The 144,179-nt window shown below is 46.7% G+C and overlaps 2 protein-coding genes across 2 annotated transcripts; both read left to right on the forward strand.

Annotated features, from left to right (window-relative positions):
- The first annotated feature begins 11,582 nt into the window (after positions 1–11,582).
- Positions 11,583–109,865, forward strand: SLCO2A1 (solute carrier organic anion transporter family member 2A1). The gene is made up of 14 exons (XM_032143729.2): positions 11,583–11,678; positions 62,441–62,578; positions 68,204–68,366; positions 87,070–87,297; positions 88,483–88,581; positions 91,199–91,335; positions 93,562–93,640; positions 93,833–93,997; positions 95,078–95,267; positions 97,260–97,425; positions 99,771–99,934; positions 104,031–104,095; positions 106,629–106,752; positions 107,696–109,865. Exons 1-14 carry the CDS (start codon positions 11,583–11,585, stop codon positions 107,811–107,813), a joined length of 1,932 nt encoding a protein of 643 aa, XP_031999620.1. The 3' UTR covers positions 107,814–109,865.
- A 387-nt stretch (positions 109,866–110,252) lies between these two features.
- On the forward strand, positions 110,253–114,223 carry LOC116462078 (uncharacterized protein C3orf36-like). The gene is given in 4 exon segments (XM_032144341.2): positions 110,253–110,271; positions 113,573–114,045; positions 114,047–114,120; positions 114,122–114,223. Coding segments are annotated over 4 exon segments (600 nt in total). The 3' UTR covers positions 114,156–114,223.
- The last annotated feature ends 29,956 nt before the right edge of the window (positions 114,224–144,179 follow it).

Below are 144,179 nucleotides of genomic sequence, written 5' to 3' on the forward strand. Positions count from 1 at the left end.
CACAAAGATTTTACAGCTTTAATTTTAAAACTCACTAGTTTAAAAGGACAGTTGGATTCAAAACTGTGTTTCTGTAAATGTAATAGGCTGAAATTTATCTGTCCCCCGTGGCCAAAGCCCTTACCGAATTTCAGATAAAACAGCGTACAAATTTATATCGCAAGCACAGAGAGAATTTACGTTTTCTCAAGAAGGAGTTTGGGTGTGCTAGAGGAGGATTAAAATGCATGCCAAGGTAACATAAATCATAGGAATTTATCACACAATGCAGATGAGCCTAGAGAAAATGTAGGAACCTTTTCAAGATAACCAGCTGAAAGAGTGAAAGAGGAAGGAGGGAGTGAACAATAGACCAGAGACGGTGAAAAAGGTGCAGAAGTCAGGCAGAGGTGGGCAAGGGGGCTAGTGGAATAAAGGTCTTTCAATGGTGTTTTAACAGTTTTAATTTCAATCTTGCAAGCACTGTCTCTTTCTGTTTCATTAAGGCACTCATTCAGTTTGGAATTATTTCTCTAAGGGAGGCAATGGTAGCCTCTTGATTCCATTTAGAACTTTCAAAGGGCCAACTGAGAATTAGGCTTCCTTCCCATTTTCTCCGGGAGGCTCAGTATTTTCTTTGTTCCAATTGTGCACGCAAATAGGCAAGTCTGGACTTTCAAAGGAGCCCCCATTTTTGCCAACAAAGTTTAAGATTACCCTAAGTAGTTTTTGTCCAAAGACCTAGCCAATTACAATTCCATGGACCATAATTTTTGCTCATAAGGCAAGCAGGAGAAAAGGAGTGCCGGAAGGTGGCTGATCAGCAGGGGAATCTTAAAAATGTGGGTTATCCACTGCACTGATCTGATGAAAGTGTCCCTTCCAATGCCCTTAGTGTGAACCTCCCCACAAAACCTTACAGGCCAGCCAAGTTCGACTGGGAAGAACCCCCCCAAAGGCAGAGTCAACTGGGATGGCAGATCCACCATCTCCCCAAGGTGCTGGGTAGTCCCACCTCCACCCTGAGTACCTTCTTAGCCACCAGGGCCTGATCCCAGCAGGGACAGTAGCTCCTTGAGACCCAGCAGGAAGACAAGGTCTATATTCAGAAGTCCCAGGTGCCAAGTCACAATGACCTCTCACAGAGGGGGTGCCAGGTCACACTAACCTTTGACAGGGACCGGGGAGCCCTTAATAACAAAGCCTTAGTTCCTTTTCTTTGAAACATAGATTACAACAACGAGACCCACTTCCCATGGTAGCTGCATGGGTTAAGTGAGATGCTGGCTCTGAGGCTGCTGTGTGAATTGCCTGGTGTTGTTGAAAACTTGGTTTATTGGATTCAATAGAACTCTTCAGATGCCAGCAACAGGAAATCCAGCTCAACAAAACTTAAACTATAAAAAGAATTTATTGGCTTACAGAACTGCAAAGACCAGATGCAATGGCCCATTGAGACCTAGAGCCTGAAGGATGTGGCCATGGACCCCGGTGACCTCTGGCCCACACTCCCGTTCCTCCGGTGGCCACATCCTGGGGCAGATTCTCCCCATTGCTCCCTAGACCTTGACACTGAGGGAGGCGGCCCTCTGCCCTGACCCTGGCCCTGGGAGAGAGCACACTGTCCTGGTCGCTCCAGCAGGGGGCCCAACTGTTCAGGCCTAGGCCCCGTGCCCTCCTGCCCCAGTGAGTGTCAGCTTACCTAGGCCCCAGAACCTGAGAGCAGGAAGGGCTGGGACCCTGAAGGAAGGTCAGGGAACTTTCACGAGAAGAGGGGTAGATTTGGAGAGGAGTAAACAGCAGAGGTCTACTTTGCGGACCATCATTCCTACTACTGTAGCTGGAGAGAGGTTCCCAGAGCCGGTGAGGCCAGGAGCCCCTGCGTACATTTAGCCTCCACACCCTGGTGTGAGAGAGCTATGGGCTTACTGTCCTCAGGTCAGAGTCCTCCCTGGTCACTCTCCTTGGCCTTCTAGCCTGCCGCCTGCACAGGGAAGCAATGAGCATTCTCTTCCTGAGTGCCCTGCAATGGAGCCACACCTCCAGGCACTCCCTCCCTGTGACCATGAACAGGGAGGAGGCCTGACTTCTAGTGACCTCACCAGGTGACTCAGAACACCATATTGGGCCCAGGGTGTGTTGCAGACCAGGGCCCAGGTAAAGGGTCTCATTGAGCTTTTATTGGCCCTGATGTTTACAGCAGAGAAGGGAGAACTGACACTGGCTGGGACAGCCAGGCTGGCCTAGGGCAGGGGCTCAAACACAGGAAGAGGCTGTGGTCCAGGAGCCAGGAGCCTCTGCCCACCCCCAGTGCTCTTGGCACCTTCTTTGTTCAATTGGGAAATAAGGTATGCACTACACGCATCTCCCATCAGCCCCTGGCACAGGAGTGGTGGGGAGAGGCAAGCTCTTCTGACAGATCAGCCCTGCTGTGTCTCCGGTGGTGGCATCCTGCTATCTGCACTTGTGTTTGTACTTGGTCCCTGCCCTGAAGGCTCACAATCTACCTGATATGGGGTCAGTCCAAACAGTGCAGAGAGGGCGTGTGCATGGCAATGCAGGGCACCCGCTCCCTTTCCCAGGTGAGAGAAAAACAGGGCTCAATACGTATTCCTTGGGCTCTGTGGAGGGGCAGGAAGGCAGGAAATCGGGAGCCTGGGGCCTTTCAATAAATGAGGAAGTCACAGACCTGGGCAAATAGAGAGAGGGGAGAGAAGGGGCCTAAGAAGCAAGACTGAGGAAAAAAGAGATCCCTCCCAGAAGTGAGGCCAGGGCAGGTGGGAGCGTGGGCCCAGACCAGGAGCTGGACCCAGAGCAGGGTACACGAGCCCCAGAGTGATCATACAAGTGATACAGGCATTGTGGGGAATCCAGAAAACAAATAAGGATGTGCAAGGAACCTCCTCATTAGAGCCTCCACGGGCTGACCCTGCTATGAGCAAGGTGAGGACACAAGGAGAGCACTTCTAACCAGGAAATGCCAAGACAGCATTAAAGAAGCCTGCCTGCCAAGTGTGTGTGTGTGTATGTGTGTGCATGTGTGTGTATGTGTGTGCATGTGCATGTGTATGCCTGTGTGCATGTGCGCCTGTGTGTGCCTGTGTGCACGTGTGCCTGTGTGTGTATTGCCTGTGTGTATGTGCATGTGTACCTGTGTATGTGCCTGTGTATGTGCGTGCATGTGCCTGTGCGCGTGCTCACGCCTGTGTGTGCATGCGTGCACGTGTGTGTGCATGTGCATGTTTGTGCCTGTGTGTATGTGTGCATGTGTGTGCCTATGTATGTGCATGCATGTGCGTGTGTGCACGTGTGCGTGTGTGTGTGTGTGTGTGCCCTGCTGCAGCCTCTTGACAGCTCCCAGGGTTTAGGCTCCCAAGGCAGAGGGAGGGAGTTCCAGGGCTGGCACTGGGACTCCCAGCTTGTCTCAGATGTGCATAGCGGGAAAGTTTCAGGGAGGAGACGGGAGAGCAGGGTCCTGAGCCTCTTTCCACGAGCTGTATATACTATACTAATTGTAGAGCCACCCACGCCCCAGAGAAAGCAGGGCCTCCTGTAGAGAAAAGTGAGGAACAACTGGGGAGGAACAGGGGACCATGAGGGAAACACTGCTAAATTCAGAAGAAAAGTATGATAGTAATAATGGTGGCCATTATTGAGGGCTGTGAGACCAAATCACTCCTCACAAACACCTCTGTGAATTAAGCACTGCACAGAGAAGTTAGGTGACTTGCCTGAGGTCACATAGCTAATAAGCCGACAGTGCTGGGATAGACCAAGAGAACAGCCTGGCTTTGGACCTAAAACCAACACTTCTGTTATGCCAGTGAGGAATCCAGTTCTTGCTGGGAAGGCACCCACATAAGGTCTCTGGCCTACAATCCTGGGTGCCGAGTTCCTTCTCCAGAACTGGGGGTGGTGGGGGTGCTGGGTCAAGGCAGCCACACTCCACTGCATCCTTGGGTGAGCCCCAAGTTGGCCAGGGCGGTGGAAGCGACGAGGCTCTCAGAGCTCATGAGGTTTGTCTGGACTGCTGGAGACAAGGAAGGCCCCGGGGAGTGCCCAAGGTCTGTGGGGAGGGAGTGGGGTGGAGCTCCACAGCTGGTATTGTCATGCCATTCTCCTTGGAGTGCTCCCCTCGCTCTACAGAGGCCAGGAGAGGTGTCACTGTGAGGAAGAAGGGGCCTAAGGGATGGAAATGCAGCGTGAGGAAATAGTTTCAATGTCATAGAGAAAAAATATCTAGAAGTGTTCAAACCCACAGGGCTTAGTAATTATACCACTGTCAGTCAGTCTTAAGGCAAAGAACTGTTTGCAAAATGTTATCCATCAAGTCACTATTTGTGAAGGATGAAAGTTAGAGGCATCCTTAACTTTCAACACCAGCAGAGGATTTAAATCTTTTAATAATTCCTGGTTGCCCATGGCTGCCCATGTAGTAATTCAAGAGATGGTGAAGAGCTCCTCTCAACACGGAACAGGGTTTCCTGTAAAAGGTAGGATACTAATGGTATACCATGATTTTTCTTGGTAAAAACACGTTTATGGGAAAAATTGGAAAAAGTAGAAAATTCAGTAAAATTTAAGTAGTGGTATGGAAATGACAGGTGAATTAAACAAATATTCTATCTCCCCCAGTAGAGTCAAAACACACGTTATTTTTGAAAGAGTATAATATAAAAATTAGCAAGCAGTTTAAAAACAAGCATCAAGGCAGAGAGACAAAGTATGGTTCTCTATTTGCTTGGCAACATCAAGATGGCAGGATCCTCCAGCATGGCACAGGACTGAGGACATTATAGGTGCTCACTGAACATGTGTTAAGCTATACATGCAGGTTCCAGAAGCAGAGATGGAATCCCTGCACCCCAGGAGTGGCTGGTTATCACACAGGAGTGCTGATGAGTAGGCACACGGGCTGTGATAAACACCCCTTGGGGGAGGGTATGACCTGAATCCAGGTGGGTGATCTGCAGACAGGGCCAGGCTGGGGCTCCCACCCCCAGGGAGGAGGCTGCTGAGGGACCAGACAGGGAAGGGGTGCATGGCGAGGCCTGTTGGGGTTTCTCATGTTGCCCCAAAAGCATAGAATGTCTTCTACTGGGTGAGACCAGGAAGTGGAACAGACACAGGCTTTGAGCAAGTCATTCATGGAAGACAATGGAAACCCCATCGTCGTGTGCCAGGCGCTGTGTGCAGAGGGTGGACCCCAGGGAAAATGCAGAGCAGCTGGGGTCCCAGGAGGACACTCTGGTGCTGTGGTGCCCCTCCCTTGCCACACTGCGTTTTCTCAGGCGGGGGCAGGAGGGCAAATTCTGCTTCAGGTCCTGAGCGGGAAGAGGGGGTGGGAGGTAGAATGGTATGCAGTATGTGCCGTGGAAAGCCATGCTGGAGGAACGGAATGTGCAGTCAGCAAGAGCAGAAAAGAGGTTCTCGGGGCTGGATCTAGTGAGGGCCCACCAGTGACCCCAGTCTGTGCTCAGGCCTTCATTTAGGGAGAACTCACCAGGCTGGGTGTGGCCTGGATTGCTGAGATGGCATCCCGGGGAAGAGAAAGGGAGGGCTTTCCAAGGGGCCAGGGATGGGCGAGGCACTAAAGTAGGCTTCTGACCCTGAAGAGTCATGCTGTGGGTGGGCGGTGGACTTGGTCTGCCCACATACTGTGGCTCAGTCCCTTTGAGCAAGAGTTTCCCAGCAGCTTAGATTCTGTACCTGGGCTGCCTGGGCTTTAATCCTGGCTCTGTCACTTACTACACATGCGGCCTGACCAAGTTATTTTACGTCTCTGTGCCTCAGTTTCTAATCTGAATCTTCTCAGTCCTACCAGTTCTTAGGGCCCAGCTTGACAGTCTCCTCCTCCAGGAAGTCTTCCTGCTGCCCAAGGTGAATTAGGGTCCCTCTTCCATGTTCCCATAGCAGCTGTGCACAATAGCTTTCTTCCTACATCACAGCCACATTTTCCCTTTTGGTTTTCCATTCTGAGACCGTAGAGTTTTTCAGGTCAGGAGATGTTCTTGTGGCTAATTTTTTTGTTTTTTGGGTTTTTTTTTTTTGTTTTTTTTTTTTGTATTTTCTCAGTGCTAGGAAATATTTGCTGAAATTCATGTAAAATGGAACTAATGAAAATAACCTTCCTCATTCAGTGGTTTTGAGGATTAAAAGGATCAACCTTGGCAGGGCACGGTGACTCACGCTGGCAATCCCAGTGCTTTGACAGGTCGAGGAGGGTGGAACCCTTGAGGTCAGGAGTTTGAGACCAGCCTGGCCAACATGGTGAAACCCCGTCTCTACTAAAAATACAAAAAAATTAGCCAGGTGTGGTGGCACGTGCCTGTAATCCCAGCTACTCAGGAGGCTGAGGCAGGAGAATCTTTTGAACCCGGGAGGCAGAGGTTCCAGTGAGCGAATATGGCGCCACTACACTCCAGCCTGGGCAACAGAGCGAGACTCCATCTCAAAAAAAAGAATCAACCTTTTACTAGAACCCGGCAGAGACTGTTGGCACTGTTAAACAAAAACATAAAATAGTGGTCAGGGTGACTTGCAGAGGAACAGGCTGCCCCACCAGTGACAGTGACAAAGCAGTGGAGCACTTGCTGCAAACACGGCCTCTGACTCAGGAGAGGCAGTCACTGTTGAGACTTAATCCATGATCACACTTGGGTATCTAAATTGCCAAGGAAGCTTCATCAGCTGCTGCAGGAGTGGCCAGTGTGGCCCACCAAGTTCATGGCCAGCCACCAATGAGAAGAGACAAGGCTGAGACCTAGAGACAACCCAGAGGCCTCCAGGGGGCAGAAGGAGCGGAGTTTGGGCAGAGAGAACAGTGGCATGGAGGTCTAGGAGCAATTAGGCCTTTTCCAGTCACGAGGGCCATTTTAGAATTCATTTGTGCTTAATAGCACTTAATAAACATTTTTGAGCAACGGGATATGTTAGGTCAAAGGGGGGATATAAAGAGAATTGACACAGAACCTTTGCCCTTGAAGAGCCCACAGCTGAGTTGGAGGAAAAGACCTAGAGTGCAGTTTAATAACATCAACACCACCAACCCCCACAGCAACAGCAGCTTCCCAGCATTGAGACCTCACTATGCTCCAGGCATTCCATGCATCATCTCATATGCACTTCATAACAGCTCATCATGAAGAGAAGGCACCGCAGATCCAATGGGTTAAGCAAGCTATTGAAGGTAGTCAGCAATTTTGTCTGACTACGAGGTCTGTGCAATAATAACATGAACCACTCCTTGAAGAGTAGAAGCCAAGCATTGCGAGGCCGACAGTGCAGGTAGGGAAACAGCATGAGCAAAAACCAGAGGTGGGAATGAATTTAACTGCCCCAGCAGGAGGCCCAAGACAGCTGGAGACAATTCAGGCAGACAGGAGAGCCCGGAGCTGCTCAGCTGCTCCCTGTCTTTTTCCTTCCCTCCGCAACCTTGAGAAAGTTGTTGATGGGTTCTATCTGCATTTTCTCCTTTCCAGTTGATGGGTTCTATTTGCATTTTCTCCTTTCCAGTTCCTCCTGCCCACATCACCTGCTGCAGACACTCTTGCCAAGTTCCTCAATGCTAGCGTTGCCAGCCTAGTGGCCACTCCTCAGGCCTTCTCTTGCCTCTTCAGCAGCCTGGCCATGCGCCCACCCTCCTCCCTTTTGAAAGAGTACCCTCAGCTCTATCAACACCTCCTCGCCTGGTTTACTTTCCTCCACTCTGGCTCCGTCCCTTGTGCCACCTTGATATTGCTGTGGCCCATCCTAGACCTACTTCTCATCAACACAGTCTCCCTAGGAGACTCATCCCTTCTTGAGGCTTAACCACCACCTCCACGTGGGATTTCCAAGCCCGTATCTCTAGCCCAGTGTCCACCCTGAGTGCTGGACCTATATACCCATCTGACTCCTGAAGATCTTTACTTGGGTGTAGTCTGGGAAATTTGAATTCAAAATGCGACCAGGATACTCACTGGCTTCCTTCAATAGCGACTGCTCCTTCTGGGCCCCCTCTGTCAGGAGTGGGCATCACCAATGCTAGTTGCCCAAGCCAGATCCTGGGAGTCATCACTAACATCTCTCCTCTCACTGATATGTGGGTGCCACCTCCCTTTGACATTTCTTAAGCTTTTCTCTCCTTCCTATCACCATCCCACTGCTGCCATGCCAGCTTTTATCATAGCTCCTGGGATTCCTTCCACAGACTACCCAATTCCACTCTGGCTGCCAGAGAGGTCCATGTGAAATGCAAATTAGCCCAGGTCACCCTTGGTTAGAAGCCTTTAACGGCTCCCCATTGTGCTGGGGAGAAAACCTAAACTCCCAGCCTCTTTGCTTCATACCCACATACGCACTGCGCTTGGTCTTGAGCTCCAGCCAGACTGAAACCATGGAGTAGGTTTACCCTCTTTACCCTAATCCTCTCCATCCTACTAGTTCTTAGGGATCAGCTTGACAGTCACCTCCTACTAGAAGTCTTCCTGCTGTCCAAGGTGAATTAGGGCCCCACTTCTATGCTCCCATAGCAGCTGTGCACAATAGCTTTCTTCCTACATCACAGCCACACTTTCTCTTCTTGTTTCCCACCCTGAGACCGTAGAGTCTTTGAGGTCAGGAGATGTTCTTGTGGTTTAGCTTTTTTTTAAATTATCATTTTATTTATTTTTTTTTTTTTTTATTTTTTTGAGACAGAGTCTCGCTCTGTAGCCCAGGCTGGAGTGCACTGGCACGACCTTGGCTCACTGCAGCCTCTGCCTCCCAGGTTCAAGCAATTCTCCTGCTTCAGCCTCTCAAGCAGCTGGAACTACAGACACCTGCTACCATGCCTGGCTAATTTTGTATTTTTAGTAGAGAAGGGGTTTCACCATGTTGGCCAGGATGGTCTCAATCTCCTGACCTCAAGTGATCCCCCCGCCTCAGCCTCCTCAAGTGCTGGGATTAGAGGCATGAGCCACCGTGCCCAGCCTGTTTTTTGTATTTTTTCAGTGCTAGGAAATATTTACTGAAATTTAAGGATGGGAAGTCTGGGAGGCCGACTCTGGGAGTGCTCTTGAAAGGAAATGGGTTCCTCCATGTGTAGGTGTTGAAAATGTAAAACACAATATTATTTCTCCCTTTTTCCCTAATAAAACCCCAATTTTGTTCAGAGGACAGCAATAGTGTTAATTATACTTCTTAGCATCCTTTGCAGGGGGTAGCTATGTGACCCAGGTTTGGCCAAGAAGACTTAAGGAAAAGCAACTGTGCACGCAAGGGAGAGATTTGCTCCCTTGATGTAAGCATGCCCCCTTCCTGTTTCCTGTCTTCCACATCTTTCCTGGAATTAGGAGAGGAGGCTGGAGATGGAACAGCCATCTTGTGACAATGAGCCAGCCATGGGGATGGGAACCACAGGCTAAGGAATCTTGAAGGGCCTAGGTCATGACCCCTGGACTACCTACTAGCAGACTTCTAATTATTGAGAGACAAATAAATCTCATTTAAGTCATTTTGGTTGGCTCTCCATTACATTTAGCTGAACTCCACCCAGTAAAAGTCAATAAAGGAAGATAAGCATCTGTGAGCATTTCTGAATAGGCTTTTCCTTTGGAGATGATGCTGGCGCTGATGGGAGGCAGAGGGCCAGGTTAATGGAACAGGACTAGGTGAGAGCTGGAGAGGCTGATCCTCCCAGGGGTTCTACCAGAGGATCACAGTGAGGCCTCAGGGTTTGAGAAAGAAGCTCCAGGCATGGTAGCCCTAAGGTGCTGTGACCTTGACCTGGGGGTTTTCTGGTCCCTGTTTGGTTCAACTTGCAAAATGGGGCCGTTGGACTAGACAACTTATCAGAAGGCATAGTGCTTCAAGTCTGGGCCTTGGAGTCAGACAAGGCTGAATTCAGGGTCCAGCTCCACCACTTGCTAGCTGTGTGGCTTTCAGACAGCTTTCTTAGCCAACTGCTCTAGCATCCTTGTTTGTGGAATCCAGACTCCATCAGTACCTATACCTGTAGGGCTAACGTTGGGCCTTCATGAAATCATGCATGTGGGTGCTCAGCAGAGGGCCTGGTATGCCCAGCACACACCAAGTGCTCCACTCTGGTATCTGTCCTGCTGTGCCATATTCTCCCTGTGGACAGATGGGACCTGGAATTCATGCCTGCTGTGGGGCTGGGGCTGCTACAGGGCTGTGGAAAGCCTGTCAGGATGTACCTCTCTCTGTGGCTGAGTGAAGTGGCCAGAGGCTGCCCACTGTTCAACATCTTTGGAATGCTGCCGTGTCCAGGGACCTTGGGTCGCAGGTGGATAGAAGCCCCCAAGCCCAGGCCAGGCCAGACCAGGCCCAGAAAGGTATCAGATCTTGGGTAGAAATAAGAAGCCTATGTGGTCCATCTATCCTGTGGCCTTTGTCTTAGCCAAAGCCTCCTGGATATTGACGGCATCTTTTCCTGGGTTTGGGGTGGGCTTGGAGAGGTTCCCTCTGCACGGGACTACAGGAATGAGGGAGCTGGAAAAAAGCCTCCAGAGCGGGATTCCTCACTGCAGCTGCTTTTGGAAGAACCTTCTTATCCTTCCCTTGAGAAGCCTCACTGTCTCTTCTCGGCGCTTGGAATCCTGGTGGTAGGCAATCTTGGGGAAAGAAATAAACCCACTATTCATTCCAGCACTGAGAAGGAGGTCAGTGGGGTGCGTCCTATTTGTCCACACCCCCCACCCCCTCTACCCCTCTCCCCAGCACCCCAGGCCAGACCCAGCCATGCTGACACTTGACAGCCCCTGTAGTTTACCTTGGCTCAGGTCCAGAGACTTCGGGCCCAGCCCCCACATTTTCACCTTGTTACCCAGCCCCCTCTCCAGCGCAAAGAGCAGTTTAAATATAAATCAGTCCTCAACACAAACAGAGCTGCAGCGAGTCTCAGAGCCATCGCCGGAACTGAGGGCCCAGGTTTTCTGCGAGTGCAAACAAGCAGAGACTGGCTCCGTAAATCTCCCCAAGAGCGTCGGGAGGGGTGCCGGGGCTCCCCTCCACCCCCCTGCTCACGTTGGCCCCTCCAGCGCCCGCCTCGGGCAGCCTCATATCCCAGCCTTCCTGCCTCCCAGCCCTGCCAACTCTTTCTCCATCCCCTCCAGTCACCCACCTTCGCTTCGCCTACCCTCTCTTCGCCAGTCCCCAGGAGCCTCCACCCCCTTGCAGCCTCCTGCCCCCCCCCCCCCCACAGCCCTCACCTCCCCTCCCTGGGCCCGCCACCTCCTTCCCTCCCTCTCCGCCTCCTGGCAGGCGGGATCTTCTCCGGGGCAGTCAAGCCTCGCGGGTCGCTGCGGCGTCACACCTGTCGGAGGGGGCGGCGGCGGCGGCGGCGGCGGGGCGGGGGCTCGCAGCGCCTTTGACACCCGAGGAAAAGAGGGAGGAGGGAGAGCGCGTTTCATCATCGGCGGCGGCCACTTATAAAAACTTCTGGGCGCGCACTCGCTGGCTCAGTCTCCGCTCCGCGAATCTCCTCTGGCCACCGCCGCCGCGGTCGCCTCTCACCCGCCCGGCCGCTCCAGCCCGAGGCACCCCGAACCCCCGCGCCAGGTCCCCAGCCCAGGGGCCGGCCGTCCCCGCGCCGCTCCGCGCCCGGCCAGCCGCCCGCAGCCATGGGGCTCCTGCCCAAGCTCGGCGCGTCCCAGGGCAGCGACGCCTCTACTAGCCGAGCCGGCCGCTGTGCCCGCTCCGTCTTCGGCAACATTAAGGTGAGCGGAGTCCGCGGGGTCGTCCGGGCCGGAGCCGCGCCAGGCGCACCTTCGGCTGGGCACCCGCGTCTGTCTACCGGAGCCAGGAGGCTCCGGGAGCCCTGGGCTCCCTCCTGTGCCGCGCTCGGATCTCATCCCCGGGCGACGCGTGCTGGGCGTGTGTGCGCGAGTGTGTGTGTGAGCGTGTGTGTGTGTGCGCCGGCTTGTGTGCGTGTGTGTGCGAGTGTGTGTGTGTGTTCACACGCCTTCATCGGAGTAAGTAATGGGACAATGGAAGTACCTGCTTACTGGGACAACTCCAGGCGGTTATAAGCGAGAGAATTGTCCTTGATGACTGAAAAAGATCATCTCGAGGAACCCTTTTTCGGCCTCCAGCGGGCGGTTACTTCGTCAATGGGATGGGCTTGGAGGTTCCAGGGGGACCCCCGCGCCTTGGGGGACAGACTGTCTCGTCCGAGCCCCCTCGTCCTGGGGTGGGTGGCCTAAGGGATGTTCTCCTTCCCCAGACTTTCTTCTCCCGCCAACGAGGGCGGGGGGCTCTGCTACCTGGCTGTGCCGCTCGCGATTATGTTGAGAATTCCCTCTCAGCGGGCGGCTTCCCCAGGCTGGCAACCAACCCGCGTGCTCAGATTGGCTTCCCTGGTCTGGAAATGGCCCCAGGAAGGCCACAGCTCTCACGGTTCAGTAAGGTCTAAGCAGGTGCCATTCACCAGGCAAGTTATGGGGAGGGGGTGAGAAGATAGGGTGTTGGCAGCTGTTAGGATGAGAGCACCTTTCCCAGGGGGTCGGAAATGCTTTCCACTCCCTCACAGGTCCAGGAGGACCTGGAATGGTTCAATCCACACTCGGGCTCTTTTGCCCATTCTGGCTAGGCAGAAGTAACAACGGAAGATACCTCCTGAGAGGCCAAAGCTGCTGCGGTGAGGATGTGGGAGACTGCAGGGTCTGCATCAAGGCCGCTTCTGGTCAGGGTGGGATCATGGTGTAGAGAGGTTGTTTCCCACAACCATACAGTCAGATGGGACTGAGTAAAGCCTCCGGTGGTGCAATTAAGGGGAAGCCAGATTACACAAAAGGATGATGGGGGTGTCCGTGGACTGGTTATATGTGTCCAACAGAAAGGGATCTGGAGGTCAGAGTGGATCTCACCTGCATACTTACTCAGCTGGGATCTCCACTCCTGCTTCTGCTCTTTCCGCACCACAATCAATACAGGCTGAATTGATTTTGTAGTTGTATATGGATAAGCAACAGAAATTTTGGGATAGTTTAAAATAATCTCCAAATCTCCTCATTTTTGGCCAGACCTGGATGGAAATGTTGTGTGCAGTTTTGCTTCCACCATTTTGGAGAAATTTCATCAGGAATTTTGGAACCTTTGGTATTTATAAATTAGGAATTGAGAGGAAAGGGTGGGGACTAGGATTAGATGGTCTAAAGAAAGGGGCCTCTGCAGGAACCAGGGTGGGGCAACCTCCCTTCATTTTCACCAAGAAGGGCAGGAGGGACCGGTGTCCAGAACAGACTCCTGACAGTGAGGGTAAGGCTGAATGAGATTGATCCGTTTAGACCCACCCTGGTTCCCTAAAATAAATGTTTATGGCAGCAATTTATTTGGAGATCTATATAAATAAGATGATTTCTCATGTGTTGATGATTTATCCACATGTACCTGAGGGCTGGGCTCAGGCCAGTTGGCCTCCTAAAGGAGTTAAGTACTCATACTGGCTAAGAGTTTTTCTTGACTCTAAAAATGAGATTCTGTTAGTCATCACCTCCTTTGATCCATACTAATTGTAAGACCAGAGTTTGGAGGACTTCCACTTAACTCCACTTATCAGCCTGAAACCAGGTATGAGGTTGGATAGCTTAAGGTAAATCTTGAATCTCAAATTCTATCAGTTAAAGTCACTTGCACCTTTCCCTCCTGGGGCAATAACTGGGAGCTCTGCTGTTTGAAGGGATATTTCCTCCCCACGAGAGTGCTTGTAATAGCCCTGCCAATTTGCAGTGGGGGATGGGTTGCACATATCTTGGGACACATATGACATGGTGGTGTAGCAGGACGAGCCGCAGACAAAACTCCTCAGACGCCGAGTTAAAGAAGGAAGGGGTTTATTCAGCCAGGGGCATCGGCAAAACTGCTGTGTCAAGAGCCAAGCTCCCCGAGTGAGCAATTCCTGTCCTTTTTGAGGGCTCACAACTAAGGGGGTGCACGTGAGAGGGTCGTGATGGATTGAGCAAGCAGTGGGTACCTGACTGGGGGCTGCATGCACCGGTAATTAGATTGGAACAAAACAGGACAGGGATTTTCACAGTGCTTTTCTATGCAATGTCTGTAATCTATAGATAACATAACTGATTAGGTCAGGGGTCGATCTTTACCAGCCCTAGGGCGCGGCGCGGGGCTGTCTGCTTGTGGATTTCATTTCTGCCTTTTAGTTTTTACTTTTTCTTTCTTTGGAGGCAGAAATTGGGCATAAGACAATATGAGGGGTGGCTCCTCCCTTATTCCCCTCCTTTGAGACTCTCACTCAATAGTGGGAGTTCTCACTTTCATTTTTACTACCTGTGTCTTCTTGCAAGACAGATTCATAGTGATTCATATAGTACACTTGTGCTGAAGCATTTTGGTGAACTAAGGTAGTGATGAAGCTTTTTATCATTTGAAGAAGTATAGATAGCAAACAAGGGAGCAGTAAGCAGATTCCTATTACTATTATAACTCTTATTATTAGAGTTTTAAATTCTCTTAGTGCTGGGAACCATTTTCTAAACATGGCCCCAGGATCAAATCCATGCCACACTTGCACAGGCACATGTGCCAGTTTTGTCATATCTCTTAACTATGTCTTCAACTACTTGCCCTTGATTATCGATGTGTAGGCAGCAATTAGTAAGGTTAAATTTCCTACAGACCTCTCCTTCAGCTGCTAGCAAGTAGTCGGGAGCTAATCTATTTTGATAGATAGCATTTCTCATCTGAGTTTCTTGCTGGGCCAGAATAGTCAAGGCTCTGCCGGTTTTATTAGTGATTATTTTTAAGACGGCTTGTAACCGTATGATTCGGTTGATCATGTAAATGGGGGTCCGGTATCCTCATGAGCCGTCTTGTGCCTAAGTAGCAGGCCTATAATATTGTATGATTTTCTCAGGAGGCCATTTATTATTTTTTCAATTTCCTATAGCTATGCTTCTCTTTTCGGGGGAAGCATAGACAGGGAAGCCCAGGAGTTTGCCTGTTTTTATGGGCAGTAGGAAAAAGATGGTTTAATAGTGCCAATAACACAACTACCTGCCTACTGGTCAGGTAATTTGGCCTAAGCTCTATGCTACGTATTCAGTATAATCCAGTGGGGGTTTTCTAGTCCCAGTGGGACTCCGGGTGGGTCCACACGGTTTGCAACTTTGGGAATTTACTAAATGGATTTCTCTCTGTGTGATTTGAACTCCACCAAATGACTGTTTTTGTGATACCATTATAAGTTTCGGTCCTAGACAACTAAGTCGTCCTATGGGGTGAGTGAATTCTTTTCCTTCTCTAGCTGTGCAATATTGTCCAATAATTGAGGCTTTTAGGACCCAGAAGTTATGAGGGTGATTCTTTTGAACCGGGAATTCATCAGGAACTGGGTCTGTAGGTACCAATTCTCGGGCTTCCCATGGCCATTGATCTCCTATTACAGTTCCTCCACATACATAACATGAAGTGACATTGAGAGACTGGGGTACATGCTCAGCTAATTGCAAAAACAAATTTCTTGTTTTTTCCTGGAATTTCTGGTACTGGCACATTTAGTTCATCATAGAAAGTTTGAAACACTGGCTCAGGAGAGCGTTTGCAAACTTCTCCTCGAACCAAGATATTTACTCGAGGATCCAGTCCAGCCCCGTCGATTCCTAAGGTCACACGCTCCTCTTTTTTCCAATGAGGATCAAGGGGATTGGTTATTACTAGCTCTAAGGGGTTACATTGTCCCTTAGTACAGGAAGGGCCATTTTTTCCTTTCTGTAGGTGGACTGGATCTTTTTCATTTTTTTTTTATTCAAGTGGCCTAAATGACACAAGACCAGTATTTACATTTATTTCCACACAGTCCTAATTTATGACAGATGTACTTATTTTCTGCTATATAGCCTCTTTTCTAATTAAGAGAACCACACATTATTCCTAACTTGTTACTATTAATGATAGCACAGGCATCAAATTTCAAGGCGACTTGTTTGGGCACCCCTTTTTCTTCTGTTTTGGCTAGCACTTTTCTTGTATTGTTTATGAGCCCTCACCAGTCCTCAGTTCTTAATCTTATTTTAAAAACTGTGGTCATGGGAGGCTCAGATGGGTCATAACACACATCAGGTTGGTCATTTCCTGGGCTACATACCTTGTATAGAATAACATTATACAACAAGTTCTTTTTAGAGTTCCAGTATGCTTATAATAACCATAAAATAATAGGACCATAGCAACCTTTTGTCCTACCTCAGTGTCTTGATGTATACACTGGGAACAGTTCTCAGTCTGAGGAAGGTCAGTTGAAGTGCTTACTGTGAAAGTCCAAATTTTAAGGAAAATGAGTCCCACGATGAGTTTTCTCATGCTTCAGCCATGCGTGGACCAGTCAGCTTCTGGGTGTGACTAGAGCAGGGCTTGTCGTCTTCTTCAGAGTCACTTTACAGGGGTTGGCGAAGCTGTTCCCGTCCACGTACTGCTCACAGTCTACTGATGTTTAAGGATGGTCTCGGAGGTTGGGCCTGCTAGAATAAACTGAGTCCAATACCTCTAGACAGTTATGTTCAGCTGGGCTCTCTGATACCAGGAGCAAGGTGGTGGGGTTTAGGGTGTTGCAAACTTCAATAGTTATGTGGGGATTTTCACATAGCCAGCTTTGGTACTTGGTTAATCTAGCATTTGTTAACAATGATGTCCTTTGGTAGTCATTAAAGTTACCACAGCATGAGGGGCCTTTATATTCAGGTTTTGCCTAAGGGTTAGTTTATCTGCTTCTTGTGCTAACAGGGTGGTTGCTGCTAGGGCCCTTAGACCTGGGGGCCAGGCTTTGGAAACCCCATCTAGTTGTTTTGAGAGATAGGCCACTGGCCTTGGTCAGGGCCCCACAGTCGGTTAAAACTCCAATTGCCGTTTTTTCTCTTTCTGCCATATAGAGTGTAAAGAGTTTTGTCAGGTCATGTAGCCTCAGGTCTGGGGTCGACGTGAGTTTTTCTTTTAACTCGTGAAAAGCTCATTGCTGTTGGTGTAATAGATGTAATTTATCTAATCTACATTTTTATTAACTGTCACCCACCAAAATATTGACTCAAATCCTGCAGCTATTTGATTTCAAGCTTTAAATTGATCTGGTATTCCTCATGGGACTCCAATTGTGTCTAAACAGACATGAGAGTCGAGAGACCTATAAGGGGCTTCTCTTGCTTTGTGATGTCTTACTTTTTTCCTTCTGGTTTTTGAAATGCCAGTGTGAAAGGGATAGCCAATTGGACTAAAGTACAAGTGCCACTCCAGTTCTTCAGCAGAGTGCCCAGTAAAGGTCCACCACAATACCACCACACATCTGCTCGGGGATGAACAAGGGCTGACTGATTGATAAGCTCTTGAAAATTCTTAAGCTCACTGCATCCTTTCAGGTCTCCAAGGAATGCTAAGTTTCCTCCTTGTCATGTGAGACAGGAAGTGAAATTAGTGTTGGGAGATGGAGGCTGGATGGCCCTTGGGGGCTGACCCGCAGGGTGCCAGACTTTGGGATATAGCAGAGAGAGCTTGGCACAACTTATTACTCCAGGCTGTCGAATCCTGGAAAGGAGCTACCATGCAGCCTACGCCTGGTCAACTGGAGGACCACCTTAGTGGAAAGGGGACAATCTGGGCTTCTGGCCTGCTATGTGCACAAGCATAACAATTGCTTTTGTTTAATGTGCAGATGGAACATTTGATCCATTTTAACCAGGCATTTGCATCTTGGTATCCTGTCTTAATTGCTAAAGTTTGTTTTAAGTCTTTAACTTCCATGATCCTCTAGTAAAATGAATGTATGATTTTAGGAAATTACAAAAACTGGTTGGGGCAGTCCATCCTTGCTCTTTAGTGGCCCACAGAATGTTGGACCAACTATGGCATGAAAGCTCTACATCGGGGGGCAAGATTCCTGGTTGGCACTGGGGTCTTTATCAAAATCTCCCTGGATTAAATGGTCCTAGTTTACTAATGCCCAGTCTGAGGAGAGTCAGGAGGGACAGAAGTACTTTTCTGAAGTAGAAAGCTGTCTTTCACTTGGCAAGTCCTCACAGGGTATAACAAGGCAAGGGGAGAAATTGACTTGGTTATGTTAATAACTAGATGGTCAGCAATAGAATGAGGAAAGAAGAAGGAGTAATAGAGAATAGATGAAAAGAGTTAAATTTTTCTTAGCTTTAGTTTGATAGGGTTTTCCCCTGGAACTATGGCCCAAGACTCTGGACGGAGTGGTGCTTTCTTGACTCGGATGTGATGAATCCGTTCTTTTTTTTTTTTTTTTTCTGTACGAACAGCAGTCTTGGTGGTTAGCAGCACAAGGTAGGGTCCTTCCCAGGCTGGTTTGAGTTTTTCTTCCTTCCACCCTTTGATGAGAACGTGATCTTCAGGCTGGTGCTGGTTTACCGGAAATTCTAGGGGTGGTACCTGTGCTAAAAGACTTAGTTTTTGAAAGAAAGGAAAGTGGAAGATAAACCAACTATATAATTTTTAAGAAATCGACCTTTTGTTTTAAATGTGGGGACCTTGGCAGTGGACTTTATAGTCCTTAGTGCCTTTTTACTGAGAAATTTCCTTTAGCATCTATTTTTATTAGTTTTTAAACCAAAGAAAGCCAAATACCATTTTACATTTAACAGTGCTTCTTGTATGATTTTTATACCACATAAGCTAAATTTTATCTTTATATTAGTGTGTTATTAATGTTAAACCTAATTTTAATTAAACCTTCTAGACATATTTATCTAATTTTTAATGTTTGACCATAAGGTAAGATTTTATAGACTCTTTTTAACCTTTTGTAATTTTTGCTAAAGAGCAGGTTGGTGCTTTAAGAAAAATCTGTTATGCTTTTACTTTAATGTCCAGTTCACAGAAAAACTGGATGATACTTCTTTAACTTTAGCTAATATATTTACACACAGAATTTTCTTTACAATTAACATTTTAAAACTTGCTTAAACCTTCAAAACAATAATTTTTTTTACCTTTTTAATGTAGGTAAAAATGTACATACTTATGCCTCCTTATAATCCTTTTACCAAAGGTATATTTTACTTTTCTTATATGCCTTGCATACAAACTGTTTTTTTTAATAGTTTTAAATTCAGAAGATCTAGTTACTTTTAAATTTTACCACATTTTTTGCATAAATTCTTTTTTATAACATTTTTTCTTTCATGACTTTCACAGACAATTCTTCAACATGCCTCAACTTTTTGAATTATTACAAATATTTCTTTCTTTAAACAACCAGTTAATTTATTTCAGGACAAGAATTTACCATATAATACTCTTTTTATATAAATTCAACCCCCCCTTTTCTTTTCTTTCTTTCTTTTTTTTTTTTTTTTTTTAGGATACTTCTGAACTGGTGAGGTGTGTTCACAATGAGGTTTCCTCTAAAAGTTATTTTTTTTACTTTTTTTTTTTGTTAGCAAAGCAGTTGCAGCTACAGATTGAATGCATTTGGGCCATCTGCGGGTTACTGGGTTAAGGATTTTTGTTAGGAAGGCCTCAGTGCTTTCAGGATACGCCCTTGTTTACACTGACAACAAAGTGGTATTGGAGTGTCATAGGGTTGTGGAGAATACCTTCAATGATCAATTTATAGGTTTTAAATTTACCTTGGCTTTTAAAGGAATAGGGTACACTTTTTTTTCTTAACTACTTGTATATCTCTCTCTTTCTTTCTCTCTTTGACTTAGTCTCTCTCTTTGACTTTCCTTTTGCCTCTGTCTCTTCTTCTCTTTCTCTGCCTTTCTCTTTCTTTCTCTCTCTCTCTTTCTCCTTGACTCCCTCTTTGTCTCTTCCTCTCTCTCTTTGCCTCTTTTCCTCTCTCTTTCCTTTCTCTCTCTCTGCTGGTCTTTCCTTGCCTCTGCCAGCCGCTTATGCTGCTGTTCTCTCAACCACTGTGTGTTGCGGGTGGGGTGTCTAAAACCAGCTGTAACCAAGTGTCTATGTACGGGAACTGGTCTGGGTTCCCTGGCTTACAGGTTACCTTGTGCCACACCTTTGAAACAATGGGCCTGTCCAGGCTTCCTTCTAATGGCCAACTTTACCTCTAATGCTGGCCAGTCTATCTTACACAAAGTTTTAAGTTTTCCTCGTGTCATAGTACTCCATAGTCTCCTTTAAATTCTTTTTTGAAATTTTTCAACATAGTTCCTAGTAGGGTGGGCTTATTTATGCCTGACCTGTGCTTCTTCGAGACAAAACACCACACTCATACCACACGCACACCACAAAACAAAGAACAGGTAAAAAGGGCACACACACACTTTTGCAGTTTGCACCAAACCGAAATCAAAACCAAAATCAGAGTATCCAGAAACCCAAGCCAGGTCAAAATCAAAACCAAAGTATCAAATAATCCAAGTCAACTCAAAAACAAAAACCAAAGTGCCGGTACAGGCACGCCGTGGGTGATGAGGCCACGCTTCCACTCAAATGGAGTGGGCAAGTTCCCAAGACCAATCCTGTCAAGCAATTCAAACCAAGTCAAAACCAAAACCAAAGTGCCGATAAAGGCACACCATGGGTGATCAGGCCACGCTTCCCCTCAAATGGAGTGGGCAAGTTTCAAAGACTAGTCTTACTAAGTTTTAGATGTCCAGACTGGTGAAAACCTTCCCGGTGTTCAGCCACTGTGGTGATCCTCCATGGGGGCCTGCCACACACTGCCCTGGCAAGGCGTCCCACTGGGGCAAATGCCTACCCCAGAGCGCTCTCAGGATCGGCGTCGCTCGAGCTGGTCAGAGTCCCCCGCAGGGATGTTGCACAGGGCAGGCTTAAGCTGCCTAAGGAGCTGCCTCGACCATCCACCAATTACCTCGCTTCCTGGTCAGGGAACCAAGAAATGTAGCAGGATGAGCTGCAGACAAAACTCCTCAGACACCAAGTTAAAGAAGGAAGGGGTTTATTCGGCCGGGGCATTGGCAAGACTCCTGTCTTAAGAGCTGAGTCCTTGAGTGAGCAATTCCTGTCCTTTTTAAGGGCTCATAACTCTAAGGGGGTGCGCATGAGAGGGTCGTGATGGGGGCTGCATGCACAGGTTATTAGATCAGTTTTAGATGTTGGGGCAGCGAAAAGTTTTGGGGGGTGGTATGGAGAGAGAATGGGCGATGTTTCTCAGGCTGCTTCAAGCGGGATTAGGGGTGGTGTGGGAACCTACAGTGGGAGAGATTAAGCTGAAGGGAGGTCTTGTGGTAAGGAGTGATATTGTGGGATGTTAGAAGAAACATTTGTTGTATAGAATGATTGGTGATGGCCTGGATATGGTTTTGTATGAATTGAAAAACTAAATGGAATAAGAGAAGGAGAAAAACAGGTATAAAAGGTCTAAGAATTGGGATGACTCAGGACATCTGATTAGAGAGTGCCTAAGGAGATTCAGCATAGTCCTGCCAGCAAAGATTATTTATTTACTTCAAGAGTTAAGAGTGGCAGTTTGGGGATAGCATGAGGAGATATCAGCTGTGATGGCTTGGAGAAACAGTGTAAACCGGCAGTGTAAACAAGAGCAGGGCATGTATGAATAGTTGAGAACGGAGAATAGGAGTATGACTAGACAGAAAATAGTAGGGATGACAAGATTTTGGGGGCACAGTCTAAGTTGGTCCGGTGTCTGGAATGAGACTGGGACCTAATAAAAAGGAGTTCAAATGGGCTGTACCTTGTAACATTCCGAGGACAGGCCTGAATTCTGAGAAGCGAAAGTGGTAAAAGTATTGTCCAGTCCTTTTTAAGTTGGTGACTAAGCTTGGTGAGGTGTGTTTTTAAAAGACCTTTAGTCCATTCTACTTTTCCTGAAGACGGAGGACTGTAAGGGATATAAAGGTTTCACTGAATACTAAGAGCCTGAAAAACTGTTTGGCTGATTTGACTAATAAAGGCTGGTCTGTTATCAGACCGTATAGAGGTGGGAAGGCTAAACTGAGGAATTATGTCTGACAGAAGGGAAGAAATGACTGCGGTGGCCTTCTCAGACCCTGTAGGAAAGGCCTGTACCTATCCAGTGAAAGTGTCTGCCTAGACTAAGAGGTATTTTAGTTATCTGACTCGGGGCATGTTGAGTAAAGCTAATTTGCCAGTCCTGGGTGGGGGCAAATCCTCGAGCTTGAAGTGTAGGGAAGGGAGGGGGCCTGAATAATCCCTGAGAGTAGTAGAATAGCAGATGGAACACTGAGAAGTTATTTCCTTGAGGATAGATTTCCACGATGGAAAGGAAATGAGAGGTTCTAAGAGACGGGCTAGTGGCTTGTACTATAGCATAGCCTGCCTTTGCTGGTGTGTGATGATTAGGCCTGGTGGAACTGCCATCAACAAATCAGGCGTGATCAGGGTGAGGAACAGGAAAGAAGGAAATGTGGGGAAATGGGGTGAATGTCAGGTGGATCAGAGAGATACAGTCATGGGGGTCAGGTGTGGTATCAGGAATAATGTGGGAGGCCAGATTGAAGTCCGGGCCAGGAACAATGGTAATTGTGGGACTTAACAAAGAGTGAGTACAGCTGAAGCAGCCGGGAGCAGAAAGCATATGCGTCAGGTATGAGGAAGAAAATAGATTTTGGAAGTTCTGAGAAATGTAGAGTGAGTTGAGCATAGTTTGTGATTTTTAGGGCCTCTAAAAGTATTAAAGCAGTGGCAGCTGCTGCATGCAGACATGAGGGCTAGGCTAAAACAGTAAGGTCAAGTTGTTTGGACAGAAAGGCTACAGGGTGCGGTCCTGGCTCTTGTGTAAGAATTCTGAGCGCACTAACCATGCCTAGGAAGGAAAGGGGTTGTTGTTTTGTAAGGGATTGAGGTTTGGGAGATTAATCAGACACGATCAGCAGGGAGAGCACGTGTGTTTTTATGAAGAATTATGCCGAGGTAGGTAACAGATGGGGAAGAAATTTGAGCTTTGGAGGGGGATACCCGATATCTTTTGGAGAATAAATGCTGAAGGAGCAGAAGTATATCTTGTTGAGAAGATTCAAAGGAGGGGCAAAAAAGAAGAAGGTCATCAATATATTGAATAAGGTGAGAAGCGGAGGGATGGAAAGGAAGTAAATCATGAGAAAGAGCTTGGCTGAAGTAATGAGGGCTGTCCCTGAAACCTTGCGGCAGTACAGCCCAGGAAAGCTGCTGGGACTGAGGGGTGTCAGGGTTAGTCCAAGTGAAAGCGAAGAGAGGCTGGGATGAAGGTTGCAAAGGAATCATAAAGAAAGCATGTTTGAGATCTAGAACAGAATAATGGGTAGTAGAGGGAGGAATTGAGGATAGGAGAGTATATGTGTTTGGTACCACGGGGTGGATAGGCAAAACAATTTGGTTGATAAGGTGCAGATCCTGAACTAATCTGTAAGACTTGTCCGGTTTTTGGACAGGTAAAATGGGGGAATTGTAAGGAGAGTTTATAGGTTTTAGAAGCCCATGCTCTAGCAGGCGTGTGATAACAGGCTTTAATCCTTTTAAAGCGTGCTGTGGGATGGGATATTGGCATTGAGTGGGGTGAGGGTGATTAGGTTTTAATGAGATGGTAAGGGATGCATGATCGGTCACCAAGGAGGGAGTAGAGGTATCTTATAGTTGTGGGTTAAGGTGGGGGAATACAAGAGGAGGGCGCAAAGGAGGCTTTGGATTGGGAAGAAGGGCGGCAATGAGATGCAGCTGTAGTCCAGGAATAGTCAGGGAAGCCAATAATTTAGTTAAAGTGTCTCGGCCTAATAAGGGACTGGGCAGGTGGGGTAACTAAAAAGGAGTGCTTAAAAGAGTATTGTCTAACTTGGCACCAGAGTTGGGGAGTTTTAAGAGGTTTAGAAGCCTGGCCATCAATACCCACAGCAGTTATGGAGGCAAGGGAAACAGGCCCTTGAAAAGAAGGTAATGTGGAGTGGGTAGCCTCCGTATTGATTAAGAAAGGGACGGACTTACCCTTCACTGTGAGTTACCCAAAGCTCGGCATCTGTGATGGTCTAGGGGGCTTCCGAGGCAATCGGGCAGCGTCACTCTTCAGCCACTAAGCCAAGAAGATCTGGGAAGGAGTCAGCCTTGGGCCAGAGTTCCAGGGGCTCTGGGAGTGGCTGCCAGGTGAGTTGAACAGTCCAATTTTCAGTGGGGTCCCACACAGATGGGACGTGGCTTAGGAGGAATCCCAGGCTGCAGGCATTCCTTGGCCCAGTGGCCAGATTTCCGGCATGTGTAGCAAGCTCCTGGGGGAGGAACGCCTGGCTGCTGCGGTTCAGGCGTTTGGAAGTTCTTGTGTGCTGGAGATGTGGCTGGGTTTGTCTCACAGTGGAGGCAAGGAATTGCAACTTTTTTCTATTATTGTACACCTTGAAGGTGAGGTTAATTAAATCCTGTTGTGGGGTTTGAGGGCCGGAATTTAATTTTTGGAGTTTATTTAATGTCGGGAGCAGATTGGGTAATAAAATGTACATTGAGAATAAGACGGCCTTTTGACCTTTTAGGGTCTAGGGCTGTAAAGCGTCTCAGAGTTGCTGCCGAACGAGCCATGAACTGGGCTTGGTTTTTTATGTTTGATGAAAAACAGCCTAAATGCTATCTGATATGGGATAAAGAAAAAGGAGCATTAACTTTGACTATGCCTTTAGCTCCAGCCACCTTTTTAAGAGTAAATTGCTGGGCAGGTGGGGGAGGGCTAGTCATGGAATGAAACTGTAAGCCGGACCAGGTGTGAGGAGGGGAGGTGATGAAAGGATTATAGGGTGGAGGAGCGGAGGCTGAGGAAGAATTGGGACCTAGCTCGGCCTGGCGAGGAGGGGAGAGGTTAAAAGGGTCTGTAGAAAAGGAAGATTAGAAAGACTCATCGATGCTTGGGGTTGGGACTGAGGGGACAGGCGGGAGGGAAAGAAGGAAGATTTGGGATGAGTTGCACTGGGAACAGAGACTAGAGAGGGACCGATGTGTAAAAGAATGCCTGGACATCAGGCACCTCAGACCATTTGCCCATTTTTTGACAAAAATTATTGAGGTCTTGTAGGATGGAGAAATCGAAAGTGCCATTTTCTGGCCATTTAGAGCCATTGTTAAGTTTGTATTAGGGCCAAGCGGTGTTGCAGAAGAAAATAAGGTGTTAAGGTTTTAGGTCAGGTGTGAGTTGAAGAGGTTTTAAGTTCTTGAGAACACAGGCTAAGGGCAAAGAAGGAGGAATGGAGGGTGGAAGGTTGCCCATAGTAAAGGAGGCAAACCCAGAGAGAAGAGAGCGCAGAGACACGGAGGGAAGGGGTTCGGGGGTTCTTACATTCCAGAAAAGCGGGAAAGGGATCAGGGCGTGGAAATAAGGGATTGGGGTACAGAGATATAAGAGGTTGGGGCATGGAAATAAGGGATCAGGGCACAGAGATAAGAGGTTGGGGTGTAGAAATAAGCAATTGGGGGTACTTGCCTCTCCCCCAGAAAAGCGGGACTTGCTGCTAAGGGTGAAGGAGAAGGGGTTGAGGAGTATTTGCCCCTCCCCCAGAAAAGCGGGACTTGCCACTAAGGGTGAAGGACCAAGGCATGTGTCCCTGCATGGTCTGACACCTCTGAAATGTGGGTGAATAATCAGAGAGGCATCCCTGCAATGATTAAACACCAAGGGAAGGCTGCCTTTACATTCCGTGACTGGTGTCAGAGTTTTGGGTCCATGGATAAAACGTGTCTCCTTTGTCTCTACCAGAAAATGAAAGGAATTGAAATTAAGAGAAGGGAGAGATTGAAGTGTGGTGCCAAGATTGAAAGGAGAAAGAGGTTGAGGGATAGTGAGGGAAGTTGGAGAAGAGAGTAAAAAGAGGCCGCTTACCGGATTTGAAATTGGTGAGATGTTTCTTGGGCTGGTCAGTCTGAGGACCTGAGGTCGTAGGCGGATCTTTCTCACGGAGCAAAGAGCAGGAAGACAGGGGATTGATCTCCTAAGGGAGGTCCCCCGATCAGAGTGACGGCACCAAATTTCATTCGTGTCTGTGAAGAGCCACCAAACAGGCTTTGTTTGAGCAACATGGCTGTTTATTTCACCTGGGTGCAGGTGGGCTGAGTCCAAAAAGAGAGTCAGCCAATTTATCAATTTTCTGGATCCTACTTTTGGTGTCGTGTCTGAAAACTCTTCACCAAACCTTAGTTTCTGAATGATTTCTTCTATATTTCATTCTAAAAGTTTTCTCATTTACATGTAAACTTATTTTCTATTTTGAGTTAATTTTTGAATGGGTTTAAGGTTTAGGTTAAGGTGTTTTGTTTGTTTGTTTGTTTTGTTTTGTTTTTTTACCTATTGCTATCCAGTTGTTCCTCCACCATTTTTTTGAAAAGACTATCCTTTATTGAGTTGCCATTGCACCTTTGTCAAAAATCAGTTGGCTGTACTTTTCTGGATCTATTCTGGGTTTTTTATTTTGTTTCATTATTTCTGCTGATACCAGTCTGTCTTCATCACTGAAACTAGAGCAAGTCTTTATTTTTAGTTGATGAGCCCATCCATCTTTATTTTCTTTAAAAAATTATTATTTTTGATTGATAAGTTTTTGATTGGCATAATTGTATACATTATGGAGTACAGTGTGATGTTTTAATCTATGTGTGCAATGTGGCATGATTAAATCAAGCTAATTAATGTATCTTGACCTTGCTTATCTATCATTTTTTATGGTGAGACATTGGAAATTTACTCTTTATTATTTTGAAATATATATTACATTATTGTTGACTATAGTCACTCTGCTATGCAACAGATCTCAAAATCTATTCCTCCCATCTCTCTGAAACTTTGTACCTTGGATCAACCACTCCCCATTTCCCCCCTCCCACCCCACCCCCAGCCTCTGGTAACCATCATTCTACTTTTTACTTCTATGAGTTCAGCTTTATTAGATTCTGCATTTAAGTCAGATCATGAGGTATTTGTCTTTCTGTGCCTGGCCTGTCTTATTTCACTTAGCATAATGTCCTCTAGATTTATTCACGTTGTAGCAACTGACAAGATTTCCCCCTTTTAAAAGGCTGAATAATATTCCATATGTATACATGCCACATTTTTCCTTACCTATTCATCCACTGATGGATGCTGAGGTTGATTCCATATCTTGGCTATTGTGAATAATGTAGAGCAAGTCCTGAAGTTGGATAAAAGCTTGGTTTTATTGGGCAATGGTATGTGTTTATCTTATGGATACCAAATTTTATTACCTGTTCAGTTTCCCTTCTATTCTGGCTTTTAGGAAGATTTAAGGACAGGTTTAACGCTTGCTTTTGGTAAGTGAGGGGATCGTATGTATTTATGTGCTCCAGCTTTTCTTCTGCCCTTAGCTGATTGGTATTTTTTTTCCCTTGAAGTTGATTTTCAAGTCTATGTTCCTAAATTTTTTCTAATCTTAATGACAGTGCTGCAAGAGAGGTATCAATGTCTCCATGTCACAGTTGAGGAAACCAAGGCTCATCCAAGGCCACGTATCCAGTAACTGGCAAAGCAGGGATTCCCACCTGGTCATCTCACTCCTCTTCTTCCCATGACCACAGAACACCTCTCAGCTCTGGATTCTCTCATCCACCAGCATTTGGGCCTGAGCTCAGTAATCTCTGAGGTCCTTTCAGACTCTCAGATTCTTATCTTATGATGTTAAGTTGCTGATTGAGATGAGACTAGGAGCAGGGCCAGTTAGGTCTGGACTCTTCTAGGAGACCTGTTATGAAACCTGACAAAAGCACCCAGATTGTCTTTGAGTAATCCCCAGCCCTTTCAGTTGAGAGGATCTTAATCCCCTGGGTGTGTCTCACTGTTTGGGATGGATTAAGTTTGCCCAGGGGTGGAGATGAAACCGAGGCAGGAAGTCTGAGACTGCACTGAGGGGCTGAAGGATGGGATGATACTCTGCAGCTAGCAGCTCTCTTCCTGAGCCTGTCTTTTCCAGCCTCTTTGCCCTGCTGAAGGGAAAAGCTATGGAGGCTCACAGGGATACACTGGAGGCTCAGGCACAGCCAGAGCAGTAACCCCAGGACTTGTGACCTTCGGAACACTCAGTCTGATCAGCATTTGGCACTGTCTCCCACCCCCGAACAGGGCAGACCCCTACCTTCAGAAATGTGGCAAACTACCAGAATCCTGTAGGAACTTGAGAGTCCTGATGACAAGTTTCATTTTGTTTACCCAAACATCAGTCATACTTGTTTATGTCTAAAAACTGCTCCATCCAACACCCTTGAGAAATGCTGGCCTAGAGCACAGACAGCCTCAGTTAAAATGCCTGTGTTATCACAGAGGGCTACCTTGAGCTACTGTTTATCAAACTGCCCCATCAAGAGGCCCTGAATTCTAGAAGGGAATGAAGAAGTTTCCATGTAGGGGTAGGACAAGGTGGGTGAGGGGAGATGTCTGGGGATGTGGCCTGACTCTTGAGTATTACATTTCTTTGATATATTTTTATACTTTATCTTAAAATCAAATGAATGATATATTGTCCTCCACAATCTATGTGTTTCCAAATAATATGTCATATTTCTCTCCAAACCTTGGAGTAACACTGATGCTCTAGGAAGGTGTGTGTGTCTAACTTGGCTCTCCCAGATATGGACTCCCAGGTGGAGTGAATTGAGTTTGGGAAATACAACACAGGCAGACCTCACATTGGAACTAGTTTATCTGGTTGGCTTACCCAGCCAGCTTGTCAGGTGCAGAGGGAATGGTACCTAGACAATTTAAGTGGGACAGGTGTGTGAGGTATGGACATCTGAAAATTCCTGGGCCGGGCCCCATGGGACACCACCAGACGGAACCAGCTAGAGAGCACAGTGAGGCCCTGTTGGCGGGGGGCGAAGAGACAGCAGTGGAAGGGAAGGGTGGGGAGAAAGCAGGCTTCCAGAGTCACACTCCTCTGCTTGTTTGGCTGCCAAAGAGATTGCAGAATAGGATTAAACTGATCTGTTTCTCAAACTGTTTTACAAGTCATTCTTCACTTGTGCCACAGGCCCTTTTGAAAACTTCCTCCTATACCTTTGATTTACAGTGTATTTGGGGTATGTGTCTGGGAGTTGAGACTGTTATGGAGCCAGGACCTCACTCACTCAGTGAGCATTTATTGAGTGTCTACTGTAAGCATCTATTGAGTGTCTACTTTGTAAGCATTTATTGAGTATCTACTGGGTGAAGCTCTTTACTAGGTGTTGCTGTTTATACCTGGCTCCCTGAAAGTCTCCCAAGTTTCCAAGAAAAAATTGCCTGTAAGTTCCCTGCTGCCCAAGGTGACCAAATGTCTTCATTTTCCCAGGACTGAGGGGGTTAAGACACCAGACTTTCAGTTTTGAAACTGGGAAAGTTGTGGGCAAATTGGAACGAGTTGGTCATCTCACTGCCTCCCTTGCTATGACATTTTACAAGAACAAACATGCACCTTCTGACTGTGGTGCAGGGGAAGTGCCGAGGAGAGTCAGGGATGGTGTCCAAGAATGCAAATGAACCTTAGGGACCTATGGGGAGAAGAAATGGGGGCTCCCAGAGAGCAGGCAAGTGAAAGCCAGGATGGCAGTTGCTGGGCTTCTGCACAGTGGTGGAGCTCATTTCCCTCTCTAGTTTCTATGTAGAAGTCCTCCCACCTAGCTTCCCACCTTCATTACTGGCCATGATTTTTACAGTGTTTTTCAACATCTTATTGTACAGAATCCATATAAATGATGATAAAGCTGAGCTATTGAAAGACGGTGCTTCCTGGCTTATGGAATTGTTGACTTTCAGACTAGACGGTGATGAGAAAGCTCATCTGCTCAAAGACGCAGGAATCCGCTTGATGTCCTTGCCTCTGCTTGCAGAGTTCTGACGGGGAGCTCACTGTAGCATAAGGCAGACCCAGAACATTGTAGCATCCCAGGCATGTACCAGGTTTCTCCTGTGTGGAGCTGAAATATTTACCTGCCCTTCCATCTGTGTTCCCCAGAGTGAAGCTAGCAGAACCCATTACTTCCTGGTCACTTGCTTCACTGTTTCTAGTAGAATACTCTCTTCCCCTCTCCCAGAAGCCCCTCTAACTGTGGACTGCTGAGCAGGGTTGAAATAGAAAAACAGGTAGTCAGGGCCACCCTCCTCTGAAAGCCAAACTAGGCTCTGAAGGTGGGCATTGCTGGGACGTGTGAGGCCCCCAACTCCTGAGGTCCCAGATCACAAAGGTTTTGTTGCTGGTTCTGGTCACTGACAGGAGCCTGGTCACCACTCATGTGAGTGTCTCAGGCTTTGTGGCAGCAGCTGGAAAGTGGCCCAGCAGAGACCTTCCCATGATGCCCCCTGCACTAGGCCTTGCAAGTTTGTGATGCCCTCTCAGCCCCCAGATCTGTGCCCACGTCATCTCTTACACTCCTCCTTCTTACCCCCGCCTCCTTGTGTTCTCATGCCCCAGCTCTCACTGCTCATCAACTTTGGAAGCTTTCATGGAGTATCCTAGACAGGTCATTGACTCCACCCTCCAGCCTCTAAATGGACAACATCTCTCTGGAGGAAGTAGAAAAGGGGCTCACTGGAGACAACATTCCCTGGCTTCATTGCCAGAGGGCTAACAGAGATCCTCACACAGGGCATCTCACCCAGTGCTAGTGGGAACAGGTCTTATGGGTCCCAGCCTGTGCTCCAGGGCTGCACCCCGCATACGCCAGGGTGGTATGTGGCAGGTCGAAGTTAATGAAGAACCAGCCTTGTATATGGCACCTACTCCACCTCTGGAACGTGTCCCTGACTTGGAAAGTGAACTCACAGGGCTGTGGTTGTCAATTTCATTTTCAAATTGCCCTTGATATCAGGACACTGCCTTCTGCACAGCTGAGATCGTCCTCACAGCAGCTCAAGCTTCCTTCTTCTTCAGTCCTCAGAGTCCCAGGACTCCCACATCATGGGCCCACTGAATCAATGTGTAAATTTAATGTGTAGGCTGGGCACAGTGGCTCACGCCTGTAATTCCAGCACTTTGGGAGACTGAGGTGGGCAGATCACAAAGTCAGGAGTTTGAGACCAGCCTAGCCAATATGGTGAAACCCCGTCTCTACTAAAGATACAAAAATTAGCCGCGCATGGTGTTGCGCACCTATAATCCCAGCTACTTGGGAGGCTGAGGCAGGAGAGCTGCTTGAACCTAGAAGGCGGAGGTTGCAGTGAGCCGAGATCGCGCCATTGCACTCCAGCCTGGGCAACAGCAGAGCGAGACTCCATCTCAAAAACAAAAAACAACAACAAAAAAAACCCCACAAAATTTAATGTGTAAATATGTAAAATTTATAAGGACTGGGGTTGGGCATTAGTCAAGCCTGTTTTGATTGCCTTAAAATCACAAATATTTAGAATTCCCACCTGATATGGTTTGACTCTGTGTCCCCACCCAAATCTCATCATGAGTTGTAAGCCCCACGTGTCCGACGAGGGACCTGGTGGGAGGTAATTGGATCATGGGGGCAGTTTCCCCCATGCTGTTTTTGTGATAGTGAGTGAGTTCTCAGGAGATCTGGTACTTTTTTTTTTTTTTTTTTTTGACAGAGTCTCACTCTGTCACCCAGGCTGGAGTGCAGTGGTGTGATCTCGGCTCACTGCAACCTCCGCCTCCCAGGTTCAAGCGATTCTCATGCCTCAGCCCCTTGAGTAGTTGGAATTACAGGCACGTGCCACCACACCCAGCTAATTTTTTTATTTTTTTTAGTAGAGACAGGGTTTAACCATGTTGGTCAGGCTGGGCTGGTCTTGAAGTCCTGACCTCGTGATCCACCCACCTCGGCCTCCCAAAGTGCTGGGATTACAGGCGTCAGCCACCGCGCCCGGCCGAGATCTGATGCTTTTAAGGTGTTTGGCAGTTTCCCCTTTGCACTCTCGCTCTTGCTGTCTCTCCCTCTCTCTCTCTCCTGCTGCCTTATGAAGATATGCCTTGCCTCCCCTTCACCATCCGCCATGATTGTAAGTTTCCTGAGGCCTCCCCAGTCATGTGGAACTGTGAGTCAATTAAATCCCTTTTGTTTATAAATTACCAAGTCTCAGGTAATATCTTTATAGCAGTGTGAAACGGACTAATACACCACCAACACATTTTTAGCAGCAATTATAATTTTCTGAGCTACTATCACAAATATGGGCACATTTCATTAGGACACACGTGGTAAAACATAGGGTGGTGTATGGATATTCAGGTGTGAATGCCAATACACTTTTGAGACCTCTTGCTGGGAGCACCCATTATGTACCAAATTTACTGAGCTAATATGGACAAGGGTAGGTCCTTTCAGAAACACTATCTGACTAAGCCCTCCCTGCCATACTGTGAGGTATGCATTGCCCACATTTTATAGTGGAGGACATTGGGAGGCAGCCCACGGGAATTGCCACATTCCACAGTGACAGAGCTGGAATTGGGGCTCTCTGAGAGTCCCCGTCTTAAGATTTTTTTTCTGTATGTACTTCACCACAAACCACAGACTGTTGAGCCAGACTTTGCTATTTGATTGCTTTATAACAATGGACACACCAGAACTGCCTATTTTTATCTATTGTTGTATTTTCCCAAGCCAAATTCATCAATGGTGGTCCTGAAGGTCTTCATTCCTCAGTTTCCTTTTTCTTTGCACATTCCCTAACCCATGGTTGTGAGCCTAGACGCACACTCCAGCTGTATGGCACATGAGCATTTACACCCTCCATGGGTGTGGGGCAATCAAGTGGCTTAAACTCTTGATTTCTAAGTGAAAGAATAAATGGAAATCCAGTCAGCTGCACAATGCTTTATCATATGACTCACCTTCTCAGAAACTTACAGTGAGGAGGTGACTTGTATATCCAGCAATCAGAGAGTCAATAAATAAATCATGGGACATCCATCTATAAAATACATATAAATCATTTTTTAAAAAGTCTTACGGAGAATAGTTGAAATTTAGGGGAAGAGTTCATTCTCTAATGTTAAGTAAAGAAGGCAGGATGGATAAGCATATGTAGGGATGATCGAAATTTGTCAAAATCACAGTATACAGAGAAAGAAGACTTGAAGGGCATGTACCTATACTGTGTGTGAAATCTATAACTGGTTTTGTTTTTTGTCTTTGTGAATTTCAGTGTTTTCCATTTTCCACAGTAAACATATCCTGTACTTATACTTAGAAAAATCTATCCATTAAAAAGCCCTACAGTCTGTGGTCATGCCCCAGCTTCCTTTGGCAGGTGTACCAAGACATCTCATTGTAGTATATAAAATGTGACATACGATGGAAGTGGCCCTTCTCTGATTACCTGAGGGTGGACCAAGGATGCAGCTGAGATTGCAGCCAAGAGGATGGGGTTGTCTAGAAGGACTGAGCCCTGCAGTGCCATCACTGTTCCCACTGCATTTTTCCATCTGTTGTCACAGTTGAGTCATGGCTTTCCAGAAATTGAGGCAAAGTCAGATAACAATACTTGAAGTCTTAAAGGGAGGCAAGAATGTGGAACCTTTTCTTTTCTGGGAAGATCAAGAAGTGATTCTGTTCAGGAATCTGCTCTCTCTGCTCTTCTGGTGCCCACTCCCAGGGGCTGGCTCAGAGTGTAGGAATTCAGCCCTAAGGTTTGGCCAAACATCTTAGAGAAGCAAATGTATCTGATTGGCTCCTTGCCATGTAGGAAAAGTAGGCCTGAGGGTGAGGTGGTGAGGACAGAAGCCAGGATGGGATCTGCTAGGTGCTAACTAAGGGTCTGTTCCTGAGCCTGGGTTTTCTGCCTGGGAGGATGCAGAGAATATTCCTGGGTGGGTTTTCACCCAGTCGTTGGTGAGAGTTTATTGATCATCCACTGTTTGAAAGGTAAAACTCTGCTAGTGTAAACAGCAGGGGTTTCTGAATTCTGAGGCCAAGAGTGGTGTTGGGATGGATGCTGGAGACCCATTTATTCATTCATTTATTCTTATTGACCTCCTGTCATCAACCACTGGAGATCCAATAATGAATAAAACAGAGTGAATTATGCCCATATGAGTGAGATAGACAGTAGACAGAACACAAATAAATACAAAGTTACAAAGCACATCATATGAGAGCAAAAAGGATTTGGTTTTGTGAGAGAGAATGGGGTAGAGACATAACTGGATTATATTTAATGCATCTGGGGTCGTGGACTGAATTTTAACAAGTTACCTTCATGGTTCTCATACAGAACCTCCATATGGGGAACATGACTGTGAATCAGACAAGGTCCCTATCTTCCTTCCAAAGGCTGTGGTTAGGTAGGGTAAGATGAACCATAAGCAGCTATTGTGAATTATGGTTTCCATCAACATGACAGGTTCACATGGAATCCCTCCTACTACAAATACCACATAAGGTAGAACAGCACCAGAGATTTAAATACATGGCAGAACTTGCAAGAAAGAAAGTGAAATCTTTAGGTGAAAGAAATGAAGAATGAATTGAACACACGAACAATGAGGACATCAGTTGACCCTGCACAAGGAATAAGGAGGAAATATGTGTGGTGTGATTAGGCCAGTAAAGAGATGCTAAAGGAACTCCTAATGGATGCTGGAATTTAGTACTCGCACAGGTACCCAAAGATGATAGGAGAGTTGAAACTCAGACCCATTCATAAAGCTAGGTGCCTTGGTGAAAAGGGAACTAATAAAACCCTGCCCACTACTCCAGGGTCAACAGGGCTTGTCTCTCACAAGATCTCCGGGTAAAAAAATTTCCCTGAGAAACTAGAACCCCAAGGCTGTACCACATAGAATCAGAAACAGAATTTATACCATCCATATGGTATAGTGATGCTTACCTTATGCCCTATATAGAAATTAACTTCAAATGAATAAAAGATCTAAATGTAAGACCTAAAACTATAAAACTCTTAGAGGAAAACACAGGGAAAGCTTTATACCATTGGATTTGGCAAGGATTTCTTGGATATTATACTGAAAGTACAGGCAACAAAAGTTAAAATAGATAAATTGTATTACATCAAAATTTAAAACTTCTATGCATCAAGTGACACAATCAAGAGAATGAGAAGGCAACCTACAGAATGGGAGAAAATGTTTGCAAATCATGTATCTGATGAAAGATGAATATCCAGAATATATAAAGAGTTCTTACAACTTAACAACAAACCCAATTTAAAAATTGGCAAAGGTCTTGAATAGACATTTCTCTAAAAATGACACACAAGTGGCCAAAAGGCACATGAAAAGATGCTCAACATTGCAAATCGTTAGGGAAATACAAATCAAAACCACAATGTTACATCACACCCATTAGGATGACTACTATAAAAAAACAAAACAACAGAATATAACAAGTGTTTTTGAGGATGGAGAGAAATTGGAACCCTTGTGCACTATTGGTGGGAATGTAAAATGATGCAGCTGCTGTGGAAAACAGTATGGCTGTTCCTGAACAAATTAAAAGTAGAGTCATGATATGATCTAGCAGTTTTGCTTCTGGGTATACATCCAAGAACATTGAAAGCAGGGTCTCAATGAGATAGTTGTGCAGTTATGTTTCTAGCAGCACCATTCACGATAGCCAAAAGGTGGAAACAACCCAGATGTCCATCAATAGATAAATGGATAAACAAAATGTGTATATACATACAATGAAATATTATTCAGCCTTAAAAAGAAAGAAAATTCTGACACATGCTACAATACAAATGAAATTTGACATTACTCTAAATGAAATAAGCCAGTCACAGAAAGACAAAATACTGTATGATTCCATTTACATGAGATACCTAGAATAGTAAAATTCATAGAGATAGAAAACAGAATTGTGGTTGCCAGGAGCTAGGGGTAAGGGGAAATGGGGAGTTATTGTTCGAGAGTCTCAGTTTTGTAAGATGAAAAGAGTTCTAGAGATGGATGATGGTGATGGTCGCACAACACATGAATGTACTTAATGCCACTGAACTTGAGATAGGCTGGGCAGTGGTGGCTCATGCCTGTAATCCCAGCACTTTGGGAGGCTGAGGCAGGAAGATTGCTTAAGCCCAGAATTTTGAGACCAGCCTGGGCAACAAAGTGAGACCTCATCTCCACAAAAAATAAAAAAAAATAGAAATAAAAAAATTAGCCAGGCATGGTGGCATGCTCCAGCTGAGGGGGGAGGATTGCTTGAGCCTTGGAGGTCAAGGATGCTTTTAGCCATGATTGCACCACTGCACTCCAGCACAGGCAAGACTCTGTCTTAAAAAATATATTAATAAAAAAGGGTAAGATGGCAAGTTTTATGTTACACACATTTTATCACAATTTTTAAAATATGTGGGTAATCATTAAGACAAAAGACATTGAATATACCTTCTAAAACAAAAGAGAGTAAAGAATAAAGAAACCTAATTAAACAATAAAAGCCTAGAAAAGGAGTGGAGAGATGGTAAAAAATAAATAAATAAAAATAAAACAGCCAAAAATAAACTTCATGGTGAATAGGAACACAATATAAATATAATCAGGTTGATACAAATCTAGATTTATCAAAAATTAAAATACATGGGCCAGGCACGGTGGCTCACTCCTGTAATGCTAGCACTTTGGGAGGCCGAGGCAGGTGGATCACGAGGTCAGGAGATCGAGACCATCCTGGCTAACATGGTGAAACCCTGTCTCTACTAAAAATACAAAAAATTAGCCAGGCGTGGTGGCAGGCGCCTGTAGTCCCAACTACTCAGGAGGCTGAGAACCCGGGAGGCAGAGCTTGCAGTGAGCCGAGATAGCGCCACTGCACTCTAGCCTGGGCGACAGAGTGAGACTCCATCTAAAAAAAAAAAAAAAAAAAATTATAATACATGAAAATAGACTACTTATTATCTCAAAGCTACAGCATCTCAGATTGGATAAAAAATAGAGATAAAATCTAGTTACATGCTCTTTAAAAGAGACATCTAAAACAATATGACACAGAAAGATTGAAAATCAAGAAACAGAAGAAGACATAACAGAAGAATGCCAGCTAAAGAAAGATGATTTATCTACTTTAATAACAGATAAGAATGTTTAAAATAAGAGTGTTTAAAGCAAAAAGAATGCCAGAATGTGAGATGTTTGCAATGTCTAAAACTGACTAGGGACGAATATATAGAATGCACAAGGAATCTTGATAATCTACAAGAAGCCTAACAGGAAATGTGTGAAGGATTTGGACAGGTGGACTGGCACGCCAGCTGGGCTCGCCCTACCCTCTATACTTTTCTCTGAATGTCATGGTCATTGTTTTCCACTGTAAACCTCTGTCTTCTCCATGGCTGAGTCATGCTTGGCAACTAGAAAGTGGCTGTTTTCCTTCACTGGAAAGCCCCCAGTTTGACAAATTTGCTGTTAGTCTCCTATTGCTGCTATAACAAATTATCACAACGGAGTGGCTTAAAACAACACAAATTTATTGTCTAATGGTTCTGGAGTTCGGAAGTCCTTGATTTCTTAAGGTGTTGGTAGGGCTGTGTTCCTTCTTGAGGCTTTAGTGGAGGATCTCTGTTTCCTGGCCTTTTTCACTTTCTAGAGTCACCCACATTCCTTGGCTTGTGGCCCCTTCCTCCATCCTCAAAACTAGCAGCTCACCATCTGAATCACTCTCCTTTTCACCTTTTTTTTTTTTTTTTTGGACTCTGGCCTCCTTATTTTAAGAATCCTTGTGGCTGGGTATGGTGGCTCACACCTGTAATCCCAACACTGTAGGAGGCTGAGGCAGATGGTTCACCTGAGGTCAGGAGTTCGAGACCAGCCTGGCCAACATGGCGAAAGCTTGTCTCTACTAAAAATACAAAATTAGCCAGGCATGGTGGTGCATGACTGTAGTCCCAGCTACTCAGGATGCTGAGGCAGGAGAATTGCCTGAACCTGGGAGGCGGAGGTTGCAGTGAGCTGAGATCATGCCATTTCACTAGAGTGCCTGGGTGACAAGAGCAAAACTCCGTCTAAAACAAAAACAAAAACAAAACAAAAAACCTCTTGTGATTAATTTGAGACCACCCAGCTAATCCAGGATAATTTCCCAATTTAAAATCCTTAATCACATATACAAAATCCCTTTTCTCATGTAAGGCATTTATTTACAGGTTCTGGGGATTAGGATGTAGACATTTGGGGAGGCCATTATTTTGTCTAACACAGGGTCCAACCAAACCAGAGACAGTGGAAGATACACACACACACACACACACACACACACACACACACAAAGAGATTCATTACAAAATTTGGCTTACATAATTTGAGGAGCTGGCTAAGCAGATTCAAAATTCACAGGGCAGGCAGTCAGGAAGGGATGATCCCAGGCAGGCTGGAACTCACAAGCACAAAAGCTGCTGTACACAGGGGGAATTTCTCTCTCTTTTTTTCCCTCTCCTTCTGTCCGTCTCTCAACCTCTGCTTTAAAGGCCTTCCAACTGATTGAGTCTGGCCCACCCAAATTATCTAGGATAATCTCCCTTACCCAGTGTCAACTGATTATGTATTTTAATTACATCTGCAAACTCCCTTCACAGCAACACCCAGATTGGTATTTGAATAACTGCAGACTGTGGCCTAGCCGAGTTGCCACATCAAAAACACTGCCATGGGGGCCAAGGGCAGTGACACTCAAGACAGGTATAGGACAGAATGTGGCAGCAGCAGGCCAAGGGCTCTAGGAATGGCGAGCATCACTGAGCAATAGGAAACCCCAAATGGAGGATGCAGGGAGCCAGAGATATTTTGTTGAAGTCACTGATGGGAGGAGGAAGGCATACTTGGGGTAAGCTTCTGCAAGGAGACCTGGAATGGGGCCTTCTGTCCATGGCTTCCCAAAGTTTGAAAATCCCATGAGGGGTCCGCTTCTCTCCTATACACAAACTCTGCCACAGCCATAAAGATCAGACACCCAGCATATCACCAGTGTGTAGATGTCCGTTCCTTATGTGGCTTACCAGTATGTGTTCTGTGACCTACTGCTAAGGTCACAGGCCCCTGGGCTGCAGACGTGAATCCACCCATGTGCTTGAAAGGTAGGTGAGCTCATGTCTGCTTCTCCTAGGGCTGCAGCTGGTAGGTGTCAAGTATTTGCTTAGCTAATCTTTCCTCATCTAAAGATGCTCATTGATGATTTCATTCAGGAGTCTTGAAACCTACAGGTAGAAGTCCCAGCCAAAACAAACCAGGTGTAGATGATGAAACCACATTCCCTTGCACTTGCCTTTGAGAACTCTAGGTGAGGGAAGCAGAATGTTCAAAATAGCTGGGAAGCGCATCAGTCCTGGAATGCTTCCGGCCCACACCGACAGTGCTGCCAGACCCTCCGTGAGGAGTTCCCATGCCCAGATGGGCAGACGGCCAAGGGGAGTACAGAGAAATAAAGGAATTAAATCAATTTTACCCCAGAGAAAGACTTTTTTTTAGCTGCCCCGTTTTATGCAATAGATTTGCACAAGAGGTTTAGCCTTGTTTCCAAGAAAAAGTTATCAACAAGGGAAGATTTAGGTTAGAGCTCAGGAAGCCCTACTTGAGTCTAAGGTGGTTGTTCTTAAAGTACGGTGCCTGGAGTAGCAGTGTTAGCATCACATGAGAGTTTATTATAAATGCAAATTCTTGGGCCCCATCACAGACCTACTGAATGAAAAACTGGAGGTGGGGCCCAGAAAACTGTTCCAACAAGCCCTCTAGAGTAATTCTAATATGCCCTAAAGTTCAAGAACATCTGCTCTGAGGCAAACACATCTCAGGGCAGTGATTCATGCGCAGCACTCACTGAGGTGGCTGTGATATTCTGGTGGCCAAGTTATTCACTAAAGTGATTGGTGGGAAGTAATGGATATTCAACTCAAATGGTTGCCAGGGAATATGAGCTTCTAATATAGGAGCTGTCATTGATGGGAGGAACTTCAGGAGCATCCTAGGTTTGCCAGGGAAGGCCTCCCAGAGCTTTCTGCTGTGGCCTGGGGCAAAAGCTGAGGGCTGTGAACCTCAGTCCATGAGAACCCCTGGGCCGGGAGGCAGGAGGGTGCTGAGGACAGAGCCTTCTCAGCAAGGAGAGACCACCACATGTTGGAATTTAGAGAGTCTGTAGGAGAGCTCACAGCACACAGGCTTGCTGTGCTAGGCTGAGTTCCATTTCTGTCTTTTTGCCCCCAGATAGTTTGGAAATGGAAAATGTTTTGGGAGGCTGAAGTCAGGAGTGTTCTCACTAATGACGTTTATAGGTTCAAGTTAAATACTGTAGGTAAGCAAGGAATTTGAGAAATTGGCTGGTGGGGTCTCCTTTGTGGCTACTCTTGCCCTTATTTTCCATGCCTTAACTAAACATTTCATGGTGCAGAGAAGACCTTGATGTCCTGAGTGACCAATCCCTTTCACGAGGGTGGCGATCGCTGTGGTCTACTTGCCTTGTTCCCTGGGGTCATGGCGGTGGGGTGGAAGAGACGAAGTTCTGGTTGCTATCATCTAAACACGGTTTTCTGATAGGAGAGGAGCAAGCATGCCTTTCTTGATCTCCTGCCTTGACCTCTGCATATAACAGTTTCCTTTCCTCTCTCACATCAGCCTGGAACTTGGGGGAGCTTTTCTGAGAAGGGATTTGGGTATTTTCTTTGGCATTGACAGAAGCCCCTCACTCTCACCTTTCCTTCCGTTTCTCCCACCTTTCCTTACCCAGACCCTGCAGATGTTTCTCTCCCTCTTTCCCTGTCTTTGCTGATCTGAGGATTAGAGAGAGGGAGAAGGCAAACAGAGGGGAAAGGGAGGAGAAAATGCCTTGGGAGACACAGGGAAAAGTCAAAGAGGTGAGGTCACAGAAGGAGCAGCCAGCCCTCTGTTGAGAAAAGTCCAGTCCTGGTGCAGCCTCCAGTGATAAAGCAGACTCCTCCCATCTAAAGACTAGACAAGGCTGGGCGTGGTGGCTCACGTCTGTAATCCCAGCACTTTGGGAGGCTGAGGCGGGTGGATCACCTGAGGCCAGGAGTTTGAGACCAGCCTGGCCAACATGGTGAGACCCCACCTCTACTGAAAATACAAAAATTAGCTGGGCACGGTGGCGTGGGTCTGTAGTCCCAGCTACTTGGGATGCTGAGGCAGGAGAATCCCTTGAACGCGGAGGTTGCAGTGAGCTGAGATCGTGCCATTGCACTCCAGCCTGGATGACAGAGTGAGACTCTGTCTTAGAAAAAAAAAAAAGACCAAAGACTCTGTGTGGACCCACCCGCCAACAGCCCCCGTGGGGCTCCAGATCCTTGCTTTCTCAGAAGCCAGAGATCAGATGTATTAGAACACATGCCAAGTGATGAGGCCTTTGTCCTCCTGCTTTCTTGCTAATTTAGCAAGTGAAGTTCTGTTAGGAACAGGTATCCTTGCAGCTGTATTTCAGGCAAACCCTCCATCTTAGCAAGAGAAATGTGCAGATGTGCAGAGTTTAACAAGGCACGAAGCTCTGGTCTCAGGGAGCAGAAGCAAAAGGTAGCAGACATAATAAGACAAGACATTTTCCTTAGCTACAGTCTGGCTCAGGGAGCTCCAACATTGTGTAAAGCCCAAGGGGAGTTTATTTCAAAGTCCCAAATGTTGCGACTGGGTTGCATTTTAAATTGGGGATTGGTCTTGGATTCCATGTGCACCAGAAGGGACCTTATCTTTTCTTCCAGGGTGTGAGGTTGAATAGTTGGCAGAAGTGAGGCTGCCTTTTCCTAGAGTTAAAGTTAAGGTTTCCCTAGAGTTAGAGTTTCCTTAGGCTAAAACCCAGTGATCTATTCCTAATGCTCCTGCCAGTCAGCTCCCTGCACCCCCTTCCCCAGGTGTGTGACTCAGGTTGTCACAATCTGTTTACAAGGCTGGAGAGAACTGGTCTTATTGCCCTAGGTGGTCAGAAAGTGCCTAGCTTCTCCCTCAATACCTCCCATCGGCCCTTTTCCCTTTGCTGTATGCACCCCCATCCCTACCTCCCTGACCCCTCTCCTGAGTGACCTCCTCTCTGTGGAATTGAAGAGAGGACCACTCAGACCTCTGTCCCTGGCCTGACTGCATCTGCATCTGCTCCCACACTCCCAGTGCCTCCCTGGACGTCTCTACTTGGTCTCCCAGCCCCATGGCCTCAAGCTGCCTCCCCACACTCGCCCAGCTCCCACTGGCATCTTGAGCTCCTTGCTTCTCTGATGTCACCCTCCCTTCTCTTGGACTCAGATAATGCACTCGTCATCCCCCACATCTCCTAGTCATCGGCCATTGCCTCCCCTCAGTGTCTCTCCCACTGCTGTCCCCCAACCACTGCCACTGCCTGACTGGAGGGTTTTTTGTTTTTGTTTTTGTTTTTTTTTTGCCTTGTCCCAAGACCTTGCATGGCCTCTCTGCCTCTAGCCTGCTACAGATTCCTCTTTCTAAAGTGTTTGACGTACATTATCTCTGCTCAGAAGTCTCCGGTGGCGGCCAGATGGAGATAAAATTCTGTAGCTTCTCTCAGGTACCAACCCTTTTTCTGACTTGGTTTTCTCTTCTCACCTACCTGGAACTCTCTCAGGCTAACTCGATCTTTTTCAGACCTCTAATCACCCTTACATTTCTCCACTCCTCATCTTGTCTCCCAGGACTAGGGATGACCCCTTTTTTTCCTACCCACTTTCTGAAATTCTCCTCGTCTTCAAAACCCCAGCTCCAGCCTCACTTTTCCAGGGATCTCTCCTCACCCTCCTGTGTTCCGAGCCCCTCTGACACCACTACTTGTACCGCTCCTTGGCATCTGCCATATCACCCTGAGAGTAGCTGTCACTATTGTGTGCATGTGCCTCATCTTAGTAATAGTATGCCCCTGGGGGGCTGGGGGAGGCAGCCCTATTCAGCCCTTGGTCTCCCGTGAATGTGCTTGGTCTAGAATAATAATCAATAAATATTTGCTTACCATATAATTTCAAATGTTCCTTCTGGGCAAAATTAGCAATAATATACCCACCCATACTCACACACAGCCGCTGATAAAATCTGTCCAAGCTGGCAGGCCAAGGGAATTGTAAACTGTGTACATCGTTGCCAGAGGAAAGCACCATTTCAGTCATCACAGGGAGACCCAGCATCCATTTCCTGATAAGTCTTGAACAGTGTGTGTTTTGAACTGTGATCCTCAGGAGTGTATCTCCATGTAAGCCATGCCTGGCCTGGAATCGCAGGTGTGATGGTAGAGAGAGGCTCGCAGGTCCCTGGGAGAGCCTGTAAGCCGAGGAGTAACCTAGAGAAGGGATCAGGAAAGGCATCCTGGTGAGGTGGTGTTCCAACAGAGCTGCCAATGGAGTCAGAGCTAGGCAGGCAAGAAGGCCAGAGAGGGGGCAAGAGAGTGCTCTAGGCAGAGGGATAGAATACACAAGGAGTCAGGATCCAGATATAGAGGTATGGCAAAACGTCCGTGTGACAGCTGCCACCACCTTCCTGAGCCGGCCATGCCAGGGGAAGAGGCCTCTTCCAGGGATGTGTGCTGGGAGGCACAGGTTTAGAATGAGTCTGGAAAAGCAAATCAATCTGGAGTCTTGTCCTTTAGAGGATCTGGAAGAATCGGTGAATAGCCATTCACTGGTCGGTGGAGAAATATCTGTAGACCCACTCTGGTGGTTACAAGAATTTGCCATCAGCAGAGAAGGCAGGGCGCCATTCTGCACGACAGCTTCGAGAGGAAGGAGAGGAAAAGGTTTGACTTACGGGGGAAAGGAAGGCCCGCTTCAGTTTGTGTGGGCTTCCTGTAGCTACATGGCTCACACAGAGGAGAGGTCTGTGCATTTGAGGAAGATGCTCATGGGACATGAACAGTCAGAACCCTCCAGGTGTGGACAAAAAGCCAGTGTGGACAGGAACACCTGGGAATGAGAAAAGAGGATGCCCAGGCAGGGGAGTGGAGCCCAAAGGCAAGACAGGTCAAGGGGTGGGAGCAGGGGGCAGCAGGCACAGGAGGCCTGGCTGTCCCCACGTCTGTCCCCAGCAGACACTAACTGAGTAACAGACGAATTAAGGAAATAGCAAGCAAATTTGGAGGGACTTGAAGAATTTAAAAATAAAGTGACTGCTTCCTAAGTCACCTGAGAGCCAGGTGTGGTGGGCCTAGGAAAGGTGAAACTGGAAGTCTGCACTGGAAGGGACAGGATTCTGCCACGGAACCAAGGGGATCCTGTGGCATGTCTCCTGCTGCAGGCGTGCACCTCCTGGAGCCTGCCCGTATAGAGCAGGAGGCGGCTCTTGCTGAAGGCGGGTTTTCTGATGAGCGATCCCTGGCATAAGACAGCCAGCACCTCCCTGGCACTGTGAGCAAGGCTGTGAGCTAGAGCTTTACAATGTCTCTAAACACTCCTAGACAGCCATTCACAGTCACTACCTCACACGTGAGAATACTGAAGCTTAACATAAATAGTGTAACTTGCCCGTCATTTTACAGTCTGTAATACTGGGCAAAGTCAAGAATCAAATTCACGTCTCTCAACAAAGCTCATGCCCTTACCCTTGCCTTCAGGCCAAACCTCTGGCCCGGGTATTCATTTCTTAGAGCTGCCATTTAAAAAAGACCACAAACTTGGTGTCTTAAAACAACAGAGATGTATTCTTTCACAGTTCTGGAGACTCGAAGTGCAAGGCAAGGTGTTGGCAGAGTTGGTTACTTCTGAGGGGGAACCTATTCCAGGACTCTCTCCTCGCTTCTAGCAGTTGTTGGAAACTCGAGGTGTTCCTTGGCTTGCAGACACCCCACTCCAGCTTCTGCCTCGATTGTCAAATGGTATTCTTCCCTGTGTGTCTTTGTATCCAAATTTCCTCTTTTTGTAAGAATGCCAGGCAGTGGATTAGAGCCCACTTGATTTCAGCATGGTCTCATGTTAACTTGATTACATCTGTGAAAACTCTATTATTTCCAAATAATGTCACATTCATGAGTACCGGAGGTTAAACCTGCCACATATCTTTATGGGAGGCATGATTTGACCTGTGATACCTAGCAAGGAGACTGGGGGCAGAGAATGTCCTCAGCATTTTGCTTTGAGTTGCAGAGGCAGAGGGAGTAGGGTGGAGAGAGGTGTGAGACCAGTCGTGGGGATCATAGCAAAGAGTGCTGGGGGCTGCTTTCGGGGCTGGAGGCGAGAGGCACTCTGGGGAGGGAGGTGGAGATCCCCAGGGTGTGGTGAGGATGGACATCTCCAGGAGCTGCGGCCCTTCAGGTCTGAGTCTTTGGTACTTTGTTCTTGATCATTGGTAAGCCAAGACAGTGGGTTATGTGACCCTCTTATGATCCACATGAGGTCAAGTGGAATCTGGAATTGTGCTCAGAGCTTAGCACTTAGGGAGGATTTTCTCTGGAAGTATCCCATAGGACAGAGAGATTTGAATGTTGGACAAAGCCTTCTCCTGCTGCCATCCTTCTACCTGCTGCCATCCTTCCACCTGCCACCAGAAAAACTGGGACGAGTGACCACAGAAGTGTGCGATCTTCCTGTGTGGAAGGAACCTACTGTGTTGCACACTGGGTTTTTCTTTTGTTTATTTGACCACTTTATCCTGGCTGCCAAAGACTTGCTATATACGGGACCCAGTTTTCAGGGGGCTGCTCATCACTTTTGGAATGATGGGATCTTGGAAGACAGCCTGTGGTCATGAATCCTAGATCTCTTGGCAGGCAGGGGAATGCCAGGGTGACCAGACTGGGGTGTGGAAATATTCCCATGCCAGAAGGTGTGTCTGCCAGCAGCAGGCTGTTGCAGGGGAGCCACCACCTCTGCCAGTGTCATGAGGTTCAGCCGGAGGCTAAGCTAGCCTGTCTGTAGCACGTGTGACTCCGGAATGCCATAGCCTCAGGAGCAACTCCACTGTCAGAGCGGAGCACTGGGGAGAGCCGACAGGCATCCATGCACGTCCGTCCTACCTTCTGCTCTCATGGGGTGGGCAGCCTGCCCACCCTGCTTCTAAGCATCTGTTGTTTTGGTCTGATTATAGACTCTTGAAGCTTTGTTCTTAGACCCCCACTGTGGCTTTGAACAGGCCACAGTGTGTTGTGGTTTGTTGGGAGGTCTTCTTGGAGTGGCTGCTGCCAAAGGTGGTGGGTGGGCCTAGGCCACCCCCAGGCAGAGGTTCCCCTAGATGAGGGCTCCTTCCCCATCCTGCCAGGGCACTAACTTGTTCTTGATGAAACCTGCTCGGGCTGTTCACCACCAGCCCCAAGGACGCCCTCTCCTCCTCACTGCACACAGTCTCTTGTCTGCTACAGAAAAACCTTGAAAAGGCCAAGAGTCAAAACTGGCTCCAGTTCTCCAAATGGAGATGGTTGTATTGGGAGCTCTGGTATGGAGCTGGCCCTAAAATATCGACAAGGGCTTGCTGAATAACCTACTACTCCTGCAGAAATTTGGGGGGAGATAAGTGGACACAGTAGAAGGAAAATACCTGTTTCTACAATGAATTTACAACCCAATTCGTTTATATTCACTCACTTATGGCATATGAGTGCCTAGGTAACCAGTGGGGTCATTCGCTGACATTTATTCTTTTCTTCTGAAATCATTCGTCATTGTTTGCGGAGAAGATTACTCCCTGCTTCTCTGGTCATTTCCCTCCTCTGCCTTGCTGGCACAACAGGTGTGTCCTGGGTGACAGAATTGCTGTGGGGCCCTAAACACTCATGGTGGTTGTAACTGTAATCTGGGCTCAGTGCCCTGAAGGAACAATAGAGACCGGGTAACAGGGGTGACGTTCTTTACTACCAGGAAGACGGATAAGTAGAATCTCACCCCAGGCAGTGGGGATGGCCCCCACCCACAAAGACTGAGATAAAACATCACCTGAGGAGGGCCATGCATTTTCCACTCGGCTACAGATTTCTACTGCTTATTTTCAAGCAATGATGTAGGTAGCTTGGTACCAGAGAGGTGGCCATGGTGGTGGGGAGCTCAGTGACAGGGGGAGGAATAGGGGTGCTTTGCCTGAATTTTAATCTGAGGTGGGGGAATCCATTGGAGGGTTTTTACAGGGCTGTGACAGGCTCTGATCTCCAGTTTTGAAGATCATGCTGACATACTATATGATTCTATTTATGTAAAGTACAAAACAGGCAAACTCATCTTTGCTGTTAGAAGTCAAAAGACTGGCTCCCCTGGAGGTGGAGGTGTATGGTGACTGAGAGGGGCTTTAGGGGTTTCTGGGAAGCTGATGATGATCTCTTTCTTGATCTGGGTACCAGTTGCTTGGGTGCACCTAGCTTGTGAAATGTTTCAAGCTGTACTTTTATGATTTATGCATTTTTTAAAGATGAGTGTTATATGTTAGTAAAGTTCTTGAAAGATTACTGTGGCAGTTGGTTAAAGAATAGATCAGAAGAAAAGAGTGGGTATAGGAAACGGGTAGGAAGTCATGATAGTTGGCCAGATGAGAGCTGACTGGGACCTGGACTGGAGGTGGCCAAGCAGGTGGAGCGTGCAGAGTGGACTTGGAACTTGGTTTGGAGTTGGAAGAAGCAGGGCAAGAACTGGAATGGGGAGGAGACAGTGTGAAGTCCCAGCAATGGTTGGAGGCATGGATTTGAGGAACTCAGGGGAAGTCAGAGTTGAAATGTGTAAGATGCAGTTTGATACGAGGCCTGGCAGATTCAGTGTGAAGCCCAGAATCCCCCCAAGGGTACATGAGCAGGGCACCCATGGGAGACATGTGGGAAGATGGGCACAGGGCTAATGACAGAACCCAGACACCATCAACATCAGGTGGGGAGAAGGAAGAGGGCTGCCACAAGGATTTCAAAGAAGGAACAGTCAGAGAGAGAGAGAGCTAGAACATGGGGACAGCAAGTGACATCACAAATGGCAAGGGGAACCCTGAGGAAGGGTAGGCAAAGCCATTGTTGGAGGGCCCACTGGACGTGGCACTCAGGTAACTGGCAGTCTTGGTAAAAACAATTCAGTAGCACATTCCCGCTCACCCCAGGCAGCACGGTGGAGCAAGGTGATGGATTTGGCATCAGTAGCCTGCTACTATTTGCCAACTCTGCCCAGAGCCTCAGTGTCCTCATCTGTAAACAAAAGGGATCATATGTACCTCTCAGGGCTGATATATTCAGCAAATATTTATTAAACATTTGTTATATCCCAGATAGTCAGCCAGACACAGAAAATACAGAGTGACCAAGAGTGACAAGTGGGGAGACAGAAATAAGTAAATCAATGGGTTGATGTGAAGAAAATAAATGCCCCCCATGCTTCCCTGCAGCCACCATCCAGCCTTCTTGGACTGCAGGGTCCCTCCTTTCCTGACTGGATTCCTTGGGGTCAGCTCCTAAGATCCTAGCTCTTCTGATACCACATCCTCAAGCCCCACTTTCTCACTCTGAAAAACTAGCTCCTCTTTCCTTGAAGGCAGGAAGAGAAGGGCTTAATCTTCAAACTCTTCCAGGATGCAAGAAAAAATATTGACATCCCATCCTATTATTAGAACAAAGAGTAGGAAGAATATAAAATAGTGAAGTTTCCATATTGATGTTTGAATAATGTCTAATAGGTCTGACTGTCCTATTCCTGCCATAAGTGGATGCAAAGCAGGTTCTTTTCAACCTAACGAATTACTGCCAAGTCCCCAGAAAGACAAGATGGCACTTGATGAAAATGTTTCTGGCTTAAAAAAAATTAATTGGAGAATTTCTAAAGAAGAAATTGGACACATATTTACATAAATATCCGTGATAATTATGTTTTGAAGTGTGTGTTTTTTTTTTTTTTTTTTTTCTGGGAAACCAGGCTTCCAGCTGACCTGGAAAATTCATCTTGTCTCACATGCTTATGTTTCATCTCTTCCAGAATTTTTTTTCAATCTATGGTATCTAAAGCCCAGACCCCTGGCCCCCTGCCGTGGGGCAATCTTTCACTTGTGAGCTTCCCTTTCACCTTCTTTCACAGACCTCACCACTCCAGCTCTCCACATGCTCCAATCCTACTACTGAGATTTGAACAGGGCACCATTAGAAAAGAAACACAACACAAAACAACTGAAGCAGGATATTTCCCTTACCCCTTTGCGGGCGGGAACTGGAGTGCACGGGCACTGGACCTAGCTGGTTGCTTCGGCACTGGCAAGGATGAATTCCACTCACTCAAGTCCACTGTGTTCTACTCCTTGTGGAGGGGGAGCACAGGTCAGCGGGTGCAAGAGCTGGGGCTAGTGCTTTTGGGCTCCAACAGGAGCAAAACACCTTGTGGGCCCCATGGCAGCATCTGGGGGTGGGGTGCCCATGACCCCTGAAGCCCCAGAAGGAATGTTACAGTGCCCTTTTAGCCCGTCCGTGGACAGCTTAAGTGTTAACAGCTCAGTGGAGGGTCAGTGTGGCAGTCTTTTGCACCCACACCCATGACATCTGAATTCTTGTCTGGCGTCCAAGAGGAATAAGGTTGCACGAACGGATTGAAGATGGTAAATGCAAGGGATTTAACAGCCAATGAAAGTGGCTCAGCTGGAAGGGGAGCTGAAAAGGGAACAGGAAGGTAATCTTCCCTGGAGTCCAGCTGTCTCTGGACGGACACCTCTCCGAAGCTACACTGTCAAACTGTCCCTTTGAAGTCAAGATGCTTCTCTCCAATATCCAACCATAGTCTCTGATGTCCAGCTGTTTCTCCTCCCTCTGCTGGCAGAGCCTGGGGTTTTTATGGGCTCGGGATGGCGGTGCAGGGCGGGCCATAGGTGGTTATGGAAAAGGCAACATTCAAGCTGGAAAACAGGAATGTAAGTTCTCACGTTGGGCCACAGTTCCAGGCTTGAGGGTGGGGCCCTTGCCAGGGACCTGCCCTCTTCTGCCTGCCTGGAATTTTTCTGCCTCCTGTCCCTAACGCAACCACAATACAAAGCTTTTTAGGATGACTGGTGTTATTAGGAGCTAAGAAGTTTGTCTGCCTCCCTTTCTTGTGCTCTATCTTCCTTCAAACAATGCCTCTGCAGTAGAAATCTGTTTCTTTTTCAGATTGTCCTGACCTTTGTCCTTTCAAGGGCCCCCAGGAGCCTGTCTTATCAAAGTCTTTTTTAAGCTCATAATAACACAGGGTGCAAAAATACAAAATAACAAACACTACAGAATTATGCAGATTGGGATTTCCAGTGTCCATTTAAATTGTATCTTATATGATGACCTTCAAGTGATTTTTGTTGAAGTTGAGTGTACTAAACTAAAAAAGTGGTCAAGAGATCCTGGTCAAGTCCGATTCGGTCAGGACTTTGCTCAGAGAGTTCCCTTAACCAGGGTTCCCCAGGCAGTGTTAAAGGTGGAAAGAGAATCCACCTTGCAGTTTGCTTCTCTGTGCCTGTTGTGGTTTCCTGTGGCCTCCACTGAGGACAGATGTGCCAGTCCTCCCAGAAGCTGTTCTCATAGGCCTCAGAGGGTGCCTTTGCTCAGTCATGTTGGGGAACTCTGCCAAACAGTAAGGTCAACTTTGTGGGCAGTAAAGGCTGGCAAGGGGACTCTGGAGAGAAGAAAGGGGAGGAGTTACACTGAGCAGTGAGAGATCTGTTGGAGGCCTGGCTCCTCCGGCCCCCTGCAGCCTGCCCTCCCAGGCAGGGTCTCAGGCCCAGCTCCACAGCCTGGCTGCTCCCCTCTTAAGGAACAAGGAAGCTGTGATGGAAATCTATATGTTTCTTCCTAGATTGTTCTGATTTTTATATCTCCAATTATCTACAGGACCATGTCTTATCAAAGGCTTTTTCTAATTCATAATAAAATGAATAATACTAAAGATACCTTTTGTCATTGCTATGAGGAATATCACCAACTTTGACCCCAGGCTGGCTATTTTAAATCTCTGAACTTTATCTTGTGCAGGCATTCTTCCTGCGTGGGAAAATATTGGATTTCCTGAATCACTTCTTGAAAGAGTCATTCCCCTTTGGGGCATTGGGCCATGGTTTAGATTCACAGCCACACCCTGCAGAAGGGACAGGAGGGGTGAGCAGGCCAACGGCTGATAGAGGGCTTTTATTCTAGAATGCATTGGACTCTTGCTTTGCTTCCTTCATTTTAGGGGTTGGGGGCAGGGAGAAGGATGCTACTCCCTGCTTCAGCTCCGAGGATCTTTCAGATGCACCTCGGAGGAGCCAACCTAGAAGCCTGCCCACCTTCAGATGCCTGCAGTTTTGTTTTCTTGTTTGTTTTGTTTTTTTGTTTTTTTGAGATGGAATCTTGCTGTGTCACCCAGGCTGGAGTGCTGTGGTGCGATCTTGGCTCACTGCAGTCTCTGCCTCCCAGATTTAAGCGATTCTCCTGCCTCAGCTTCCTGAGTAGCTGGTATTACAGGCTCTTGCCACCACACCTGGCTGATTTTTGTATTTTTAGTAGAGATGGGGTTTTACCATTTTGGCGACACTGATTTTGAACTCCTGACTTCAGGTGATCTGCCCGCTTCAGCCTCTCAAAGTGCTGGGATTACAGAAGTGAGCCACTATGCTTGGCCAGATGCCTGCATGTCTGATGACACTGGGAAGCAGCCAGGAGTCACCCTTCTGAGTTCACTTCTTTATCCTTATTGGCCTCTTAAGCCCCAAGCCTCACCTCCCAGGTGAGGAGAACTGCCAGCCAGGACCAAGAATGAGTTGTGTGAATGGAGACAGTGCAATGGAGAAGTGGAGATGGGCATACACCCAGAGCCAGCACCACTCTCAGGCCATCTGCCATCTGTTGGAGACACACCAGGCATTTTGGAAGACTTAGTCAAGTAAAGGTGGCATCGGGACTCATCAGTGTAGTGGGAGGAGAGGAAGGGTTTGGTATATTTTTTGGTTTGACAGCCTAGTCCACTGACAAGTACATATTTCTTGAAGTCTTTCTTTTTCCCATTGAAAAACTGGGGACAGAATGATTTGTCTGCTAGGTTTAGCACCAGGAAATAGATTGGTTTATGATTCAAGATTGCTGACTGAACGCGTTTGTCTCCCCTCCTCTCTGACACCTTCGTTATAATGAAACTAATGAAGAAAAAGGAGAAAAATCAATGACAAAAAACTGAAGAAGGAGGGGAGACTATGACTGGATGAAAGATTTCAATAATTTCAGCAGGGTGGACAGTGGTTGGGAAGTGTTGATTGATGAAATAGAATGGAGGAAGACAGGTGGTCAACTGCGTGCACGCAGCCTGCAGTAGCGGGGAGCCCGCGGGCTTGGCTCAGCCGGGAGAGGCAACAGATTTAGAATTGCCGAACGTGGCAGAAGGAGAAGTGGGATTAAGGGATTAAGATAGAACAGCCCTTTACCCCACGGAAAACACAAGAAACCTTCTCTCCTAGAATAAACAGAACTATCAGACAGTGTGAAGGTTTGTGCCCGGGAGGCACAAACTGGCTCCCAGTTTGCTTCCCACAAAGTGATCTGATAATAAAAATACTGGTAGAACTATTAAAAGTTGGGAGGAGTAGGGAGAAGAGGGCATTGCAAGTATAAGTGTGCTAAATCCTCTTCTGTAGTGACAGGCACCATAAAATGGTAAGTCAAGAAACTGCAGAGCAAGTGTATTATTTTGAGATGTGTGGATGTCATCAACAGAAAACTAAAAGCAGAGGGGGTTATTCCCAACCTGCAGTACTGGTGGTGGGCTGGCTTGAGTGTAGAGCTGGGCTTTGTCATTCTAAGCCCTTCCACACTACTTGATATTTTAAACATATGCACATGTTACACTGATTCAAAAAAATAAAATAAAATGTGGAAAGAAATGTAAATTGATTTTAATTCCATAGGTGGGTTCCAGTTAACTGTGGAATGGGAGGACTGGATGCCTGTCCAGTGTTGCTCAAATCCAGGGGGGTTTCAGTGTGGTTGTGCAGTTATGCTTCTTCTCAAGAAAGGGAAGTCTCAGAGGGGTGTTACCACTGGAGGGTCTTGACTATGAGTCGTCCAGGTCCTTGGCATTTTGAACAAAGACTTGAACAAAATGCAGAAACAAAGTACCAAAGGAATGAAACGCAGGAATGAACCAGTGAAAACAAGAATTTATTAAAGCAAGAAAGAACTCCGCAGGGTGGGAGTGGGCCCTAGCAAGCAGCTCAAAGGCCCAGTTATAAAGTTTTCTGGGCTCTAAGTAACCGTTTGAGGTTCTTCCCTTTATCTGGATGAAGGATTTGGCCTGTGGCTAATTAAAGGCTGAGGTGAATTGGTGCCGTATGCAGATAAAGGGAAGGTCCCTGCAGGGCCCGCCGGCCAATCTAAGGCACTCTCCTTTTCCATCTGAGAAGTGGTGGAAGGGGGAGGGTTGCAAGGAGAGTAGCCTTTCATCCTTTGTTATTCAGAGTGGGGAGATGGGGTTTTCCTTTCTGCTTTAACTTTAGGAAGTTTGTGTTAATTGGCATTAGATTCCCTGCCCCTAGACCTTGATGTTTTCTCTTTTAGGAAGTTAGCACAAACTGGCCTTAAGTTCCTTGTCTCCAGACTCTGTTCTCCTGTCTCAGGTGTTCCCACCTGTCTGGTATGCAGTCAGCTTGGCCTAGAGAACAGAGGAGCAGAATGTCCCCTGAGGCCAAATTGACTTTCAGAGGTTGGGAGGGACTGAAGCCAGCAGCACCTGGATGTCCCCTCCCTCTTTCAGAGAACTGCAGCATGGTCCTCAGCACCCTGAACTCTCCCTCCCTGCATCCTGTTGTCGACGAAAAGAGTCGAACTCTGGCTCCGAATACATCTCTTCAAATATTTTACAAATATGAGTGACCATGGCCTGTGACACAGCCCTCAGTAAGTCCTGAGAACGTGTGCCAAGGTGGTCGGGGTGCAGCTTGGTTTTATACATTTTAGGGAGACATGAGACTTCGATCAAATACATTCAAGAAATACATTGGTTTGGTCCAGAAAGGCGGCACAACTTGCAGTGGGGGCTTCCAGCCTATAGTTTAGATTCAAAAATTTTCTGATTGACAATTGGTTGGGTTTGTCTAAAGACCTGGGATCAATAGAAAGGAAAGTCTGGGTAAAGTTAAAATAAAGGATTATGGAGACCCAAGTTCTTATTTGCAGGGGAAGCCTTCAAGTAGCAGGCTTCAGAGGGAATAGGTTGTAAAATGTTTCTTATCAGGCTTACAGACTGTGTCAATGTTAACGCTGGAGAGATATAATGAGGCATGTCACCTCATTATACTCTCGCTTCCCGTCATGGCCTGAAACAGTCTCTCAGGTTAAATTTTAAGAGTGCCCTGACCAGGAGGAAGTCCATTCAGATGCTTGGGGCAGTGAGGGGGAATACTTAGAATTTTCTTTTTGGTTTACACTTGGTGAGGGTGAGAATAGGTTCTTCTGTGCTGTTGTTTTCTTCTCCCTTTTCCTCCCTCCTTTCTTCCTTCCTTTAGAAGAACTGTTTCATTCAGATTGCCCTGTCAGAGTCCTGTTTGGGAAAGCAGATAGCTGCCATTTAGGGACAGAAGCAGTTGTTTCAAACTGGGAGGTCACCAGCTGTGTGTCTCAGTCCAGTCACATCTCCTGCCCTGAATGGTTTTCCTCCAACTCCTGAACTCTCTCAGTACACTGAATTACCTCAGAGAAGTCGCATCCTAGTGGATATCGATGAAAAGAGTCAAACTCTGTAAGATATTTGAAGAGATTTATTCCGAGCCAAATATGAGTGACCACAGCCCGTGACACAGCACTCAGGAGGGCCTGAGAACATGTTCCCAAGGTGGTCAGGGTGCAGCTTGGTTTTGTACATTTTAGGGAGACAGGAGACTTCAATCAAATACATTTAAGAAATACATTGGTTTAGTCCAGAAAGGCGAGACGACTCGAAGTGGGGTCGGGGGAAGACTTCCAGTTTATAGGTAGATTTAAAATTTTCTGATTGACATTGGTTGAGTTTATCTAAAGACCTGCGAACAATAGACAGGAAATGTCTGGGTTGCCGTAAGAGGTTGTGGAGACCAGAGTTTTATCAGACAGATGAAGCCTCCAGGTAGCCGGCCGGCTTCAGAGAGAACAGATTCTACATGTTTGTTATCAGACTTCAGGTCTGTGTTGATGTTAATGCCAGAGAGGTATAATGAGGTCTGTCTGACCCCCACTTCCTGTCGAGACCTGAGCCGGTCTTTCAGGTTAAATTTTAAGAGTACTCTGGCTGAGGAGGAAGTCCATTCACAATGGGGATGGGTGGGGGTGGCGGCGGGCGGGGGGCGGGGGGGCTTTGAATTTTATTTTTGGTTTACATGGACATAAGACATCAGTTGAATTTTCTAGTCTTCCTTCCCCGGGGTTTGTGTGGAAAACATCAGAGCAGGTTGACAGCACAGTCAGTCATTAAATAGGTAATAACCCTATGGGGATCACATTTCAGACCTTCTGCTGGTGTTCCTATAACCACGGTTAGATGCCACTGTGACCTAACAATGGTTAGATCGTAGTTCCGATGTTTAGTTTGGAAAAGAGAGGCATGAACATGTAGATCAAAAAAAAAGCCAAGTCTAGACTATCCTTTGATGCTTTCTCCTTCATCCTGAGCTGTGGGGGCCTCCCTCCTTGTCCTGTGGCTTATCTGCCATGGTCATCTCACTTATGTCACTGAAGCGTGGCTTGGGCCAAGTCCCCCACACCCCCAAATTTACCTTGCATCTCAGTAGCTTTTTAGTCTTTCTTAGCTCTTTGACGCAGGTGGTAAAAAGTTCTCTCTTTATTAAAGATCATCGTGGCCGCTCCAGTTTCCCCGCTTCCTTCCTCTTTATGTTTGTTAGGATTGGAGAATGAATGAGGCCGTCGTGAGCATGGCCTTGACAGTTAGAAGCCTGAGTGCCTCCTGCCTCCCTCCCTCCCTGCCCTGCAAGAATGTTTGTCGTCCTCCGTGGGGTTTCTCTGCCAGCTTCCTTCTATAAGATGTGTCTCAAGTGATGTGTTTACCTTAACACACACGCACAGCCCTTGTCAACCTAGATGTTTAGATTAGCACACACACACAAACCTAGATATTTGCCCGGGTTTTGAACCTGTCAAAATAGGCCTCTTGAATAAACAAAGGTATTCCAATGACATTGCCAATGCTCATGATTAAAAAAAAACAAAAAACAAAAAACTGTTTGTGGAATTCCCTTCAAAGCCCCAGAACATTATTTTGAATACCTCATGGTTGCAAATCTTTTTTCAAATGAATTTCTTTTTTAGCCAACTTTATTGAGGTATCTAGTTTACATATAATAAAATGCACACACTTTAAATATTTGTTGAGTTTTGACAAATGTATAAACCTGTATAAATAAATACCACCACAAAATTAAAAAGTAGAGTATTTCCACCACGGTAGAAAGTCCCTTCATACATGGCTGCAAATCTTATTTTAGTTTGGCTTTAGCCAAATAAGTAAGTAGGGCAGCTGAACTGACAAATGCTGTTTTGTGCCTTGTAAGTTGTGTGGCTTGTAGATTGATCAGAAGCAGCACCAAAGGGGCAAATGTATAAATGATTGAAGATAGACCATTGGAACAAGCCCGCAGCCTCCCAGAATGGCTACTGTGGTGGATGTATATTCTGGAGCTTGGACTTCTCAGTTAGAGTACTTTACAGACATATTGTTCATTTGACAAAGATTGAGCCCCAATTTTGAGCTGGGCATCATTTCATGCACTGTGGATTTGTTCTAAAAAACACACATTGTATTTCCACCATGAAGTCTATATTCTGGTGGGAGGAAATGTCAATAAATGGGAAATCAAATGCATGACGTAATTTGGGGAAGCAATACATGCCGAGAAAAGAAAAAAAGTCGAGTGAGGAGATAGAAAATGATGGTATATACCATTTTAAAGAAGATGATGCAGCCCACGTAATTCATCTTCATTTTCTTTTCCTTTTGTGAAGAAATTGCAAGACTCAAATTCTACCAAAGGTGTTTTATAAAAGGCACATGTTATCTTTCCATAAAGTATATTCTGGAGAGTGCTAGCATCTATTATAAAGTGGTGGTGATGTGTGTGTGGATGGGGAGTTACATAGTTAAAGGAGCATGGGAAAGTTGGCTTAAACGACTAAGTCTTTACTACAGAACTCAGAACCTTTAATATGCGAATGTGATTGCACATGTTCGTGAGGGAGGATTGTAGTATGTTACGTTTTCCAATTCGTTTTCTCCAGGGAGTTGTTTTGGCCTAAAGCATCTAAAGCAAGTGATGTTCTGGTAACACATTGTGGCAAATTCTATTCTAGGGTTCTCAGACTACAGGAGAACTGAAAGCAACCGGGAAGTTAAATTACTCGGAGGGCAAGAGGAGGGAGTGGAGGTAGCCTCAAGTTACTGAATATCCTTCCAGGATGTGGAGCACTCGCCAGGCAGGGTGTGGGCCGGGCAGGTGGCAGGGGCCTGCAACATTCTGTGGTGCAAGCCTCACAACTCAGGTGTTATCATAGTTTGCATTTGCTAATGGGAAAACCTGCTGCTCAAGGAGACCCAGTTGGTAGCCAAAGGTCACACCATGGCTTACAAAGTCAAGACCTGAACCTAGGCCTGTTTGACTCCAAAACTCAAATCATCAAAAACTATAACACTATATTGCCTAAATAATGGGGAAGGGTGGGTTGCAACCCAACTAGCAACCTTTTCCTACTCCCATGAATGCATCTCCAAGTACTCTTGAACTCATGTCCTCCTCAAGGGATGGGCTTGTGTTTTATCTGCACGGTGTCGAGTGCTGCTTGCTCTGTCACATGCTGGCCATATAGGAGGTACTTGGTAAGTTTGAGCAGCCGAGGTCATGGTCCCATCACATAAGCTTAGTATGTGTGGCCAGATGGCTGCGACCCTGAGTGGCCCTGACAGAACCATCCATCGACTTCCTTCCCTTTTCCCTGCCTTTTCTCCCTGCCCTTTTCTACCTTGCAGCCGTCAATCTGATCCCTCTCCATATCCACTGGAACAAAGGGGTCCAGATATATACAAACACCTCTGCCAGGACCCCCATGAGGCACCCAGACCTGACAGGGCTTGCAAGGGCCAATAGCTAGTGACGAGATTGGCTCTGTGAGGGGGTGGGGGATGTGGAAAGGAGCCAGCTCTGGCTGGAGTCTTTCACCCAGTAGCTAGGGGGAGAAAGTGGGGGAATTTCTGTACTTAGAGGCCTGTCTTTCAGGAAAAGATCTGAGACAAATTTCCTCTCCCACCATCCCCATCTTCCTCTCATGAGACAACTGGGGAAGTTGGTGATGATTAGTCACTCCTGTTAATTCATTACTAATTTGGATGGAGGGAGACTGGTTTTTTCTAAGCCTCATGCTCAGAAACTCAAGTGCTACATAACTGAACTCACAGTCCTTGATCTCCTTATGCGCTCCTCCTTCTGGATCCCCCGTTTCCATGCATGCATGCCTTTGACCTCTTCCTGGCCCTCAGGCTGGAAACAGCCCCGTCTCTTCTTTCACGTTGAACCAGTGACAGCCGTGTCAAGCCAGCCTTTGCAAGAGCCTCTAATTTGGTGCCTCTCCAGACCCACTACCCCAGCCAGCCCTCGTCTCTCCCAAAGTTGTTATGACAGCCCTCATTCCTCTGCTAGATGCTACTCTTGCCACCAGCCATGTGCCAAGCCTTCAGATGCCTCTGAACAGGACTCAGCATAGGGTGCTGGGATTTTTAGAAGCAACCTTGAACTAGACACACAACTGATCCCCATGCTGGGCCCCACACTGCTCCTGAAGGTCAGGGGAAGTTATCCAGACAAAGAAGGGGAAGGTTGTGAGCAAAGGCACTGACACAGTGCCTTCAGGGAACTCTGACAGTGTGACCTTGATGTGTTTGAAGGACAAGGTGGCAGCAGGTGCTGCAGCTGTCTAATGCTGCATACCAGAACAATCCAAAACTTGGTGCTTAAAACAATGGCCACATTAGGTTGCTGACAAATCTGACAAATCTTCAATCTGCACAGGGCTCATTGGGGATAGCTCATTTCTGCTTCGCTTGGCATCGAGTGCTGGGACTGGAATCATCTGAAAGCTGGCTCAGTAACATGTCTGGTGGTTGATGCTGGCTGAGGACCAAAATCTGAACCGAGTTATCAGTGGAACATTAACATGTGGCCTTGCCATGAGCAAGGAAGACTGGGCTTCCTTACAATGTAATGTCGGGGTACTAAGGGTCCCAAGGGAGAAAGAGCCAGCCAGATTCTTTGTCCACTTTTAGGATCCAGCCTCGGAAGTCGCATAGCATCACTTCTCTTCATTAGAAGCAAGGAGCTAAGATTGGCCCATATTCAGAGGGAGAGAACACAGAACCCACCCCTTGATGGAGTGTCATTGGAAGAGGTGTATGTGGATGGGAGAGATTGGTGTGGCCATCTTTGCAAAATATGATCAGTCTCAGCAGAAAATATGGAGGCAGGCTGGGTCCAGGACTGTAGCATCTTGGCTATCACCCCTCACAAACCAACACAGCTGTTTGGCTAACAGCAGTGTTGGTTTTTACCTTATAGAAAGTGGGATGCCAGTGAGAGAGGCCAATTCAGGTGTGACCTGCTCATGTTTGTGCTTGAGAAAGCTCCCCCTGGGGTGGTGTGGTGGAAGATTTGAGAGGAGCAAGCAGGGGACCTGTGAGAGGCTGTTGCAGTGATCTGAGGAGGGATGGTGAGGGCCTGAGCCAAGGCTTACACCTGTAGAAGAGGCAGGGTTCCAATGTGGGAGACACCAAGAAGAGACCACGGGGCTCAGGGATGGGGCAAACACCAGAGGGTGAGGAGGAGGGACATCAAGAAGGATTATTGGTTTCTGGCTTGGGAAACTGAGTGAAGGTGATGGGGAATGAAGGAAAAAGGGGAGCCATTTATGGGGGAAGATGATGAGTCCTATTTGGGAAGTGATTAGTTTGAGGGGCCTAGGAGTGTCCAGGTGGATACATCCAGCAGACAGTGGAGTGGACCTGCTTGCAAAACTCTGGGGAAAGTTCTGGGTACAGAACTGAGATTGGAGGCCATCATCCTATGGCCAATGGGATTGCCTATGAGCAGGTGCAGAATGGATAGTGTCCAGAGAAGGGATCTACAGGCAGGCTTTGTGGGCATTAGTCTTTAGGGAGTGGTTAGAGGAGGAGGATCTGGCAAGGCATCTGAAGTCAGATCGTCTCTTTCCTAGGTCTGGCCTGGACCAGGGAACAATCTGGGTTCGAGTGAGCTTTGGTGCCCTGTTTCCGTGGAAAATGACAGAACGTTGACAAATCCCATCCCCATCACTGTCACGGTCTTGTGCTGCTTTCTTATAACCTATAACCTATAATGTGGCTCTTGTCTTTCCTTCAACCTTATGGTGGCAATTCCTATGGATTAGGGAATTTCTATGATTGTTTTTCTTTTTTTTGAGACGGAGTCTCGCTCTGTCACCCAGGATGGAATGCAGTGGCACAATCTCAGCTCACTGCAACCTCCACCTCCCAGGTTCAAGTGATTCTCCTGCCTCAGCCTCTTGAGTAGCTGGGATTACAGGCATGTGCCACCACGCCTCGTTAATTTTTGTATTTTTAGTAGAGACGGGGTTTCACCACGTTGGTCAGGCTGGTCTCGAACTCCTGACCTCATGATCCACCCGCTTCGACCTCCCAAAGTGCTGGGATTACAGGCATGAGCCACCATGCCCGGCCTTGGTTTTCTTTTTCTAATCTTTCACATCTTACCCTTTACACGGATGGTCAGAGCCAGAAAGAGTCTTCTAGTCCAGTGACTGGAAACCACATTGCCCCCCAGACTCTGCTGGTAGAAGTTTTCCAAATAACGCATTTGAGGCTTCACGCCTGCTGACTTCGATTCAGTAGGTCTGAGCTTGGGCCTAGCCTCTATATTGCAAAGTCACTCCCACCACTCCATCCATGTGATTTTGAATCAAAGCTGAGTTATGAACCATTAACTTAGCCCAATTACCTTGCAGTTGGGAAAACCCAGGGCACAGAAGGGGGAAAAGCACACACAAACCCAGATTGTTCCCTGGTCCAGGCCAGACCTAGGAAAGAGGCAATTTGACCTCAGATGCCTCGCCAGATCTTCCTCCTCTGACCATTCCCTAAAGACGAATGCCCCCCAAACTCTATCTCTAGGCAGAGACACGACCCTTTCTGGCTAAGCTTGCTCTGTTGAATGAGAGGCAGGTCCAGATCTGGTCCATGCCAAGCATCAGGTGACTAGCATCTAAGCCCCAAAATGCCTACTGCATACAGGGCACAGGTTGGGCACTTGGGTTACCCCTTGCTGGACTTCAGTTTCCCCATTTGTGAAAAGAGAGTGGGATGACATTATTACAAAATATTAAGAAGAATATCAGAATACGAAAGAAAGCCCAGTGGAGCCTCTCTGGCATGGCAGGGGTGGAATGCCACCATGCCCCCAGACACGCAGGCTTCCTTCTACCACCTGGGAGGAGTGGGGTGGCCACACAGGTTCAGATGGCAGTCAGGAGAGGTGTCTGGTTTTGTGGGTGTAAAGACCTCTCCAGACCTGGAGGCTGCGAGCATGGACACGTGGACAGGCAGTGAGTTCTGGGCTCTGTCTGACATCCCAAGCTGGCCTCGCAAAGGTTCTGCCCTGGCAGGAAGGAAACCCCACAGCCTGGAGCAAGGGCACCTATAGAGGAAGGCTCAGCTTTGGAAGGAAATGGAAATGAAGGTGGAGCCCTGGTTGCTCTCCTGTGATGCCAGCCGGTGATTCATGGAAAGAGCTTTGGAAGACTGAAACGGCACAGCACTCACCCTTCCCTGGAGGAAAACCTGACCCAGAGGGGCACCTTCCAGGAGATGCTTCAGAATAGGACTCCTGGCTCAGAGCCTGTTCAGTGCCAGCGCAACAACTGAGAATCTGGGGGAGCCCAGAGCTCAGCCTGGAGCCAACTAGGGACATCATGAAACTCTTCTCCTACCCTCCCTGATGTGTTATCTGTTCCCATCTACCATGGAACTCACATTTACTCAGTACCCCAGGACCAGGTATGAGGCCAGGTGAGATACAGAGATAACGGGCCTTGGCCCCTTCCCTGGGGCCTTGATCATCCATTGAGCAGGCAGCAAGCACAGTCAGTCACAGACATTCCTGATGAGAGGCCAAGATAGTCTTGATAAGAGATGAGGATGTGGATGGGTACATTCATTCAAACCAGGTGCTTTGGGGATTGCATCATGGTGCCTTACTGGAGGCATTAGAGGTGGGCCTCAGAGGACAGGTGTTGGGAATGGAAGACAGGTCAAGAGAGGTGGATCCATGTGACCTGGGCTTGTTCATATCCCAAGAGTGGTCTGAATTGGATGCGGAGTGGCCTTCAGCCCTCACAGGGCACAGGAGGAGGGCAGACGTGCAGCCTGTGGAGCACTGTGGTGCTGTTGGGGAATAATCCAAGATGCTCAGCTGAGCAGTTAGGCCCTTCCCTTGGGGGTGAGTCCCCAACCGTGTCATATCTTCAACACCCTGTGGTTTCACTGGGCCACATATCACAACAGTGATAAGAATGCAGTAATAACAGGAATGGCCAGCACTTTGGGAGTGCTTCCTGCAGGGTGCAACACAAGGTTGCAATGATGACGTTTCATCCTGGAGACGCTGGGAAGTAACTGCTCCTAGATAACAGGTGAGGAAACAGAGGTCAGCCTGCTGGGGCCCCTAACAGATGGCTGGGAGGGCGCCAGGGCTTGTCGTCCAGAAACCTCACAGGCCCGTCACTCTTCCCCCAGGTGTTTGTGCTCTGCCAAGGCCTCCTGCAGCTCTGCCAACTCCTGTATAGCGCCTACTTCAAGAGCAGCCTCACCACCATTGAGAAGCGCTTTGGGCTCTCCAGTTCTTCATCAGGTCTCATTTCCAGCCTGAATGAGGTGAGCAGGAGGTTTTGGTCCATCAGACTCCACTTGTGCACCACCCTGACCACAAGATCCAGGAGAAGCAGAGGAACAGGGGGCTGAGATGTGCACATAGGTGCAATGCCTCTTTCTGCTGGGTAACAGCAAATGAAACAGCAAAGATCCAGTGGGCACAGTGAGAGGAGCTAGATTTCCTGAGGCCTGACTTGTGCCAGGTACTGAGCTGAAAGCCTCCCATGCCTGACCTGGGGGCCTCTTCATGGCAGCCTTGCCAGCAGGTACTATGTTCATGCCCGCTTCACAGATAACGATACTGAGGCTCAGGAGTACAAGTGGCTTGCTCCAGGTATGCAGGGCTGTCTGCCTTCAAACTCTGTGCTTCTAATTGAGTTCTGTGCAATCTGCCAACCTGTGGGGCTCCTGCCCCATACATAGTCTAGGGAGGATAAGCCCCAGGCATGCAGGTGGGTCAGCAGCCTTGGGCCCAGCCATCTCCTGTCTTATGAGGGCCACAAGAGCCAGAGCTCTTAATGTCCTTGACTCCCTGAAGAGATCAGAGCTCTATGGCCTCCTAGCATTTCCCGCCATCCCTCAGTGACTGCATATCAAAGTTAGAGGAAGACAAGGTGGGCCGAGAAGCCAGAGGAGGTGGGAGGTCAGAGGGCAGGGCCTGCCAGGAGTCACTGGAAGCTGGGGAGAGAGAGTGAGTGGAGGCAGCAGAACGCCTTCATCCTGTCTCCATAGTCTGGAGACAGGACTCCTGGGCTGGCTTCCATCTTCTCCCCAGGGCCACTTTTCCTGGATGGAGGCAGGCAGTGGTCCCTTCCCCAGAGCTGGGTTGCTCCTCTGGAGCATCATGAGGGCTTCCCTTGACTTAGTGAAATTCAAGCCAGTGCAGTCACTTAGAGCTTGGGCCCCTGTCCTGTGGCAGCTTTGGCCAAAACAGAACTGTAAAAGAAGGTAGATATCTCCTCTCCCCAGCCTTCTCCTGCTGGAACAAGGCTTTCTCTTTCACCCCTCCCCCTTCCTTGATGGTCCACATAGCAGTGACCTCAGGATCACTTTCCTGTGCCAGTCCCTTCTACGATCCTAGGAGGGAGGCGCTCTTCACAGTCACGTTTCTCAGACAAGGAAACCGGCATCAGAAAGCCTGAGTACTCCATCCAGGTCAGCCCCCTGTCATGTGCATGGTGCAGCCAGTGTCTGAGCCCAGGGCTGTCTGAGGGCTGCATGCTAAGGCCTCCTCTGTGAATTCCTAACTGTCTTCTCTACCGTTTCTCCAGTCTCTTGCTCACAAGCACTGCTCCAGCCAGTCTCAACCTCCACACACATTGCTGGAATCTTCATTGGTGCCCCTCGCTTCATGGGCCCCCCTCCATGGGCTCTTTCCCCGCATATATGACATGCATGCATATATACCCGCACAGCCCTGCAGCCTGTCTAAGTCATCCCTGCTGGCCTGAGACCTCCTCCTCTGAGCTTCCAGGCCTATGTGTGTGCCTTCCCTGCTTTCTGTGCCAGGTGTGTGCCTGTGTCTCTGTCTGTCTGCTTGTATTGCTATCCTGAGCTTCCTGGTGATGCCTGGTGACTGGGTCTGCCTGACTGTGTGGTTGCCTCCACCTCCAGGACAGCACCCTCGTGTCCCTGCCCTGCATTCACACAGAATGACCCTCATCGATGTTGACCTGTGACTTTGGTAATGCCCCTGGCACATGTTGTCCTCACTCATGATGGATATCAGGGAAAACAAATCTCTGACATTTGCGTCACCACAGTCTTGTTCCATGGCCCTGGCAGGCATCACTAATTACCCACCCCATCCCTTTCCTGCTGAGTTCATGCACAGCCTCAGAATCCTTCTCAACACAATATTCTAGGCCCTGCTACTAGTCAAAGTCAGAGCTGGCATGTGAGGTGAATCTTCTCTTTCACCTCAGCCCAGGTGGTAGCCACATCTGTGATCTCCCATGGTTAAATTTTCATTCATGTTGACCCTATGCTTGGAACAAAAATGTGGGCCCAGAAACAATTGGATTCCACAATGGGCTGGGAGTAGCTAGCTAGGACTTGTAGCAGGATCTGCTTAAGGCAGGAGGTTGATTAGGCAATGAAAGAGCTTAATATTTTCCCAGGGATAGAGTTCAATCAGAAATAAAAATAATTCACCCATTAAAATCTTTCTCAGTCTCAGATGAACTTTTCAAGAATCTGAATTCAGCTCATGCCTGTGGGCATGATTTGAAGAAAATATCATCAGATAGTTCACTCCTTTGACCTTATAACCTTCTGTGTGTGTGTATCTGTGTCTGTGTATGTCTGAGTATTTGTGTGCAACTCTGTATGTGTCTTTATGTGTACAGTATATGCCTGAAGCCTTGGGGGGAAGTGAGAAGAGAGCCCGGCCTGGTGCAAGGGGAAGGTGAGGCTGCCTGGGTCATGGAGTGTGCAGTGAACCTCCAGGAAGCATAAACCTGCATGCAGTCTGCAGCTTCCAGTCTCAGAGAGCCTTCTGGGGGCCCAGTAGGTGAGGTGAAGCCTTTGACAGGGTGGGCGTAAAAGGCCAGCAGCAGCAGGAGGAACTTAGTTAAGAAGAGAAGACATGGAGCAACTTGGCTTGAAGCAGCAGCTTCTCTTGTCCACTACGAAAGGCCAGGGCTGAGCCCTAGAGGCTCCCTGCCCTTCGCACCACCCACTAGTGGTCCCTGCGGCCCTTTGGTTTGAGATGTTGAAGGGCAGGGGCATGTCACAATGGGCATTGTAACAGCTTTCAAAGAGGCTCACAGCAAGTCCATGGTAGTGTTTTAGGGGCAGCTCCAGGGCTGAGGAGACTGAGGTCTTGAGGCCCTCTTCTCAGCCAGAACAGCTGCATTTGGGGAGTTGTTTTATATTAGGGAAAAACGGTTTTTCAAAGGGACTCTGTGGCTGAAGAAAAGTTTGAGAACAAGGTCTTAAGCCAGCATTAGCTGTAACACCTGTGGAGTTTCAGCTTCCCACAGAGAAACAAGTGCCGGCCCCTAGAGAGTGCGGAAGAGCTTCTCCTCTGTCCCTCCTCCCTGAGATCCCCTTTGGCGCCCTCCACTGGCCCTCACCCAGGCCTTTTAAAGTCAGCCACAGTCAGCATAGCTGATATGATCTGACATTTACAATCATTTTATGAAAAGCAATAGGGAAACAAGAAGGAAATAAATGAAATCTAGGAAGCATAAGAATAAAGCTCTCTTTCCAGGTGCGGGTTTCAGGATGTCCTAGATCCACCTTTGGCAGGGGCTGCCCCTCACACACCTTCACATCCCCTTTCTCTGTAGATCATAAACCATCTCACTCTTGGCCATGCCGGAGGGGTCTCCTGGGCAACTATGTCCTCCTCTTGAAAAAGTCTACCATTTACTCATTCATTCATTTGTTCAACAATATTTAACGAGCACCAAGTATATGTTAGGCACTGTTCTAGGTGCTGGGGAAACAGGAATGAACAGACAAAAATCTCTGCTCATGTATCATTCTAAGGATAAATATAACATTTATGGAAATAAAACATACTGTAGATCAGGTTATGATGAGTGCAATGAAGAGAGGGAGTTATGGATGGGAAAAGGTATACGGGGCCTCAGTGGTGGGGATGTAGGTGTATTTTAAATGAAGAGGTCAGAGAAAGGCCTTCATGAGATGATTCAATCTGAGCAGAAGCCTGAATCTGGTTAAGAGCGGAGTCCTGAGGACCTAAAGTCAGAAGGAGCAGCGAGAACCAAAGGGGGATGGGGGAATGCCTTTGTCCTTTGGTGTGGTCAAAGAACAGCTGGGGCTAGTATGGCTGGATGGAGGGAGGGAGAGGAGCAGAAGAGCGCAGACCTGAGAGGTGGCCAGGGGGCAGGCTGTGTAGGGCTCGGGAGGCTCTGGGACAGCCTTTGCCTTTTTCCACTGGAGAGTTTGAGCTGAGGGAACATGGTCTGATAGTTCAGCAGGACCTTTCTGGCTGCTGGGTGGAGAATGAACAGTAGCAGGACATGGGTGAAGGCAGGGTCCCATTAGGAGGCTACCACAGTAATTCAGACAGGATTGGAGGTTGAGGAGTCACTGGCTCCCAGGCGGCTATGGAAGGTCCTGCCAAGGGGATTTGCTGATGGATTAGATATGAGTGTGAGAGAAGTCAAGATGATGTTCGAGTGTTTTGTGTGAGCCACTGGGAGGATGGAGGTGCCATTTACTGAGACAAGGAGGACCAGGACAGGGGACTGGGGTTTTTGGAGGGAAGAAGAAGAGTGAGAATTTAGATGAGCTGAGACTGTGGGACTTAGAAGCACACACACAGCATAAATAGCCATGGAACTGGACACACCTAGGGGCAGAGCTCTGGGCCCAATGTTGAGAGTCCAAGGAATTAAAGAGGAATAAGCCAAGAAGACCGAAAAGGAGCAGACAGGGGAAGGGAAGCAGGAGAGGATGGTGTCATGGGAACTCTGAAAGAAATGTTACAGGAAAAAAGAAATGGTCAACTGAGTCAAATGGAACTGAACATTGACCAGTACATTTGCCAATGAGGAGGCCACTGGTGACCTTAGTGACAGCCGTGTTCTGAGGCTTTAGCGTCTGTTTCCTGACATAGGAGTACCCGTTTCTCCAGCTAGGAAGAAACTGGGGCATAACAAGGCAGGGCTATGGCTGCAGATTTACAGAGCTCCTCCAGTCCAGGTGAACTGTGCTCTGAGGGGAGGACCATCTTTGGTGGAGATGTGGGCAGAAGGCCTGGCAGCATCCCCTTACCATTGAAGACCTTACTCCCCATGCTGGAGCCTTCAGTTCCCTTCCCTGGTTCTGGGTGGGGCTCAGAGAGCACATCTTCCAGGGAGCACTAGGAGCATGGAGTTACTCATGTTTCCAGCTGGAAGGGCTTTGTGGTGCTCTAGTTCATTTCACAGAATTGAAAACAGACCAAGGCAGGGGAAGGGGCAGGATAGTAGCAGAGCTGCTTGGGCAGAAACCCTCTTCTCCAAGAGGTGACAGACAACTCTAGTTAAGCCTTGGTGTTTTAGAGTCAGGCAAGACTGGTTCAAGCCACGCCCTAACCTCATGGTGATGGGCATGTTACTTAATATTCTGAGCCCCAGTTTTGTCAGGTAAAATGAGAATTGTTTCATGATTAAATGAGATAAGCATGTTGCTTGCTTGTTATTCTGGCCACCAAGCCAAGGTCCTTGGGTCCTTTAATTTGTACCTAATTAAACTTGGGATTTTGCCTAAACTTTAGGTACAAACTCTCAAGCTTAATTAGGGAATGTGTTTTATTCCTAGGAGCCAGCCAGGATTGGAGGTTTCTTTGGCTTTTTCGCAAAAAGGTTTGGTTCTAAGATGGTTAAAGTTTAGGTTTTGAGCTTTTCATAATCTCCAGATACTTCCTTTGGTCTGGTCTAGGAGATGGAGACCCAGAAGGGTTTCTGATAACAGAGGGAAAACCAAAATTGCTTATGCTTGCCCCTTGTGAAGCTCTCTGGGGAAAGCTGACACTGTAACTCTGGGCCCCAGCTGACACTGGGCAGCCCCCTCCCTTTCCAGTTTTCCTGGATGAGGTATGGTCGGGTCTTCTCTGTGGGTGGATGAGGACGGGGCCTCTTGTCTCACTCAGCCCTTCTGCTCTCTTCTCAGATCAGCAATGCCATCCTCATCATCTTTGTCAGCTACTTTGGCAGCCGGGTGCACCGTCCACGTCTGATTGGTATCGGAGGTCTCTTCCTGGCTGCAGGTGCCTTCATCCTCACCCTCCCACACTTCCTCTCCGAGCCCTACCAGTACACCTTGGCCAGCACTGGTGAGTGGCCTCCAGCCCCTGCCTCAAGGGGGTAAGGAATGGGTGAACATCTCACAAAGTTAGTAGGGATACTCCTAGGGCAGTGGATACCACTCCAGGAAGTGGGCATATGAAGCTCAGAATATACTGAAGTATGTAGAGCTATGGAGCAGCTGAACTCTGGTTTGTTCAGGAAAGTGTGCAGTGCATGGCTCACCTCCTGCTGTGATTCCCTGTGCTTCATGCCAGGAATGACCCAAACTCCACCTCCCTGGGGATACTGTGAGCAGTTTCTGCAATGGGGCTTGGCAGGAGGAGGATCAAAGCATTAAATCATGATGAAGTCTGTGGATTTTGTCCATGTTTAATCATAGCACTTCGTGACATTTGTACATTCTTCTGTCTTTAGGTGACAGTGCACTTGTATGATGATCTCATTTGATCATGTTTACTATGTTGAGTTTGCCAATCCATGAACATAGGATGCTCACTATTACCCTTATATTTAACATTGATGTATGATTTAACAACCACTGAAGTTCATTAATGTCTCTATTCTCCAAGAGAGCAAAATAAGGATCATAGATGCTTTTTTGCCCACCATCTTCTCTCATCTTCCACTTACGGTTGACCCATATTTTTGTTCTACCTGTCTTTAACCTCCCCACAGTGGTCATTATTATAAATTGTTACTATACTGTTATTTATAAATAAGTGAGTGGTTATTTATGTACTCACAAGTTTACTGGTTTCTTTGTTCACCATTGATTGCTTCTTGCATTTCACCCATGCTGTTGATTAATTTTTTTTTTCCTGAAGGATATCCTTTAGTGTTACTTTCAGTAGGCCTATGAGTAAGAAAATCTCTAAGTCTTCGTCTGAAAATGCCTCTATTTTACCCTTGCTCTTGAATTGTAGTTTAGCTACAAACAGGATTTTAAATCAATAGTTATTTCTTCTCAACACTTTGAAGGTACCATGCCTCTGTCTTCTGGTATTGGGACTTTTCCATTAGTCTAATTGTCATACCTTCTTAGGTATCCTGTTTTTTCTCTAGTTCTATTTAATATTTGTTCTTTTCTTTGTTGTTCTGTATGTCTACCATAAGGTATCTGAGTATGGCTTAATTTTCACTTATCTGTTAGAAAGTTCGATGTGCTATTTCTTTTGAAAATTAGAGTTTTTCTTTAATTTTGAAAAATTTTCTGCCAAAAACATTCCTGATATTGCACATCCCTATTTTCTCCATCCTTTTTTCTGGAATTCCTTTTACATATGACTTCACATTTTCATTTCTGGCCTCCTTGTCTCTTAACCTCTCTTTCATAGTTTTCAGTGCTTTATGCTGCATCCTGGCTAATTTCCTTAAAGTATGACTTTCTGTTCACTTAGTCTCTCTCCAGCTTTGTTAATTGGTGTCAAACCCATTTTTTACATTATAAATTTGAATGGCACTACATATTTTGCTAATTCCTAAAGTTCTTATAATAGTTGTTTAAATCTCTCTGCCCTATGACACAATTTCTTGGTGTTCCCTTATGATTTCTTTTGTGTTGTTATTGATGTCTTCAGCTATTTTAAATATATTTATATTATACTCTTTTTTAGATCATTCTATTAGCTCAAGTTTTAAGAATGTTAATCCTCCCATTGTTTTATGTCTGCCTGCTCTTGTTCATGGTGGATTACCTCCTTATGTTTGACCATGAGCCGTTTGCAGTGGGCTTTTTTTCCCTGTGGAAATTGTATGTGGCCTGGATAAGGAAATAGCCCTACAGAGTGGTTTGGCATTTACATTTACTCAGCACCCAGGATGATCACTGCTTTGGAACTAATTTTATGTTAATGTGTTGACTTAGGATGAATTTGCACTTGTTTTAAGGCCTGTGGAAAGTGGCTGTGGTTTTGCGATGCACATTTGTGAGAGGCCTAGTTCATAGATGCTCACCCTTAGTCCACTGTATTGGAGTTGAGGTTAAATGAGCCACCCAGGGAGGTGCTGAGGGAATAATCGATTCTGGTTTGCTTAGAAACCAGGCTATTTTTTCAATCAGATATGTAGACCAGGTTAGAATAATAGAGGGCACTTAGAATAATAGAGGGCAGCCCTTAAGATTGTGAGGCCAGTGATGGAGAGAACAAAGTGCCTGGAACAGGAAAAGAGTAGGGCAAGAACGGGGGTGTCTAATGATGAGATGTCTGCTGGGTTCTGCTCATGGAACTCTTTCCCCCACCTTTTTATAAATTGCCAGTGAACTGGTCATTTCTCATAAATGTATGGGCCCTGTGGGGCTGAATCCTGCTTCAGGTGAGCAGAGGATGAGGACAGATCCGAGCCCCAGGCTCCTGCCATGCGCTTTCTCCCCCTTGGTCTAATGAGAGCTTGAGGCCAGCTCTGAAGCGAGTCAGGAATTGCTGGCCATCTTCTCGGAGAGCAGTGTGGCCAGGCTGGCTGCTCTGTCTTCTTTCCAGAGCCACAATCCCTGCCCTTCCTCGTCACGTGAAGACTGGGATAATGAAATCAGCAAGGGAGCCTGGGGCACTGTGGCCAGGCCAAGGGGAGGGCCTCCTGCCGGGCGCCACACATCGTGGCCTGGTCAGCCTGGCAAGTCGGCTCCCATGGCCTGGGGCCGCATCCCAGTGGCATTTGCCTCACACTGAGCAGCCACGGGAGACTGGTTAAGACAACTTCACTCTGCTCCTTGTTAGGAATAATCAGTGAGTTTGGGTTCAGCCCACCATGACCCTCTCAGCTCAGAAGGAAACACTGTGCTGTTCCAGCCTTGACCTCAGTGCTCTAAGACAAAATCTTCTGAAAGAGGACAGAGGGGCTCTGAAAAGACCACAGCTTGCCTCTCAAGGCTGCAGGGGGACACGATAGGCCAGAAGAGTGGGCTGTTTTGTAGTTCTTGTTCATTTGTGCAAATTATAATTGCAGCAATAGGGCACAGCAGTCTCTCTCAGTCTGGCTGGGGTAGAAGCAGATGCTGGAAGTGCTCAGAGCTGAGCTACCTTCGGGCATCTTCCTGGTGCCAGGGGGTGGGATGAGAAGGACCTTGGCCCAGGAACCTCATCCATGTGATCTACCTGGGGCTACACACTGGGTGCCAGTGCACCATGTGAGTGTGCTATGCTAATATGTGCAAATAAAAATATTTATAAAGTCTTACTTCATGGGAATAGCTTAAAATGTGACTCCTACTTCAAATGTATTCTTATAGGAATTTTAGTTTTGAATCATGCAAGGTTGTCAGGAACAAATGCATTTCATTAAATGTACCACTCTGAGTGGGGGTGTGAATCTGAATGGTCTACTGGAACCAGGCAGTCCTCAGTCTGAATCTGAGCTTTGGGACTCCCAAGCGGGCTCGAGCCACCTCCTCCCTGCTCTGAGTTTCAGTTCATCCCTGAGTGTCTATTTCATAGCCCTCGTAGGGCTGCAGGGGCTGAGAAAATCCCTGTTCAGAATTTAGCCCGGTGGCTGTCACATGCGGTAATCACTAAGTGGTGGCTTTTGTCCCCAGTAGTGGTAGGGACAATACATATGTGATGTTGTGTAAACTAGTAGACTTTCTGGATCCCAAAGGAGAAAGCACCTTACTTCCTGTGAAGAGTGTGACAGCTTATGGGCTGGGTGGCCTGGGGGCATCTGAAGGCAGCTTCTTTCTGGTCTACGTCGTAGGTCCTCTGCTCTGTTCTGGAGCAGGGCGCCTCCCTTGGCACGGTCCCTGCTGCATCCTCACATGTGAGTCCTTAGGATTTCTGTTGGTGGAAGCTTAGGTTGCTGTTGTGCTCTCTTCCCAGATCCTCGTGTTGGTGTGGCCTGGTATGATGGGTAGACATGCACCCCACCCCACTCCATATGGACTTCAACATTTGAATCCTAGCTCAGTCACTTACCTGCCAAGTCTTCTTAGGCAAGCAACCTCACCTTTCTGAATTTTAGTTTCCTTACCTATAAAATGGGAGCAAGAATACCTTGACTTTCAGCGTGTTCTGAGAGTAAAATTAAAATGAAATAAGCCAGGCATGCTGTAATCCCATCACTTCTGGAGGCTGAGGCAGGAAGATTGCTTGAGGCCAAGAGTTCGAGACCAGACTGGGCAACACAGTGAGACCCCATCTCTACAAAAAAAAAAAAAGTTAGCCAGGCATTATGGCACATGCCTGTAGGCCCAGCTACTTGGGAGGCTGGGGTGGGAGGATCACTTGAGCCCAGAAGTTTGAGGCTTTAATGAGTTATGATCATGCTACTCCACTCCAGCCTGGGCAGCAATCAAGGCTCTGTCACCAGGCTGGAGTGAAGTGGTGCGATCTCGGCTCACTGCAACCTCTGCCTCCCAGGCTCAAGCGATTCCCCTGCCTCAGCCTCCCGAGTAGCTGGGACTATAGGAGCCCACCACAAGGCCCAGCTGATTTTTTGTATTTTAGTAGCTACAGGGTTTCACCATGTTGGCCAGGTTGATCTCGAACTCCTGACCTTGTGATCCACCCACCTTGGCCTCCCAAAGTGCAGGGATTATAGGCATGAGCCACCACGCCTGGCCTGCTCAGCATATTTCTATTTGCCTGCCCTTATTGTGGTATTTGAAATCAGTTACTCAGACCTATTACTTGTGTTGATTACTGATTCCTTCCTCTTGGAGTAAAGCTGCTCCAGAAACAAACATGGGAAATGAAGAGCAGCAATGTGTTTTAGGGAAAAAAAGTTAAAGAAGGGCTAAACATTTTGGGAATCACAGAGACCTTTAACAACTAATTGCTAATTTTTAAAAGGCCATGAAGACTTTTATGGATATTTAGATTTTCTAAATGTCAGTGGGGTCCGGAAATGTGCCCTGGCGCCTTTAGAGAAAAGACGAGCTATCCAGCCAAAGTCTCTTAAAACCACGTCTGGGAGGCGCGGAGAGGTTTTCCTCTATGGGAAACGGGCCAACGTGAGACCAGTCCTCCCAGGAGATAAGAGAAGGGGCTTCGGAAACCAGTGTCTGGTAGGACTAGGTGTAACCTGTGAATGATCCTTCAGCCAAGTCCAGAGGGAAGTCTGCCCACACGCAGACAATGGATGCCGCAGACAGGAAGCTTACTGGGGGTTAAGGAGGGGTGGGGGAGGACTGTATTTTTGGAGCAGACAAGAAAAAGAAAGGGAAGAGTCACTTTCCAGTCCTTTATTCATGAAGTTGCCATCCCCAACCTGGGCTTGCATATCCCAAGGGTGTCCCTGGGAAAGAAGGTGGTGGGAAGGCACAGGGCGGGGCAGCCTCGGGATCCTGAGTGAACTGGTCAGGACAGGGAGCTCAGCCTTTCCGCAGTGAACACCCACCTATGGCGTGAGATGGGTGTGCTAGGAAGCCCTGGAGGAACGAGAGGGGCACCCGTGGTTTGGGCAGCCTGAGTTTGTTTGTGGGTAATTGTGTATAGGTGTGTATGTGAGGGAGGCGTGTCTATGAGTAGGAAGCTGAGGAGGGGAGGAGGTGTGTGGGTGCGGAGGGGAGGTCGGTGTATGTGGAGATGTGGGGGGCATGTGGGGATGGGAAGGACTGGGGTAGGAGGCAGAGGAGAGTAAAGTATGTGGATGTGTGAGTGGAGTTGTGGGGTGAGGGTTGGGGTGTATGTGAAGGGGAAGGTGTGAGGGAAAAGGTGGCGTGGGGGAAATGTGTGGAGGTGGGTGGGGTGCCTGTGATGGGGAAGTGTGTGTGCATTTGTTGTGGGGTGTGGAGGTGAGGAGGGGTCCATGTCAGGGAAAGTGTGTGTGCATGTGTGGGGGATATGGAGGTGGGGTGGGGTGCCTGTGACAGGGAAGCATGTGTTCACGTGTGTGTGGTGGTATGGAGGTGGGGTGGGGTGCATGTCGGGAAAAGTGTGTGGGGGTATGGAGGTGGGGTGGGGTGCCTGTGAGGGGGAAGTGTGTGTTCACATGTGTGTGGTGGTATGGAGGTGGGGTGGGGTACGTGTCGGGGGAAGTGTGTGGGGTATGGAGGTGGGGTGGGGTGCCTGTGAGGGGGAAGCGTGTGTTCACATGTGTGTGGGGGACATGGAGGTGTGGTGGGGTGCCTGTGAGGGGGAAGCATGTGGGGCGGTAGGTGGTTGGAGGGTGGGGATGGGCAGATGTGCAAGGAAGGAGGAGAAAGGGTGTATGTGTTGGTGGAGGGCGGGGTGGACCATCCTAGTGGGAGTTGCACAACCTGGCCAGTGGATCTATTTAACTCAAAAAGAAAGAGAAAATAAACAACAGAAGAAATCACAAAACACATGGGTGTTATTAATTCAACTGAGAGAAATAGAGCCCTGAACGGATGAGCAGAACAAAACTTAATGAGATTTGATGTGGAACATTTTTTAAATGCATGGTGTAGGAAAGAATAGAAATAAACATGGAGAAATGATAGAAAACACTAGACTGCGGTGGAGAAGGCCCGGGAAAGAGCGAGGCTGGAAACTGGCGGGAGAGCTCTGCACTCCGTGGTGATGGTGCGGCAGCCTCTCTGAAGGCCTGAGCCTGAGCTGTGACATAAAAGTAGCTGACTCTCTGTCAGGCTTTTCTATCATCTGTTTTTGTGGTCAAGGCACAACTCCCCTTGGCTTGCCTGGAAACTGGACCCCTTGTTCTGCGTCTCTAGCACAGGCCTGGTGGAGGCCTGAGTGTGGCCCCTCAGGCATGCCTGGTCGTTTCCCTTGCTCAGGAATGAAGCTGAGTGACAGGTCTGCTTGGGGGAAGGGTCCAGGATGCAAGCTGCAGCCTGCTCCGCTGAGAGTTGCTTCTCCAGGAAGGCTGGCAGACCGTGTCTTGGGCCCACCTATAGCAGGAGGATGGCCTCCTTGGGAGTTAGTATCCAGGGTAAAAAGGAAAGCGGGCTACTGTTCCAGTGGCTTTGGGCATCCTGGGAACAGTGTTGAGAATGAGGGAAAGCCCCACAGAAGCAGGGAAATGTGGTTCAAAGAAACCATTGATCCTCCCTGCAAGATGCCTTGAGCTCCCCAAGCATCCCCAAGGGAGACAGGGAGGAACTTTCTGCTCTTCCTGCCACACTTAGTAGAGCTATGGAGCTGGGATACTGACTGTAGGCACAGGCAACTCCTGTGGCCCTGAAGCCTTGAAATGGGAACCACTGGGCCCAACTGGGCAGCATGCTACCCACCAGGAGGTTGGAAACAACAAGGAGAGTTTCTTTCTTTCAGGAACAAAAGGCCTTTTCAGGATTGAGAGCTTGGACTGGACACAGTCAGAGAGGATGTGAGGCTCAGAAATCTAAAAGGGGGAAACAGCAAAGAGAAGTTAGCGTGACAGAGGACTGACCCACAAACCACGACCTAAGGGGGCTGGCTGGTGCTCTGGAATGTTCTGGAGAGCTCCTTCCTGGCCTCTTCTTGGCCTGGGGATGGAGTGCACAGAGGTGTGAGCAGGGGACTCCATACTCCCCTCTCGTCGTCTTGTGCTGATGACACTTGCTTTTGTCTGTCTCATACATTGTGCTTCTCCAGAAGCATTGGTTGCAGAAGATTTGGTGACTGATGTGTTTGAACACCGTGGGCCTAGACCAGGGGTCAACAGACATTTTCTGTAAAGGGCCAGGTAGTAAATATGTCAGACTTGTGGACCATAAGGTCTGTGCTGAAATTACTTAACTTTGCTGTAGCAGCACAAAAGTTCCCCTTCACAATAGATAAACAAGTGGGCGTGGCTGTGTCCCCATAAAACTTATTGATAGACACAGGCTGGGAACTGAACGCAGCCCACAGGTGTGGTTTGCCAATCTCTGGACCAGACAGTTCTCTCTGCCAGGCCCACTACTGCCCTCAGGCATCTGGAGCTGAAGCTCAAGGATGGGGGCTGCAAGGCTGCCTGGATGTGGACAGTCATGGTTTGTGGGAGCAGGCCCCTCCCTCTCTCCCATGTCACTCGTTTTCCTAGATCTCCCTGAATTCTGTCTTCCTATACTCCACTCCGTCAGGCCCAGGTCAGTCTCCTGGAACCACGCAGAACCAGCCCATCAGTCCACAGTGGTGGAAACAGCCATCACATAGCCCAGAGCCTTTGCTTCCTGAGCTGCTGGTCTTCACTCTTTCCCACAAAATAAGGCTTCCAGCCCTCTGGGGGCCCAAGCTGCCTGGGCCCAGTGCGGTGCTGTCAGGGTGGTCTCCCTGAGAAGAAGACAGAGGGATGCTCACATCTGAATCTGAGGGTCCTCCTTACAGGCTGGAATTGTGAACTTGTGGTCAAAACACCAGGGACTTGTCCCCGTACATTGTGCCAAGCCAGATATCACCCTTCCAACCGCTGACTCGCTGAATTCCTTGAAGCTACAGTCAAGCTTCATATTTTCTCCCTGTAGGAATCATTCTCCTTGGTTGGAGTCCCTCCTTATAGCCGTGGGTCTAATTTTGAGCTATCAGCCTTTGGACTGTCCAATCCTCCCAGCTTCGTGTCATCCACGTCATTCACACATTTGTAAGCAGTTTCCTTCTTTCTCAAAAGTCCGTGACAAGTGTTGAGTGGCATGCGCCTAGAGCAGCTTCTTTCTGGGTGACGCTGGCGCACGGGCACCCAAGCCGGGCATGCTTTGAGCCAGTTTTCCCTGAGGACTCCCCAGCCATGTGTCCCCATCTTGTCTAGCAGGATGTCATGACAGGCTTTGTCAAAAGGCTTCTTCCAATCAAGTAACACCATGTTATGGCTTCCTGCTGGGTCAGGAGCCCCATTAACAAAGGAAATGAGGTTGGTTTGGCAAGACTGGCTTTTGATGAGCTCATGTTGGCTGCGCTAACGGTTTTTTTCCCCCCTTCAAAGAGCTTCTCATCAGCTTACTGAATAAATCTGTGAACAATAAATTCTACCTCATACCCATCAGGGTGGGGGAGTACGAATTCAGCTCACATTTCTTTGAATGTTAAAATTAAATGGCTCTGAGCTGCATCCTGCTCCCTCAGGTATGTCTTCCTTCCCTTCATCCACTGAAGAACCAGCTCTGATGATGAGCCGAGCCAGGTGCTGGTGCCAGACCATGTGCTGGGCCAGGGTGTGGGGGTGTGGGCAGTGGAAGAGAAAGCCCCTGGCCAGCAATATAGCGCCCTGCCTTGTTGGGCATGCACAGTGAGCCTACCTCTTGTGCCCAGCTCATTCATAGCACAGCCTCCTCAATACAAGTAGGCATTTTTCCTAGGGCCCCCTCTAGTGCCAAGGTGGCAGTATGGGAAGGGACATCCAGCCTCAGCCTCAAAACTAGTCTTAGAAACCTAGTCTTGAGAGAGGAGCAGAGCAGTTCCTCCTTCCACTGCCCTGAGCTCCTTTTCCTCCACAGATGTGAACCTCTCCAAGCATGCTCACTTGTCCTGTAACTACTTTATTATAATCCATCCATTGCAGGTGACCAGCATTGATCTTACTGGTATCTAGTTTCTGGACCCAGTTTCCAAGTTCTTAAAGGCCTGGGCAACATTGCTTGTCTCCAAGCTTCTCCCATTTCCCTTATCTATTTGAGTTTCTCACAGTTACTCATCTCTTTGGATGAAAATCAATCTCATCATATAATCACTATGTCCCAAGTTATAATATACTCATTATTTTTAATTCTCATAAGAATATTGTAAGATAGGTATTATATGTGCTTTGAAGACGAGGACACTGAGGTTCATTCCGAGAGGCCTCTGACTATCAAGCAGTAGAGCCAAGATTGGAACCTGATCTGTCTGGCTTCAAGGTGTGAATTTCTTCCATTGCCCCACAGTGTGCCCCAGACTGTCAACGTCAACTCATTTTTTCCGCTGGGGCAGAAGACTATGTTCTCCTAGTTTTCCAAGATGAAACTGAGTGCGTTTGCCCATAGGAATCATTTTATAAATGGAGGCTTAGTTTAGCTGGAATAGAACACATGTGTTATTACTGGAGCATTATGGATTAACTAGGCTTTGTGGACTACACTGGAAACCCAATCATTTCTGATTTGCAAACAACCCAATTTACAATCGACTTTGAGATCTCAGATCATGAGTGAGTTTGGGACAGCCTGTTCCAAGCCTGCCAGTGGGTGTTGCCAGAGTTTCAGGAGGAGCTGTGGAGTAGCTGAATTTAGGAGATGAGGAAATAAGTCCTTCAGAGTGGAACATTCTGAATGAGGTTCCAGGAGTTGTGCTGATAGCTTAAGGGCTTGGCACCTTGGCCATGCTTCCAGATAACTCTCTGGAAACACCTCTGCCTTTCTCTGTTGTTCTTTTATGGATTGCTTCTGAAGTTTGGGGCTTGCTAACCATTTGACCCTCCTCACCCATTTGACCCTCCTCACCCACACACTCCCAGATGACAGCCATGTCTCCTTCTGAGCAGAGAGGGGATGGGTGGCTCTTAAGAGCCGTGACTTGAAGGAGCCCTCCTCTTTCCTGGCGGAAGTCTCCTCTCTTTGCTTTACTAGAATGATGAGAAAGACTAGTCAAAGGAAAGCCCCTCTTGCCATGGCCTTGTTGCTTGGTCCTTCTAGAGTCCTCTCCCTACCCCAGCTCTAGACCTTGGTGCAAAGCCCTCTTACTATTTATTCCCTTGACAGCTGGAAGGCTGGCCTCAGCCTGGCCATCCCGAGGGGTGGGACGGAGCGCTTAATCATGTGGCTTTGAACACCGGTGTGGCTAGACCTTGGCCTGCCCCAGATCTGCCCCATCTCTGGAGGTCCCTTTCTAGGGAAGTAGACCTTCCTGACAGACACTCAGACATTTCTAAAACTGCTGAGGGTCCAGAATTTAGAATTGAAATTCTGCATATTTAAATGGTGGAGTGAGTCAGAGGGTTGACTCACGTGCTGGTGGGGTGGGGCTGGGGGAGCTGGAGGGGGGAAGAGGTCCGGCCTGTTTCTAGTTAACGTTTCACAGCCCTGTGAAAACTAGACTGGCAAAGCCAGGCCTCTGGTGTCCTATGGGAAAAAATGTGCTCTGATGAACTTGAGCCTTCCAGAAGGTTGCCTGGGGGAAGATGAGAAACAGACTGACATCTGGCTAAGAAATAGACTCCCCTGCCTCCTCCAGACCCCTCCAAGACAGGGGCAGGTGGCTGTGTTTGGGCAGGCAGTCTCTGGAGGTTGTGGTAGCAGGAAAAGGCAGGCATGTTCCTGACCTTACCACAGGATTTGACTTGGTGGAAAGGTCAGAGTTAGCAACCTCTAACCTGCCATGCTTCTATAAGTTACATGGAGTAGCTGTGTTCCAGCCTTTACTAGAGTGCTTGTGAAGCAGTGAGAGGTTGCTGCTTCTTCCTAATGTGTGCCCGAGTTCCTGAAAAAGGCTGGAGCTTTTGCTCCAGGGAGGAGAGGTGTGGAGTGGTGCAAAGAGACTCAAGTCCCCCATTCTGTCTACCAGAGGCTGTCCATTATCAATGTCACTAGATCAGAGGCTGCCCACGGGGTTGGTGCTCATACAAGGTCTTTTTCTTCCCCTTCTTCCTGCCCCTTGAACTCCTATCCCTGTCCTCCTATTTTTTTTTCTTTTTTAAAATGTGTGTCCTCTTATTTTTATAAGGGAAGAGCTTAATGTTCTAAATTCTAGAAGACTTGGCTGGGCGCGGTGGCTCACGCCTGTAATCCCAGCACTTTGGGAGGCCGAGGAGGGTGGATCACCTGAGGTCAGGAGTTCGAGACCAGCCTGGCCAACATGGTGAAACACTGTCTCTACTAAAAATACAAAAATTTGCTGGGCATGGTAGCATGTGCCTGTAATCTCAGCTACTTGGGAGGCTGAGGCAGGAGAATCGCTTGAACCCGGGAGGCAGATGTTTCAGTGAGCCAAGATCATGCCATTGTACTCCAGCCTGGGCGACAGAGCAAGACTCTGTCTCAAAAAATAAAATAAAATAAAATAAAAATAAATTCTAGAAGACTCTATTCTGACCAGAGTGAGCTAGCCAGGGCCACCCACTGCCACGGATGTCTCAGGCTTGATTGTCTGGGAAGCCCACACTACATCTGTCTCTGACATAAACACCTGCCCCGCATAAGGCCAGTTCTGTAAGTGGGCCACTGCTTCTCTGACAGCACTGACCTCGGGGTTGCATTTAACTGCCGTTCCCTTTCTACATGTGTCAGAACTTGATCTGGGATGTGGGATGGGTTTAGGCCCTATTGAGTTGGCATAAGGAAGAAAGTTCTTTGGAAGATCTTGAATCAATTTGGAATGTAGAATAGGCCAAGAGGAACTCAGTAGACTTGGATGTAATTGGGCCCATTGATTATTTTTAAATACATATTTTAATAAAGGCAGTTTCTGACATGTAATCCGACATTTTTAAAGTTAGTGGTAGCAGTTAAACAATCCCCAGAAAGTTTCACCTCCTGAACACTGCATGAGATGAACTTCATGAGGATTTTTGTGGCCGTGGTGCAGCAGGCAACATGCCATATGAAGACTTAATAAGTCATTCAATGTTTTTACCATCTTTGATGACCATTAAATACCTTGCAAAAAATGATTTTGCTAGTCAAGTCAGCAAAAATGTTCAAATAAACGTGTATTAAGTAAATTAATGAGAATCAGTAGAATCAAGAACTAGCATTCAAAAAACCCACACACTCTCTGGCCCTTTCTTTCCCCGGTGATGTTTCTCATGTCATGCCCCTGCTATCCTACAGCAGCCTGGCCTTGTGTGTCTACGCACTCATACTCTGGGCTATGCGTTCACCATCCTCGCAGCCACTGAGCCCTGCCCCTCATACTATGCACTGGCTGCTTCTTGATGGAATCGACTCCCCTCCTTACCCATCTCAGTTGACAGGGCCTTGCACATTACTCCTAAACCCTCTAGTGTGTTCATTGCACTGCCCCCTCATGATTTTCACACTTCTGGGGTTTTTCTTAGGACACAATCCAGGCCCCTTCCCGTCATGCACAAGCCCTCCAGGGGCAGCCAGGCCTCACCCTGGAGGACTTGTATTTGAGCGCCAGCCTCACTGAACTTTATTCATGTCGTGGAATGTACCACCCCCACCTCTGAGCCCTTCCACACGCTCTTTCTCTCCTCCTCACCTCCCCACTCCCCACCCTTATCTTCTGTCTATGCCTGTCGATTCTTCTCAGTTCAGAGGCCACTTTCTCCAGAAACCTTTTCCAGAATGTCCTCTCCTACAACACTGGGTCTGCTGCCTCTCTCATCTGCTCCCTGGCACCCTGTCCCAGCTTCACATGTCCTGGGCAATATTTTTAAATTGTGGCAAAATACAAATAACACAAAGTTTACTGTTTAACCACTTTTAAGTGTATATAGTTCAGTGGCATTAAGGTACATTCACAATGCTGTGCAACCATCATCATCATCCACACATAGAACTTTTTCATCTTCTCAAACTGAAATTCTGTATCTGTTAAACACTAACTCTTCATTCCCATCTCCCTCAGTCCCTGGCAACCACCATTCTACTTTCTGTTTCTATGAATTTGACTTCTTAGATCCCTCATCCCAGTGAAATCACACAGCATTTGTCTTTCCGTGTCTGGTGTATTTCACTTAGCATAATGTCCTCAAGGCTCATCTGTGCTGTAGCATGTGTCAGGATTCTCTTCCTTTTTACAGCTGTATAATATTCCATTGCATATACCACATTTTGTTTACCCATTCATCTGTTGATGAATATTTGGGTTGGTTCTACCTTTTGGCTATCAGGAATATAGTGCTCTGAATATGGGGGTACAAATATCTCTTTAAGTCCTTGCTTTCAATTTTTGGGGGTATATACTCAGAAGTGGAATTGCCAGATCATATGATGATTCTATCCTTATTAGTATTTGTTTGTTTCTTTGTTTGTTTGTTTATTTATTTATTTATTTATTTACTTTGAGACAGAGTCTCGCTCTGTCACCCAGGCTGGAGTGCAGTGGCGCAATCTTGGCTCACTGCAAGCTCCGCTTCCCAGGTTCATGCCATTCTCCTGCCTCAGCCTCCCAAGTAGCTGGGACTACAGGCACCTGCCACCATGCCCGGCTAATTTTTTGTATTTTTAGTAGAGATGGGGTTTCACCGTGTTAGCCAGGATGGTCTCGATCTCGTGACCTCATGATCTGCCCGCCTTAGCCTCCCAAAGTGCTGGGATTACAGGTATGAGCCACCGCGCCCAGCCCATTAGTACTTTTTTTTTTTTTGAGACAAGATCTCACTCTGTCGCCCCGGCAGTGGCACAATCTCGGCTCACTGCAGTCTCTGCCTCCTGGGTTCAAGCCAACCTCTCACCTCAGCCTCCCAAGTAGCTAGGACTACAGGCACGTACCACCATGCCCAGCTAATTTTTTGTATTTTTAGTAGAGACAGGGTTTTGCCATGTTACCCAGGCTGGTCTCGAACTCCTGGGCTTAAGCGATCTGCCCTCCTTGGCCTCCCAAAGTGTTGGGATTACAGGTGTGGGCCGTCGCGCCCAGCGTTGATGATTCTATTTTTCAGTTTTTGAGGACCCACCCTTCTGCTTCCCACGTTGGCTGCACCATTTTACATTCCCACCAGCCAATGCACAGGGTTCTAATTGCTCCACACCCTTGCCAACGCTCGTTTTGTGTTTTTTTTTTTTTTGGTAATAGCCATCCTGGTGGGTATGAAGTGATATCTCATTGTAGTTTTGATTTGATAAAGCAATATTATGGTTGCTTTTTTGATGCTCTGGGTACCACAGTGGACCAAAGCGTTTGTTAGGGCAGTACCTGTGCCTCTCAGTCATGCTCACATCTCTCACCCAAGCAGAGTGCCCACCCACAGCCACTATCGACCAAATAACTGAGTGACTGAAGAATGAATGAAACTGGGTCCAGGTCCTTTTCAGGACTCCGTGTTCTCCTTTTCCCCTGTGATGCAGGTATCACTCATACTACTGCTGAGGGGCAGCCGCTCAGACCTAGGCATCTAGGCATGGTCCTTCAGTGGCTGAACTGGGAACAGAGGCTGATTCTTTGCATCTCTTTCCAGGTATTGTGATTTGCTTTAAACCGTGCTCCCATATAACTTAGACTTGATCCTGCCACCCCGCAGCCTATGAGACAATGTGCCACAGAGAGCCACTGTCACACCGAGGGGAATGGCTCAGCCAAGCACACTTGTGAATGACAACAACCTGAGGTTTTAGGGAACTCAGACTTTGTTCATTTCTCCATACACAGTGTACCCAAGATTTGTTTGAATCTTCAGAAATAAATACCCACTTGGAAATGTAGCAGCAGCCCTTTTATTTATGGATGCAAAGTATATGTTGGTCCTTCAGAAATGCATCAGTTTGGTCAAAGTTGGCACAGAGAAGTTAGCAGAGAAGTGTGCGTGTTGATTTCTTTGAGTGACTGCACAGCTGTGTTGAGTGAGTTAGCCATGCCAGGTCAGGTGGGTTTGTATAAACGTTTGAACACTTCCCAAGCTGAGCAGCTGGCTTAGCTCTCTTTCCCCTACATGCCTATTTGGTCTTGAGAACAGCATGGGGCCATGTTACCTGTCCCTCTCTCCCTCCAAAGACCAGCACAGCCTGTGCATGTAAACTCTTACCCACCTGGGGCAGCAGCCCCGGGTGTCCTGTCTGGCTGCTGCACTGGGGGAGTGACCAGTGAGCCTAACACTCTGCCCACCAGATCCACCAGCAGCCTCTCACCCTCTGCTGTGCTTGGTCCTTCCCTGGAATCCTCTGAGAGCTTTCAAAGTCAAAATCACCAACATAGAGAGCCACAAATTCAGGGTCATAGGAATCTGGGTCCCAGGCTCCCAGTCCAGGCCTTCCAACATCTGTTAGCCTTGCCCACTCAGAGCCACCCTGACCTCACCCTGGGATCCGCAGGACCAAATAGGCATGTAGGGGAAAGAGAGCTAAGCCAGTTCTGGGTGTTGGAAATGGCCCATTTGATACAGATTCCTGAGTGGGAGGGTGGGCCAGACAGCCCCTGTGGTCTTTCAGCAGGAGCATTTTACAATTCTGTGCTTCAGGACCCTTGCAGCACCACTGAGAGCTGCACCAGCCTTCTTTCAAGACGGCAGACACAGCCACTAGACCTAATGTGGGACTGGCAGGGTCTGACTTCTCATGCTTGGGTGTCTTTTTGGAACCATAGTCTTCTACCTCTAATGACACAGAGAATCTTTCTATCTAGCCACCTTATGGCCTCTACGCCAAGGGAAACTAAGGCTCAGAGACATTTAGAAACTTGCTCAAGAATACATAAGGATAAAACCAATTTTTATCTTACCTAGGGATAAAACCAATTTCTTAACTCCCTGTACTGTGTTTATTTCATCTTATTGTCCCAGATTCTAACACACATCCCAGCAGCCAGCCCCTTTCCTGAGAGGAAGTAGGTGTAAGGTCCCAGCCACCTACAGAGGTCAGAGAGCTCATATGTCTGAAGGTGGCTAGGGATGAAGGAAATCTTCCCATGCCATGTTCTTCCATCCTTGAAAAATGTGTGTTCTGTCTTTTCAGACTGCCATCAGACTTGATTTCAGTTAGGACTTTGAGTCAGGCACTTTAGTGTCAAACTGCCATCAGACTCGATTTCAGTTAGGACTTTGAGTCAGACACAATAACCCCTGTGAGCAGGAGACCACATACATCACAACCTTGGCACAGGGCCTGGCCCAGTCAGTACATGGGGGGTTTGACATTTCTGGTGCTAGGACTCGGATCTCTATGGTAGAGCCTGTAAATCAGAGAGAGGCCCAACACTCCACAGGGGAGAGGTGGTGGTGGGCTGTGGTGGGACTTAAGCTCACCTGGCTCAGGGCAGCACAAGTGAGAATTAAACTGAATGCCATCAGTGTTAAGTGAGCGAGATCGGTGACGTCCGCGGTGGGTTGTGGTTGGTGGGGACAGGCAGAGACTCAGCTCCATGGTTGCAGGCCTAGAGCCTAGAGCAGAAAGAAGGGCAATGGGAATGGGACAAAGAAGAAATGGGAGAGAGACATTGTTAAGCTTTGGATATATTTATTTACAAAAACCTTGGATTTAAAAACTTTGTTGCTTTGTTTCAAAAGTATTTCTTTTAACATAAAAGAAATGTGTTCATTTCAGACAAATTACAAAATAAATGAGGCAAATAAAAAAAGGTCAGCACAATTTCATCACCCAGAGAGAGCCATCGTCTTCCAGAGGTTTTCTCTGCATATTCAAGTAGTCCACAAACGTTTTATAAATTAGGGAACAGATTCTTCTCCAAACTACTAGTTACTATTTTTTTATACTAACAAGCCGTTCCAGCTGTCTTTCCGTGTAAAAAAAGGCTATATTTTCACCCCAGTTCTAAAAGGTTGCATATTATGTCACCATGTGGTCGGGCCACCTATTTGAATTCTGCATTGAAAGGCAGGATAATGAACATGGAGTGGGAAGAGAGAGGTACAGAGGGACCCTGACCACAGTCCCTGGCTGCTTGCCCAGATGCTTCCTTCCATGGACACAACTATGGAAGGTCTAGATGACCCTGACCAAGCAGACGCCTTGGCTTCCTTTCCTTTTCCTGGGACAGGCTTCCCTGACTGATGGGGGAGCTCCCATGACAGCAACTTTCGAATGTGTCCTGCATAGACACCACTGTAGAGGGCAGACAACAGTGGGGCCAGGCTGGACGAGGCGTGTGCGACTGGGGAGAGGGGAAAGGGCAATGAAGAGCACAGACCCCCCTCCCCAGCCCCACCATCCAGGGCAGCCCTGAGCCCAACAGCACCGGCAGAGTCCAGTGTGAGGAGCAGGGCTAGTCCACGGCGCTCTCTGTGGGACTTAGGCTCACCTAGCTCAGGGCAGCACAAGTGAGAATTAAACAGAATCCCATTAGTGTGAAGCGAGTGAGATCGGTGATGTCAGCAGTTTCCATTAGCCTGAATGAGACAGGAAAAGGGGATCTCATGGAAAGAAGCCCTCGAGAACTCCTAAGGCCTTGGAGAGCTGACAGTGCTGATTGCTTAGTGTGGGCCAAATTAAAAACAGAGGCATGGAAGCGGTGGCCCAGCCTGGCAAGGGCCACAGCCATAGGAACCACAGTGCCCACAGGCCTCACCCAGGGTGTCTGGGACCCTCACAGAAGGGCTTCGAGAAGCAGCCTCCACTCCCCCCATCTGTAATATGAGAGGTTGAACTAGAGAGTCTTAAAGCCCCTCCAGCATCAGAAGTTATGGGAGCTTCCCCGGAACGGTAAGGATGTTAAATGTCCTTGGCAGTAGGTCTTCCAGTGTGACTTAGTGCTGGGCTCACTAAGAAGTGAAGGCTCTGGGAGTCACAACCAGGGATGCAACCCAGGTTATAGGTGACACCAGCCCGGTGCAACAGCATGACCTCTGTCCTGCTGAAGAGAACCCTGGGGGCCCAGAGCCCCAGGGCTCAGCACAGGGTGCTGGAGGCCAACGGGCCTGGGCTTTGACCCTGGGCCCCCCCTTTTCCAGCTGGGTGCCCCTTTCCTCCATGGATGAAGGTACTGACCTCTCCGTGCTCAGCTCCCCACCAGTGCCCATGGAGGAGAAGGCATGGATGCTCACGAGAGGAAGATTCCTCTCCATCTGAGAAATAGCAGCTCCTGGGGCCGGGGAGCCCACATTCCACCCCTCTCTCACACCTTTGTTTCTAGAGTCCCTCCTGCTGGCCAGACAGCAGGACGTGGTCCCAGGAACCATGTCCCATTTTCTAGCACAGCCTCTGGCCAGAGTTGGTCCTTCCCCAAGGGGCCTGGGAGAAAGGCCGGGTTTGGAGGCCAGCCGGTGGAACCAGGAGACCAGGGTGGTGGAGACTAGCAAGCACTCTCGTTGCAGGGAACAACAGCCGCTTGCAGGCCGAGCTCTGCCAGAAGCATTGGCAGGACCTGCCTCCCAGTAAGTGCCACAGCACCACCCAGAACCCCCAGAAGGAGACCAGCAGCATGTGGGGCCTGATGGTGGTCGCCCAGCTGCTGGCTGGCATCGGGACAGTGCCTATTCAGCCATTTGGGATCTCCTATGTGGATGACTTCTCAGAGCCCAGCAACTCGCCCCTGTACATCTGTGAGTCACTGGCTTGAAGAGGGCTTTGGGGAGGGGTGAGGTCCTGATGTAGCACTTGATGAGGCCCTGGGGCACTAAACTGAGGTCCCACCCTCTTTGCTTACAACCCAGCAAATGAGTTCGGAGGCCTGGGGATAAGACAGACTTGGTTTGAATGTCAGCTCCATTACCTCCCAGCTGTGTGATCCGAGGCAAGTGGCTGAACCCCAGGGCCCCAGGTTTCTCACCTCTAGGATGAGGCTGATATTATCTGTGCACTGGATGGCTGTGGGATACATGAGATGGCATATGTAACCACTTAGCTGGTATTGGGCACTGGATGGACCCTAAACCAACAGCAGCTATTGTTGCTGTCTAGTCCTCCAGGCACAGGACAGGACACACATGTCTTCTCTGAGACATCCACTTAGGGGCAGGTTGGCCTCAAAGAAGCCCCATGCAAAGCAGATAGCAGATGACCACGTAAATGCCCAAATCCTTCCCTTGGAACAAGCCACTTTGGGCCAGGTGTGGTGGCTCACACCTGTAATCCCAGCACTTTGGGAGGCCAAGGCAGGCGGATCACCTGAGGCCGGGAGTTCGAGACCAGCCTGATCAACATGGAGAAACCCCGTCTCTACTAAAAATACAAAATTAGCTGGGCATGGTGGCGCACACCTGTGGTCCCAGCTACTTGGGATGCTGAGGCAGGAGAATCACTCGAACCCAGGAGGCAGAGGTTGCAGTGAGCCAAGATTGCACCATTGTTTTCCAGCCTGGGCAACAAGAGTGAAACTCCATTTTAAAAAAAAAAAGAACACGCCACTCTGAGCATCCTCAGGGCCTATACTCCAGACCAGACAGACCACCCCCACAGGCTCTGTGGCACCACTAGCTCCTCCGAGGGCCCCCAGCATCATACCCACAGGGAGCATCACCTGGCATTTTTAATGCCTTGGAGCCTGTTTCCTTCCTGGCAAGCAGGTCTCTTTGGAAGTTGGCTGGAGGTAGAAATAGACTTGGTTCTATATGTCTTGGAATCGTGAGTGGTTCTGGCCTTGCTGGTGGGAGATGCCATAGGTGTGGGCTTATCAGGCTTGAGAACAGATGAAGTGACATCTCAAGACTCCCCCTCAGCTTGGGAGCCCAGGGCTGCCAAACTCTCTCCATTTTTCTCAGTCTCCTTCCCCTTACTTCCATTTCCAGCCATCTTATTTGCCATCTCTGTATTTGGACCGGCTTTCGGGTACCTGCTGGGCTCTGTCATGCTGCAGATCTTTGTGGACTACGGCAGGGTCAACACAGGTGAGTGTGTGCAGAGGACACCCATTCCCATCCCCAGCTCAATAAAGCAGCCCCCCGGCCCCCTCATCCAATCAGAACAGAGAATGAAGCTTCAGCTCCAGATGCGCTCTGCCACCTCCTCACTCGCTCACTCATCCCTGTAGTCCCTCGGACAGCCAGGAGCAGACAGTGTGCACCTCCTGTCTCAGGGGCCACGCTGGCCACTGTGGGGAACAAGCTGCTGAAGCAAACTCACTTTCTGCCCTTAAGAAGTTTGGAGACCCAGGGCAGGACCTCAGGTGTTGCCACCACAGCGCCCATCTTGGTGGTGGCATTAAAAATATTTCTATGGGCTGGGTGCGGTGGCTCAAGCCTATAATCCCAGCACTTTGAGAGGCCGAGGCGGGTGGATCACGAGGTCAGGAGATAAAGACCATCCTGGCTAACACGGTGAAACCCCGTCTCTCCTAAAAATACAAAAAAATTAGCTGGGCGTGGTGGCGGATGCCTGTAGCCCCAGCTACTCGGGAGGCTGAGGCAGGAGAATGGCGTGAACCCGGCAGGCAGAGCTTGTAGTGAGCCGAGATCGCGACACTGCACTCCAGCCTGGGCAACAGAGCGAGACTCCGTCTCAAAGAAAAAAAATATTCTATGGTTCTTTGATTCTAAGATGTTGCTGGTTCTTTAAGATTTAATAAGAGCTCTTTTGAGGAAAAAAAAGAAACATCATATAAAATATACACACAGATGATGACTCACATCCAGAGGGTATAACATGGCGTTTGACTGTGTGGGCGCTGGGATGGGACTGCCCGGGTCTCATCCTGGCTCCATCTCTTACTAGCCAAGTGATCTTAGGCAAGTAACTTTGTCTTTCTGTGCCTCAGCTTCCTCATCTGTAACATGGAGCTAATGATAGTAAAATAAAGTTGTTGTAAAGATCAGAACAAGCCTGATGGTTATTAAGAAGTCAACAGTGGCCGGGCGCGGTGGCTCACGCTTGTAATCCCAGCACTTTGGGAGGCCGAGGCGGGCGGATCACGAGGTCAGGAGATCGAGACCATCCTGGCTAACACGGTGAAACCCCGTCTCTACTAAAAATACAAAAAAATTAGCCGGGCGTGGTGGCGGGCACCTGTAGTCCCAGCTACTCAGAGAGGCTGAGGCAGGAGAATGGCGTGAACCCAGGAGGCGGAACTTGCAGTGAGCCGAGATTACGCCACTGCACTCCAGCCTGGGTGACAGAGCGAGACTCCGTCTCAAAAAAAAAAAAAAAAAAGAAGTCAACAGTATGAGTTTGTATTCCTCAACAAGTGGTATGGATGAGAAGATATAGTCCCTAGACACCAGCATAAGTTCTGAGTTAACCATTCAGGGAGCCAGCCCCAGGATGAATTGAGCAAGGGCTTCCTGCCTTTGAGAGCGTATCCCACACTACCCAGTCTCCCACAAGATGGGGAAGGTCAGCACCATAACAGAGGGACAGGCAAAGTGCTGTAGGGTGGAGAGTGTGGGGAGTGTGTGGGTGGGATACGAAGTTCCAGCTCGGCTGAAGGTGTGGCTGAAAGGCAGGACTGAGCCAGACTCCAGGAAGAGCACCCCCACCAGTGCCCTGCACACAAGTCACGTCACAGATAGCTGGCAGGTGCTAGTTGCAACCATGCTGCTAGAGCCTAGACTCCCATCCCTAGGACTGTCAGACCACAGTGCCGTCTGCATAGTGTCATTGGCTGTACTTCAAATGAAAGTGGAAAGCCAAAGGATCAAGCCATCTCTGTCCTTTTGCTGGCACTCCCCGAATTGGTTCCTGGCTCTTGGTTGCCCAAAGAGACCAGCAACTGAGCACCCAGTCCACTCAGGGCAGTGCCCAGGGAAGCTTGTCATGACTTGACTCAACCGTTCTGCCACCTTCTCCTTCCCTTTATGCCTGGATGGTTTCTTTACACAGAGAAATACAATGGCAGACTTTTACACGTGTGCCAGAGAATTGCCAAGAGAAAGCTGCTCCTTTGGAAGCCAGGCAGCTCACACCCTTGACAGTTGTTTCTTTAGGCTTCTAAGGATAATGGGGCCTCCTTTGTTTAGGGATCCATAAAGTTGGGAGGCACTAGTTTAACAGTTAAGAGGGCAGGTTTGCATACCAGGAAGACACAGGCTTGACATTGACCAGTGCAATGGCACTTACTAGCCTTAACCTGAGGCAAGGGATTTAACCCCTTCTATCCTCAGTTTCTTGACTGGTGAGAGGTGGGCAGACTTGCTAGGAGAACCCAGTGGAAAACACATGGAAAGCACATGGTCTAGGGTCTGGCCCATGGTGTGCCCTTGTGAGTGAGAGTCAGCATCCTTCTTCACTACTCCTGCCAAGAGCTGGGAGTTAAATAAGGAGGTGAAGGTACTGCTACCTCCTGCCCAGGGATTTTCTGATGCTATCCTTCATGTGCAGTGGCCTTGGTCCTCTGGGAAGACCAATAGCTGGGAGAGGGGATGCTGTTTTGACCAAGAATCAAGCTCATGTCTTGCCTCTTCTCCATCCTGGGAAGAAAATCAGTAAAACTCCCCCTGATCAGTGGTTCTGTTTCCAGTAAGGTGAGATCATGCATTCAACAAATACTTGCACTCTTTGGTTTCTCTTCAGCTGCAGTTAACTTGGTCCCGGGTGACCCCCGATGGATTGGAGCCTGGTGGCTAGGCCTGCTCATTTCTTCAGCCTTACTGGTTCTCACCTCTTTCCCCTTTTTTTTCTTCCCTCGAGCAATGCCCATAGGAGCAAAGGTAAGGTTCCAAGAGTCCATGACTCTACCTGTTGGAATTTAAGAAAGGGATGTGGGGGTAGAAAATAAATAGAGCTAAAAAGCTGCAGCATGTTAAGCAAATTCAGGGTGAAATCTAAACAAATTTCATGATGCAGGACTTCCCAGAGGCTTTGAGAGGTGAGGGTGTTGGTGAATTTCCAAAAGGTGGTATCTCCTATGTGTTCCCGTACCATGTTAGCATCTCAAGGATCAGGAGACCTCCAGGGAACAGTTTGGGAAACACTGAGCTTATCTAAATTGAGCTAAAGAATTAAGAGCCAATAAAAGCCCAGTCTGCAACCTGGTACAGTCAACTTTTACATTTAATAGGGCCTATCAGTGTTTGAACCTGAAAAACTGAGTAGGAAGAGATTCCTACCATGGAAGAGTGTGAGGGTGGCTGAGATTGGAGCATATTTTGAGCAGAGGACCTTCCAAGCATCTTCCAGTCATACCTGCTGGGGAAAGGAATCAGAGAAGGATGAGAATGGAGAGCAAGGAAGAGAAGTCTGGGTAGGGGCTTGATGTTAAGCTGAAGGGTCTAAAGATTGTTCTAATTCCATGAAGTTCTGGAGCACTGCAGTGACTGGGTGGCCACTTGGGTGGCAATGTGGCAGCTAGGCTGAGTTTAGGGGGTAGGGAAGGAATGGAGGCTGGAGATCTGAAGAGGCCAGTGCAAAGACCAGGTGAGAGATGGGGAATGCAGCAATGGTTGTCGGAGAGCCGGGACAGGGCAAAGATAAGGATAGACATTCCTAGGGTGGATGCCCAGGAGGGCTCAGCAGTGAGCTGACTTGGAGGAGAAGAAGGAGCCAAAGTTTATGCCTAGGCTTCAAGTCCCAAAATAGAGCTCAATGTTTGACAATGAGGTATATAAAATCTAGGCCCAGCCGGGGGGAGTGGGGCAGGGGTGGGAGGACCTCAGCTTGTCTTGAGCAGGAATTTCAGACATTGGCTACACATCATGCAGGTGCTGGGGTCAGGCAGACCTGGGTTTGAATGCAGCTGTGCTACTTATAAACCAGCTGAGTTGGCCAGGTGTGTAATCTCACACTTTAGGAGGCCAAGGCAGGAGGATTGCTTGAGCCCAGGTTGAGATTGGTGCGTAGGGAAGGAATGAAGTTCAAGACCACCCTGGGCAACATAGCGAGACCCCATCTCTACAAAAAAAATTATTTTAAAAACTTAGCTGAGCATGGTGTTGAGTGCATGTAGTCCCACCTACTTGGGAGGCTGAGGTGGGAGAATCACTTGAGCCCACGAGTTCAAGGCTGCAGTGAGCTATGACTGCACCACTGCACACCAGCCTGGGTGACGGAGTGAGACCCTGCCTCTAAAAAAATAAAAATAAAAAATAAAAAACAATGAAGTAGCTGAGTGATCTTCGCCAAGTTTCTTTGTTCCTAAGCTTCCTCTTCTTTACAGTGCTCCAGCTAATTAGAGTAGCGATATGGGAAAGAGTTGTGAGGAATGAGACAAAGCATATGAATACCGGGCACGGGCCCAGCAGGGAGTAAGCACTCAGTGAATGGGAGAGCCTATTCCTGGCAGTGAGTTCCCAGCAGGATCCTAATGCTGTCAGAGCCCAGGGGCCCTTGCATCTGAAAGGTAGTTCAGAGCTGCAGGGCCTTAGGCTGGAGCTGACGAGGTCAGAAGAAGCAGGAAGGTTCCCTGGGGTAGTATACCCAAGAAAGTGCAGGTAAAGGTTTAGGAAAGAGCCTTGAGCAGCACTCACCTTTAAGCTCAGGAGGAAGCAAGAATCCCAGAGAGGAGATAGAAAGCCGGAGGAGAGTGGGGCTGGAAACATGGCATTCTAGACCAGAGGGTCCTGGAAGCCAGTATCCCCTGGAATGTGAGGGTAGGGGAGAAGCATAGCCATGACAGATGGGGGTGAGGGGTGGGGTCCAGGAAGACACCTTTGGCAACAGTCATGGGAAAGTTAGATATGAAATAATATGCCCACAGGCGTCATGGGAGGCATTGGCATAGATGTGTTCTGATTGTCGGCCAAAACACCGGACTCACGGAAATGCAGGTGCTGTTTGCTTCAAGAGAGCATTCTCTGGATGCCCTCCCATGCACACACGCCTGGGGTGGCTCACCTCCGCCCAGCCCTGAGCCTCCGAGGCCAGAGACTCAAGGGCCCAGGGAAGGGTGGCTACAGTGCGCCTGGGCTGTGAACACTCACCCCTTTTATTGCCTTCAGAGGGCTCCTGCCACAACAGATGAAGCAAGGAAGTTGGAGGACGCCAAGTCAAGAGGCTCCCTGGTGGATTTCATTAAACGTAACTGACCCTGCAGCCCTGGGTGGGCTGGCACAGTGCGGGGGAGGGGATAGTGGCCAGGGGGACCCCAGCCTCTGTGGTGTTGTGTGTGGTAAGGGGCAGTAGGAGCAGAGGGCCCATAACTGGCCCATCCCCTAGGTGTGCCTGCAGCCCAGCGGTTCTGCCAGAGCCTCGACACCGGTCTGTTCACAGGGTTTCCCCGCATCTTTCTGAGGCTCCTGATGAACCCGCTCTTCGTCCTGGTGGTCCTGGCCCAGTGCACCTTCTCCTCCGTCATTGCTGGCCTCTCCACCTTCCTCAACAAGTTCCTGGAGAAGCAGTATGGCACCTCAGCAGCCTATGCCAACTTCCTCATTGGTGAGCCCAGAGGGTGCTGCAGGATCCGCAGGGCTTGCCTGGGCCAGGAGGCAGGCACTCCAGCCACCCATCCAGGGATGGGCGCAGGCCAGACCAGACCCAGGCAGGGGCCGGAGGAGGGCTGCCCAGGAGAAAGAATTTTAAGGACGGTTTTCCTGGTTGGCAGTCTAGAAAGTTCTTGGCAGACTTCTGACCCCTTCCAGTCAGGAGTGGGTGGAGGCTGGGGGCTGCCTTCCTCCCTGTAAAGGGGCTGGAAGTCTGACAGCTTCCCAAAGGCCCTGACATCATCAGGAACAACACAGGAAAGAGGGAAGGTTGAATTTGAGGTTAGACAAAATGCCTCCTGGATTTTCTCTTCTTCCCCAGGGATCTGAATATATTTGCTTTGATTAGAGAGTATATGGTCCAGTGATTCTCAACCCAGGCTGCACCAGAGGCTCCTCTGGAGAGCTTTGCAAAACACAGATGCCCAGCCCTACCCCAGGTTAACGAAACCACAATCTCTGGAGGTGGGGCCCAGCAGTAGTATTTTTTCAACTGTATTGAGAACTACAGATGTGGTCCCACCAAGTACCCTAGGAAATCACTGGGCCCAACCCACAGGTGAGTTTAACCATATGGAGTTGGCAAGGTGATCAGTGCATGAGATTTGAGGGTGACTCCCGTGCACCCCCTGGCTGGTCCTTGGCTGTGGCTTTACCCCTCTGGCCTTCCATCTCTGACTGGTACATGGGGGTCATCACTCTTGTGTTGCTAACCTCATGCGGTCCCATGCAAAGAGGCCCCAAGGAATGAAATGTGCTTAATAAATGCATATTCAACCCACATCTCTTAAGCTGCAAGAACCCCACTTCTGTATTTTTTGTATAGGCAAGGCAATCTTATCTCAAGATATTTCTCTAGATGTGCCTGGCAAGCAGTAAATGCTCAATTAATGTCAGCTATTTCGATTACAATTTAACATACCAAATGTTCCTTCCTGAAGCCATGCTTACTTCTCAGTGATCCAGCTCAGTGTTTGCAACCCACATGCAGTCCCAGGCCTGTGCACCTGGATCACCTCCTTCTTTCCACTTATAGGTGCTGTGAACCTCCCTGCTGCAGCTTTGGGGATGCTGTTTGGAGGAATCCTCATGAAGCGCTTTGTTTTCTCTCTGCAAACCATTCCCCGCGTGGCTACCACCATCATCACCATCTCCATGATCCTTTGTGTTCCTCTGTTCTTCATGGGATGCTCCACCCCAACTGTGGCCGAAGTCTACCCCTCTAGGTAATGGGAATAAGGGGTAGAGAGATCCCCTTTGCTAAGGCCAGGGCCTAGATCTGGCTGTTACACATCTTCCTTCCTGCTTCCTTAACTCTCTTCTCTGCTGTACACTTTTTTTTTTTTTTTTTTTTTTGAGACAGAATCTCACTCCGTCACCCAGGCTGTCATGCAGTGATATGATCTTGGCTCACTGCAAACTCCACCTCCCAGGTTCAAGTGATTCTCCCAGGTTCAAGCAACTCTCATGCCTCAGCCTCTCAAGTAGCTGGGATTACAGGTGTGCACCACCACACCTGGCTAATTTTTGTATTTTTAGTTGAGGCGGGGTTTCACCATGTTGGCCAGGCCGGTCATAAACTCCTGACCTCAAGTGATCTGCCTGCCACATCCTCCCAAAGTGCTGAAATTACAGGCATGAGCCACCCCTCCCGGCCCACTTTTGATCTGATCTCTCACGTGGCAACTTAGAAAATCAGGTCTTGAATGGTCTGCTCCATTATAAGAAGAGATCAAAGGCTCATACTGGGCCACCAGCAATCAGGGTTAGAGTTCTGTTTTCTTAAGAAGCACCAAAAACTAATTTGTTTGATTTCAGGATGAATTTGTAGGGCTGCGAGCCACAGGAACCAGGAAATAAGCTATGTTTAGCATCAGCTCTGTGCTGGCTAGAATTTCAGTTTCATTTAGCTGCTGAAGAGAGATGAAAGGAGACTTGAAAAGATCTGGAGAAGAATAATGAGAGTGATGGCAGACTTGAAAAATTAGGGCAGGTGAGGAGGAGGGCAGGTAAAGTCTGCCTGTTGGTTTGCAGACAACAATATGGGTCACAGTGTTAACTTTGGCTTTACGCTCAGGAAGAGCTTCAGAGCCCTGTGAGGGGGAGGATGCCAACCAAGGGACATTTTTTTTTCCTGGGTGCCACCTGTCAACAAGCTTTTTTTTCGACTTTGCCTAATGAAGTTGCAACATTTGGAGATGCTGTACCTTTCAGCCCTGGTATTTTCTCTATTTTTTTTTTCTTTGAAATGACCTCCTCTGTCTTTGGTGGGTGAAGGAGAGAAGGGGTTTGGGGGAAGGAGGGTTGCTCGGGGTAGGGAGCTCACCCCTGGTCTGTACGGCACTTCTGCAGGCTGACTGTGGATTGAGAAAAGCCGAGAAGCCTTTGGGCCTTTTGGCAGCGTCCGCTGGGAGTTTAGCACATGGCTTTGTCCTCAGACAGGCCTGGACTGTATACCAGTTCTCCTTACTAGTTGGGGGAAGTTACTTACCTTATCTAAGCTTTGGTTTTCTAATCCACAAAGGCAAATAATTCACTGTAGACTCATTGTGATGATTGTGCATGTAAAGCCCCCGGGCACAGTGCCTGGCACATGAGATGAACTCTCATTCGTATAATTATACTAGTGAAATATCTGGACAGTGGTTTGTCAGCCCCTTTCCCAACCCTCCCTGAAGAAGGTCATGAATATCAGATACCAGGGAACAGTGGGAACAGTGAGATCAACCAGTGAAATCCCTCTGGTTGAAGCTCAAAGGGATGGAGTAACTCTGGGCAAGGTCTACATTAAGCCAGGAGACAGACAGCAAACTAAATCCTGGATTGCCTCAGCGGTCCCAGCCACTGTTTTTCCGGCTGAAGAAGAGGGAAGGCGAATATTGTCTGTGACCTGCCCGTTGCAGCTGCCCTTTTTGGTTGATTGGTTGTCTTGACGCCTACTGTGGCAGGGAATTCACCAGCCAGGTCTTCCCAGCGCATAGTTAGTGGATTTGGGCTCCCAGTGGCAGAAGAAATGGAGAGATGCCGTGACCACTAAACAGTGGCAAATTCACTGTTGGCTCCACCAGGCATAATTCAGATCCCAGGGTGGCACTGGCCCAAAAGAAATAAAGATGCACAGACACACTCACCAGGCCAGGAACTCACACTGGGCTGGAGTGTAGGGTTTTTCTTTGGTCTTGCTTTGTTTGACTCCCCGTTTCCTCTTTTGCTGGCAGCACATCAAGTTCTATACATCCGCAGTCTCCTGCCTGCCGCAGGGACTGCTCGTGCCCAGATTCTATCTTCCACCCAGTCTGTGGGGACAATGGAATCGAGTACCTCTCCCCTTGCCACGCCGGCTGCAGCAACATCAACATGAGCTCTGCAACCTCCAAGCAACTGGTAAGGGCAGCCAGGGTCCAGAGGTAAGAGGAGCCCCACAGGATCTCGGAGCTCAGTGCATGCCCTCAAAGACTGATTCTCGGCTCCAGGATAGGCGGGGCTCCACACACACACTCATTGCCAGCATCCTGGCCTCCTCTGAGCCACATCCAACCTCTCTCTACCTCCCTACCCTGGGGTCATGACCAGATGCTGACAGCCCATAGTCAATTAAAGACTGGCTGATGTCCAACAAATTCACATTCTTCAGGCCTAACTTCTCAGAGCAGAAACCAGTCAAAGCACTCCTTCAGCTGAGGCCTTTGAGCCCCATCCTGAGGGATCCTCATGGGCATCTCTGGGTCCTGCAGGCTGGCCGTGGCCCAGATAAATCGAGGGCATTAGGCTTCTGTGACACGGACCTGGAAGGGTAGAGCCAGAAGCAGTGGCTGAGGGCATTTGGTTCAACCCCTCAGCTCCCAGGTGTGGCCACATGGCTGGCCTGAAGTCATGCAGCTATTTCGGGCTGGCCTGGGACTTGAACCCAGGGCTCTGCCTCAGTCTGGGGCACTTCTATTCAAAGCCATGTATCTTCTGGCCACCAGCATTCCACTTGGGCAACCTCCATTCACTGGACTCACTTGGCAAAGTACAGTCCTTTTTTCTGTGGCTCCACACCTCCTAGGATCAGCCAGCAGCAAACTGACTTGAGTCATTTGTTTGGTTATTCAATAAACAGAACACTGGGCACAGCCGTGAGTGCGGAGGATGTGATGGTGAACCCATCAGACAAGGTCCCTGTTCTCATGGAGTGTGCATTCTATCAAATCAACACACAGGATAATTCTAGAAAGTAACCCATGCTATGGAAGGACTTAATAGGATGGAGAGTTCCCAGGGGCCTCCGTGAGAGCGTGACATTAGAACTGAACAACCAGAACAGAATTGTATGCACACCAGGAGCAATGCATTCCAGATAAAGGGAGCAGCAAGTGCAAGTCCCAAGGGCATGAATGTACTGGGCATGCTGTAGGAAAGAAGAGAAAAGGCCAGGCTTGGTGCTGTAGGAGGAGTGTCACACCCAGCTGGCCAGGGAGCACGCAGGAGCCAGAGCCAGGCAGGCCAGGCTTAGGAACTGCTGAGCAATGAGAAGACAGTGCAGTTAGCGTAAGCTAGGAACATGCCTTATTCCCTTAAGCCTGTATGGACGGGATGGGCAAGGCTACTGCCTACTTACCAACCTCCTCTGAAAGGACAGGGCAAGGCTGTTGCCACTGCCACCTCTGCGGGCAAAGAAGCGTGGCTCCCAGGCAGAGGAAGGACAAGGAACTTGGACAAGATGCTCTTTGAGTTGCCTTCCAGTTGTGGTGGCTTCTGTGGTTTTCTTATCTCTGTTAACTTACCTCTGAGCCACCTACTTCCAGAAATAATCTTGGCAAGTTTCCCATAACAGCATACATACCTCAAGACAAAAACCCATTAGCAAAATATCAAGAAAAAAATCAGTAAATTATAAAGAAAAACAGCTCTATTTAAAAAATCCAGACTGAGGAAAGTAACAGCAATATTGTATATAACTGACTTTGGAGTTTCCTAGGGGCCAGGTGAAGAGGGTGCATAGTTACCACCGTCGGCAGAAGAAAACGTACTAGTCCATTAGTTCTAATATTAGTCCTGTAACTGCTCGGACACTGAAATTGTCACAGGCTGGGCCCTCTGACGAGGGCAGCGAAGGAAGGTGAAGACCACCAGACCAGGGCAGTAGCCACCAAAGTGAGTTGGACAACAGTATTGAGCCATATGGACTTGCAGACTTGAGACAGGGGCCTCCTTCTCTGGAGTCCCTTCTAGGCAGGAGTTCCTTTCAGACAGGGAGCTCCAGCAAAGGCTTGACAGAATCAGAACCCAGGGAATTCCACTGTGTTCCCATTGCCCTCCTACTGCTTATGCCTCCCTCTGCAATAAACACACAAACAGCAAAAACAACAATCTGCAAAAACACCACTGCTGGGCATGGGGGGCCTGGCCCAAAGGAGAGCCCACCTGGGCCCCTGGCTCCAAGCTGGGGGTTGGGGGCCTAGCCTGGCAGTGATCCTGGGCATCCAGAGGCAGATGTGACTTCTGGAGGAGCCCAGCCCATCCCAGAAGATGGTTTCTGTTGCCCAAACAATGACAGAGGTGGGACCCCTGGGGCAGCTTGAAACCCTCACCTGGCCTCAGGCTCACCCACCTTCCCTGGGAACCAGACCCAGAGGACACAAGGGTTGAAACCTAAGTCTCCAGCAAGAGCTGCTGCAGACGTCTGAAGTGTGTGAAAGTGAAATAATAACAAATTTTCCCCCTTTTCCCTCCCCTTCCTCTTCAAGATCTATTTGAACTGCAGCTGTGTGACCGGCGGATCTGCTTCAGCAAAGACAGGATCGTGCCCTGTCCCCTGTGCCCACTTCCTGCTCCCGGCCATCTTCCTCATCTCCTTCGTGTCCCTGATAGCCTGCATCTCCCACAACCCCCTCTACATGATGGTTCTGCGGTGAGTGGCAAACGGGTCTGGGGCGTGGCTTCTCCTTCCCCACATCTCCCTTTGACTTTGTGCCTAGTTGTCTGTTTCTCATCTCTCCCCCCTTTTCTGGCTCTCAGAGTCCTTTGAATGACAATGTGCAAGGTTCTTTTGCTCAGGGGAAATAATACTAATGGCAACAGTGCTGGGATCCCTGCCCGGGGAGGCTCTGTGCTGAGCTCCTCATTGCAGGGCCTCATTCAGTCCCACAGCGTCTATGTGATACAGGCCCTGTTGGCGCCTCCACTCTGCACATTGGAGGTTAAATCACAAGCCTAGGCTGGGCGCGGTGGCTCACACCTGTGACCCCAGCACTTTGGGAGGCCAAGGCGGGCAGATCACCTGAGGTCAGGAGTTCAAGACCAGCCTGGCCAACATGGCAAAACCTCGTCCCTACTAAAAATACAAAAATTAGCTGGGCGTGGTGGCCGGTTCCTGTAGTCCCAGCTTCTTGGGAGGCTGAGGCAGAAGAATCACTTGAACCAGGGAGGCAGAAGTTGCAGTGAGCCAAGACTGTGCCACAGCACTCCAGCCTGGGTGACAGAGTAAGACTCCGTCTCAAAAAAAATAATAATTAAAAAAAAATCACTAGCCTAGTATGGCAGAGCCAGTGAATGGCTGAGCCATGTGTTGAAGCCAGGCTGCCTGGCTCCACACCTGGAAATGCCTGTAGGTTTGCTTATTTTTAAATCCTAAAAGAAATGAGAAGAGCAAAGAGAATTTAGTTGGATGCATAAAACCAAGGCAGGAAAATGTGGAAAGTTTCAGAGTCAGAGTGAGAGCTATGGAAAAGGATGAAAATGAGAAAATCCCGGTATGATTGGCTCCAGGACCAAGTCCCCAGGTCAGGAAGGGAGCGGCTGGCCAGAGCTGGAGGGGAGGAGCGGGGTGTCCCGTTACAGCTGGCAGCTGGCAATGAATGCCTCTGAGGTTTTCACTGGGAATGACCTGCTCTTCACCTCACTGGCTGCAAGGAGAAAACAACATTTGTACCAAATTCACCTAACCCACCCCCGCTGCCCTCCCTCCTGTCCTCACTCACCTCGCAAGCAGAGAGGGCAAAAACACAGGATTTGGACTCCCGGTGCCAGGATCAAAGTCCCTGCTCTGCCACATACTGGCTGTGTTAGGGTGTTGCTTAACCTCATTGAGCCTCAGTCTCCTTATTCATGAAATGATGATCATGATATCGACCCCAAAGGGTTGGTGTCAGGATTCTGTGCTAAATTGCTTTGTAAATATAAGGTGTTCTATATATTGGTTAATTATCACTACTAATCAAATAATAATAATAATAATTCACAGCTAGCTAGGTGTCTGTGACCTATTTTCCCCAGAAGGCTAGGAGAAAAGGAAGGAGCAGATGCAGCCACTCGTTGGGATCTGGGATTTTACCCTATTTATAAGCGAGCTATCAAGTTAGCATGAAAGCTGTCAAATCAAACTTCTATTTCAAGGATGCTGGCAGAAGATGTGAGGCTCCTGGGTCAAAGACAAAATACCTTATTACAGCACAGAAAGCAGCACAAAACTTAGGGTGTGCCAGTTATCCTTGCCCCCCAAATCCTACAGGGGTGACACAGAGAGGCCCAGGTGTACACTTTGCAAGAACACTGAGCATAGAAGAGCCACCACTTCTATGGTGAGCAGTGAGCACCGCTGCTCCTGGTCTTGGAGGAAACGTTAACTCATGCCTCAGAGTTGCTCATTGCAACTACAACCCTGAGAAATGGCGCAGGAAAACAGTAGTCAGGGCCCTGCATTTTGAGCTTACTCAGCAAGAAGGTGCAGGGATGCTTGGAACCCACGGCATGTTGCCTCCCCTGACACCACTGTCACCCCCTTCTCTACCGCTCCCCATCCTGCGCATTTAAAGTACTGACACCTTCACCTGAGACTCTTCAGCGGGCTTCCCTTCTTGCACCTTGGGTCAGATGGACCACAGTGGACCCTCTAGCCCTGACATAAAACTACATGAGGCCATGATGAGGAGAGGGCACAGGGTAAGAAAATCTCCCTGGCAAGACCCTCTGCAGCAGGGAGAAGGGCAATCCCTGTCAAATCACCTCCCAGAGGACTCCCGTCAAACCCTAGGTACGAGGAGGTCATGAAGAACAGAGCATCATTTCAACCACAGGGTGGGCTTCTCTAGAAAATCTCTCCTTTCTAGGTCGAGTGGGGGTAGGGGATGGAGAGGAGGCCCCAGGATCCCACGATTTAAAGATAAATCCCACTGGGAAAGATGACAGAATTGATGCTATTTATTGTGAAGAAGGAGAAGCTTAAAGATGACTTCATAGGCCAGGTGTGGTGGCTCACACCTGTAATCCCAGCACTTTGGGGGCTGAAGTGGGTGGACCACCTGAGGTCAGGCGTTCAAGACCAGCCTGGCCAACATGGTGAAACCCTGTCTCTACTAAAAATACAAAAGTTAGCCGGGCATGGTGATTGGCGCCTGAAGTCCCAGCTACTCGGGAGGCTGAGGCAGGAGAATTGCTTGAACCTGGGAAGTGGAGGTTGCAGCGAGCCAAGACTGGGCCACTGCACTCCAGCCTGGGTGGCAGAATGAGACTCTGTCTCAGACAAAAAAAAAAAAAAAAATGATGACTTTGTAGGTGACCCAAGCATTATTTGTATGAGTCCTGGCCCCCAGTTAGCCATGGGAACACAAGCTGGAAGTGAAGGCTAGCTGAAAATGCGGAAGGAGAAAGAGAGGTCAGAAAGCCAGCTTTCATTCAGGGCCACATGGCACAGAGACTAGAAGGGGCCCAAGATCTCAATCAAAAGCCAAATTGGGGTGGCCAAGTCCCATTTCATTGAGAATCTAGGGGAGTCTGCCCAGGGCAAGGGCCAAGACAAGGCAGGCATCTATTATGAACTGGACCACTGGAGGGATCTGTAGGCACAACAGGATTTGAGACACTTTGCATTGGGGGTCCCAAGGGGTGCCTCTTCCCCTGCGCCGGTGAGTATTTGTCTCACCAGGCCATCCCTCAGGGGGGCTGGGCAAAGGTCCCTTTCCAGTTTGCTAGTGGAACTGTGATGGTGCTGGTGAAACAAACCATAGGTAGAGGCCTGGGGATTACTTCTGAGCTCCCTTCCTCACCGTCCCCTAGTACTGAAGGCTCTTCCTGACAAGCACCCACCGGGAGTGTGTGTGCTCAGAGCACAGAAAGTCCTGGAGTCAAGTCACTCATCAGGTGCCTCTGCTGGCCAGCTGCTGGCTCCCGACCTTGTGTGGGGGTGTCCTCCCTCTCTCCACTCTCCAGCTGGGATGGCAGGGCCATCCCCGGTTCTCTCTGAATCTCCTTCCTCAGCCAAACACGTTTTCCTCTCCTGAAGGAAGATGGTTAGGGGCAGGACCGGCTACCTAATTTGCAGGACCTATTGCAAATGAAAATGTAAAGCCCCTGGCTCAAAAATTAAGAATTTCCAGACAGCTGCAGCAGAGCATTAAGCCAAACATGGGACCTTTCTGAGGGTGGAGTTGTGTGCACACACCCACAGAGCTAGCCCGGGGTAGGGAATTCTTTTAGCTGTGCACAGAAGCCTGCAGCCAAAGCGCCCTAATTACACTTTGCAGCAGGGCTGTCTTTTATTGGTATAAGACATTCTGTGGGAGTTGTTCAGACCTGCTGCTATCAACACACCCACAGCATCCTTCTCTCCACTCCTAGCCTCTACTGCCCTCTGCTTCTTGAAGGGGGCTCTGGGCAGCCCTGAAAATCACACAGACCAGTGGTTCTCAGTGGTGCATCAGAATCTCCTGGAGGTAAAATACAGATTGCTGGGCCCCATCCCCAGACTTTCTGACTCAGTAAGTCTGGGGTGGGCCTGAAAATCTGCATATCTAACAAGTTCCCAGGGGATGCTGATGATCCAGGGACCACGCTTTGAGGCCACTGACGTAAAGAACTAGAGCATTCAGCCCAGGTGAACTCGGTCACCAGAGGGCTCATCAGGCCACATGAGGGCTGGTTCTGACCCGCCCTGAGGCTGGCTGCCCCTTACCCAAGGGATCGTGCAGCCCTGAATCCTCCCGCTGCTGATTTCCTGTCTGCCTTTTCAGTGTGGTGAACCAGGAGGAAAAGTCATTTGCCATTGGGGTGCAGTTCTTGTTGATGCGCTTGCTGGGTAAGTGTCTAAGACCCCTCTTCCCAAAAAGTGGCCCCAGGCAATGGGGCATCTGAGGGCTATGGGTGCAGGGTAGCGATGGAGGAAGCACCATCTCATCTCCATGGCAAAGAGAAGCTGTGCATAATCAACGGCAGATGCCAAAATCCATGTGGACGGTTTCCCAGATTGCTTGAGGTTAGGAAAGACTCCATCTATGGCATTCATTCCTAACTAAGTTATGTAAGAAAAATGAAAAGTGAACACAGCTGAGAATACCTAATAGAGTGTTAAAGGCAGGTATTTTTAAATCTTTCTCCCAAAACTCACTGTAGGAACAAAACTTTGCATTCCTGCCAAGCCAGAGCAGCGGCTGAGCCCAGCCCTGGCTTCCTTTCCATTTTACAAAATTCACTCCTCCTAAAACTATTCAGCAAAAGTGTCTTCCATGTGGGGCCCTCTGCTGGTGAGTCCTGCCTGCCCTCAAGCAGTCCAGAGCCCACCAGAGGAATGGAGCTGTGCACAGGTCATCAGCAGTGCCCCACGGGAGGGCGAGCTGCTTGAGGCAGCAGGGGTGCTCTCCCGGGGTGCCTGGGCTGAGGGCTGGGGGCACAATGCAGGCCCGTTCCTGGACTGCTCACACTGGCTGTTCCTTCTTGACGTATCTGTGCACTAGACTTAACACAAGGCAGTAATAGAGAGATCCTTGTAATGACAGGCACACAGTAGTAAAGGGACCTAATTGAACGGAGGATGTATTAATTAAGGGTGCAAACTACAGAGGGGAATATGGAGACTCCAGCAAGAGGAACTTCAGTTACTATAAGGTGTTGTTTCTGACCATAAATGCTGAAATAATGTATAGCCCACTGTGCCTCATTACCCAGGGGCCAGGTCAACACCGCACCCTGCAGCGGCTTCCATCCCCACTTTGAGATGTGTTGGTGATGTCTCTACTGGGGGCCAGGTGAGCGGGAGCCCTTGCTGAGCCCAATCCAACCCCATGTTGGGAGAAGTGTTTGGATGATGGGAATGAACCAGCTTTTTCAGTGGGGTTTCTTGTTCCTCTAGTCCCTGCAGAGCCCCTTCAGACCCTGCTCCTGCTGCCTACATTATAAACACAGAGGAAGCAGAGCGGGAGGATCTACCTGTCCTCCCGGCAGAGGCTCCGTTGTCATCAGAGCTCTTTATTTTCATTTGTAACTTAACTTTCTCTAACACTTCTGCTGGGAAAGAGACCTCACATTCCTCTCAGCCCATGCAGCACCTAGGATAGGCTCCAAAGAGCCCTTTCCTGCTTCCTCCAGCAACCTCGAAAATGACCTTGAAAACAAGGACTCTCTCGGACTCTCTCGCACCGCTCCAAGCACTCGCTGCCTTTGTTTTTCCATTTGAGCTCAGATAACTCAATGTGGGACCACAATGAGAAAACCCAGGCCTGGAGGGGTTCCATTTATCACCCAAGAACACAATCCACTCTTGGGTAGAAAAAAGGACTTCCTATTACAGGTTTTAAATTACCCATTGGCATTGGGTTGACAATGTTTCTGGACTTTGCTTCTACACAAGGAAGTGTCATATATCACTCTGTCTGGCCAGTTTTCATCCCCCTGTTCACCTGGAGACTCGAGAGTGAGCAGGATCTGAGTAGAGAGGCTTCTTCTTGGAGTTTCCCACTTGTGGGCAGTGCCACAAGTGGAACATTGTCTGTCTTTCTTCTGGAAGCAGCTGCTCACAGGGCCCTAAACAAAGTCTGGGAGGCTGTTCTCAGCACTGTGGTTCTGAGAATGGGATAGGCCAGCCTTGGTGTAAATCCTGGACAAGCCCCTCCCCAGTCCAGTAACTGCCTAGAGCTGTAGCTAGTGGTACACTACCCACAGGTAGTGTAGGCATCCGGAATATTAGACAGCCAGGAAGGCATAGCCCCTGCCAAGCCAAATCTTAGCACTCAGATGCTGGGAAGTTCAGGGGCCCAGAACAGAAGCTCTGAGCAGCCAGGTATTGGGAGGTCTGCAGAGGGGTGTTGTCTAATCCAATAGGGCAGTTTGGTGTGGTGGAAGTGCACGGGATTCAAACCTCCATAAACCAGGGTTCAAAGACTGGCCTTGACTTCTCTTGGCTGTGTTACAGTGTCCCAGCCAAGAACCCCTTCCTCTTCACTAAAAAGTGGGCACCCACACCTCGGGGCCAGTGTGAGGACCTGAGAAGTCGATGCCTGGAGAGCCTCCTGCCACACAGTGGAGGCCCGTGTATCTCCACTCTGAGCTGATCTCAGGAGAACTATGTTGGATGTCTGAGCTGGCATCAAGGTGATCCCTGTGACTTACTCTGCCTTGAAAGAATGGCCCAGGTCCCTTTTCTAAGCCTTCTGGTGAAAGAGAAATTCAGGCTTCACTGAAAGCTATTCTGCTTTCCAGAGTCACTGTGATGCCTATGGGTGCGGCAGAGCCGTTCTCATATATGTGAACTGTGTCGGGGACTTGGCTCCCACACCCCTGCTGGGCACCTCTGCCTGCAGTTCCACCTGACCAGGGCTTTCTGAACCCTCTTCCAGCCTGGCTGCCATCTCCAGCCCTCTATGGCCTCACCATTGACCACTCCTGCATCCGGTGGAACTCACTCTGCTTGGGGAGGCGAGGGGCCTGCGCCTACTATGACAACGATGCTCTCCGAGACAGGTGAGGGCCCAACATATATGTGTGTCCCAGAGCCAGGCCCTGGGCTTGAGATGACAGTAGTCATATGCCCAGTGGCTACTGTGGGGGCTGTCAGGCTTTCGAGGAAGAGAACATGAAGGGCCACCTCTGCGGCCCTGCCATGGACAGGGAGCAGGGGCTACTATAACAGGCATTTCAGGGCTCACAGGGAGACGTCCAGGGACTTCCATGACCCAGAAGCCCTTGGAAGGGGCAGCAGACCCAGGGACTTCCCTGACCTGAAAGCCTTTGGAAGGGGCAGCAGCAGAAAGAAGGGGCGGGGATGGCTGGAGTCCAAGGAAGAGGCCATGGCTGTGGAACAATGGGGGCCAGCCTCCTGCTGCTCAGAGACAGAGCGGGGGCACATCATGGCTCCTGGCAGAGGTCCAGGGCAGGGGAACCAACCTGCCTCAATGGGCCAAGTCCAGCTGCAGTGCTATTGGGTTCTGCACCCCTTCCAGCCACTTCACCTGCTGTCGTCATCATATGACCCAGAAACCACAGGAAAGTGGGCTCGAGGGGACCGGGCAGGGGCTGGAAATGGTATGGGAGTGGCAGAGAAGACCGCAAAGGGGACAGGCCAAGAGGGCAGCGAGAAGATGTCCTTCTCCTTCTGGCTCTGCTTGGAGGACAGGACCGTCCAGGGCTGGCTGGGGCAGCCGGGTCACCTCTGGCCTTGTGGAAAGAGCCAGTGGAGGGATGACGAGCCCTGGATTAGGAGTCCCATGCCTACTCCCTGCCTGCTTCCCTGCAGCTTTGTTCCCTTTTGGGTCAAAGAAATGAGGAAAGTGATCCCCACCTGGATGGTGCCCACACCCTTCGTGGGCCAGCGAGGGAATGACGTGGCTCTTCCCAGTGGTCCTGGCCCTGGGATGTGGGCTGCAGAGCCCCCTCCCTCACCGGTCCTGCCTCCTCCTGACCACAGGTACCTGGGCCTGCAGATGGGCTACAAGGCGCTGGGCATGCTGCTGCTTTGTTTCATCAGCTGGAGGGTGAAGAAGAACAAGGAGTACAATGTGCAGAAGGCGGCAGGCCTCATCTGACCCCAGCCCGGGCCACTGCCTTGCTCCAGAGAGTGGACCTTGCCTCTTCCACACCTGCCTGTATTCACTAATGTTAACATGTCATTTCCTTTTTGTATTTTTAAACAAGAAAGAAAACCCCAGTCCTCATTTGCCTTCCCTACCTCCTCCTCCCAGAGTCCTCCCTGCAGTTCCTCAGGGTCACTGTGCACCTGGGCTGCATGGGCCAGAGCTGGGGGGCTGAGTCTTCCCTGGCCCCTTGGAAGAGGCCCCCAGATGCCCAGGCTCACTTCAGTGCTGGGTCCTCCATCGAGGATGCCCACTGAGGCAGCCAGGCCCCTCACCAGCCCTGGGGGGAATCCTAAAAGGAGAGAGAAAAAGGGTATCTGCCCTTCTTGCCAGGCAGCTCCACTCTCCCGCTGACTGCCCACATCCTGCAGAGCAGCAGGGGTGAGAGGAAGAAGGAAGTGGCTGAGTTATTAATAAATAGCCAGAGCCCCTGGGAGACTGGGGAGACTGGCTGTAGCCCCCTTCGCACCTGGGTTTGGCATCTGCACAGACTATGGGAGGGGCTGGCTCCCTCCCCGTCAGATCCTCACTTCCTGTACCTAGAGGCCATTCTGGATGCTGCCATGTTGGGAAGTACAGTCTCTGCCCATTACCTGCATGCAGGCACCAGAGCAGGGACTGAGAAACCCCAAGGATGGGTCATCTAAGTGCTGTCCATATGAACCCTGGACTTTCTGTCCTTAGATCCTCACATGTTATCCCTGTCTTTCTGGGGTATGTTTCAAACTGAGAAAGCTACAACACAGTGAAGACCCAAGGAAGGCCTATGAAATGGTCCCAATGCCCAACCTCCCACCCCTTCAATGTGGGGATGAGACCCCCTCACCTCAGAGTATTGGGAAGAACCTCCCACATCTCCCTGGCAGCAGATGAGGTGGCTTCATATGCACTTCCCTGTCTGGACTTCAGCCCGTATTCCAAGGAGTAGAGGCAGAAGAGAGGTCGGCAAAGCAAGTGATGAAGCAGAGTGGATGTCCACTGTCATCAAGCTGGATGGCAAGCTGCAGCCCACAAAACACAGCCAGTCAGGTTGGCTTTCCTGGTTTCAAACGTGCTCATACCATTACCATTTTCTCAGCCTCTTCTCACTGCCTCCAGAGAGGTGGGTGCCTGGGTTGAGAGACACAGCTGCTATGTGATAGAGGTTGAGAGACAGAAGCCAACGAAGGAGGCCGTTCATCAACAAATATATTTATCGGAGACCGACTTTGTGCAAAGCAATGCTAATACAGCGTTCTCCACCCAGCTTCCCTCAGCTCTTACCTCACCTCCCTCCATTTACATTAGGACCTTCTCCCAGGGTGTGCTCGGTGGGCAGTGTGGGACTAGGGGTGTGGGAGTTGGTGAGAGCAGGAGGAGAGGTGGGGACAGCAAGAAGCCACAGATTGGCATGAAGGATCCTGACCTGACTATCCATGCCATCCATGGCCCCCAGACTGACTCTGCACCTGGCCCTTTGCCAGACAGCTCTGTCTCACCATGTCCTCTGGAACAGCTGGGCATGGGTCATGGCCATACATGACCCTTAAGTGCCACTCTTCTTGGAAGACCCCCTCCAGAAGCATACTGGAAGCCACCTCTGGGAAGGCCTCATATGGTGATATGCCAAAATATTTATGTCAGTGTCCAAACAAAGTCCAATGCCATGAGACTGAAGTCTTTGTGGAAACCACTGTTACAGACAGGCTTATTTCCAAAGCCACCTCATTTCCAAACATCTCACTCAGGAAGGGAGGCTCAATGTAACCTCAGGGGCCAGTTTTAGCATTTGAAATGGTTCTGCTTGGAAAACGATGCCCTGCAACTAACCCTGGTCTTTCCCACGGCAATTTAACCACATTTGGAAGGCACTGCCTTCAGCTGAGTTTATGAACAATGAATGCCAACCTTCATGTTCTAGAAGATTGGTTGCACTCCCAAACCTTTGTTCTATTATATTACTATTAAAATATTCTAATTTTGCTATTGAGGTAACTTGGTCATGAATTTATGTTGTCATATACATCTGTCAGAGAACAGACAGCACCTGCACTTTTTTTTTTAATTTTATTTTTGAGATGGAGTCTTGCTCTGTCACCCAGGCTGGAGTGCAGTGGCACGACCTTGGCTCACTGCAACCTCTGCCTCCTGGGTTCAAGCGATTCTCCTGCCTCAGCCTCCAGAGTAGCTGGGATTACAGGCCTGTGCCACCACACCTGGCTAATTTTTGTACTTTTAGTAGAGACAGCGTTTCACCATATTGGCCAGGCTGGTCTCAAACTCCTGACCTCAAATGATCCTCCCGCCTCAGCCTCCCAAAGTGTTGGGATTACAGGCATGAGCCACTGCACCCTGCCAGCACCTGCATCTTGTAAACAGAGGAAGTGCTCATGACATAGACCCCAGGGGCCCATGGCCACAGGGATTAGAGGTAATGCAACTGTCAACCCATTAGCCTGGTATCAGGCAGGTACCAGACACTGCTTATTCCTTCAGTGAAGTTCTGCTGGGCTCTGAGGAGGCCGGATCAGCAATTTATATCCAGAAGTGGAGTTGGACGCAAACAGCTAAGTCCATCGCACAAAACAGAATTAATATCATAATCCAATTGATCATATGGTCACAACCAGTACTACTACTCTCCAGAAAATCTTTCTTCTCAGCTGTCAGCAGGGAATATAATAGTGTCACTTTCATTTCACTTCTAGAGCAAAGCTTAACAAACTTTCTTGAGTGTGTGACACTCACAGAGGATGCTGTTAAAATGCAAATTCCCAACACCCTCCACCCAGCCCCAGCATCTACTTCTGTGGGTCTAACGGGGACCCAGGAATGGCACTTTTAATGGCCCCCTCATGAGATTGATGTGGGTGGTTCCCAAATCCTGTGAGGTGGGCTGTCAGTGCAGTAGAGCCTGGGGGATGCCCATCTGTGCTTAGGCCGCTGAGAAATTTATAGGCTCGATAGGCCTTTGGTATGTTCAAAGGTGAGTGAAGGATAACAAGGTGAAGAGATGCCTGTGAAGAGATGCCTGTGAATCTGATTTTTTGGGTGGCTGCAACCAAGAGTCAGTGAGCATGAAAAACAATCCAAGAGCTCACATTTATATGAGGCCCTTATCAGTACTGAGAGAGACATTCTCACTTCACAAGCTTGGATGTGCAAAAAGAAAAAAATCACTTATTTCTTTAAATCAGATATTGATTTCAAAGCCCCCATCCTGCTGTCTGGCTGGAAATTCAATATCAACCATGCTTGGGTCTGGCTCCTAGAGCCATCTGAAGGTCCTTGGATGCCTACGCATTCAAGGGTGCCATTGTGTGTCTTTGGTCCCTTTCCCATTCGAGGCTGTTTAATGGCCTTGCTTCTCACCTGAGCCTGGAAACCCTACAAAGCCCAGACCCCAGGGTTAGGCCCACCTCCCTGTGCATACTAGCAGCTATGCCCTCTCCCAACCCCAGTCCTAGGAAGCCCACTCCTCTGCACCACTCCCTCTCCCTACAGAATCCAGCCCCTCAAGGGCTGAACAAAAAAGCCAGAAAAGGAAGAGTGTGCAGGAACCTTTTTTATCCCATCCTTCTTTGACCCTTCTTGGAAAAAGCGCAAATACAGTGATAACTAAATACTATATCAATTATCCTTTGGCCCAAAGCCCTTTGGGGTGATCCTGCCTGATGGACGCCCCATTTAAAGGTGAGGAATCTGATCCTGAGGAAGCAACCATTGTGGCCAATTTCACACAGATAATAGCTGGCCAGGCCTAGACTCAAACCAGGCTGTCCACCTCTCTCTGGTCCAGCCCAGTCACCCCAGCTGAGTCATTCTGAAGAGTCAGCGTGGACTACAATGGTGGGGAGGCCCCTCTTTTCCCACTGATGTTCACTGGCCCATGGGAGGGAAGTGGGGGAATCTCTTGAGGGCCATTAAGGTGGGTAACGAAGGCAGAAGAACCAGGTAACAGTTCATTTACTTACCTTCTATTCAACTAGCAACAACATCACAACTATTCATTAAACAGGGCCAATTTATCCCTATAGCACCATGAGTTAAAGAGAGTTGTGGAGAAGAGAGACAAAGAGGGAAGGGTTTTGAGAAGAAAAGGCCCTGAGAATCCTGCAGACAGACCTTCAAGGGAACAGCTCCATCTGGTGACTGCTTAGCAGATTCTTGCTCAAGAAACAAAGCCATATTGTGATTTTATTCAACCACTCTCAAAGATGGAGAGATACAGTTAAGCTGGAGGCTGAAGCCAGTCAGTATCAAATTGATATTAAAATATTATATTGCAGAAAATCCAGGAGAAATACATCCTATCTTTCACAACCACAGGAAGTAAATACCTGGAAGAAAGGTCCATCTCCTGCCAGTAGCACCAGACACCAGATTCATTATAACCTTTCATCAGAGATTAAATATGGAAACAGATCCTGGGCAAGCCCTTGGCAAATCATAAATGAGAGGAAGTTTTTCTCCATGGCATACCCTGGCCATTCCTCCACTCTCCCAGCCACATCATGTCTCCAGCCCTGCTACAACTTGACAGCAATAATAATAACTAAAATGTGCACAGATCTTTACAGTTTACCAAGCCATTAACCCATTTAAAACAACTCTTTAATCAGTAAATCAGTGAGTAAAGGCTTGGCTATGCTGTGGCAACAGACCTCTCGAATCTTAGTCACTTGACACAACAAAAGATGGTATCTCGCTCGCAGAACCTGCGGTGATCTGGGCGACTCTCAGGTCAGTGGCTCAGTAACCCAGACTGCTTGGAACCTGAGGTACCTCCATTTCATTATAAGCTGCCATGATGGATGGGGCACGGGAAGAAAGTCCTAGAAGATCCCGCACCGCTAAGCAATGCTTTGCCCCAAAGTAATGCTCTTCACTCTGCTCCCAGCCTAGCTGCCGCAAGAGCGGAACAGAATATTCTGTGTGCTCAGAAGAAGGAAAGAGCAGATATGGTTGAGCACTAAAACCCTCTACTGTGGGTAGTGAACCTAGGTGGACACAGTTGCTCACCTAGACACTTAAATCAGCTTTGTGGGGCTGTCGGGGTCGGGAAGCACAGTCTGGAAAGATTTCCCAATGGAGGAAGCACCAATTGTGAGTCCCTGAAGCTGAAGGGAATATGCCCAGGCAAGGCCGAGGCAGTCTGCGGAGGGCTGGGGAGGTGGGAAAGACGATTTTGCTCAGAGGAGGCAGAGATGGGGTGGTGGCTGAGAGATGCAGGGTCAAGGAAAGGATGGCTTCAGAGGGAAGAGATTGGCTGGGGCAAAAGGCCACAGGACGGGGAGGCTGCGGGGTCCAAGAGGACAGCTGACGGAGCGAGACCCCGCGGGCAAGGAGGAGATGGGGTGACTCTCATGGCAGAATCGCACCAGAGTTCCCACAGCCCTGTGGGGCCGCTATGACTAGTCCCATCCTGAACATGGAGAAAACGAGGCCCCTTCCAGTTGTCCCTCATGCCTCCCTTCATTTATGTAGTACCTGATGTGTATAAGGACAAGAAGTGACAAACATATGGTACCTACCGTTCAAGGACATACAGTCCAGAGCTAGGACAAGACCTTAACACAGGGCAAAGTACCAGTGCTCTGAGTTCATTTGATGAGCGATGGGAGAAGGGGCTTGATCCTAGCCATGCGGGAGAGACTGGAATTCAAGAGAGTCAAATGTGCTGGGAAAGACTTTCTGGGCAAAAGGAATAAGCAAAGGTGTGCAAAGGTAAGGAAGCAGGAAACCTGTGCACATCCTGAGAACTCGCCGGCCAGAGGCCTGTGAAGGAGCGCAGTGGTCAGGCAGGAGAAGCAGTCGAATCCAGGCTGAAACCATCCTGGAGGGTCTTGAGGCTGGCTTACCCCAGGCTGTGAGTAGTGGGCTCAGCCTAGTCCCCGCTCCTGGGTTAGTGCTCACGTTCCCCTCTGCCCACTCAGGGCCTGGAGGAATGACCTCAGAGCCCCCACCAACCAGGCTCAGGAAGGCATTCCTAGCTCAGAGTACCGTCCTGGAGTCTACACTGGAAGGGGCTCCTGAGTGGGCTGCCCCACACCGCGAGGAGCAGAGGCGCAGTCCTCCCGCGTGCTCCCAGCACACTCCACCCCTGCCCAGCACACCCAGGGGGCCCCCACCTTGCCCACCTGGGGGGAACCACCCACTCTGCCCCCGCTCAGGGAGTGGTGGTGGCCGCTGCTCTATCCCCTCCTCTCCCTTCCTCTTCCACCTTCTCTCTCTTCTCATCTGGGTGCTGGAACCCAAGCGTGAAACTGAGAGTCAGAAAATCAGTCTCAAGGCAGAGCGGGGCAGCTAATTTAAAACGGCTTCTACTCCGGCCGCCAGTGTGACTAATCTCCTTCTCTTCGCTCTACAGGTCTATAAATGGGCCACAGCAGGCACCCCTTTTTAAATCTGTAAAATCCCCAAATCCATTAAAAGTGACTTCAGAGGTCCCAGATAGGGACCAACATTTGTTTAAACCTTTGTCCTCATTACATCTCATGACTGCCAGCTTACAAAAGAGAGACTGGGGATTCTGGAGGAGACACACGCTCTCCCTTGAGTCCACATTGGAAGGGACAGAGGCAGGTGTCACACCATTCCTCTTTGATCCGAACCGCTTGAATCCCAGAGTTTCAACAGCTCAGGTGGGTTGAAGGCTCAGAATGTACCAGACATCCGAAGCGCTTTACATACATTTGCTCCTTGAATCTTCACGACAGCCCTGTGAGATGCAATTATCATGCCATTCCACAGACGAGGAAACGGGCCCAGGGGACTGCGGTCTCGGCTCCTTTCCTCTGGCTTCCTCAGAGAAGACGCAGAGGTCCCCGCCGGGTGGGCGAGGCGGGGTGGGCGGCCCCTTGCGCCCTGGAGTAGCATTCGGCCACCAGGGGGCGCCGTCCCCGCTGCGGCCCGGGGAAGCCACCCGCGGAGGCGCCACGCCCAGCCCGCCCACGGGACGCCCACGGGACGCCCACAGGACGCCCCCGCCGCCCCACAGCTAGCCTGGCGGGACTCCACCACCTGGGTCAGCGCGCCTCGGACAGGTCGCTTACCCGCCGGGGTGCCCTCGGGCCTGCGGGGCTCCCCTCGCCCACCGCACGCACGCCTCCCCCTACTCTGGCTACCCCGGAGGGCCCGGGGGCTGAGCCCACCGGCGCCTGCTCACGGGACACGGCCTCCAGGAAACTTCCTCTCTGCCTCCCCGCGATAAAGCACCGTTTAGTCTATTTATATTTTCAGCACGAAAGTGTATTAAACACGTTAGAGAACAAGGAGAGTAGAGGGTTAAGGTGCCACGAGGCACAGAGAGGGCCCGCGGGCACACACGGCTTCCTCAGGCTCTCTGACCGGCCGTGGGCAGGGTGGTCCCCAGCCGCATTGTGGGGCCATTAGCACCCAGAAGCTGTCAGCCTACCCACTGCGTCACTAGCACCATCTGGGACCGATTATTCAGCCACTGCAGGGGGTTCAGTAGCCTCTGCTTCCTCCTTCCAAAACCGTCACCAGAGCACCTCCTGGGGCCTGGCCCTGAGACAGGCGTGCATGTCAGAAAGAAACTGATGTCAGCATTCTGGGCACTGTCCACCCCGGGAAGGGGCAGGTACCCATCCCGTCACAGACTCAGGCACCCGGGCAAGCTGGGCACCAGGCCTATAGAGGTGAACAAGACAAACAGAAGGCAGACAGACAACCAAGAAAGCATCCAAACTGTGGCTGCAATTGGCTGATCAATTACAGGTGCAATAGTGCCATGAAGGAGAAGTGCAGACAGACAGATGCCTGCATGGAAATGCAGGGGGAAGAGGGTGTATGTGGTGGATTAACAAAGGTGAAAAAGGCCCGTTCCCTAGGGGATTGGAGATCTGGAGCAGAGGTGAGCTCTAACTGTGCCTTGAAGGATAGGGTAAGTTTGTTGACAGGGGCCTTAGAGAAGGTGTCCTGGGCGGAGGGGACTGCAGGAGTGAAGACTCAGAGGTGAGAAAGCTGGACCATGTTTGCCTGGAGGGCAGGGTGTAAGTAGCGCCCCCAGTTGCAAGGTGCCTCAGGCAGAGCACGGTGAGCGGTGGATTCTAGAGGGAGAGTGTATCATGTACATCTCCTTTAGTAACTAACAGGGTGCTGCTGGTGGATGATGGGGCGTCGCTGACAGAATTTTAACAGAGGCAAGATGCAACCAGATTTCAGGGTGTAAAAGGCCACTGGGGCTACACGTGTACTTGGAAGAGGGAACCTGGCTGGCAAAGGTCCTTAGGAGGGAGGCCTCCTTGTCATTATGGCCACTGGGATACTAGAGCAGGAGACATCAGAGCCGAGAGCAGGACCAGCCAGCAGCAGGAGCATCCCAGGCACCCACAGGCTCCTGGCAGCCAGGTTGAGCCAGTGCAGAATGCAGGGTTAGCAAAAGGCCATGCAGGAGCCCATCCCAGCACCAGAACTTGCCTTGTTATAAAACAGGCATTAGAAACTGGCTGAGCCTGGGCCCAGCACAAGGGTTCTAGTTGGCCTACAAGATATTTACATGTCTTTAAGTTAGCTCCAAACACTGGGAGAGTTTCACTCGGGTTTTCTCTTGAAAAACCTTGGTGCAGTACTCCAGCCCAAAAACAATGGATTGGAGCTGAGTAGAGGGCAGTCCTTCAGATGGACCCTGTCCTCTCCGGGTGGCTGCAGTTCCCACATCATCTGCCTGGCCCTTGTACATATTTAAAACTTTCACACACACACACACACACACACACACACCCTCAAAGAGTAAAGTTAAAACACCAGAAATCCAGGTGGATGTTGGAAAAGACAAGCCCAGAAGGAAAGAAAGGCTGTTCAAGAAATAATGACCAGGGAAGACTGGCCATGCTTGAGGATGGATGGGCAGAAGATGTGAGGAACAAGTGGTGATCGCCAGGTGACTGCTTGTGGCCTGCTAGAGAATCAAATCCAGCATTGAGCTCCTCGTCCTCCCCAAACCCCCTTTCACTGACTTTCCTGTCTCAGTTAATGGCATTCCAACCTTAGTTGATGGCATTCCAACCAAAAACTTGGAGACAATACAAAATAAGCTTTAAAAAGACTTTTTAAAATCTGCTTTACTGACATATCGTTTATGAACAATGAAAAGCATTAATTTTAAGCATACTTGCTGTTCAATGAGTTTTGACAAATGTATACAACCACACAACCACCATTTTAATCGAGATATAGAACATTTCCATGACCACCAGAAAATTTCGTGATACCTCTTTCCAGGCAATACTATCCCCACCTCCTCATTCCATTCTCCTTCCTTGTGCAAGCAACTAATAAGCCTTATTTCACTATAGATTAGCTTAACCTGTTCTAGAATTTCATATAATCGGGGTCATATAATACATTATGTATCTAGTTTCTCTTGCTTAGCATGTTTTTGAGATTCATTCGTGTGGCTATGTGTATAAGTAGTTCAGTCCTTTTTATTGCTGGGCAGTATTTCATTGGATAAATAGATCATAATTTGTTTTTCTGTTCATTTATTTTTTGGCATTTAGGCAAAATATGTTTTTCTGTTCATTTGTTTTTTGGCATTTGTTTATAACATTTTTACTATTATGAATAAAACTGCTTAAAAATTAAGCAGTGCACATTTGTGCACAAGTCTTTCTGTGGACCTATGTTTTCTTTTCTCTTGGGGAAATACTTAGGAGCAAAACTTGCTGGATCACAGGGTATGTGTACATTTAACTTTATAAGAAACTGCCTATTTCCAAAGTCATGCCATTTAATGCTTCCCACTGGTATGGGAGAAGTCAGTTCCTCTGTATCATTTTGAAAACTTGGCATCACTAGTGTTTTTTAATCAATTGTCTTGAGGTTTAATTTCCATGCAATAGTATCCATATATTTTTATTTTTATTTTTATTTATTTATTTTTTTGAGACAGAGTCTCGCTCTGTTGCCCAGGCTGGAGTGCAGTGGTGCAATCTCAGCTCACTGAAACCTCAGCCTCCTGGGTTCAAGTAATTCTCATGCCTCAGCCTCCTGAGTAGCTGGGATTACAGATGCACACCACCACACCCGGCTCATTTTTATATTTTTAGTAGAGATGGGATTTTGCCATGTTGGCAAGGCTGGTCTTGAGCTCCTGACCTCAAGTGATCCGCCCACCTCAGCCTCCCAAAGTGCTGGGATTACAGGCATGAGCCCACCACACCCAGCCAATATATTTGTAGAATAAGGTCAATTTATTCTGATAAATGTGTACATCCCTGTACTTCCATATCCAAATTAAGATATAGAACATTTCCATCTCCCAAATAAGTTCTCTCCTGCTCCATTATGGTCTCCTCATTACCATACCTTTTCCCCGCAGGGAACCACTGATCTGCTGTCTATCACGGTAGATTAGTTTTGCCTGTTCTGGAATTTAATGTAAGTGGAATCTTAAGTATGTCCTTTCACCATAATGCTTTCGAGTGAGATTCATCCATGTTGTTGTATGAATCAGTAGTTTATTCCTTCCCCACATGCAAAATGAATTTTAACTTTAAAAATCGTTTTTAAATCTTTACATTATCAACATCTTTAATAGTCATGAAATCATTATTTCAAATGGCCTAAGCCCATCAGTTTGTGTTTCAAATGATTTTACCACATCTTAAATATCTAATAAAATATGTAGTTTTAAAAGTCACATATTTGTAGAGTGAACCTAGTAAAGGCTTATCATGAAGACTGCCGGTTGAATATTCCTGTTTTCCATTATATCCATAGGTAGTCTCTTAAGTAGGATCAGATTATGACAATCAGATCATCTAAGTTTCTATGAAGGCAAAAATTTAGTGTCTGCTTTTTCAGTTTTCACATAAAAATGCTTGATAAGACTATCTGAAAAAGTGAAAATACTATCTTAACTATCCTATGCTTGGTTAATTTTCCACAAGATATTTTTAAGTGAATTTTTTGAGATATTTGTAGATTTGCATGCAGTTGTAAGAAATAATATAGACAGTGGCCAGGCACAGTGACTCACACCTGTAATCTCAGCACTTTGGGAGGCCGAGGCTGGCAGTTCACCTGAGGTCAGGAGTTCGAGGCCAGCCTAGCTAACATGGTGAAAGCCTGTCTCTACTAAAATACAAAAATTAGCTGGGCATGGTGGCGGGCGCCTGTAATCCTAGCTACTTGGGAGGCTGAGGCAGGAGAATCGCTTGAACCCAGGAAGGCGGAGTTTACAGTGAGCCAAGATTGCACCACTGCACTCCAGCCTGGGCGACAAGAGCAAGACTCCATCTCAAAAAAAAGAAAAAAAAATACAGAGAGATCCCTTGTACACTTTGCTAAATTACCCCCAATTGTAACATTTTACAACACTATAACATTGCAGCCCGAATATCGACATTGATACAATCCATTTATTTTAGATTTCTTCAGCTTTACTTGTACTCATTGGTGTGTGCATATATGTGTGTGTGCCTATAGCTCTACACAATTCTATCACCTGTGTAGCTTCATGTATCCACCACCACAGTGGAGATACTAAACAGTTCCATCACCATAAAAATCTCTCCTGTTGCCTTCTTTTTTTTTTTTTTTTGAGACAGAGTTTCACTCTGTCACCCGGGCTGGAGTGCAGTGACGCAATCTCAACTCACTGCAACTTCTGCCCCCGGGTTCAATTCTCCTGCCTCAGCCTCCTGAGTAGCTGGGATTATAGGCGCCCACCACCGCACCTGGCTAATGTTTGTGTTTTTGGTAGAGACAGGGTTTCACCACGTTGGTCAGGCTTGTCTCAACCTCCTGACCTCAAGCAATCCATCCACCTCGGCTTTCCAAAGTACTGGGATTACAGGCGTGAGCCACTGCACCCAGCCTCCTGTTGTCCTTTTATAAACACACTCACCTCCTTTCCTCCTGCCCCCTCCCACCCCATCTCTAGCCCCTGGCAATCACACTAATCTATCCTTCATTTCTAAAATGTAACTAATCTATCTTTCATTTCTAAAATCTATCCTTTGTTTCTAAAATTCGTTTCTAGAAGGTACATTCTAGAATGTATACACACACACACAACATGGATGAATCTCACCCGGAAGGCTTAAGGTGAGAGGACATATTTAAGATTCCACTTACATTAAATCCTAGAACAGGCAAAACTAATCTACAGTGATAGACATCAGATCAGTGGTTCCCTGGGGAGTAGAGGTATGGTAATGAGGATACCATATAGTATATATAATGATATACATAATATATGGTATGTATTTTTTTCACTCAATATCAATGTAATTCACTGGACATTCAAGTTGTTGCATGTATCAGTAGTTTGCTCTTTTGTATTACTGAGTAGTATTCCATGGTATGGATGTACCACAATTTGTTTAACCATTCACTTCTTTTTTATATATATATACTTTAAGTTCTGGGATACATGTGCAGAATGTGAAGGTTTGTTACATAGCTATACATGTGCCATGGTTGTTTGCTGCACCCATCAACCCATCATCTACATTAGGTATTTCTCCTAATGCTATCCCTCCCCTAACCCCCGCACCCCCTGACAGGCCCCAGAGTGTGATGATCCCCTCCCTGTGTCCATGTGTTCTCACTGTTCAGCTTCCACTTATGAGTGAGAACATGCAGTGTTGGGTTTTCTGTTCTTATGTTAGTTTGCTGAGAATGATGTTAACCATTCTTTTCTTGAAGGACATCTGGCTGATTCAAGTTTGGGGCTAATAATGAATAAAATATACTATGAATATTTGTCTGTAGGTATTTGTGGGAAGAAAAGTTTTTATTTATCAGGGATAAATATCCAAGAGTGTAACTGCTGAGTCATACGATAATTGCATGTTTAATATTTTAAGGAATTGCTATTGTTTTCCAGAGTGGCAATATCATTTTACATTCTCACCAGCAATGCATGAGTGATCCAGTTTCTCTGTACTCTTGACAGCATTTGCTATTGTCACCCTTTTAGTTTAGTGATTCTGATAGGTATGTAGTAACATTTAATTGTGGTTTTAATTTGCATTGCCCTGATGGTGTTGAGCATCTTTCATGTGCTTATTTACCATCTGTATATCCTCTTTGGTGAAATGTCTGTTTACATCATTTGCCCATTTTTTAATTACATTGTTTTTTAACTGTTGTGTTTTGAGAGTTCTTTATGCTCTGTAAATATTAGTCCTTTGTTAGATGTGTGATTGGCAAATTCTTTCTCCCAGTTTATAGTTCATTTTTTCCATCCTCTTCACCGGAACTTTCACAAAGTAAAAAGTTTCATTTTTATGAGATTCGATTTATTAATTTTTCCTCTTATGAATTCTGGTCTTGGTGCCAAGTTCATATTACTCAGTAGTTTTCCATTGTATAAATACCATATATCTACATGTTTCGACCTTTGACTTGTTGATGGACATTTGGGTTGCTTCCAGTTTGGGGGCCATTATGAACATTTGTGTTACTGTCCTTTTATAGACATATATTCTCATTTCTCTTGGGTAAATACCTAGACGTGGAAGTGCTGGATCATATGGCGAGTATATATTTGACTTTATAAAAAATATTAAACTATTTACCAAAGTTATAGAGTTGGATTACTACTTACCATTTTTGGCCTTCTTCATTACTTTCCATAGATCCAAGTTTCTACCTGGAATCCTTTACCTTTAGCCTGAAGAACATCCCTTAGAATTTCTTGTACCACAGTTCTCAGGGTGACAAATTGTCTCAGCTTTTGTTAACTTGAAAATGACTTTATTTAACTTATTTTTGACAGATGTTGTTTACTGGATATAAATATAAAGATCTGGATTGGCAGTTTTTCTCTTTTGCACTTTAAAAATGTCATGTCATTGTCTTCTAGATTCCATTATTTATACTGAGAAGTTAGCAGGCCATTTGTGTCATTGATCTCTGTATGCAATGTGTCTTGTTATCTTTTGTTTTCTAGCACCTTTCAATATTTTCTCTTTATCTTTGGTTTTCAACAGTTTGGCATGATGTCCCTAAGTGTGCTTTTATTTATATTTATATTTATATTTACTTATATTTATCTTTTATTTATATTTGTCTTTATATAGTTATATTTATGGTTCACTGGGCTATTTTATCTTGCTTGGGATTCACTGAGTTATTTTTCAATTGAGAAAATTTCAGTCTTATATCTCGAAATATTTTTTCTAGCCCATATTTAGTCTCATCTTCTTCTAGAACTGTGATTAACCATATTGGACCATTTGATACATTCCACAGGTCTTGTTCATTTTCCTTCATTTTTTTTCCTCTGTGGTCCTCAGATTGGATAATTTCTATTGCTCTGTCTTAAGTTTATTTAGCTTTCTTCTGCCATCTTCTGTTAACCCACTCTTATGACCATCCAGTGATTTTTTAAATTTCAGTTTTTATATTTTTCACTTACAGAAATACGATTTGATCCTTTTTTAATAACTTCCATTTCACTGCTGAGATTCCTTAACTATTCCCTCATTAAAATAATATTCTCATTTAGTTGTTTGGATATATTTTCCTTTAATTCCTTATTTTTAATTTATAATTCCTTATTTATAATAGCTACTTTAAATTTTCTGTCTGCCAAATCCAACATCTGGGCCACCTCATGGTCAGTTTCACTTGATTACTTTTATTTCTGGACTTTGGGTCACATTTTCCTTTTCCTTTGCTATTCTAGTTATTTTTTAGTATCTGTTGGATATTATGAATGACATCCTGTAGAGACTCCAGATTCTGCTGTCATCATCTAAAGAATGGTGATTTTTGTTCTAGTAGGTAGTTCACTTATTAGCTGACCACCTTGAACTTATGTAGGCTTGGTTTTATATACTTTGTCAGGAAAAATCTATAAAAATCCCAGATATTTGTCAAGCCCTTCTAATTAATGGGTCTCAACCTCCAAGTTCTGTTTCGTCTAAGGATCTCATTAGGGCTTGATTTTAGGCATTTGCAAGGCAGGTCTAGAGTGTGCTTTGTTCTAGGACATATTCCTACTCCTCCTCTAATAGCACAGGGGTGTGAAGGCTTGCTGCCCCATCCCAGCGTTTTCAGGCTTTTGGTTGGTATAAGGTAGGAGATGAGGGAAATAGGTGGTGTTTCAGCCATAGCCAATCACCTTCCTGCATGTCTGCACCACCCAAGGGAGGCTTCTCTGATCTCTTGTTCTGCCACATCTTTCTAATGAGCACCCAGGGAAGAACCATGGAGAATCTTGTGAGTGTGTGCAAATTCGTATCTGGAACTCTCAGTTATTCCCGACTGATATGTTAGACCAAACTCAGCTTTTAGGAATTTATGAAAATATTAGCTAATTTCTTTTTACCCATTTAGATGGTGGCCTCTTCTTCCTGTGTTTCACTAAAGGTAAAATAGTTTGTGTGTTTCTGGGTTGCCATGCAACCTCAACTGTCTGATGGATTTATGAAAAGTTATGCCTTTGCAGGCTGCCTGAGCTTGTTGTTGTTAAGAATGGGAACAACATTCACGTGCAGCTTTCTACCTCCCAGACAGAAGTGGAAGACCTCAGTATTGTCCTCTTATAGAAAGACATTACATAGTATAAGTAGCACTAACCATTATAAAATTGATAAATTAAACTACATTAAAAGTAAGTACTTATTTTCATTGAGAACGCCATTAAAAGAGTAAAACAGCAAGCCATGGAGAAGAAAAGAAATTACCAACTTATACAGCAGACAAAAGATTTGTACCAGAATCTGTACACAAAACTTCTACATGTAAACAATAAATAGATATACCCAATAAAGAAATGGGCAAAAGACTTAAACAGATACTTCACAAAAGAGGATATCTCCAGCAAATATATTAAAATGTACTTAATCTCATTTGTCATCAAGGCAATGAAAATTAAAGCCACAATATTACTCTACAATACCCCCACCAAAATGACTAAAGTTAAAAAGACTGATGATACTAAGTGTTGGCAAGAATATGGAACAATAGGAGCTCTCATACATTGCTGGTGGAAGTGTAAACTCATGTATTCATTTTGAAGACATTTTGGCATTTTCTACTAAAGTTGAATACTTGCGTATCATCTAACCCAGAAATCACACTCCTAGGCACATACTCAACAGAAATGCACCACACACGTGCACCAAGAGACACGTTTAAGATGTGTCCTAACAGCACTATTCATAGTAGCCCCAAACTGGAAACAATACCACACATATACACAAACATATCCAATATACATACACCAATAAACATAAATGAACCATAGTAATCACAACATCATAGATGAACAGTACAAACATTTCATTGAGTGAAAAACTAAAACACAAAAGAACACATAATCAATAATTTCAAAAACAGGCAAAACTAGACTATTATATTGTAAGTTATAAAAGTGGTTAAATTTGGGAAGGAGAGAAGTTTTAGTAATGAGGGGGGCATGAGGGAGGTTTCTATGACTGTGGCAATGTTCTACTTCTTGAATTCATGGTGGGAGATTGTTTTGTCATAATTCATTGAATTGTACATTTATACTTAATATACTTCTGTGTATTATATTATACAGTATAAATGTTATAGGCCGGGTGCAATGGCTCATGCCTGTAATCCCAGCACTTTGGGAGGCTGAGGCGGTTGGATCACCTGTGGTCAGGAGTTTGAGACCAGCCTGACCAGTATGGTGAAACCCCATCTCTACTAAATATACAAAAAAAATTAGCCAGGCATGGTTGCACATGCCTGTAGTCCCAGCTCTTTGGGAGGCTGAGACAGGAGAATTGCTTGAACCTGAGAGGCGGAGGTTGCAGTGAGCCAAGATCACAGCACTGCACTCCAGCTTGGCCAAGAGAATGAGACTCCATCTCAAAAAATAATATTAATAATAAATACAATGTTACAATGCCATGCACGTATTTCAGTTGGGCGCTATTACAATTGCACCATCATCCCAGGGATAAAACATAGAATCATTCTTAGAGTAAAACTCATACCTAATATTTGATTTTCTAAAGGTCGATTTAATTAGAGGTTTTGGGTAAATTTTAGATTAAAATCAATACTCACGGTTTAATTATACGATCTCATGCTACTACCTTTTTAAATAAATGGTTTTGTATTAAAATGTCCTCAAATAGAAAGCATTTCCAATTGTCAAACTTTTACTAATTTACCTTTACATTTCTGAAGTTGTTTTGAATGATGTCTGAGATTATCATATTAAGGTAAGATATTATCATGCAGGTAAGAAATTACCTGCCCTGCAACTTATTTTAGCCAGAGATGGCTTCAAGCCAAAAGTCTGATTTTTTTTTAACTTAAAATAAAAAAAGAGAAGTGACTTTCTCAGTCTGCACTGTCTGATAGGAGATAAAACAAATTATGTGGGAAAAAATTGTCAGTTTAAACACTTAACATAAATTGAAATAACACTTTAGTCTTTACTGTTTGAAATTCATCTGGAACTTAAAATGCTATAATAGCTTTTTACCCCAAAATACTTTCAAATGTTTGTTGTCTCTTATCAGAGCACAATATTTACTTTTTTTTTTTCCTGAGACGGAGTTTTGCTCTTGTTGCCCAGGCTGGAGTGCCATGGCACGATCTCAGCCCACCGCAACCTCTGCCTCCCAGGGTTCAAGTGATTCTCCTGCCTCAGCCTCCCAAGTAGCTGGGATTACAGGCATGCGCCACCACAGCCAGCTAATTTTCTATTTTTAGTAGAGACGGGGTTTCTCCATGTTGGCCAGGCTGGTCTCGAACTCCTGACCTCAGGTGATCCACTCACCTCGGCCTCCCAAAGTGCTGGGATTACAGGCATGAGCCACCGCGCCCAGCCTCTTACTTGTTAAACCAAAGCTTAATTATTAACACACAGTTTAATTTTATACTCACAAGGTACCTATTTCGAAGAATAAAGTTTTTGTTTTTTTGATCAAGTCCAGTCCTCAATCCATGATTTTCTTAAAGAAACTCATTTAATATGCGTACAGACATTTCAGAGTTTAAAAACCACAGTTTCACTCAGCATTCTATGAGATTACACAGATTAGCCCGTTAGAGCTACAGGAACACATGGAGGGCAGGGGAAGGAACAAAATGTTTATCAGCCCCGGCTGTTAAGGCAATGTGTCAGGAATCTACAAATAACTGTTTATCTGAACACCCCTGTAATATTATTCCACGTCTTTGTATTGACAACCTCCTATGGCCATGATTCATGTGTGCTGAGCAGGAGGGAATTCCTAGGGACACGCCCTCCCTTCTCCTCCCCTGTCACTGCACTTGGGTGTCCAAGGGGAACATCATTCACCCTTCAACAATGGAGCAGAGGGACTCAACCCCAGTGCAGTTGGAGAGGCCAGGACGCCCTCTCTACTCATCCAGTGCTGCCAGGACTGGTCAAGTACGGGGGTTTCTGGGATGCCAAGCAGAAAGCACACATCTAAACAGAGGGCTCTACATGCCTACATACTCACACACAGCAAGCACCCACTTTTGTCTGGGTGCTATTTAAATATGAATGACATTCCACATGAATGCCCCGTGTGCCGTGAGGAGAAGAAAAGACACTTTGGTGAGAACTGACTCCTAGTGAAGCAGGTAGAAGCCAGAAGTGTGAAAGCCCCACAGGGGTTGGGTGAGTCAATACCCACTTCTGCCTGCCTGGCCTCTCCCAAGGTCCAAGAGAACAAACACACTCAGACTAGCCAGCGTGGGTGTATTCTCCAACAGAAGCTTTACCATCTGGCCACAGAGACCTTCAGGAGGGAGGCCAGGGTGCCTGGATAGCTCCGGGGAGAGCTGGAGCCTCTGCCTTGGTCTGCGGCAGTGACGGAAACCTCTTTCTCAGGTGGGGGCTGCACAATCCAGGGTAGAGCAAATGCACACATCCTCATCTTTCAGATTGAAACCTGAATTTCTATGGTGTGAAACAGCTGCCTCTGGAGGAGACAGAAATGTGTCTAACTCTTAATCTTACCATCTTGCTACTGCTGTGTTAGGCTAAATTATGGCCCCTGAGGATATGACCACCTTCTAATCCCAGAACCTGTGAATGTTACTTTATATGGCAAAGACTTTGCAGATGTAATTAAGTTGAGGATCTTAAAATAAGGAGATTATCCTGGATTACCTGGGTGGGCCCTAAATACAATCACGAGTGTCCTCCCAAGAGGGAAGCGGAGGGAGATGAGACAGGAATACCCGGAAAAGGGGAAGAGACTTCGGGGGCAGAGATGGAAGCGATGCAGGCACACACAAGGAAGGCCAGCGGGACCTGGAGTGGGCAAGGAGCAATTCCCCCACAGGAACTCCAGAGGGCACATGGCCCTGCTGACACCTTAATCTCAGCCAGTGATACTAATTTCAGATTTCTGGCCTCCAGAACTGTGAGAGAATACATTTCTGTTAAGCTACAGAATTTGTTACAATAACCATAGGAAATTAATATACCACCTCTCAGCTAGAACACCTCCTCACTGACAGGGTTTCTAAGGCCTTAGGTTTCAACCTAACTGGCCTGCAGGTGGGCGTTTCCTTTCCATAGATCATTTAGGGATTACAAAACAAAATCGGCACCCTACTAGCTTTGAGCTGGCAGGGCAGTTTGCTGGGATCCCAGCACACCTTCAGATAAAGCCCTGAGCCTGGCAGGCTGGGCACCCCGTCTCCCCACTCCCCAGTCTGATCTGACTCACAACTCTTTAACTGTTATAAAAGATTCTGTGTTTTCTTTAGAAATAAATCTGCTATAAATTCTTCCAAAAATCCTTTTTAAGGAAGAAAGCTTACCATTAAATTTCTTATTCACAAAGACTCAGTTTATAAACTGTCAGATTAATTATAGCAAGACCAGAGGAGACATAGCCAGGGATTACTTGTCAAGTGAAGGATGAACACATTCAATTTCCTACCACAAATATAGTTTGCAACTCTAAGTGAACAGTCACAATTTTTTTAGAAAAAGCATCTTAATAACTCCACTTTTCTCCGACAAATATAAAAAATAAAACAAGCATTGTAGTCTCCATGGCCTTGAGATTAAGGGTTACATTCCATAGGGAATTAACAATAAAGCCTAGAGTTAAACTGTACAAGGTTACCAGAGCATTCCTGCAAATAAACTACTTAAGGTTATGATGACAAGACTAGAATAAGCAGAGCATTAATTTTTTTTAAGTTTTCCCTTTTATGTAAACAAAAATCAAGATGGGCTTCGTAAAAAGAATGCATGCTTATTATAAATTATTCAAGCACTGCATAGAGGTTAAAAAATTCAAATGCCACTGCTCATAAATAATTAGCATTTACATTAGCAGAGTATCATTCTAGACATCTTTTTAGTTTATATGTTCCAGAAATTCTAAATAGATATATTAAAATATTTTATAAATATGTGATTGTTTTATATGTTATTTATCATAAGTTATCAAATTTTATTTGTATTTAAAACTTGAAAAAGAAACCAAAAGGAATTTGAAAAAATTATAAAATTTCGAATAAATGTTTATTCGCCTTGAGAGTTTTTACAAAATAATCTTCTATATTTACAAAAAGAGATTTGGGGAAAAAAAACCATTGAGAGTGATCGTTTTTACATTCCATACTTCAGTTTAGGTATTATCTTTCGATTCCCTGCTATGAAAGACAAGGACATTAGATACAAAGCATCCTTCCTTCTCTTCCCCCATCTTCACATATTGTCATATTAACATTTTACATAAGCAGCATTTATATTTTATTTTGTAACTATAGTTTGTAAAATGTTTTGCATTAATATTATTTCTTTTCTTCTTTTTTTTTTTTTTTTTTTTGAGACAGAGTCTCGCTCTGTCGCCCAAGCTGGAGTGCAGTGGCGCAATCTCGGCTCACTGCAAGCTCCGCCTCCCAGGTTCACGCCATTCTCCTGCCTCAGCCTCTCCGAGTAGCTGGGACTACAGGCGCCCGCCACCACACCCGGCTAATTTTTTTGTATTTTTAGTAGAGACCGGGTTTCACCGTGGTCTCGGTCTCCTGACCTCGTGATCCGCCCACCTCGGCCTCCCAAAGTGCTGGCATTACAAGCGTGAGCCACTGCGCCCGGCCTCTTCTTTTTTTTTTCATACGAAGTCTCACTCTGTTGCCCAGGCTGGAGTGCAATGGCGCGATCTTGGCTCATTGCAACCTCTGCCTCTGTCTCCTAGGTTGGAGTGATTCTCCTGCCTCAGCCTCCCAAGTAGCTGGGATTACAGGCATGAGCCAGCAAGCCCAGCTAATTTTTGTATTTTTAGTAGAGATGGGGTTTCACCATATTGTCCAGGCTGCTCTCAAACTCCTGACCTCAAGAGATCCGACTGCCTCGGACTCCCAGAGTGCTGGGATTACAGGCGTAAGCCACCGCGCCCAGACTGTATTAATATTACTTCATAGTTAGATGTTTCCAAGTCTTACCACTAGACAATAGAACACAGCTCTCCACTTTTAAAATTTTTATTTACAAAAATTTAATTTCAAATAAGCCCTGAACCACTCTCAGCTAATGATATTTATTCTTCGATGTTTTTATTCTGACAAGTACTTATTTTAAACAATATTTTCCCTTTAGAGTTTTCACTGTGAGTTATGGCTATTTTCTTGAATATTTAAATTTTTTTCCTAGGCTTAGGGAAATTAAAAGATCTTACCCAATGTCACACAGCTGATATCCAAAGTCAGGATGCAAATACAGGTCTAATTTCAGAGCTCATTCTGTTATCATCTATCCCATTATCCACTGCCACCACTCAGTTATGCAATTGCTCATTATCCATCATTTCCACCTGTCTAGTTCTGTAGCTATCCATCTGTTACATCCATCTATCCATCAAACATCCAGCGACCTACTTCATTACTCCATTCACACATATCATGCAAACTTACATATATTTACATGTAGCCATTCATCTATCCAGACATTTCAGTATGGCATCTATCAATCCATCGATCATCCTTCTATCTACCTATCTATCCATTTATCTGCATTAATTTACTCCATCCACCATTTATACATGCATACATAGATACATCCACTGATCCAGACATTCATCTATTCATCTACCCACCCGTCAACTCACCCATTCACAGATCACTCCATTCCATCTCTGATCCATCATCTATCCTTTCTATTAATTCATCATATTCATCCAACCAGTTCATCAAATTATCTGATAACTCTGAAACCCAGATCTTTCATAGAATAGGGAATGGTTTCCATCTATGTCTCTTCTGATCTCATTCCATTTTCCAGTTATCAAGAGAAGACCACAGCATCTCATAAGCATGACAAGCAGGTCTGTGAACTCACATCCTAATTGTCTCTTACCTAAATAAAACTTCTTGCAACAGAGTGTGGATCTTACGGTATCCTATTAAACAGTGGGCCCTCTGTAACAATCTCTCCAATAACTGGATTTTCTAATCTTACAGGAACAAATTCCCTCTTCATTGAAGAGTAATCAGCAGAGATTATGACCTCACACTATGAAGCAGAAACATTGCCCATATTTGGACTCATGTAGACCTCCTCCACATTGGTCTCTTGATTTTGTTGGGGGCACAACCTTCCATTAATCCACCCACTACGAAGCTCTCTGGCCATCTAGCCAGCACTGAATGTGACTTGCCAAGTTGCATACAGTTTTGTTTGTTTGTTTGGGACAGGGTCTCACTTGCCACCCAGGCTGGAGTGCAGTGGCCCAATCACTGCTCACAGCAGCCTTGACTTTCTGGGCTCAAGAGATCCTCCAGATTCAGCCTCCCAAATAGCTGGGACTACAGGCACACACCACTATGCCTGAGTAATTTTTGTATTTTTTGTAGATAGGGGGTTTTGCCATGTTGCCCAGGCTGGTCTCCAACTCCTGGGCTCAAGAGATCCACCCACTTCAGCCTCCCAAAGTGCTGGGATTACAGGCATGAGCCACAGTGCCCAGCCTGCATATAGTTTTAAATCTTCTCTCCCCACCCTCTCTGTAGGCTAAGCAGCCTGGAAGCACCACTTAAGTGGACCTCGGTAACAACTGGAGGTGAAAAAAGCTCAGTTTCTCACTCAGATGAGGGGATCACAGAGCCACAGTGACTGAATCAAGGCTATTTATGAAAAATATGAGTCAAAACAAATCAAGAGGAAAGTATATAGAAATAAACATAAACTTTAAAAACTCTCTTGCAGATTAATTTGCAAAGTAGGGCTAGGGAACCTGTAATCAAACCTAGAGTTGAAAAAAAAGAAAGGAGACGAGGAAGAAGAGGAGACTAGGAATAAGAAGAATGAGGAGTTGAAGAGCCAAAGGAAACTAGGAGAAAGAGGAGAGTGCCTCACAAGATAGTGAACTAACCTTGTCTTCTGGTTGTCTCCCAAAAATTCAATGATAAAGAAATTATGGAAGTAAGATGGAGGAACTAATATTAAAACTGACTAACCCTTGGAGAGACTAAAGCTGGGATGAACTAATGTGAAAAATTAACAGTCTGAGAGGTAGGAAGAAAGGATAGTGTAGAGATTTTACATTCTGCTCATTCCTCTCTCCCTTATTTTCCAGGGAAGGTCACTAGTGGCCTCTGAAAGAAATCAGCAGCAAGAATTCATGTCGCTCAGGAATTCCTCGGTAATATCAGAGCCATGCTGGATTGAGATTCTGAGAAAAGCAAATGCAAGCTGACCAAGTGTCATAGGACATTGACTCTTCCATCCTATTCTCCTCTAAACCTCCAAGGATGGCGGATGAGCATCTCAAGGACAGTGGATGACCTTCTGATGTGTGTTAGTCTGTTTTCACGCTGCTGATAAAGACATACCCGAGAATGGGCAATTTACAAAAGAAAGAGGCCTATTGGACTTACAGTTCCACATGGCGGGGGAGGCAGGCAAGTCACATCCTACGTGGATGGCAGCAAGCAAAGACAGGGCTTGTGCAGGGTAACTCCCATTTTTAAAATCATCAGATCTCATGAGACCCATTCCTTATCATGAGAACAGCAGGGGAAAGACCCGCCCCCATGATTCAATCATCTCCCACCAGGTCCCTCCCATAACATGTGGGAATTATGGGAGCTACATGATGAGATTTGGGTAGGGACACAGAGCCAAACCATATCATCATGTATGGTGGCTGACCATTCCAGAGATTTCTGTCTCCTCTCGGTGCTGCATTTTTCAAAAAATTTAAAGAGGAATCCCTAACTAAAGAAATTTCCCTGTGAAATGAAAACAAAAGGAATGTGGAGCAGCAGCTCTGCAATACCTGAGGCTCTCCATCCTGGGGCTCATCCCCACTCCTCTCTTCATATTCACCAGGAGGGGCAGACTTTAGTCATATCCCTTATCCATGATCAGACTGAGAATCTCATAATCACCAGGGAAACACAATTTCACAAGCCAAAATCAGTAGACACCTGAGGAGCTATAAAAGCTATACAACAAACTGAATAAAATGTTTATCACAGGCCGACAGTGGAAAATAAGCACAATAAATATTAGAAATGCCTTCAAGGATGTAAAGAGAATATTAGTAAAATGAAGAAGGAACAAGAAGGCATAAAAAAGAACCCTGTGCTTTTTTTGAAAAGAATAGGTCATTCATTCAGGATATCAAGAAAAACTAGGAACAGTTTTTAAAAATATATACTTGAAGATACTAGAGAGATAACAAGGTAGTAAAGAACTAGTGGGCCTGTAGCTTCAAAAAAATTAAAAAGGAATCCAAAAAGGTGAGCTCAACATTTACACTCCTTCTACCTCGGGAGCATTTATTAATTCTGGAGGAGTTAGTGGAGAGCCTGATCAGTGTTTTAGACAGTCTCAAAGGAGTGGGGTAAAAAGTCAGAGTCTAGGACTCATCAAGGGAAATAGCCTAGCGTTGGGATGAGAACCCAAATAATTGCAGCATAGTAATAAGATTGGACTGCAACAGACCAGTTCTCACAGAGATTTCAGCCTCAAATCAGCTCAGTCTCTGGAATTGGATTAAAGCAATACCAGTTTGCTAGGATTCCCTGGTGCCTGGCATAAACAAATGTAAATCCTCCCTAGAGAAGGAAAACATCTTCCTAGACCTCAAGTTATTTCTATACAAACAATTTTTCAAATACAATGTTCCTCAGATAATAAAAATAATCAGACACTTGAGGAAACAAGACAACATAAATGAAAAGGAAGAAAAAACACCCCCAAAACAAAAACCCCAAACCAACCCACAAAGGAAACAAACCGGTAAGGATTCAAGATAGTCAAGGTACTGGATACACACTTTAAAATAATGCTTGCTAAATTTAATGAGATTAAAAAAATAAGTTGGAAAATTTTTGAGATAAAAGAAAACCATTAAAAAGGGTATATTTTTAAGAGAATATAGTAGACTTAAAAACAAATATACAGACATACTAGACCTTATAATAATTAGGAGCTTATTGGATGAATTTTTAAAAGATTAAACATAGCTAAAGAAAAAAATTAGTAAATTGGAAGGTTAATCAGAAGAAAATATTCATAACGGAGCATAAAATCACAAAAGAATGGAAAATAAGAGATATATGGGATACAGTAAGGTCTAACATATCTGTAATTGTAGTCCCAGAAAGAGAGACGGGAGAGAGTGGTGAGGAAGAAATAGTTTAAAAGATAATGTCTGACAGCTGGACATGGTGACTCATGCCTGTAATCCCAGCGCTTTGGGAAGCCAAGGCGGGTGGATCACCTGAGGTTAGGAGTTCAAGACCAGCCTGTCCAACATGGTGAAACCCCATCTCTACTAAAAATACAACAATTAGTTGGGCGTGGTGGCAGGCGCCTGTAATCCCAGTTCATGGGGAGGCTGAGGCAGGAGAATCGCTTGAACATGGGAGGCAGAGGTTGCAGTGAGCCAAGATCACACCACGGCACTCCAGCCTGGGCAACAGAGTGAGACTCCGTCTCCAAAAAAAAAAAAAAAAGAAAGATAACATCTGAACATCTGAGAATTTTCCAACACTGATGAAAAATATCAAGCCATGTATTCAAGAAGCTCTAAGAACTCTAACCAGGGAAACTGAAAGAAAAACATACCCAGGCACATCAAATTTCCAAAACCAAGGTAAAGAGAAAAATCTTATAGCAGCCAGAGAATAAAAGACAGATTCCCCCTTAAAGGAGCAACAGTTAGACTAAAGGCTGACTTCTCAACAAAAACAATTAAAGTCAGAAAACAATGAAATATTTACAAAGCATTGAAAGAAAATAACTACAACTTTAAATTTTATGCCCAGCAATATCTTTCAAAAATAAAGGTAAAATAAAGATTTTTTTTTAACTGAGAAAATTCACCACTGACAACTCCACAGTAACATTTAAAGACCTTATTAGGCAAAATGAAATTGGTCCCAGAAGAAAGCTGGAGATGCAGGAAAGAAGGTAGAACAACAAATTGGTAACTATATAAGTAAACCTAAATGAATCTTGACTCTACAGAATGGCATAATGTGAACCATGTATGTAATTTTACACTTTTTAGTAGTCACATTAGAAAGAGTAAAAGGGCCGGGTGTGGTGGCTCACACCAGTAATCCCAGCACTTTGGGAGGCCAAGGCAGGCGGATCACAAGGTTAGGAGATCGAGACCATCCTGGCTAACATGGTGAAACCCTGTCTGTACTAAAAACACAAAAAATTAGCTGGGCATGGTGGCAGGTGCCCGTAGTCCCAGCTACCAGGAGGCTGAGGCAGGAGAATGGCATGAACCGGGGAGGCAGAACTTGCAGTGAGCCAAGATGGCGCCACTGCACTCCAGCCTGGGCGACAGAGCGAGACTCCGTCTCAAAAAAAAAAAAAAAAAAAAAAGAAGGAGTAAAAGAAGCAGGTGAAATTAATTTTAATAATATATTTCATTTAACCCAATAAAACTAAATTATTATTTTTTCAATATGTAACAAATATATAAGAAATTACTAAAGAGGTATTTTACAGTTTTTTCATATGAAGTCTTAGAAGTCCAGTGTGTGGTTTTACATTTATAGCACATTTCAATTTGGATGCAATATTTTCATAGAATTTATAGATAAGAGTAGATTCACATATTTAAATTGTTTCAAATATACATTAAAGTGTTTTAATAACTGAATTCAGTACTAAAATATTTTCCTTCAATATTATACTTTTCTTTTAATATTTGCATTCATACTGACAAAACCAGTTCATCTTTTTCAGAAGAATTCATTTGACTCTAAAGCAAAAGCATATTGGTTTCAAAATTAGATCTAAATTAAGAAAATTCAATAACCTATGTCAACTCAGTATTATTAAATCATATCAAAGGAGTATTATATAAATTAAAAGGCAATTCCAAATTTATCAACATTAAAAAGTGTTCTTCAAACTTTTCTTACAGACTTTGCAGTCAGTTTACATAATGGTAGCAATTACAATTAAAATCTTGTACATATTGATTCATTTTAGAAAAATGTGTCAAATCGCTATTGTTATTTGTACATATTATGAAAGGTTGCACTTTCAAAATAAATTCTTGAAAATTAGCAGGGCATGGTGGCACATGCCTGTAAACCCAGCTATTTGGGAGGCTGAGGCAGGAGAATCGCTTGAACCTGGGAGGTGGAGGTTGCAGTGTGCTGAGATGGCGCCACTGCATTCCAGCCTCGGCAACAGAGTGAGACTCTGCCTCAAAAAAAAAAAAAATTAAAAAAAAAAAGAAAAAATAAATTCTTGAACCTAACTAGGTAGGTCATAAGTAAGCTTTATTCTTTCCTTGACATTTCAAATTAAGATGATTCACATGCAATGTAATACCAGTAAGAAAACTTAAACGCCACTGACATTTTCATCTCTGATTATTGAATATCTGACTAACATTTGTTTAAAAAAATCTTGAAATATCAGTCTCTAGTTTTAAACTTTAAGTAAGTATAGATTATTTACTTAACATTGCTGCAGCATCTTCCATTGTTAGAAACTAATTTTTTTTTTTTTTTTTTTGAGACGGAATCTCACTCTGTCGCCCAGGCTGGAGTGCAGTGGCATGATCTCGCCTCACTGCAAGCTCCGCCTCCCAGATTCAAGCCATTCTCCTGCCTCAGCCTCCCGAGTAACTGGGACTACAGGCGCCCACCACCATGCCCGGCTAATTTTTGGTATTTTTAGTAGAGACGGGGGGTTTCACCGTGTTAGCCAGAATGGTCTCGATCTCCTGACTTTGTGATCCACCCACCTCGGCCTCCCAAAGTGCTGGGATTACAGGCTTGAGCCACCGCACCTGGCCAAAACTAATTTTATGCATATCTAGTTGAAATTATTTTTTGATAAATGTAAAATATTGAAAATATTCTGATCACAAATTCAATTTAATCTTTTAGGCCATAAACTGACAATATTATTAGTATATTTATATGATTATATGATTAGCATCACATGGTATTTTAGGCAAATACAACACTTGAAATCACTGCAATGGCAACAGAGGTAGCTATGAAATTATTACAGTAGTACAGTACGTACTACAGTAATTGGATGCAGTTACGATTTAATATTATACCTTTACATTTGTCTACATTTCTCTCATGAACCTAATGTATACTGTTGTAAGGATCTCGTACTATAGGTAAAGTGGTATGATAGTATATGAAGGTAGGCTATGCTAAATCAAAGGTGCATACATAAACCCTATTGTAACCCCCAAAATAACACCACAAAGTGTTATAGCTAACAAGCCAACAAAGGAGATAAAACACAATCATAAAAAAATGTTCAATCCAATAGAATGTAGAAATTGAGGAAGAAAGGAACAAAGAACAGATTAGACAAATGGGAAAAAAATAGCAACTGATAAATTTAATTAAAGCCAATACTATCAATAATCACATTAAATGTAAATTTTCTAACCATTCTAATTGAAGGCAGATATTGTCAGTTTAGACAAAAAAAAGCAAGACCCAAATATTAATATATACCGCCTGCAAGAAACACGCTTTCAGAAAAATTATATAAATAGCTTAAAAAGGGAAAGATTGGAAAATATACTATACTAAAACTAGAAAAAGTTAACTGTAGTGACTGTATTTACATCAAAATGAAATTTAAGGAAATAACATTACCAGAGATAAGAAGGGTCATTTTATAAGGATATAGGGGTCAATTTTAGGTAGGAAGTGGGACTCAACTTCAGAGGGCTCGACACTGGACCAGATTGAGGACTAGCTAAAACATATCCCTGGTGAAAGCAGCTTTCAATCAGACTCACCCACCAGTGTGCCATGTCAATTTACTGTTGCCATGGCAACACCCGGGAGTTATCACCCCTTTCCATGGCACCCAATGATTCAAAAGTTACTACCCCTTCCCTGCATAAACCACCCCTTAATCTACATCCAATTAGGAATGGGTATAAATATGACTGCAAAACTGCCCTGAGCTGCTGCTCTGCCTTTGGGACAGCCCTGTTCTGCAGGACCAGTCATGGAGCTCTAACACCACTGGAGCTGTATCACTGCCTGTTCAATAAAGCTGTTTTCTTCTACCTCTGGCTTGCCCTTGAATTCTTTCCTGGGCAAAGCCAAGAACCCTCACGGGCTAAGCTCCCCTTTTGGGCTCTCCTGCCCTGCATCAAATTTATCAAGAGAGCATAAAAGTTCTACACCTTTATGCAGCTAATACCAAAGTTTCAAGCACATGAAGCCAAATTGATAGAACGGCAAGGAGAAATAGACAAGTCCACAATGATAACTGGTGATTTCCAAATCCCTCTCTCAGTAAGTAATAGAAGTAGAAAATCAGTGAGAACATACAAGACTTAAACAATACAATCAGCCAACTTGATCTAATTTATATTTGTATAACATTTCACCTAACAACAACAGAATACACAGTCTATTCAAATATACACAGAATATTTACCAAGATGGACCATATTCAGGGACATAAAGCAAGCCTGAATAAATTTAAGGGATATAAATCGCAAACTTTGGTGTCTGATCACAATGAAATAAAATCAGAAGTAATAACAAACTATTTCTTAAACATCTCCAAATACTTGTAAAATAAATAACACTGTTCTAAAAAAATAACCACCATAGATAGAAGAATAAATCAAAATGAAAATTAGAAAAGATTGTGAACTGAATTAAAATGAAAATACAACATATTAAAACTGGTGGGATGCAGCTAATACTTGGAACGTAATTTAGGGCAATAAATATGCATATTAGAAAAGAAGGAAGTTTTAAATCAATAAACCAGCCTCCACTATAAGAATGTAGAAAAAGAAGAACAAATTAGACCCAGAGTAAAGAGAATAAAGGAAATAATAAAAACAGGAACAGAAATCAATAAAAGAGAAAATAATAGAGAAAATCAATAAAACCAGAAGTTTATTCTTTGAGATAATCAGTAAAACCAATAAACTTCTAGACAGAATACTGAGAGAAAAAAAGAAAAAATACACAAATTACCAGTATCTGGAAGAAGAGAAGTGATATCACTACAGGTTCTATACATATTAAAAGGATAATAAGGTAATATTTGAACAGCTATACATCAATAAATTATACATCTTAAATAGAGAAATCCCTTGATAGACATAAGCTGCCAAGACTACCTTAAGAAAATAATAGATAACCTAAAGAGTCTAATATCTATTGAAGAAATTTAACATATTTAAAAAACCTTCCCACAAAGAGAAGAACGAAATGGCTTCCTTGGTTAATCCTACCAAATTTTTTAAAACAGTAATGCCAATTCTACACACTGTTCCAGAAAACTGATGAAACCATAACACTTCCCCAAAAGGATTTGTGAGCAGAATATATTAAAGAATTCTCAGCTGGGCTCAGTGAGTGGCTCATGCTTATAATCCCAGCCCTTTGGGAGGCTGAGGTGGGTGGATGGCTGGAGCCCAGGAGTTTGAGACCAGCCTGGGCAACATAGCGAGATGTCATCTCTACAAAAAATATAAAAATTACCTGGGTGTGGTGGCATGCACCTATAGTCCCAGCTAGTTGGGAGGTTGAGGTGGGGGGATCACTTGAGCCTGGGAGGCGAAGGCTGCAGTGAGCCCAGACTGCACCACTGTGCTCCAGCCTGGGCGACAAAGCGAGACCCTGTCTCAGAAAAAAAAAAAAAAAAAAAAAAATTTCAAAACCGAACAATAAGAAAGCAAATAACTAAAAATGAATTGGCAAAGTTTTTAAACTGTAACTACAATCAAATAAGATATATAGATGGCTAATAAATACATGAAAAGATGCTTAATACCATTACTCATTGGGAAAATGTAATTTAAAATCACAATGAGATACCACTATACATCTATTAGAATGACTAAAATTTTAAAAACTGATCATATGACATGATTGTATACATAGAAAATCCAAAAGGAATCTACTACTACTACAATAAATAAGTGAATTTAACATGTTACTGGATAAGATCAGTAAGATCAATCCATGATAAGGCCTCTACATAAAATTATAAAACATCACTGGGGCAAATTAAAGATATAAATAAGTGGAAGCAAATACTGTGTTCATGGGTTGAGACACTCAATGTCGTAAAGATGTCAACTTTCCCCAATCTGATCTATAGATTCCATGAAATTTCAATCAAAACCCTCTCAGAGGAGTTTGTAGTATGTGTGTATGTGTGTGTCTTTGGAAATTGAGACTCTGCTTCACAAATATATTTGGAAAATATAAAAAAGAAACAAGACAATTTTTGAAGATTAATTTACTCTACTTACAACATAGCTATAGTAATTTAGAGAGTGTGGTGTTGGCCCAATGAAAGTGAAACAGACTTAACAGAAAAGAAGTCCAGAAACAGACCACTCACAGTCACTTGGTTTATGAAAAAGGCACAACTGCAGTACCTTTTGCGGAAAAGGATGATAAAAAGCTGACAAATGTTGCTGCATCAAGTAGATATCCTTATGGTAAAAAGTGGATCAATTTCAGGTGTTCTGTAACCTGAATATGAAAGGTAATACAACGTAACTTCTACTAAACGAAGTAAAATATTTGCATGATCTTGGAGTGGGCAAAAGTTTTTTAAACAGGACACAAAAAGTCCTAACAATAAAGGAAACAATCCATTTGACTACATTTAAAAAAGGATCTGTTCATCAAAAGATATCATTAAGAAAGTAAAAAGGCAATCCAGATTTTAAAAAGATTCTTGTCATACATATTATTAAAAATACCAGAAAACATAATGTACTCTGCATGGCAATAAGAAAAGACTAGAAAACCCAATAGAAAAATGGGAAAATACTTGAACAAACACTTCCTTATGAGAATATCTAAATGGATAATAAACATAAAATAAGGTGCTCAACACTACTAGTTGTCAGAGATATGCAGATTAAGACTACTGTGAGATATCACTACAAATCTACCAAAATATCTAAAATTAAAAGACTGATAAAATAGCAAGTGTTGGCAAGGATATGAAACACTGGAACTCTTACATACAACTAATGCTTTATATGACCACTTTGGAAAGCTGGAAATACCTACTAAATCTGAAAAAATACTTGCTTCAACAACCCCACACTTAGGTGTACCCAGAAGAAACATGTACATATGCTCACCAAAAACATGTACAAGATTTTCATAACAGCAAAATTTGTAATAACCAAACACTGGTAACAACCTAAATATTTTTCCACAGTAGAATAGACAAATAAACCACGATGTATTCATACAATAAAACACTATGCAGCAGTGAAAATGAATTTACTTTGGCTACATGCAATACTATGGCTGAATCTTACAAACCCAATACTGAATGAAAGAGATTCCAAAGAGCACATATTGTTTGACTCAACTCATCTAAAATTCAAATATGGGCAAAACCAATCTATGCTGATGTATCTGAAGAGTTATTTCCTTTGTGGAAAATGCAGTGTAATGACTGGGAGGGGTATGATGGAGATTTCTGGGGTATTGGTAACATTCTTTTTCTTGACCTGAGCGGTGGTTACCAGGACATGTTCATTCATTCTATTGAAATTCATTAAGCTGTACACTTGTGATTTGTTGACTTTTATGCCTGTATGTTATGTTTAAATATAAGTGTATATTAAAATGTGTGTGTGGAAAGATGAAGTAGGGATACTCTTCCCTATTCCTCCTATTAAATATAACTGAGTACTCTGGATACTGTGAATAAAACAAACATAAGAAAACTCTGAAAGGTGGAGAAAAGAAGGCAGAACCAGTTAGAGACCCTGGGACCCAAGGAATGAAACAGTGATGAGCTTTTTGGGTTTTCTTTTTGCTTCATATATATCTGGGTCTTGGAGCTGAAGATGGTGGCAACCCAGACACATCAACAAGCACAGGCCCAAATCAAGCCCCAATAAAAGCTTGATCTCTCTAGTCAAAGGACCAGGAAGGGTTTGTTTTACTCCAGCCAAACACCACAGAAAAAACTATGCTGTTCCCACCCTACACCTACTTAGCCAGCAAAGTCTAAGTGATTAATATAGACTTGTAGCATCACCAGGCTATATCAAGGTGCCCCAACTCTTTGACTGGGATGGGGGTATCACAGAAGGTCAAGATGGGAGCCAGGACTTTTGCCTCTAGTGGGCAGTACCAAGGCCTCCCACCTGCAATGTCAGCGTAGACCATGTGGGGAGGCTGGACTTCCACCACCACCCCACAGTAATGAGGACCAACAAATTTTTGACAAAGGTGCAAGAGCAATTCAATAGAGAAAATATAATCTTTTCAACAAGTGGTGCTGTAACAACTGGACATCCATGGGCAAAAAACTGAAAACAAACAACAAAAAAACCCCTCCAGCCTAAGTCTTACACCTCATACAAATTTAACTCAAAATGGACCATGAACATAAATGGAAGACATAAAACTATTTTTAAAAATTTTTCAGAAAACATAGGAAAACATTTTTGGGACTTAGGGCTTAGTAAACTGTTCTTAGACATGACACCGAAAGGCACAATTCATAAAAGAAAATACCAGTAAATTAGACTTCATCAAACTCAAAAACTTTTGCTTTGAAAGAGACCTTGTAAAATTGCTTGGAGTGGTGGCTCATGCCTGTAATCCCAGCACTTAGGGAGGCTGAGGTGGTAGGGTTGCTTGAGGCCAGGAGTTCAAGACCAGCTTAGGTAACATAGCAAGACCTTGTCTTTATAAAAACAAAATTTAAAAATTAGCTGGGTGTGCTGGCGCACCTCTGTGGTCATAGCTACTTAAGAGGCTGAGGCAGGAGGATCACTTGAGCCCAGTAGTTTGAGGTTGCAGTGAGCCATGATTGTGCCACTGCACTCCAGCAGAGTGGGAAAAATATTTGTAAATCACATATCTGACGAAGAACTAGTATCTAGAATACATAAAGAACTCTCAAAACTTAACAGTAAAGAAAACAATCTAATTTAAAAATGGACAAAAGACATGAACAGACATTTCATTAAGAGGATATACAGATGGCAATTAAGCACATGAAAATATGTTGAACATCATTAGTCATTGGAAATGTAGATTAAAAACACCCACAATGAGATATTACTACATTCCTCTCAGAATGGCTTAAAATATTGACAACAGCAAATGCTGGTGAGGGTGGGAAGAGGCTGGATCACTCATCCATTGCTGGCGGGGAGTGGAAAGTGGTAGAGCCACTCTAGAAAAGTCTGGCAGTTCCTTTAAAAAACAAACATGCATATGACCCAGCAAGTGCACTCCTGGGCATTTATCCTGGAGAAATAAAAACTTCCTTTCCCACAAAAATCTCTACATAATAGTTCATAACAGCTTTAGTTGTAATGGCCCCAAACTGGAAATAATTCAGATGCCTTTCCACAGGTAAGTGGTTAAACAAACTGTACGTCCATACTATTGAATGCTACTCAGCAGTAAAAGGGAGCTAACTATTGCTACAAACAATAACCTGGGTGAATCTCCATAGAATTATGTGAAAAAAAAAAAATAGGACATGCAGTGGAATAGTAACCAGCAGGGAAAATGAAAGAACTGCCTGCTATATGAATCAACAGATGGATCTCAGGAACATAATGCTAAGAAAAATGCAAGTCATAAGACAGAATATACAGTTTGAGACATTATATAAAATTCAAAAGATGTAAAACAAGAAAGTATTGTTGCAGGACACATCCAAATGTGATAAAAACTCAAAGAAAAGACATGGTTCTGGATTTCCAAGCTGGGGAGAGAGGGAGGGGCAGAAACACCTGAGGGACTCAAAAGTACTGTAATATTTGAGTGCTCCAGCCAGGTGGAGTGAAAAAAAACAAACCCAAAGGGTGATATACCGTGTAATGCCACTTATATAAGATTCTTGAAATAACACATTTATTGAAATGAAGAACAGATTAGTGGTTGCCAGAGGTTAGGAAGGGGTTGAGGGTGGGAGGAAAGTGGGCATGGCTATAAAAGGGGAACATGAGGGCTCTTTGTGTGTCAAGGTATAGAATATTTCTGTTCTGTGCCTTGACTGTCTTAATGCCAGTATCCACATTATGATATTGTAGTATATAGTTCTACAAGATCTTACTCTTGGTGAAAACTAGATAAAACATATACAGATCTTTTTTTTTTTCCTGTTGTGAATCTACAATGATCTCAAAAATTTAATTTAAATATATATATATATATAAAAAACAGCAAAGGGCTGAGGAAAACCAAGATCTTGAAGAAAATGAAAAATATAGATGATGCTATAGTGCTATATGATCTAACAAATACCTTTGAAAAATAGTTTGGCACAAAATTAAGCACACACTTGTTTTTATACCACAATTTACCAACTGACACATATCTTAGAAAAACTTCACAGGGGCATCAAGAGACATGTAAAGAATGTTGATGGCAGCATTGTTTGTTAATAGCAGAAACAAAACTGAGTGCATTTTCCAATGTTAATTTCCTGGTTTTACTAATCAATGTGTTTATGTAAGATGTTATCACTGGGGTAGCTTGGTGCAGGATACATAGAAACTCCTTGTACTGTTTTTTATAACCTCTATGTGAGTATAAAATTATTTAAAATAATAATAAAAAAAAGGCCAGGCATGGTGGCTCACACCTGTAATCCCAGCACTTTGGGAGGCTGATGCGGGTGGATCACGAGGTTAAGAGATTGAGACCATTCTGGTCAACATGGTGAAACCTCGGCTCTACTAAAAATAAAAAAATTGGCTGGACATGGTGGTGCGTGGCTATAGTACCAGCTACTCGGGAGGCTGAGGCAGGTGAATTGCTTGAACCCGGGAGGCGGAGAGGTTGCAGTGAGCTGTGATGGCGCCACTACACTCCAGCCTGGTGACAGACCGAGACTCCATCTCAAAAATAATAACAACAATAATAAAATAAAATAAAATAAAAATTTTAAATGAC

The sequence above is a fragment of the Hylobates moloch genome, unplaced genomic scaffold (assembly GCF_009828535.3).
Source record: "Hylobates moloch isolate HMO894 unplaced genomic scaffold, HMol_V3 SCAFFOLD_22, whole genome shotgun sequence".
NCBI lineage: Eukaryota > Metazoa > Chordata > Mammalia > Primates > Hylobatidae > Hylobates > Hylobates moloch.

Bases quoted from the DNA above. Each gene is read 5' to 3' on its own strand.
- SLCO2A1 (XM_032143729.2), top strand. From the start codon at position 11,583: ATGGGGCTCCTGCCCAAGCTCGGCGCGTCCCAGGGCAGCGACGCCTCT. The intron at 68,367-87,069 runs GTGAGTGGCCTC...CTCTCGTTGCAG, and splicing joins GTACACCTTGGCCAGCACTG to GGAACAACAGCCGCTTGCAG. The intron at 99,935-104,030 runs GTGAGTGGCAAA...CTGCCTTTTCAG, and splicing joins CTCTACATGATGGTTCTGCG to TGTGGTGAACCAGGAGGAAA.